Source organism: Nymphaea colorata, chromosome 5, assembly GCF_008831285.2.
Source record: "Nymphaea colorata isolate Beijing-Zhang1983 chromosome 5, ASM883128v2, whole genome shotgun sequence".
Lineage (NCBI taxonomy): Eukaryota > Viridiplantae > Streptophyta > Magnoliopsida > Nymphaeales > Nymphaeaceae > Nymphaea > Nymphaea colorata.
The window spans coordinates 12,522,858-12,667,036 of NC_045142.1; the positions used below are offsets into that span (position 1 = coordinate 12,522,858).

The window sequence follows — 144,179 nt, forward strand, 5'->3', positions numbered from 1 at the left end:
GCTGTCTCATTTCGGCCCGGCCCGGCCCGGCCCAACGCCCACCCGTCGACTGGGGCAAAAAGAAAAGAAAGGAAGTGGTACCGGTTTTCCAACGCCCATATCCTTGCTTAAAGATGAAATATTTGGCGTGCAGTGCCTCATAATGGTCCGTTTTCCTGCATCGGACGGGATTAAAATTTATAAAATTTTAATTTTATAGGCAGATTATTCTCAGTCAATATAGGCAGATTATATCTGCTGATTTTTGCAACAACATCAGGATCGCAGTTGTTTCTTACGGATTACATTCGCATGATCTCATAAAACCGACTCTAAAATATGCTGCGGTTTTAAGCCAAATCAGCAAACTGCAGCTAAAACTCAAAGATGAGCTTGACTCAGCTGAACCCGCTCAAGCCACATTCATGACTTTGTAGCAGCCGGTCGGTGGACTTTATAGCCTTTCAGTCGCTTTCTTTTTCCCCTTTTAAGAGCACCGAGACCTTAGTTGGTTTGTGAGTAGGCTCCCTCTCTCTCTCTATTTCTCTCCAGTATAAAGAAACCACAAAGCTGCAATTTAAGCATTTTCTGGATCTCCATTACTGGATCATTCCAAGATAGCTCCAGAAAAACAGAAAAATGGTATGAGATAAACGTCACTCAGAGATTACAACCAACATATACAGGAAAAAAAAAAATCCTCTCAATCACTTCTAGATTAGGTGTCACATGCTACGAAATAGCAAGGAAGAAAGATTAACGAAGATTTACCCAGCTCAGCTGATTGCTACCACGCCCAAGTGAAACTTAACTTTTGTTGAGTTGATAATTACTACAGTACCAAGTAACTTCTATCTTGACCCACGATCTTCTAAACGAAAACAATGTGCGAAGCCTTGAAAGAGCCAGAGACCAAAATGGCAGTTTTTTGGATGGACAACCAATAACATACAACGTTCATTCAAAGCAAGCCTCTTCGGCGCTTGTAATCACTAACAGTCAAAGTCAAGGTATGCCTTCTTCCATCGTTCTCTGGGATTTTGACACCAATTGTAGCCTCTAACCGCTGTTTCTTTGCCATGAATGCCAAAAATGCACCCTGGGGTCCATTGAATTTCTGCAACCCAGAAAGAGAGATTGGCAGGTCAAAGTCATGGAGCATATGTAACTCGGTCCCTGCATCCACAGGTGCATTTGTGTCGACAAGCTTTCCAGCACCCGCTGCTGCTTCAAGAGCAGCTGCAGTTGCTACCTCTCCAGCCTTGTCTCGGTCATGACCAGATACAGCAGTCGGTACTTTCAGATCATCTTCTTCTGCTGGTTTTGATACATAGTAGTTTCGTGATCGTGTCCACCTTCGAGAAAAGGGATCATACCCAGCCTCACCTGCTTTCAGGCTAGTATTCACTGGCTTGAGCTCAGATGCATTCTTGAAATTCTCCACCCTGTTCTTCCTGTTCATCTCTGCCAGCTTCATGGCCTTGGAGTCTTTATCCTTCACTTGCCTAGACATAGCCTCTAACTCCTGCAACCTCCCTCTGATTCTTTCCACTTCATCATGGTCACCCTTGCTCTGTGCTATATCCATCTCCTTCCTCAGCCTATCTTTCTCAGCTGCTATGTTCAATGGCCTGATAGAAGCAGATTTCTTTTCTTGCAACATCTGCTTGACTGTTGCAGCTGAATATACAAAGTTGCTGAGCTTCTGAATGGCTTCACGCTTCTCCAGCACATTAGTCTTGCTTGGCATATGCCCACCATGTCGCTCGATTTCTCGTAGCAACTCCGAGAACTCTTCGTCCAATGGGGGTGAGTCCGAGACCCGAGCCATCTGCCACCTTGCTGCTGCATTCTCATTGCCCCACACACAATTGAGGTACTTGTGTGTGGTCTTATTCTCAAACTTGTACTGCCTATCAGGATCTGAGGCGTCTACATTCCTGACCAGGCAAAGCCTATATATGCTGCGCCCAGTCTTGGACATTCCAATTCCAACCCGAACAAAGCATCCAACAATTGCATCCTCAAAAAAAGGCTCCATAAACCATTTTAGAAGCCGGGACCGGCGAACTGTTATGCCTTTGATATCCTCGAATGTTGCAGTCTCCTTGTCGGTGTGTCCATCATCATCGCTTTCAACCAAATTGTGGCCACCACTTGAGTCATCATCAGCACTTGCTTTCTCACTTTCATTACTGCTGCCTTCACTGTCGCTGGAGATGCTGCTGCCTCCTTTGCTCCTACCTCTGCCTGGAGGTGAATCACTGATAGGACTGGATGTCATAGCTTTTCTCTTTGGAGAATATCGGCTGCTTCCACTAGTGAAGTCCCTCTTTTTCCGCTGGTTGCTAGCATCCTGAGCCTTGCGCCTTGCTGCCAATTCAACCAAAGCATCTTTGTATTCACTTCTTCCAGGTTTTGCCGTTGATGCACGCCCACGGGATGGTGGTGGAGCAGCCTCCTTTGTAGGCCGATTTTTTTTGTCGCCCTGCCATGCTCCCGCTTTCTTTTTCTTCAAAATATCATCTCTTGACTCTGCCCTGTCCGCTAGAATCATCTCCCGCTCTAATTCTGTCATTTTTGACAATTTTTCCCTGTCATCATCATCTTTGTAAAGGTCACTACCCACAGAATCACTATCAGAGTCATGCCCACTGTCATCATCATCAATGTGATCCTCATCCCTGTTGCCCCTTTCGTCGTCCTTTTCAGCTGCGTCAAACCTCTTCTTAAGTGGAATTTGAGACCCAGAAGGCTTTCTGCTAGCAAAACCAGGATCATCTGAATCTTCATCCTCTGATGAGGACTTGGAATAACTAGGTTCGTCTGAATATGATCTCTTAGTCTGCATCCTTGACCTACTTCCAGATGCAGTTGTCCTTCCTGCTGCCTCCAGCAGCAAGTTCTCCAAGTCTGCCATGTTCTTGCGCCCTTGCAACCTCCTCTTATCAATTATCTGAAACAAATTGTGACAAGATAAAATCAATGTCCTTTTTTGATGAGCCAAAAGAAACCCCTTGTTTGCATTCTAACTGTGAACATCAGGAACTTGAAGAACAAAAGATAGTATGACAAGGCCTCGAGTTTATTCAAGAATACCTTAATTTTGTCTATTTTAGTAAAACTATCCAAGAATGGAAGTCAGAAATGAAGAAAAAGGAGTTATGGTCAGTCTTGGCATTATCTAACTACTATTGTGCCTTATCTAAGGATGCTCATGGATTTCTGCACCCTTAACAGGCTTGTTAAAGAAGAACAGACTAGCAATGAACTGAGATTTGCCAAGAGGCATTTGACTATAGAAGAAGACTAGCATTTTGGTTGTTGAAGCACTCAAAGCCATAGTGCTTCAAAGTGTGAACTAACATCTTGGACTATACTAACCGAAAGATACTTTCACGTGAAGGCTAGCTTGTTGCTTTTGAGATAACAAGTTAAATGAGGCAAAGCATTGATACATGTGCGTGAATGAGAAATGATGGCCATCATGCATTTTCTAAGGATATGGAGACACTATTTGTTAGGTAGCCAATTCATCATGAAAATAGACAGTGTTAACACAAGCTACTTCCAGATACAGAAGAAATTAATGCTAAGCAAGCTTGTTGATAGGTGTCATTACCCGACTTTGATTTCGCCTTCGAGTATAAGGTGGAGAATACTAATATTTTTATCAATGCCTTCAGCAAAAAGGTGAAACTGGATATATACATGCAAAACCTTTAGAGGCATAAACCTTAACACACTCTGAACATGGGTTGAGTGATATGTATGAATATGCCTCATTTGTCAACAAGAAAAGGAAACCAATCAGAAGACTACTGGTCACCTTGATCTGCTACCTATACAATGTCTATGAGAAAGTATCATGATAAATTTATTAGCTTGTCAAAAGCAAACAATTTTAGCTCAATCTTGGTAACAACAGATGACTTCTTGAAGTAGACAACTTTCATGTCAACTTCTAAAGAGTGCCTTGCAGAGAAGACAGCCAGGATATTTTCAAGCACATTATGGGGTAGTGAGGGTACCATAATTTTCAGCATGAAGTGTTTAGGCCACTACTCTTTCAACTATTCTTCTCAACAAGCTTCCATCTACAAATGAGTAGATAGACAAAGCACATCAATGAAATTTTGGACCAATATATTGGACACTAAGTAATTCAAATCTGAAAGATTGGATGAAGCAACTAGACAGCCTAAGGCTACAACATTAAGAACAGCAAGGCTTTTGACCAACATTTTGAAACCCAGAGACTTGGAACTTGACTCATGACTTGGTGGATTAACTTGGTGTCTAGAATTGGGTTCTGTTAAGTGTTAACCATTGTTTTGGAAAGAAAAATTAACATGTCATTTAGAGTTTTAAACACAAAATGATTGTAGAGTGACCTGATTACTTGTGTGATCAAGAAATATGTCAAAGTAACATCAAGTAAAGTTATAGATAAGTTACATTTACTTATATAATAAACAAAAAACAGACAATTCATTCATTCCATAGTTGCATACTTTAACATAACTGAGCATCAAATATCAATAAACACCTCAACAAAATGCAAGCATTAAAGTCAATATATTCAACATTTACAACTATTCAACAGTTAATAAATTCAACACGTATGTATAACTAGTTTAAAAGTCCAAAAGAAAAGAACCCAATGCTCCAAAAATTAAAATAAGTAGCCAACTAGACCTGAACTCAGGCCTAACCAACTATAACTTTTCATTCACAATATGCAAATTTAATAAAAAAACAATTCCGACGTTTTACATTCCAATATATTAAAAGATTCATCTAAAAAGTTAAGTAGTTAGTAACCAATCATCGCATTGCTTACACAGCAACGATCATCAAAGGAGTTAGAAAATGCAAAGTTTTCACCCCATGAATACAAAAAATCGAACTTTGAACAACCAATCTTGCAACATACATCTCAAAAATGAAATGGATGCTCAAGACTCAAGTCTGCAAACTTCGGTCCTAGTCACCAACTACTGCTATTAATCTTTATTTCTTGAGTTGCAAGTAGCGGTTGTTGGCTGAATTGGAGTGGAAGTAGTAGGTTTATTTGCTATTGCATTTATGTTTCCACGTCCATAACCCACTTCATAATTAACAACTTAGCTTCCTCAGGGTTTTTAGACTCCATGCCTAGTTCCATTTAAAAATCATTCATTTCAATAAAAATGGCATTCAATGAATAGCACTCCAAAGGCAAATAAGAGAGAAGTGGAAGGATAAGAGGGGCAAGCGAGTGGGAATGGAAAGAGAAACAAAAACCACAAAACCAGTGTCTTATCAACGCCAATTAATCATTCCTAGCGATACACAAAAACAAGCAAACAAACAAGCAAACAAATAAAAAAAACGCCCAGGTTCGATCTACGCCAAAACCAGTGTCTGATCGCAAAAACCCTACGGCAGAGAGAAAGAAAACGGCCGCCTGATCGCTTCCGAACTCCAAGCAGACCGAAATAGACTCCGTGCAACAACAGAGAGAGAAAAACAGAGAGCGCCAAAAAGAAAAAGAGTGGGGGGGGGGGCGGTGAAAACCTGGCAGTCGAATGCTGCGCTGAGAAAAAATTTTCTGAGAGGAGAATGGTGCGAGATGGCGCCACGGTGCTCCTCTTCTCCGCCGCTGCGTCGTCCTCTTCTGCGCTGCCGGCGAACGGAGACGCTGGACACCAGCGACCGATGCAAAGCCTCGAGGTTTTCCCCGGCTTTTAATCGAACCGTGGAAATCCGAGACTTGTTTGCTGCGTTTGCTCAAGTAAATTTATGAATAGCCCTTTCCGGTTGCACCTTTTACGAGCTTGCCATATTACAGTTCTCGCGTACGACTCTTCGAACCCACGGTGAACCGGTGAATCGGTCCGAGTCACCGGAGTTTCAACTGAAACTCGCCCGAGTTTTATTCAGGAAAGCGCGTTTGTTTTACTTTGAACTCGGCCGTATCAAACGAGTTTCAAGTGAGTCGTGCTAAAGTGAGTCGTGCTAAGACGTAACGATTCCTTTTTTTTCAGGCGAGTGTGGTGTTAAACACAGTCCAAGCTTTCATCCAACCCACAGAGATCTCACTTCCATAGGCACCGATTTGGGGGTTGAAGGAGACAACACCTTGCTAAGATTAGGCTTTGGTTCTTTGGGCTGTGAGTCCGTAGTTTTGGTGAGAAGGTAGTTTTGGTGAGAAGGAGAAGAGTTCTGCAGCAGCTCTAGGAGGACCAACTCCTAAGCATCATACCCAGAGTGCTTTTGGCAGCACAAAAAAAAAACATTAAAGTATCAACTATTTCAGTTTTGTAGCAGCTCATAGGAGCAGGAGCAGAGCCAAAATTTTTCATAAGAAGGTCCAAATTAAAGTTTCTAAATTTTAACATAAGCGAAATATCATTTTTCAAAATTTTTATATAAAACAAGTAAAATTTTCTAAAATTTACATGTAAATTTAAAAAAAAAATTGAGGTGGGGCAAAGGCCCATGTGGGCTCCCTTGACTCCACCCCCTACACAAGAGGACGAACTCACAAGCAGCATCGGAGAGAGCTCTAATGGGTGGAACAAAACAACGGACGTTAAAGTCACATTTAAATAGATGTGATCTCAAATGCTGGTATAATACTACTAGGTCTACCCAAAACTCGAGGGAGTTTTATTCTATGTTTGTTTGGGCATTGTCGTTTTTTATGGATGTGAAATTTAAATTCCACTGCTATCATGAAATACCAGCAATTCAAATGCCACCTAAGGACTCATGGAGCCATCATCTCTGTTAAGGTGAACTATGGTTTTCTTCTCAAGTTTTTCTTTATAGAGTGAAAAAATTTAAGTATAACAATCATGCTCTTGGAGCAACTTGCATTTTGATAATAGGCGATTGACTTCTTCAAAGAAGAAGAAGCCAATAGAGAACTTCCTTCAGTTTGGCCTCCTCACCCTTGGCCTATAGAGAAATCTTGTTGATGCTTTCCTCATGGTACCAACATTTCTTCTCTTTTTTATTATGTGAGCAGCCCCCTAGCATATGAGACCTTTAAAAGTGAACACAACACATTCGATAACATGAATATTGATCTCAAATGTTTGACAAACTTCTTTGACACAAGAATGGAAAAAATAACCCAAGGATATGAAAATATTAACAGCGGAGGATTGTCAATTGTCATATACCATTGACTTGCATACATCATCAGAGCTTAGTGATGAAATGTCCCTCAATTTTAATGAACAAAAAGCCAATGGTTAGGCAAATTAGAGATCGTTGATGATTCTGTAGTCTGGTTCAAAACTTTATATGACACCTCCTTTTGGAAATTATTGAACGAGAATCCTAAAGCCCCTTGATCATTCTCAAAGAATACACAGTCCTAGTTATTTTTGTATGTTTTCTTGCTAGTTTTTTATAAGACTTTAAAAAAAAATTGCTGAATTTTGCTCAAAATTTTCTGGAGATTTTCCAGTTTGCCAAAAGTACGCGAGAAAGACCTCACTGTTTAAAACACATTAGTGATATTTGTGACTATGAACTAGAGGAGAAATTTCTAATTAATCACAGAGGCCATCGACGTTTCCCGTTACGCCATCTTGTACTACTCACTAATGATGTCATGCTTGATGTTTCTGTCGTCTACAGCAGCAAGGTTTCTAGAGGTCGGTCCTCAAATGTTTCCTTGTAGTGTCAATGGGCTGGCTTGTTTTGGTGATCATAATGTACTGGTGATGTATCTTCGCCAATTTCTGGTTGGCTTTGCAATGTTGAATATATGCACCCTTCTCTCTCTCACACACACACACACTCTGGTTATGCTTACCCATCATTGTGCAGCTATCAAACAATCGAAGGGTCATCCATGGATTGACATGTTTTGGTACTAGTTGTCCTACTTGTGCCACCACTTTCTCCATGCACACACACATATACTCTCTCTCTCTCTCTCTCTCTCTCTCTCTCTCTCTCTCTCGTGTTGTGTGTCGTTTGACAATGGGCCCTCATTAAGAGGACATTTGGGGGCAGGAGAACTCAGTAAGTGTATTAAAGCAGATTTATGGCACACAAGAACAATTGTTATATTTGTTTCAATCTTTCAGTAAATCAGATTCATGAAACACTTACAAAACAATTTTGGTGCCAAATGACCCCTAGCGCTTTTCCCGGGTAGTTTTAGGTTTGTCAAGTATCGAGCCTTGTCTACTGGGTACAATCTAGTGTCTAGATTTTTGGGCCAAACTTGAGCCAAAGACCACTTATTCAGCACCCTATACAAGTCAAGGACCTCTTCGACACCTATGGAAAAGCTCATGTAAAACATAGGAAATATTTTTTTATTATTTTCTTCCGAAAGATGAAAGGATATATGCTATGAAGCTCATGTAAAACATAGGAGATATTTTTTTGTTATTTTCTTCCGAAAGATGAAAGGATATATGCTATGAAGCTCATGTAAACCATAGGAGATATTTTTTTGTTATTTTCTTCCGAAAGGTGAAAGGAGAAGGCAAGTCCAGAAAGTTGAAAACTAATGGGAGGCAGGAGCAGTGGGAAAACCTCACAGGTCCTCCCTAGTCCCAAGGGGTACATCCAGCAGCGTGCACAAGCAGAAACACCATGGGAATAACAACTGCCCACCTGACAGTCATGCCCCATTATACCAACCCCTTTGGGCCAGAGGATTCATAATTTCTATAGGTACTTAAAACTAAAACCATAACCAAACTGCCTATTGGAGCATACCTAGTTGGTTGCCTGGCTGATTGTTCCCCATTCGGTCGGACAATGGACTTGGTTTGCTTTTGTATTTTTTTGGGGTTACATCTGTCTTTGAATTCAAATGAAGATAGAATATTTCCTATTTGGCCAATGTTTTCAGGAATAAGGATCACCTGAAATGAATCTAACATGTTGAGAATTTATACCCAAAGTAATTCGCAGGACGACTGACTTTTGACTGGATTGGTTCATTCGCCACTTTTGCTCAAGTACCTAAGTTTCGTACCTCTCAACTGTTTGGGGTGCCAATTGCCAATCCAAACCTTGCAATGAAAAGAGTTGCATTTCCTACAGTATCGAATTGTTATAACCACCATGTCCATAGAGTTCATGATCAAGATGCAATTTTACTACTTGGGATAAATATATCCACAAAAGAAAAAGAAATTATTTGTCTGAAATAAGTCAATCAATCGCAAGATGTGACAGACAATGCTACCTGAAGATCATTAGATGTACCACAGACAAACATACGATGTGTTTCTATATCTGTTTCAGAGTCGTTAGGAAGAGTTGTTCCATAATGATTGCCGCTCATGCTTTTATGGACAGAAAATATGATCTCCCTTAATAGTGGCTCATGCCCATTTAATAGGTTTCCCATACTTAACACTTTCCTCCAAGATTGGTTGGCAGTTGGTGGCCTGAACAAGTCAGAAACTGTGTCTCTCTCATGCATTCTTACAGATTTCTTAACATGGAACTCCTGCAATGTAGTTAAATAATATCAATCCATGAGAGAGGAAATGTATTTGAAGAATCGAAGAGTGGATGCTTTTGTACCTCGTCGTTACTTATCTCCACTGAACTGGTTCCCATTCGCCGAGAATAAAATTTATAGTAGTCATCGAAGACTCCTTGGCAAAGACGAGGAGCATGAAGCAACTTACGATGGATGGAAGCCGCAAAAATAAGAAGCTGCTCCACCTGATGGAATGCATGGCAGAGGCGCACCAGGTCATTATTGATGAAATCGTCTCTATCATCCTCATGAAATGCTGCACAACGTATAAACTATTTGAGTACAAGGAATCTGAGAAATCAAAGAAAAAATAATGAAGAGAAATAAAAAATGACAGGAAAAAAAATAGGAAAAGCCATTGAAATATGAAAAATACTGGAATACAAAGAAGTGAAGGTACCTTTTAGGGACTTCAACATAGAGGCTATTGTACGATAAAGTTGTTCAATTTTTATTTTCATCTGATTCATCTGACCGAAAGAGGTTTGGTTCAGGATGTCAGCAGAGGCCCTAAACGCAGTACAAACCATTTGCTCCAGCAGCTGATGGGGTCGCAGTGTTTCCAGGTAGTGAAGAACCTGCAGCAGCAAGCTATTTTTACTAAGAATTGGAAACGTAGAGAGACCAAAAGTTGTCAGCCCAAAATGTACATAATATTCCTACTTAAGTGCATGCACATATGTCAAAGATATATCATAACAGACTTCTGAATAGAAAACCTGGAATTTGCAATGAAAAAAGCAGTCAACTACAGAAAGCAGAAGAGACCTATACACATTAGTAGTAAAACCAAAAAAAAAAAACCGTTACTGGTAGAGGGGAAATATTTCTTAATTTGGAAAACGATAACCCACAAAACTCTCTAGACAAGTTCACAAGAGTTACTGTTGACTCCAACTTATTTTGCTTTTTTTCCTAGTAGTTACTGCACTAATCTCCCTTACGTGTCATAAAACACGAACTCCCTAGTGATTATTTTTAGAGGCAGGTAAAGAAAAGTAGTTTGAATGAAAGCCTCTTTATAGCAATCATTTTCAGAATTTGATCAAGCCATTATTTTACCAAATGGGCCCATGAACTAGTGATGTTTGGGCTTGTGGTGCCACAACCTTAAACCATGTAGATCAAACATTGACACCCCATGTACCCATGGTCTCCCTTTAGTTCACAGGTAAGCAAACTAAATCCGGAAGAGTCCTAGAGAGAGATTAATTGAACATTAGACAAAATAAATCCTCCTCAAGTTAGGAACTGCTCCCAAGGTATGTATAAAATTTCAGTATATACCAAAAAAATTACATAACATTTATAACCTATGTGACCATCACTTTCTCAAAGGACCCAATAAGCACTCCACATTGTTAAGATAGACGTGTTTTGGATCTGACCCAGATCCAAAACACGTGCCCTTTTAACACAACTTATTCATGGCATATGTTGTAAGTTTCTCATGTTGTCGTTGTGTTTTTTAGTCATTAGTGTGCTATTTCTTTGTTCTTAATATAAGTTTAAGGGCAAGAGACGTGCCCTAAGTTCTGTTGACTCTCCTCTTCCTTTCTGTTTTTCTGCATAATCAGAACTGAGGTGAAAGAAACGTCAATTATGTCATGAATGCTAGACGTTCCAGAAGAGGGAGGGGTCCTATTTTTGAAAAGGGAGTTCCAGAATTTGAAAAAAGGTTCAACGTCAATTATGGAATATATAGGCCACATGAAAGGGATCACAGAATAGGGAGTGTCATTCCAGACAAAGATAAAGTGCAGCAACTACTCATCAATGGTTTAGGCCCTGAGTTTGATATGCTCACTACGGTGTTGCAATGTCTTTCTAAATTGCCCTCTTTTGAAGAACTGCAGGCAAAGCTTCTCCAACATGAAAACAATATAAAACAAACGGCAGAAGAGAATGACGTTGTCAAATTGTCCCTCAGGCTTTAGGTGAGGGAGTGGCAAATGGAGGCAGAGGCCGTGGTCACCAACGCCCAACATATTGGGAGCAGATAGTATGGGAAATCAGAAAAGGGTACCTACTTGCTTTCACTGCAACAAACGGGGACATGTTAAGGCTGATTGTTGGTTGAACCCTCAAAATAAGGCAAAAACAAATAAAACAGAAAACAAACCAGCCAGTCTTCAAGGTGTCAAAGGGTCGCCTGCAGAAGTATAACAAATTTTATTATCAGCTTTATCGAAAGTGCAAGAGCTCTTATTGTCAGCTTTATCGCAAATGACAACCAAACAAGGTGAACAGAAGGAATGGTATGTTGTCTCACTTACTTCCATATTCTGAAAGGGGTAGTATTGTTACAGGAGATGGAACCCACGACCGAATTACTCATGTTGGTCATGCCTACAATCCTATGTCAAAGTCTTCACTCTCTTTGTCCAATGTCCTTCTTGCTCAAAATATTAACAAGAATATTGTTTCTGTTGCTAAACTTGCTCATGGTATGCATTATGCTCTCAACTTCACTCACTCCTTTGTTTATGTTAAGGATCTTCAACCGAAGGAGACGTTCGTTGAGGGGGAGTGAAGAGGAAACATGTATGTCTTCAAGGAGACCTCATCAGTTTCTATTCTTCAGTTGGAGCCGTTTAAGCAGCCTTCTTCTGTGTCTTCATGTTCAGAACTTTTGCCCTGTAGCCCTCGTTTTTTGGCGTCTTCAGATTCATCTCATTGTAATAAGCCAAATGTTTGGCACAGTCGTTAGGTCATTTTAGTTGGGGATTCATTGAGAAACGTGTCACGTGGTCTTGTTCCAAAATGTTGTTTAAAATTTCTTTTTGAGAATAAGTGTTCGAGTTGGGACCTATGCAAAAGTCACATTCTTCCTTTCCATGTCATTAATAAAAGGGCTTCCAAGCCATTTGAAATTATATACTCTGATGTTTGGGTGTCTGCTCCTGCTTCTTCTTTATTTGGGAGTCTGTACTATGTTATTTTCATTAATTCTTATTTTTGGTACACTTGGATATATTTCACAAAGCATAAGCATGAGGTCTTCCAGAATTTTTTGAGCTTTCTACTATTGTGAAGACCAAATTTTTCAATAATATTGTGCATTTGCAATCTGATGGTGGCAGAGAGTTCTCATCGCATAACTTTATTTCCTTTATTCGGGATAATGGGGTCAAGAGACAAATTTCTTGTCTGTATACTCCACAACAAAATGGAGTTGCAAAGAGGAAGCATAGACATATTATAGAAAGCAGTATGAGCATGCTACATAATAGTCGTGTACCTTTGAATCTTTGGACAGAGGCTTTCCATACTTCAGTTCATGCTATAAATCGGTTGCCTATTTCAATTTTGGATCATAAAATCCCTCATTATGCTTTATTTGGACACCATCCATCTTACGACAAATTACATGTTTTTGGTTGTGCTTGTTATATGCATAATGGTTCGTAATTGAGGAACAAATTTCAAGATAAGGCTGTAAAATGCAAGTTTGTGGGATATGTTGATGAGTATAAAGTAGGCCTGGGCATCGGGCTGGGCCCGGCCCGACCCGATTGGGCCCGGGCCGGGCCCGATAATCCGGCCCAGCAGCAGTCCCAGGCTGGGCCCGGGCCCAATAGGGCGGCCCGGCGGTGACCCACCAGGCCCGACTCCCTCTCCCTCTCTGCTCTCTCTCTCCTCCCTCTCCCTCTGGTTCCCTCTCGAGTCTCTGCACCCTCTCCCCCTCTGGTTCCCTCTCCCTCTCTGCTCCCGCTCCCCCTCGTTCCCTCTCCCGTCTCCCCTCTGGTTCCCTCTCCCGTCTCCCCCTCTGGTTCCCTCTCCTGTCTCCCCTCTCCCGCTCCCCTCTAGTTCCCTCTCCCGTCTCCCGTCTTCTCCGCTCCCGTCTCCCGTCTTCTCCGCTCCTGTCCCCCTCTCCCGTCTCCCCTCTCCCCGCTCCCCCTCTCCCCCGCTCCCTCCCCCTTCCTTTCTCCCTCTCCCTCTCCCGTCTCCCTCTCTCCCCCGCTCCCTCCCCCTCTCCCGTCTCCCTCTCTCCCCCGCTCCCTCCCCCTTCTTTTCTCCCTCCCCCTCTCCCGTCTCCCCCTCTCCCCCGCTCCCTCCCCCTTCCTTTCTCCCTCTCCCTCTCCCTCTCCCGTCTCGCCCTCTCCCCCTCTCACCTGCTCCCTCCCCCTTCCTTTCTGCCTCTCCGTCTCCCCCTCTGGTTCCCTCTCCCGCTCCCCTCTAGCTCCGTCTCCCCCTCTCCCGTCTTCTCCCGCTCCCCTCTGGCTCCGTCTCCCCCTCTCCCGTCTCCCGTCCCCCTCTTCTCCGCTCCCCCTCTCCCCTCTTCCCGTCTCTCTCCCCCTTCTCGCAAGCCAGCCCGGCCCGCCAAACGGGCCGGGCTGGGCCTGACTTTTGGGGGTTAGGCCCGGTACCCGACCCGGCAATATTATTGGGCCGGGCCCGGGCTTAGGCCCGACGGGCCGATCCGGGCCGGGTTTTAGCAGGCCGGGGCGGCCCGGCCCGGCCCGATGCCCACCCCTAGTATAAAGAATATAGATGCTATGATCCAGTTAGCATCAACACTTGCAATTTTGAAATGAGTGCATCTGAGTAGTTGTCTTCTATCAAAACAGAATTGTATGACCTATGGATGAGTGTTGATCTTTTTGCTGGTATAGGAGATGAATGTCTGAAGGCTCGTGATGACTTCAATGATGACATGGATCAGGGCGACAACCAATCAAGTGCATCATCACACCAAATAGAACGTTTCTCTGGACAGGTATACATTAGAAGAGGCAGGATACAAGACAGGCAAACACAAAGACTACAACTAGTGATTCTACTCAGAGGTCAGTGCGGGTCAAACACCCTATAAAACGTTGGATGAGTTTGATACTTTTTCCTTTGATTTCAGCTATTCATGTCTCAACTCATAAAGTAGAATGAGCCTACTTGTTTTAATCAAACTGCTCAATCCTACTATTTGATTGAGGTTATGAATGATGAAATAGAAGCTCTTCATGAGTGTGACACTTGGGAAGTAGTCCCCTGCCCAAAAGGAAAGAATGTTGTTGGATCTAAATGGGTTTATAAAATAAAGTATAAACCTGATGGCACTATTGATAGATATAAGGCTCGTCTTTGGGCTCGTGGATCACACAATAGTAAGGTGAAGACTATGATGAAACCTTCAGCCCAATGATGAAGATGGCTACCATTCAAGTGAGCATAGCTTTGACAGTCGATCAGAGATGGAAACTTAGCCAAATGGATGTTAAAAATGCATTCTTACATGGATATTTAAAGAAGGAAGTCTATACGGAACACCCATAGGATATGCTGAAAATGATCTTAAAACCTGGGTATGCAAACTAAAAAAGTCTTTGTATGGATTAAAACAGGCATGCCGTTATTGGTTTGAAAGTTTTGCCTTACAAGTTCAGACATATGGTTTTAGAAGGTGCACTCTAGATCATTCCCTTTTCATTTATCAGGAGACAAATGCTATTACTATTCTTCTTATATATGTGGATGATGTAGTGATCACTGGGAGTTCTGATGACCATGTGCATAAAGTTAAACAATTCTTAATGAATATTTTCAAAATGAAGGATCTAGACTTCTTGAGGTATTTCCTTGGTGTGGAAGTTGACAGACAAGGAGATACATTGACTCTTATACAACAAAAATACACTCTAGACCTCCTAGAAAAAACAAGAATGTCAAATTATAAACCGGTTAGCACCCCGAGCATATTACATCAGAGGTTGAGTTCTGAAGATGGAGAGCTTTGTACGGATCCTACAAGATATCAAAGTATAGTAGGCTTGTTGTAGAGCCACTAGACCTGATATTGTTCATGCTGTCAATCAAGTCTCTCAGTTTATGCATGCTCCAATAGAGGGGCATATGGAGGCTGTGAAGCATATTTTGTGCTATTTAAAGGGAACCATAGGCGACGGATTGATACATCGGAAGAGTCAATGTTTAGATCAGGACCATGAACTCCTCACCTATATAGATGCGGATTGAGCTGGAGATCCAGATGAGAGACAATCTGTATCTGGGTATTGTATTTTTCATTGGAACAATTTGATCTCTTGGAGTAGTAGAAAGCAAAAGGCAATTGCACGGTCAAGCACAAAGGCATAGTATAGATCAATGGCAGCAGGGGCAGTAGAAGTAACATGGATTAGGCATCTATTGTGTGACTTAGGAGAAGCTATAGCACGGTCTATACTCCTATGTGACAGCCAAACTGCGATAAATGTTGCTTTTAATCCTATTCAACACAGAAGAACAAAATACATTGACATTGATCAGCATTTTGTTCGTCAAAAGGTTGAACTACAAGAGATAGAACTTCGCCATGTGAAGACGGAAGATCAAACAGCAGACTTGTTCACAAAAGGACCGACAGGGCAAGAATTCTGGTTATTGAAAGCAAATTGTACATGCTCAAAGACCATGTACAACTTGAGGGAGGGTGTAAAGTTAGACATGTTTTGGATCTGGGTTGTGCCCTTTTAACACAACTTATTAATGCATATGTTGTAATTTTCTCATTTTGTTATTGTGTTTTTTAGTCATTAGTGTGTTATTTCTTTGTTCTCAATGTAAGTTTAAGGGCAAAAGATGTGCCCTAACTTATGTTGCTCTTCTCTCGTGCACTCTCCTCTTCCTTTCTCTGTTTTTCTGCATAATCAGAACAGTGGTGAAAGAAACATCTAGCTCATACCAAGATTCTTACACACATAACTCTAACCCCATTATGAACCTATACTATTTGTTTAAGTTCATTTGAACTCATACAGAGACCTGAACAGGGTCTCTTAAAGTTTTGAATTATTTGTATCCTTGTTAGTCAAAAGTTATAGGAGAGCCTACATGGTGGCGATCCACAAAGGCCTAGTTGGTGCCTAGACGAGAAACCAGGCAGCATCTAGGAAGACCAAAAACAATATATGAAAGTGAAAAGATGAAAAGGAAGAAGAAGAAGAAGAACATCAACAACAACAATAACAAAAAAATAAAAAATAAAAAATAAAAGAAAAAATGAAAAAAATGTAAAAGTAGTAGAAGAAAAAACTGAAACATCTTATTTGACTTGGGTGCCTACAGCCGAGGAGCACATTGGAGTATTGAGATTTTTATCAAGGACATGGAATATCAATAAATTAGTTTCAAATTCTTTCTTATTTCTGCAACAAATTCAAGTCAGACTACCAGAAATGAATATAACATATGGTCATACGGTTGCAAATTAACTAGCTGCAAACACATTCCAAGAATGCATGAGATGACACTAGAAAGATAAAAAAGAGAAGCAATTGATAAAAAAAAAGCCTCACAATGACAATGGCAAGAACAGAAATTCAAATTCATGAAGGATAAAATTTGAGGAGACAATAATGCACAATATAATATTTGCATAATTTTGTACCTTTTCTCCCTCTCGGTTTGGATCTAAAATTGGCTTTTGTTCTAAGGCAGCCAAGGCATGTACCTCGTTCCACATTTGACGCCAGGAATTTCCATATTCAGACATTCGTTCTGAAAGTTTACCCTTTGGAGGCCATTCGGATCTTGGACTTCCATCAAATTTTTCAGAACCAGCAGCATCATTGATTTCACTTTCCCAATCACCTGGAGAATGCCATCTAATAAAATCTTCAAATACTGCATCTGGGTTTGCTGCTTTAAAGGCAGACATGTCTACCCAATATCAAATGGAGATATGTGTCAGCAAGGAATATATGCAGTATTTCATCGGAAAAGAGAGAAGAAATTGAAAAAAAAGCAAAAAAAAAAAAAGCCATTAATTTAAAATAGTGACTTGACTATGAAATAATGCAAAATGACGGGCTTACAATTCAAAGAGCAGAAAAATTTCATAAGGAAAAACTGAAGATATGACAATCATCGTAACAAGTTTGGTATTTAGATACAAGCTTTGTCACATGGGTACTGCTGTAAAGGCAGCGTACCTGTACCAGTCAGGTATGATACCAGTACTGGTACTGGTACTATCCCAGGTACTTCTTAGGTACTGGTCAAACAGTACCGGATACGGTCAACGTACCCAAGACCGTATCCATCCGATTTAGAACTCGGTCAAAGTTGTAACGCTTTTTGTTTTGGGGCAGGTCGATCTGGATCGGGTCTAGACACGAACCCGATCTCCACGCGCAAGAGGAAGCCCGACATTACCCCCCTTCTCCCTCGTTTCCCCTCTTCGTCTCCTCTTCTGCTACGACCGCATCTCAGGAGAAACGAGGAGGCTGGAGGCGTGGCAGCGGCGACATTTGGGCCAACGGAGAAAGGACGACGGCGGCGGTGGCACTGGTAAGCCCTCTTGACCTCTCGCTGCCTCGTCCTTCTTCCTCCTTCCTTCTTCCCCTTCTCCCTCTTTCTACCCGCACGTTCCCTCTCTCACCCTTGCTGTTTCCCCTTTTTCCGCCCCCTCTCTCTCTGCGGTCACTCTTACCCTCTCCGTCCGTCTCTCGCCCTCTCTGTCTGCCCCTCCCCTTTGTCTGAACCCTATCTGCCCACACTCTCTCTTCTCTCACTGCACTCCCTCTCTTTACCGCCAGCCTCCTCCCACTCACCTCTCTCGTGTTCTCCCTCTTGTTTTCAACCTCCCTCACAACCGACTGCCTTTTTCGAAGGACAGACCCCTCCCTTGAGGTCCCTTTTCGTCGATTTTGACTCTGTTGTGGCTATTTAGTCAATTTGCAGCTTGGGGACGCATCTTCCCCCTCATAACAGTGAAGTGAATGCATTGGTGGTGGCAACATTGAGGGATTTTAGCCGTTTGAGGACCTCTCGGACTCGTGAGGTGGCTGCCGGGAGGACTGCAACAGCTAAAACTTTGAAATTGGGGTGAGCAAGGCCCAATCGAGCCTAGATTGTTGTATATTTTCTGTTGGAGCACGTATAATTATTGTTTGAGCATGTTAGAATTAAGAATTGATGATTTAAAATGCATGCTAGAGTTGTTTGCTATTTTGGGGAAGTTTATGGCCATTTTGAGAAGGGCGAGTACCTACGTGTATAATGGTTCCTCTAACATGTTGGGTAAATTTTCGAAGCAATAGGGAAGCATGGTAGAAATTGTGTTGATGTGGAGAAGTTTTAGAACCGTGTTATAGAACTCGTGAAGTACGTTTTTGTTAAGGTGCACGCACGCTGTTGGTTGGGAAAGAGCATGTAAATTGGGTGTATTATTGGGAAGACGCTTCAACTGAAGAAAACAAATGGAAAATGTGTTAGTGATAGATTGATCGAAGCCTTGAGCTTAGATGTTTGGTGACAACCTCTAGGGTTGAGTAGAGGCCTATTGGAGGGCTTTGTGAGTCGACACTATCCGTCGACACCCTCTTGAGGCGATGACATGTACCTCAATGATTTTGTTTAATATTTGTTTGGATGGTGAAATTAAACTAGTAGAGAATTTACCATTTGTGCATGTATGCAGGTACACCGGGCACGTCCAGTAGACCTTGAGCAAACACTACCCGTCGACACCCTCTTGAAGCGATGACATGTACCTCAATGATTTTGTTTTATATTTGTTTGGATGGTGAAACTAAACTAGTAGAGAATTTATCACTTGTGCATGTTTGTAGGTACACCGGGCACGTCCAGTAGACCTTGAGCAACCAAACGTGAAGCTCGAGGCGTTTTGGAGTGTTTTGTGGACGCGCGACAGGTATGGCGACATTCCAGGCAAATCCCTGTTTGGGGCCAACTTGAGAATGTGTGTTCCTAGGATCCAATTGTGATGTGATTGAATGATTGTTTTGTGAGTGGATGTATGTATGCATGCGAATGATTTGATATATGATAAGCTTTGTTTTGAAAAGCTATTAGAAGCTTGTTTTGAAAACTGTTACGCTTTGCATGTGCATGCTAGAATTGATATCTGCTTAGGACAGATGAGGTGGGGTATCGAGTCGAGTGTCTCCTCGACCCCAATTGTGCATTAGAAAGCATCCTATAATGATAACTGCCTATGACAGCTACGAGCCAATCACAGATCGAGACTACTCTCCGGGATTTGGCTAAGTTTTGAAAGATGTGAATGATGTGTTTGATAAGATGTGAGTTTTTATGAATGTGAATGTTGTGATTTGTTGCATATGTATTGCTGTGGACAATGATGCAAATGAATGAATTGGAGGGCAGTTGTACCCGTACTGTATGACGACTAGCTAAGAATGTTAATGATATGTGTGGCCCTCGTGTGGAGGCAATTGGATGTGTGGGTGCATTCGTGAAGTTAACCAACCTCATAAGCTAGCCAGTCTTTTTGTTAATGTGCAATTATAATGATAATAATGAAAGAATAAGAGATGAGAGGCCAGTGGGATGTGATTATATGTTTGGGAGTTGTCCCGCCTTCGCCACTTGTCTCACATGTTCGGAGCGCAGGCGGTGCAAGGCCCCAGGGTACTCTTGTGTGATGTGCTTGGAGCATTGGACTCCCGCCTTCCCAACTTGGGTATCCTAGGGAAGGATGAATATCTCTTCTTGGAATTCACACACCTATGGATGGGTGCTTTACCGCTGCAGCGAGAATGGATCCATACTGTTATGGGCCACCACGAGGGTTGTCTCTCGCTGTAAGCCGCTCGCGGTGTGCACGTGTCTGTGTTTGCACCCACAGGAACTGTCAATTCACTGAAGCTAATGAAAATGAAAATATATGAATGAAATGTATGTGAATGAAATGAATGAGAATGATATGTCTATGCATGTCTTGCATGTGAATTGAAATTGTGTTATCGTGGCCATTGAGTGGCCTTTATATGTCGTGGTCTATGTGAGGTGCCTTTTTGGCAAATGATGTGACTATGCCCTGTCACAACATGATGATGATTTGCTTTTATTATTGTAATTATCTCATATTTGAGTCTTACCTAAGAAGGTTAGGGGTTTTCCTGGCTTGTTGACATACTGCGAAGGCGAAGCCTTCAGTTGTTTCCTTTTTCAAGTTTTGGTGGACCAGGGGCAGCAGGTTGATCAGATGACTTCACTCACATCCTACTGGGGAGGTTTTGGGTCCTTTGTAGTGCCGACGCGTTTTATTTTGATTTTATTGATGTCTTGTTTTTGTTAGACATCAATTATGTGGTTTGGAGCATTTTTGTCAAACACAGATGTGATTTTGTATGAATTGAAATTGTTATATAAATGAAAGTTGCCACATTGTTTCGAAGGACATAACTCCCTCCTTTTTGAATTGTTGTGTAGTCGCACCTCAATGCTTTATGTTTAGAAAAAAAAATTTGTTTGAGGGTCAAAAGGTTGGGGTGTGACAAAAGTTGACTGAGTCCTTTCCTATCCAAAATTTAGAAATTATTTACACTCAGGAAACACATACAAAACTGCGTTTTCATATTTTGTTCAATAGTTTCTTCTTTAGAAACTATAAATTTTGAATCATGACTGTGTTATTTTGTTTGAATTCTTATTTTATGTGTTATATATATATATATATATATATATATATATATATATAGATATATATAGAGTTGTACCCCCGTACCCAAAGTTTTTTTAAAATAGTTCGAACCAGTACCCATACCAGCACCCGTACCCGTACCTATACCTATGTGACATAGGATACAAGTCATATTGTTCCCATTAAGAATAGAAGATATAACTCTTATTTTCCCCTTAATAAGAGAAACACATAAAAGTACCAAAATAAGAATATCAAGTGGATCATCATGCATGTTAGCCTGATTCTTGCAATCGCTAATGCTGGATATGTCAATTCACAGGACTTAAAACAATACTCAAACAATGTGAAAGACTTTCACAGGGTGTGCATGCATGTACTAGGAGGCTATCTAAAGTTGGGAATAAACAACCTGGGACCTTCATATTGGCAGTTAGGAGGTTCAATGGTCAGCTACAGGTGCAACTTTTGGACATTTGGAATCAAAGGCAGAGCCTACACCCATGTATTAATGGATCTGATCTGTCTCTATCCCTATTCCCTGCTAGCATCATGGTTTTTCTCAGTGATGAGTTTCAAAGGAGAATATCAATGTCAAATATTATCCATGGAAAGCATCCGTGGATGTTTCCTTTCAGATGAATAACATTTATTTTGGTCATGATTATGAGATGACACTGACATGAGATTTGTTCAGCAACAGATTACAAAGCAGAAAATGGACAAGATAGACGGCACTAATGAGAAACCATTTGCATTTCCTCTCAAACATTGGACTAAACTTCAAAGCTCAAACTGATCATGCAATGGTAAAATGAAAATGATACCACTTTTTATGTAATATCAAGCATAGTAAAAAATATCTCCAATACTTAAGAAATACGCCAATATTATTACCATTTTGAAGCTTCCTTCTAACATCAACAAAATATCCTGACATTCAGTAAAATCAACAAAAACTAAAATTCCACAACATGATCCCAAGATATAACTGATGTATCTCCAAGACTACAAAACAGACCCCCTTTCATATTTTTAAGCTTGTTACGTCATTCTTTCTATTTATTTTATATTTCCAAAAGTTTCTTTATATGTCATGTCATATTGTTTGGAAAAAAAACTAAAAAACCAACTGTCTCCTAACTTCTTTTCATTCATATATTTTCAAGATGAAAAATGAAAATGTAGATTTTCATGGCATTTTATTGAGAAAATTAAAATCTCCCTTCCCACCCCCCTCCTGCCACCCCTCAAAAAGTAAATGTCAAAGGACTATCTCAAATGGGTCGATGTCTGGGTTTGAAAAAATTTGTGTGCAGGGATGACTATATATATATACATATATATATATATAGCAACATATTCATGAACCATGTGAATGTTCAAAGGAAAAGATGACCAAAACTAGGCTGCTTAAATGGAGGGTTGCATTAATGAATGCAGAATCAAAGAAAAGAAACACAAAAAGGGAAAGCAGATTTTACCAGATGATAGTGTATCTTTCTCTAATTGGGCTGAAAAACTTTTCAACTGCATTAGACAAGGTAGATATGGTTAAAAAATCTACTCTAATGTTTATAAAGAGGAGTGATTGTGTATGGTAAAATCACAAAATACCGTAATCACATCACAAACTAACAAAGCTGTTAATATATATATATATGTATGTATGCATGCATATATTCTTTGATGTACCTTTCCTATATTTCTTTTGCTTTTCACTGTTCTTTGTATCTTACTGTAGCCATTCTGCTAGAGTTCTAGCATTTGTAAGCTGTCCAGCAGTTAGAGAGGTAGCTCACTTTCTGTTTTCTCAGGACTATTTTGTCCCTTTTCATGATTCAAGCTTCTGTGAAGCATATTTCCACTTAAATGAGACTTATCCTTTCAAGTTTCTAGCTTTGTTTAGTGCACAGTGAGCATAAGAGACTGACCTATGAGCTCTAAAGGCTCTTCAGATGATTACTTTGGAGAGAAAACAGGAACCTTTCTGACATAGATTTACATCTACATCACCTACTGACATGGTATCAAAGCTCAAGGCTGTTCTTCTTGATAAGTTCCAAGGTGAATATGAAGATGAAGTGCTTTTGCGGCTTGTGGGACTTCGGAGTACCAAATCATGGAAGCCAGTATTATTATTTCTTCAAGCCCTTAACTGGTGTGTATCTTCTTCTTCTATTGTTTCTTATCTTCCAAAGTGGACAAAAACCTTTATCTCTTCTAGTCGTTGAAGTGGACTCCCACCATGTGACATGGGCCTCACAATGAAGCATCACATAGGAGGAAACGATCTATGGGGATTTGTTGCTCAGAAAAAGTGCAACAATTAATTCTTAGACAGATGGTGGAAGGTAAATCTCAGGAATTGGAAGGATATAAGGATAGGTATATCAAACTATGGAAACAAGCGAAAATAATGAAATGGTGAAAGTTAAAGGTCAATTCAAAAGAAATGAGGAAAATAAAGCTATATTGGCCTATGGAAAGATGTACAAAAAGAGAAAGACCATACATGTAAATATGTACAAGATCATCTCATGTCTGCCAAATACTGTAAATATGCCAACTGGTGCTCAATTGGCAAAAAATAAATGGGCAAATTACGCATGGAAATGCCTCAAGGATATGAATAAAATGAAGCCTATAGCCCACAAATGCAACATCCAAATGAAGTTCTTGTGTGCAATATGGAGGCAAAATAATATGTGAATACTTAGTACAGATCAATCAATGGATGAATTCACCATTTCTCTTGAACTCCCAACCAAAAGATCCTCATGATGTTATTAAAGATAATAACAAAATCCAAACAGAAAAGATTTACAAATTTATGCAAGGCTTTTATGTTTTCTATGTTGTCAAGGCAACCAGGCTACCGCTGCCTGACAAGCCTAGACCAGCCTAGGCAAAAAGGCCGACCAATTTTTATTGGAAGAAAGTGGCTTGCACAAGGAATTGGAAGAACCCCACCACATATGGATCCAAAATTATCAAAAAACAGATTGGCATGTCTTAATAGGATTTTTATTTATCTACATCAAAATCGCCAAGCTCACGGTGAGTTTGCAAAGTTTTCTACAGGGATTGGAGATCTATGTGCAACTGTAGATAAAGATGATTATCCACCCATATCTTGGTGGATTAAACATGGGCATGCTTATCATACGTTTCAATACATTGCTTTCAAATTGCTAGTCCAACCTGCTACATCTTCATGCTATGAGAGAAATTGGAGTACATAGTCACAAATCCACAATATAAAACGAAATAATCTCACAAGCAAACGTGCAGATGATCTGGTTTACGTGCATTCTAACCTTCGGCTTCTTTCATGAAACAAAGAAGAATATATGTAAATATGTATATGATTTATTGGTTTAGATGTTTCTCTTCTTATTCGATATTAATTACAATTTTTTTTGTCTTGTAGGGAAGGAGAAACTAAAAATTGGGACGTGAATGTTGAGAACTTTAGCTTAGAAGAAGACAATGAACTTGAAGCTGTTAATTCAAGATTTGAAGAACCTTCTATTCCATCAACATCTTCTAATCTGCAAGAAGAGGAGGACGAGTTTGACATTGACTAGAATGATGATAATAATAGTGTTCTTATGATAAACATTTGGCGTACTCACAATTTTCAAAATTGCCATGTCCAAACCCATACCACCGTACCCACACCCATGTGCCATAGTAAATGGATTATTCACCCTAATGTTATTTTGATTTGTATAGCTCCACTTTGATCATTGTGTCGTCACACCTCGAAGTGTTATGACGAAAGACAAAAGGTTTTGGGGTAAAAAAGTCAGGGTGTGACAGACTAACATAGAGATAATCTATTTCCATTGCCAAAAACCAAGGCATATAAAACCAAAATTCCCTAAATTGAAGAAAGTTGACAAGAAAGTAGCCATTGCCAGAGGCTATCCAAAAAAAAAAAATAAAATAAAGCTCTACTGGAGGTATGTCACTAGCTTAACTTTCTCTTCAACCTTTCCTCTCCTTCATGCCAAATGAATCATGTTGTTTCACAATTAAGAACAAATAATACCTAATTTTTTTTTATAAACCCCACGGAACTTCTTCGAAAAGTTTCCAGTTAAGAAATACTAGCTGCAAATACAAATAAAATGTTCACCTATTTTTGCACCTGAAGTTGCACATAGTGGCTGCCAAATAGTTTTATCACCTGAAGAAGAAGATGGAGAAAGATATAGAAAAGGCAACCTATTTATATGGATTTTTAGACTTGTCAAGACCTTTCTATATTGCTGCTAATAGAGAAGATATCTCTTTTTGACATCAAAACTAGGTCACACTAGCTTAGGTGACACTTGTAGCGCTCTTTAATGAAATTTTGTAATGGAATTTTTAACTACAATGAATGTATTGTGGGAAAATTGAAGCCCTTACCTTTTGGAAATAGAACTTATGCAAGCAAATCTCTTTTTGAAGTGATTCATTTGAATGCATGGGAAACAACTCTGATTATGTCTAAGCCTACTTTTATTATGTTATATTTGTTGATGATTTTACTATATAATTTTGGATTTATTTCTTGAAAACATAAATCTGTAGTATTCTCATATTTCAAAAAACATCAATCAATTAATTAGAAACCAATTTGAAAAAAAATATATTAAAATTTAGAACTAATTCAGGAGGAGAAAATCTTTCAAATGTATCCAAAAGTTATTTGGAAAATAATGAATTTTACATCAGAAGCCATGTCCAAAAGCTCCTCAAAAAAGGAAATAATGAAAGAAACTCTGTCATATCATTGAAACCAGTACTAATGCTTTGAAGATATGTTCCTGAAAAATTTAGGCTGAAGCAGTTCCCACATCTGTTTACAGAATCAGTAGAATGCCTTCAAAAACAGTAGATAATACACATCCGTTTCAAAAACTACATAATCAAACTTTCTTTTTTATGGTTTGAAGAGGTCTGACTGCAACACGTGGTGTAAGTGTAACATATTGGGAGGACTAAAATATTGGGGGCCTGCCTATTGCAAGACAGGGCCAATCACGAAAATAGAAACAGGCAAAACATCTTCGTATTTCCAGCCTCTATAAATGTAATGGCAGCCTTTACAATAAAACTGATTTTTCAGCAGACAAGGTTTACTTCCAGAAGACAAGACAAATTAAAATGACGCCTGTTCAAGTTACTTCATTTTATTGAATAAGGAAAACTTACTGTTGGTGTGCTAAATGCTTCAATTGCTTGTAGCCTTTCTTCATGCATATCTTCAGTCATTAAAGGTGGATCCTAATCCCAAACATTCAATCTTTTCAGAACATTAAGAAAATGTCAAAAACCAAATACTTGTGAGACAAGCCATGTACCAAAGCAAGCCCATTATCATACCTGAGTAATAGGAGCATGCATCAACTGGTGTGATTTTAAAAGCATCATATCCTTTATTACGCCAGCAGATCCCCTTCTTGATGAACAAGCTGACTGATGTATTCCATCGACTCCACTACTAGACTCAATAGGTTTCCTGGATACAAGCTATTATTCAATCTCAAAGGTTTCTTATTTTGCAGATATAGAGAACAAGGACCAAGACAAATAAACTATGGGTTGGTTAACATTTAATATAAACTATGAACTATGAAGTGATATCCTTAACTCTATTCAAAATGCGCAGATCAATGATAATCCAGTTCCATTGATTAACAATATGAAGAATAGCATTCACTACAATGTACATGACTAGACAAGAAAAAACTGGCAGATAAAATGTAATGTTTGGCAGATGACAGATTTATGCTCAAGAGAGAGAAAATTCTTAATACTGTTAGCAATCAGTGAATTGGGACACAAGCTGCTCTTTCTAGATTTCAGCAGAATTAGAAGACAATGCATCAGAATAGAAGAAGATGAAACACCTGATGGCAGTTAATTCTGCAACACAGAAGTAAAAGTGATTAAAGAATTTCAGAGACTACAGCCTCGGTCAGGGTGTTCTAGGCTTCAAGCAGCAATTCAACGGCTCAAATCCCAGAACAATTGGACATGGAATCTATTTCATGTTCTTAAATGAATATTATAATAAATAGGGTACAGAAATACCTTCTACGATAAAAGAATTACAATGCTACCATTAATGAAGCACTACCTGAGATAATGCATTGGGTTGGACCCAAATTGATCCAACTTGGCCCCAAATATCACAATGTCTTCTTTTCACCTTTCCTCAAGTTGTACATGGTACTAAACCATGAATAACTTGCCTTATTGCATCTAAGACTTGTTTTTAACTTTTTATCAATCCTGTTGTCAATTTATTAGCAATTTGATCTACAACCCTCACAAATTCAAGTTCAATCTCATTCTCTTCAACCTTTTGCCCCACAAAATGTGAGTCTATCTCAATACGTTGACTCAGGTATGATGAATATTGAATAGGATGAAACAAATACGGATCACACTTTCATTATCATGTAATAAAAGAGATTACTCAGCTATGATGAATAGGTCTTCAAGACATATCAATGGCGCCGTATGAATTATATGTCTATAGTAATGCAGACTGAAAATAGGATCCTGATGCACCACAGTTCATTTTTAGATATTGTATTTTCCTTGGAATAAATTTGGCATCTTGGAGCACTAGAAAACAAAAGGCTATTGCCAGATCGAGATCTGAAGCAGAATATACATTCATTGGAAGCTACCATTGTGGAGGTTACAGGGGTCTGACATCTGTTAACAGAAACGAGGGACTTTGTCCCTCAATCTCTTTTATTATATGATAATTGTGCATCTTGCCTGAACTTTTTCATTTATGCAAAAAGTCATCCCCCACTGTACCTTTCAAATATATAAGAATCCCCTTAATGGCCTCCATACAAAAGCTACAAAACTTGATTGGCTTAATGCTTAATAGACATTGTTCCAAGTGAAAGTGGGGTCTTGCAGCATTTAAACCAAGAAAAAGATTTGAGTTCTCAAATGTTTACAGTGTGTCATACTTGCTACAATGAGAATTTCAAGAGTGTATTTATAATTGTGTGAGGGTCAGCCATCTATTTTCTGTGAACTACAACTCCAAGAAAATAACGCAAGCTTTTGAAATATTTAATTTTGAATTTCCAGATCAAAAGTCATTTGACCTTTTAAAAGTGATCCATGGAAGTCCCTATGGCTATAAGAATAATATTGTTTACATATATCAGTGACAAGGTGATAGTGTCTTGCCTTCTGAACATAAACAACTAAAAGGGACTAACAAAAGCCACACTTTTGTATCTCAAGGGAGAAACTATTAAACCAGGTGTGAGATGCCTGTTTTGCCCATAGACTGATTCTTCTATGTTTACACATATATTTCTTGAAATTTCCTTTTGCATACGTGTTGATAGCTCCATCTAAACTTCCTCCTATGAATCCTCATGTAAGAAAGCATTCTTGACATGGATTCCAACATCCACCTATGCTCAACAGCTCACAAAAGGATGATTCAAATCATTCCCATCCATACAACCAGGCAGAACACTTTATTGTAGCTTCCGATTAAGTAAATCCTTTGGCGAGGAAATCTTCCCTTAAACCATTCAATATTTCTATCTGGTTTGTAACTTTTCTTCATATACCAATTTGGGTCCAACAACATTCATGTTCGATGTTGGGAACAATCTCCCAAGTTTCACATTTATCAAGGCCTCCATCTCATTTTCATGGTTTCAACCCATCATCTCAAAATTTGCTGCGTGATGAAAAGTTATAGCCTCATTTTCCTAAACTAAGCTGCTAAAAACAATTGGAAATCCATTGAGAAACTATCATCGCTGACCACTTGTCAACCAGATGTCAAGTTTCACCTATATCTCCTAACATTGAGTGTTTATGTGAAGGTGGAGGATGATCCATTTTGTCATTCAAGGTTGAGGAGTTCTCCTTCTCTCACTGGCTATAAGCATTGCCTTCTATGTCACATGAGTACAGAATTGGTGCAAGTAGGAATGTGGGTGCAGACACGAGTACGGAGCAATTTTTGGGCAGAGTCCAACCTTAGAAGTGGGAACGAGAAGCACTTCTATAAGTGGAAGTGAAAATTTCCCATAAGAATTGGGAAACAAACTAGGAAACAGACAAGCAGATGATCACAAAATGAACCGAAAGTGAAGAAGAAGTGAACAGAAAAAAGAGGAATTCAATCATTAAGCATTTATGAAGCAAATAGGAAGTGAAAAATATGACCTAACAAAGATCAAACACACAAGTTTCAAGCTCAAATTTTTGTAAAATAACGTTCCTACTTTGGTAATGATGAAATTAAAAAAATTATAAAACAGGTTTCTTCCACCAGAAATCGTGACAGGAATTCTAGTTCCCATTTAATGGAAGTGTGTTCTGCTTAGAAAGGAAGCATCCTTAACCTAGAAAATGAAGCTCAATTCCCTTCAAAGGAAGCACTTTTTAAGATAGCACTTCCCATGACATTTCAGAAGCACCTCACTTTTTTCTTCTCAAGAATGCTTCCCAATCCCCATGGATACTTCTGCAAGCCCCATGGATACTTCCCTCACATTGTCGCACTACTTCACATGATCCTTGCAGAACCCATCTGCCATTGCAACCAAATCCTTTGTGTTGGGTTAACAAGAGAGGGGATTCTCGATTCAACTACACCATCAACACTCAATGCCTCAAGACACAAAAAGTAGAGTTAAAATAGAAAAAATAAACATTATTTATCAGTTAAAGCCATAATATCATGATCTACAAGTTATATAGAAGAAAAATAAGGTTATATATTGATCTGCATATCCATGAGAAAGAGCAGGATAATAAGTAAATTAAAATTGTACATGACAAAGCAACAAGATCTTTGTTCAAATTAGAGATAGAGCCCTCACTTTCCTGTATCACCTATGATATCATAGTCAGTTCCTTCCACATTTGACTTTTCCTCTGTGTTCTCCTACATTTGAAGGTAATAACATAAGTTTGGAGACAGATTGGATCATAAACTGCTATACCAGAATAAACAAGTAGTAGCAATTAACAAAAAGAGCAAACTTCAAACGCTGAAATCAAAGAGCAGGAAGAGATAAGTGCAGTACCAGGCTATAGACTTCAACATATTTGTCATTTCCAACACAACTAGATGCTCTTTCATGCATGGACTGCTTCTTCTCAGTGCAAAATGCCAGCTGAATAAAAATAATGAAGGCAGAGCATCTCAACAAATGCTATTTCCGGATGAAAGATAGATAAATTAACAAATAGTCAAAAGAATAACATATACAGGCCTGAAAAGGAATCACCTTCTTATTTTGTATGGACAAAGAAAACAGTTGCAAGAATTGCTAACGAAAGAAGGAAATATTGAATCCTGTGAAATATTACAATGACCATTACGGTAGTCATGAAGACACATGACAGTAGATTGGGGTTAAAAGATCCTAAAAAAAATATCGTTAGTAAGAATTGCCCGAACAAACTGGAAGATGAAGGCTAGCTTCTTTTAAAGCTATGACACTGTCCATATACACAAAGGTGTACAACAACCTTGTTGCTTGTAAAAATCTATGTAAAATAATGTCTATGCTTCTATAATAGTTATATACATATATATACCAAGTATGTGTACATTATAATGTATAATATTTGGTACATATGTACATAGGATAAATTATATTGGTGTTTCTTTTTCAGTTTTTTGGTATATTATTGATTTTTTTTGTTTCTGGACAATCATAAACAGTAACTGACTTCGTTGGGCTGGCCTGTCAACCAGTCCCAACTGCTAGATTTCTTCTAGTTCAGCCCTTCCTTTGTGTACAAAAAGGAGGACAACTCCGTCTTGAAGTTCTGCTTTCGCAAGGATATTGGAATGGCCTTTTAGGTGTATTTAAGGTTATAATATTGTTTTGTGAGTGTATTTGATCTTCGTTTACAGTGTTGATTTTGGTCTCAAAATGAGTGCAACTTTGAAGATTTGCAGCAGTTGAAGGCCGATTCTCCAGAAGAATTTTTTAACCAATTTTCTTATCTTTCAAGAGTACAAATCTATCCACATGGCTGATTCATCTCAAAACAACTCCAACCACTTCAACTTCACTCACGTCTTTGACCTTACTGAAAGCAATTGTCACATGAGCAAGATATTTGGAGACTTATATCAAAGGCCAAGGCTTGTGAGGATACATAAGAAGTACTATTCTCCAAACCAACTCCTAATGGAGTAGAAAATGCACTTGATGGAGATGAGAGGTTAAACACCATGAAGGATTATTATAAGAAGTTACATGAATGAGATAAGCAAAATGTTAAAATCTTGGGTTGGATGCTTAGTAGCAGAGAACCAAAAACTGCCTCTGACCTTCTTTACTATAAAAAGATTTGTGAGTTTTGGAAACTAAGTAAGACAGGTAAATTGGCCGCCCTTGCATGGTTGTGCTGGTATGATTGTCTATTGACATGGGTACACCAAGGCAACTGTGTATGTTTGAATCAAGTCTGTGTTAGACACAATCCAGGACATTAAAGTCTAAAAGTTTATGTGGATAGGCTTCGATGACTTCATCTATCGATGCCATCAGTAGAGTGATTTCCCAAAAGTTTGTCTCTCCCTCATTCCTTATGTAAATCAATGTGATGATCATGAGCAGCAGTGAAGGTGAGGGTGGACAGCCGGCAACAACCAGGGATGGGTGGCATAGAAGCTGCGGGAGAGGTAAGTCATAGTTTTTCTGGGTTTTGCTATGCAAAACAATTTTTTCCAAACTTACCATGGAAAAACCTTTTATTTAAGGGAAGAATAGCCTACTAACATCTTTGCTTCTAGGGTGTGTGATAATTTCTCGATTTTTATTTGTTTTCCTCAACTGTTTCTTCGGCTTCATTTGTTAAAGCAACATGACTTGACCAACGGATTCTGTAAAATAATACTTCTGTTAGAGTGTTCCTATTCACTTGTATATATATATTTTTTTTACTGTTGAAGTTTCCTATTCTGCTGATTAAACTGAGTGTTCTTGTTAATTAACATTACAGTCATTACCTGGTTCAGTGGCTTCAGATATTCATGTATCCCGTATTCTATGCCTGTGCCTATGCCTATTTGACCAGTGCAGATGTTGCACATATGACTAAAAAACTGACTTTTTTACATTGTATTGCATACTACATTATGTCACACTGTGATTGTTATCTATACCTGCACTTTCTGGTCCTTATGACACTGTTAAAAATATGCCATTTATGTCATTTTGTTCCAATAACAGGGAAAGCTGCTGAAATTTATAAATATATTGGTATGCAATCCAATGCCACTTAGGAGGATATTTGAAAGAAACTACAATCTACTACAAGTAAATTTCAATGTCTATCGTGCAAAAGCTAGCTTGGTCTGTAGGATGCTACTTGTTAGCAAATGGGATACATCAAATTCTTGTTTAGAGAGATACATTCTTGTATAGATTGTTAAGATGTGTTTATATTCAGTTTTAGGTTTAAGAGGGTACTTCTGTAATAACTTTTCCTTTAGATGTTTCTCTTGTAACTTCTCTCTCTCCTCTAGTCTATATAAAGAGGAGTTAGGGCAGATTTCGAGGTTAATCAAAGATTATTCTTTCTAATCTTATCATGGTATCAGAGCAGCAGCCGTCTCCTCCTCCTTGGCGCGCCGATTGAGCGGCGCCGCCCGCCGCCTCACCGCGCCCATCGCTGCGCTTCCTCCACCCGCTCGTGTCCACCCATCTCCGCCCGTCGCTGACCTCTCCACCCGACGCCTCCGCCCGTTGCTGTCTTCTCCGCCCGACGCCTCCGTCAGCTGTTGCAGTCATCTTCGCCGCTGCCCGCCGTGGCTGTCACCTCCGCCCGCCGCCGCCGTCCGTCGCTGTTGCTTCTCCGCTGCCGCTGCATCGCCTCTGCTGTCTCCACCACTCTCCTCTGCTCCGCCGCTGCTCTGCACGCTGATTTTCCTCTCAGCGTCTTCGCTGTCGCCTCTGGTACTCTGTTTTCGTTCAGTTCTGTTGTTGCCTCTTCCAGCCGATCAGACTTATGGATTGCTGCCTGTGTTAACTGCTTCATGATCAGCATGTTGTCTTTCGATATGTGATTGTCTTCTTTTTGCCTGCACTTCCTATTCCGTGGCTCGTTTTCCTCCATTGTGTTGAGCGATGTCTGAAATTAGCAGCGGCGCTAATACCTCTTCCTTTGTGTCGTCGGGAGAGATGAAGAGTTCCCCATTTTCCAGCTTTATCACCAAAATGGATGGGGGTAATTACGAGATGTGGGCCATGCAAGTAAAAAGAACCTTGATCGCTCATGAGAAGGAACATCTTATATTGGAGCCCGAGCCCGTACAGAAGGTAGGAAAATATACTACTTGGTTTAAAGATAATTCGTTGGTTATGGTATGGATTGTTGGTACTCTTACTCGAGACATTGCCAATGAAGTCCTGCATAAGGAAAGTGCAAAGGATATGTGGGATTCCCTTGCAGCCACCTATTCACAAGCAAGGAATGAAACAAGAATTATGCAGCTTCATCATGATATTCATCAGATGCGCCAAGATGGTCGCCCTCTACATACTTATTATTCTAGTCTCAAGTCCATGTTTGAGAGACTAAACAGCTACTTTCCTGCATGTAAGTGTGAACAACAGAAGGCATACAGAGATATGCTTATGGTCGGAGTATTTCTGTCTGGATTAGACTCTGTTTATGAATCAGCAAAGAATCAGATGCTCACTAGTCCCTCGATTCCTCCTATTGATGAAGCTTATAGTAGGCTAAGCAGAATTCCAATCCCTTCATCGACTGTTCTTGATACCACTTCTGCTATGCTTGCTACTCGTGGCAGAGGTGGGTCCCTCTTTGCCAGAGGACGAGGATACCGTGGCCGTGGCAATACCCCTTCGCGCCCAGTATGTCAGTTTTGTCATCGCATTGGTCACACTGTGGATAAGTGTTGGCAGAAACATGGTCGTCCAGCTGTTGCCAATCAGACTGTTTTTACTGATTCTCCAGAGCAGCCTAAGACTCAGCATCCTGTTTCCTCCAGTGAGTTACGTGCAGATGATATTATCTCTCAGTTGAGACACTTGATTGGAGATAGACCTCAACAAGCTCCTGATCCGACCACCTCTACTATCACTACTGCTGCCAGTGCATCTTCATCTGGTATGTATTCTGACACTACAGATTGGCTCATTGATTCGGGTGCATCGACACATCTCTGTGGAGACAAGGCACAGTTTACTTCTTATGTCCCTACTCCACCTGGTCGCTCGGTTATTCTAGCAGATGGCAAATATTCTCCCGTTGTTGGACTTGGAGAGGTCCAACTTACTTCATCATTACCATTGCAACATGTTCTTCATGCACCAGAATTCCCACATAGCCTACTATCTATCAGTCAGATTACCAGAGATTTAAACTGTCGTGCGATATTTGACTCCTCTTCTCTTGTGTTTCAGGATATACTGACGGGCAGGGTGATTGGCAGTGGCCGTGAACAGGGAGGTCTTTACAGGCTAGTGCATCCCTTTCCCTTTGCTGGGTCTACCTCTGCAGGGTCGTCCTCATCCTCGGCTTATACTTGGCATTTACGTTTTGGACATCTACCGTTTCAGAAACTGCTGCATGTTCTTCCTCAGCTGTCTCCTAAGTCTTCCTTTCAATGCGAGTCTTGTCAGTTGGGCAAACACCATCGGTCATCCTTTCCTCCGCGGCCCAGTCGAAGTAGCCATTATGTGTTTGAGTTACTTCATTTTGATGTTTGGGGTCCGAGTCGTACACCTGCTCTTCAAGGTCATCGATATTATCTTGTTGCTGTCGATGACTATAGTCGTGTTAGTTGGGTTTTTCTTATGAAGCATAAATCTGAAGTGGGTCATGTAATCAAAAATTTTATCAATGAAATTCTGACTCAGTTTGATACTTGTGTCAAAATTGTGCGCTCTGACAATGCTCTTGAGTTCTGTGCTTCCTCTTTGGAACAATTTTTCAGGGATAAGGGTATCATCCACCAAACTTCTTGTGCCTATACCTCCCAACAAAATGGGGTTGCTGAACGGAAACACCGTCATATTCTTGATGTTGCCAGAACCATTATCATACATAGCCATGTTCCCCATTCTTACTGGGGCGATGCTGTTCTCACAGCCTGCTATCTTATTAATCGTATGTCGTCATCTGTGTTGGGAGACCTTATTCCTATCTCTGTACTCTTTCCTGACAGAGACTTGTTTTCTGTTCCACCTCGTGTTTTTGGATGTGTTGCCTTTGTTCAGTTGCTTGGTCCTGGGCGAGATAAGTTGTCTCCTCGGGCCATCAAAACGATCTTTGTTGGTTATTCCCGCACTCAAAAGGGATATCGATGTTATGATCCTTCTACTCGTCGGTATTATGTGAGTGCTGATGTTACATTTTTTGAATCAACCTCTTTCTTCTCCCCAAATGGAACTCAATTAAGGGCGCCTGAATTAAATGATGAAGTCCAATTTCCTCTACCTCTCATGAGTTGTCCAAACCCAGTTGATCCACGTTTTGGGGCTGTCTACCAACGTCGTACTAAGCCTGCTGCGCCTGTTCAATGTGCACCTGTGCCTTCACCCAGCACGCCCAAGGTAATTCCTGACACAAACTCAACTGACAATGTTTTATGTAATGATGACATAGGAGTATGTCACGAGCATGTTCCTGCTCCTAATGAACTTGATATGCCCATTGCTCAAAGGAAAGGCAAACGCAGTTGCACTTTGCATCCTATCTCTGGTCATTTATCCATGGATAGACTCACCCCTATGTACCGACAGTTTGTCAAGGGGCTGTCGGCTATTGCTCTTCCACAGAATCCCATGGATGCTCTCTCTGATCCCAAATGGGCAGCAGCTATGCAAGAAGAGATGGATGCTCTTCAGTCTAGAGGCACCTGGACACTTGTTACTCCTTCAGCTGATGCAGCCATTGTTGGTTGCAGATGGGTCTTTACTATCAAATACAGAGCAGATGGCAGTATTGACAGATATAAGGCTCGTCTGGTTACAAAAGGCTATACCCAAACTTATGGGGTTGATTATTATGATACCTTCTCTCCTGTGGCACGACATGCTTCTTTACGGATTCTCCTTGCTGTGGCTGTCAGCAAGAATTGGTCCCTCTCACAGCTTGATGTCAAAAATGCCTTTCTCTATGGTGACTTACATGAAGAAGTGTATATGCAGCAACCACCAGGGTTTGTTGCTGAGGGGGAGTGTCAGAAAGTGTGCAGATTGAGAAAGGCGATTTATGGTCTGAAACAGAGTCCTCGAGCTTGGTTTCAGAAATTGTCAGAGAATATTGAGAATGAGGGCTTCAGACGTTCTTCGGCTGACCATTCCCTCTTTGTCAAGAAGACTTCTACAGGTACGGTGATAGTTCTTGTCTATGTTGATGATATCATTGTTACAGGGGATGATGATCAGGGGATTTCCAACATCAAGGATGTCCTTGGACAACACTTTGTCACCAAGGACCTTGGTGAACTACGTTATTTCCTTGGTATTGAGTTTGCCAGAAATCAAAAGGGCCTTATCATGTGCCAGAGGAAATACGTTACTGATGTTTTGCAAGAGACAGGGATGCTGGGGTGTCGGCCTGCATCCACGCCTATGGATATCAATACCCGCTTGTATGATGATGATACTGAAGATGTTGATGCGAGACAGTATAGAGGGATTGTTGGGAAGCTCCTATACATCACTGTTACTCGACCTGACATTGCCTATGCTGTTAGCAGAGTGAGTCAATTTATGGATAAGCCCAAGAAAGTTCATTGGGATGCTGCTATGATGATTCTTAGGTATCTAAAGAATTCACCAGGAACGGGACTCTTCTTTCAGAATGGTACCTCACTCACTATATCTGTGTATGTTGATGCCGACTATGCAGGATGCCCCTCGGACAGAAAATCCACTACTGGATTTTGTGTGTTTATTGGATCCAACTTGGTTACATGGAAGAGTAAGAAGCAAACTATGGTTGCCAGATCCAGTGCAGAATCTGAGTATAGAGCTATGGCTCAGGGTACTGCTGAAGTTATGTGGGTTAGATCCCTGATGTTGGATCTTATTGTCGAAGTGCCTCTTCCTATGCAACTGTTATGTGATAACAAAGCTGCACTGTTTATTGCTAATAATCCGGCTTTTCATGAAAGAACCAAGCATGTTGAAGTAGATTGTCACTATACTAGAGACATGATTCAAAAGGGGTTTGTAAGTACCTCACACATTTCAACTACAGGGCAAACGGCTGATATCTTTACTAAGGCTCTTGCAAGGGGACCATTCCAAAGCTGCTGTTCCAAGTTGAGCCTATTTGACATATACGCTCCAACTTGAGGGGGAGTGTTAAGATGTGTTTATATTCAGTTTTAGGTTTAAGAGGGTACTTCTGTAATAACTTTTCCTTTAGATGTTTCTCTTGTAACTTCTCTCTCTCCTCTAGTCTATATAAAGAGGAGTTAGGGGAGATTTCGAGGTTAATCAAAGATTATTCTTTCTAATCTTATCATAGATCAAAAGGAAGTTGCAGCCTTGAGAAAGATATCCATGCCTTACTGAATTTTATCTTCATCTTGTTATCAATAGAAGAAATATAATTCCAACAAGTTTAGCATTTTGTACATCACTTGTGCATATAGCTATCAAGTGTTAACATTAGTAAGTTGTATGCTTCTATCCAAATGTCGCATTCTTGTTTTTTTTTTCAGGATTCCTGTTGAAGTTGTAGTTAAGTAAATTCAACTTCTGTTTAAGTTGTGCACATCCATGTTCCTCTTTTATTGAATTTTCCTATTTATTATATTTTCTTGTTTTCATTACTTTTATTGTAGTATGGCAAGTAAAAGAAAGAAAATCTCTAAGACTACTACAAGTTCAAGTTGATATAACCACACAAGACCTAAGAGAAGCTATGGGTCTTGAACACAGAGCTGATAGAACCTGTTCTATTCTAATATGTAAGGTTTGTTGCATATTCTTGTAACTTCTGTTTTATATTGGAAGGTATTGCTGTCCTGTGTTTTGTACCAAAGGTTTTAATATGAAGTGAATGAAATTAAGGCATATCCCACATTGCCAATTGTGATCTTCCAGCACCTCTTTCTTATGCTATCTCATTCTGTTCTTGCAGTTAGAAGATTTAAGTGAATATCTCCTTCATATAGTACATAGTGAATGCAATCAGAAGCAAGTTTCTATTTAAGCTTGAAACACATTTATTGTTTAATGAGTGTCCCTTGAGGAGTAAGAACCTACATTTCTGAGTGTTGTTTTTATGCTCAATTTTCCCCATTGATGACTATCATTTCACTGAGCAAATCCTGCTAAAAGCATTCACGCGACTACAGAACATTTAGTGAAACCTACTGCCTTTTACCATAAACACAGGCAATAATTAAACGGGTACATATGAAACAGACATGAAGTTTCAGCTTATGCATGTAAGGTAGAAATTAGTATTGGCAATTCCTTCAAATGTTTACAGCTGTGAGCAAGGAAAGCATTTCTTGCGCACAGGGTCATATACTAAAAACAAGATCGCCTAGTAGAATTAACTAAGAGAAATGACATGGCAAAGAAAGATCTACTTCTACCACATACCCTCCACTGAAAATTAAGACATAGGGTGAATATTATTGTCACCCAAGTTCACAAATGGATTCTAATTGCAAGCAACCAGTATATAGTATATGATAATACCAATTTGTTGATAAGAAACTCTGATAACAAGAGACATGGGCAGTAAATACCATCTGCAACTTTTGATGTATTAGGCATGAAGAAAGATCAATGACACCATTATTAACCATTCTTGGTAATGGTTGTGATTCTTCCCAGCACCAACGCACTTCTCGAACAAATTCTATCCAGAGAACAGATATTGCTGTTGATGCAACAAAAAAACAAAAAGCTGCTTTAGAAAATTAGGCACATAGCATGAGATTGAACTCCTATTCAAGTAAATGAACAGCAGAAAACTTTTCCGCAGGATGTGTTGAAAGTTCTACTCAAAAATAGGAACGCTGCTGTTCTAAAAATATATTATTTCAAAAGAGAGGGGAGGAAAGAAATCATATAGCATATAACCGCACCATTGACACATACCTCGAATATTGCACATTCCAAACCAGAGGGAATGCAAGCAAAATTGTGCAAACAGTGATTCAAGTGGAGCACCTTTTATAGCTTTAGACAACTTATGTTCACTATCTCCAGCAGAAGGCACTGACGACCCTGCCACCGGATGAAGCAACAAGTGAGCTAGCATATTAACTGGTTTGTCAAGTCTGCCACTTTTTTTTATTATAGTAAAAGAAAAATGGATCATATATCTACCAAAATCCTGATACGATGAAACAGAAGCACCAGTGCAGACAGCTTTAAGCATGACACAATAGAACAAAGTGGAACAATAGGGCAAGGTAGAGACAGTTCACATTATGCCGATAAAACAAAAAAAGAATATAAGCTAGAACTGAATTCCATGTTGTAGAAACACGAGCACAGAGAAAGAGAATACGAGAAACACGATGTAACGTGGAAAAACCCTCAACAAGAGGAAAAAAAACCACGGATGAGGAGGAGCTGGTTGCCCACTAGCCACCAGACTCTCTCTCTTAAGATTCCATTACACATAAGGATTAGGGTTACACGACTTAAGTAATGCCCAACAAGGGCTACAAGATGGATCGGGTATGGATCCGGACCCGGTCCCGAGACCCGTCTAACATACTTCAACACTCCCTCTCAAGTTGGGCATACATATCAAACATGCCCAACTTGGATACATTTCTCTCGAACGAAGTAGAGGATAGAGCCTTCGTCAGAACATCGGCGGTTTGGTCTTCACACTTCATGTAAGGTAGGATTAATTCCTTAGCATCAATCCTTTCACGAATGAAGTGACGGTCAATCTCAACATGCTTTGTTCTGTCGTGTAGAACAGGGTTGTTGGCTAAATTGATTGCAGACTTGTTATCACAGTACATCTTCATAGGTCCTTCAATCTTTATTCCAATATCAGTCAGCAATATTTTCAACCATAGTAACTCTGACACTCCCATAGCAGCGGCTCTATATTCTGCCTCTACACTAGATCGAGAACATACATCCTGTCTCTTGCTCCTCCATACGACAAGGTTTCCTCCCAAGTAGATACAATACCCTGTAGTAGACCGTCTGGTATCAGCACAACCTGCCCAGTCTGCATCTGAATACCCCTCGATCTCTACAGTCTCTTGTTTCACATACAAGAGTCCCTTGCCAGGATTTCTCTTCAAGTACCATAATACTCTATCCACAACCTTCATATGTGCATCAGTAGGAGCATGCATGAATTGACTCAATACATTCACCGCAAAAGTGATATCTGGTCTCGTGAGGGTAAGATAAATCAACTTCCCAACCAGACGTTGATATCTTCCCTTAGCTTCTTCACATAGCAGCTCTCCATCTCTAAGGCTCAACTTGTGTCCAGTGTCAAGTGGGGTAGAAGCAGGTCTACACCCCAATTTGCCAGTCTCTTCCAACAGATCTAATGTGTATTTCCTTTGGTTTAACACAAGGCCGGTACTAGATCTAGCAATCTCAATACCAAGAAAATACTTCAGCTTGCCAAGATCCTTGAGATCAAATTTCATAGCCAGTAACCCTTTCAACTTGATGATCTCCTCCTCATCATTACCTGTGACAATCATGTCATCCACATAGACAAGTAAAAGAGTGACCCTGGCCCTCCTTTTTCTTCACAAATAGAGTGTGGTCTCCATTCCCTTGATTGTACCCATGATGTTGCATCACTCGTCTCAGTCGTTTGAACCATGCTCTGGGCGATTGCTTGAGACCATATAAGGCCTTTTTCAGCTTACAACATTTCTCTGGTTCTTCATATCCTGGAGGCATGCACATATGCACTTCTTCTTCGAGATCACCATTGAGGAATGCATTCTTAACGTCAAGTTAGTACATCTTCCACTCCATCACAGCTAAGGACATAACAACTTTAACTGTCTTCATTTTTACAACGGGAGCAAAGGTCTCCAAGTAATCAATCCCATATTTTTGGCTAAACCCCTTGGCCACAAGACGAGCTTTGTATCTTTCAACACTTCCATCTGGTTTGTACTTGATAGTATACACCCACTTGGATCCAACCAAGTGAGCCGCCTCAGGAATCTTCACAACTTCCCATGTCATGTTTCTTCTCAAGGCTTCCATTTCTTCTTTCATAGCATCAGCCCACTTGGAATCACTTTGAGCATCAGCAACAGACCTGGGAATCACAGCCAAAGAAAGAGAAGATACAAAACACTTGTAATCCTTGCTAAGTCTGGAATAAGATACAAAATTACTAATCGGGTGTTGAGTACATGACCTGACACCCTTTCTCAGGGCAATGGGAAGATCTTCATTTTTCTTTTCAATCTCATCTTGAGTCTTCGAGGTAGGACTTGGTTCATCCAGAGAAGGAATGGCATTGGGATTGGAAGTAGATCTCGCACCACAAGTCACCTCCTCTATCCGAGCACCTCGTCTGGAGTAGACCTGTCCAAACAACCGCTGGCCTTCCTTCTCAGTTCTAGGGTCACACCTGTTAGAATACAATGTTATAGGGAACCGGGTCCGGATATGGACCCGGTACCCATGGGCGCGGGAACCGAGGATGGGCTCGGTTCCCTAGGCGGACCTCTCTTCCTCCCTCTTTTAATTCTAGTCACTTATTGTAATCGTTGATTAAGTGAATGAAGTTTTCTCTCTCCTAGGGTTGCGGTTTTGCCCCTAGGTTAGAGCTTCCCTGTGGTTTTTCACCTCTTTCTGAGGTTTTCCACGTAAATCCTGTGTGGCTTTTCTTTCTCTTCTTTCGATGCGTGTTTCTACATGGTATCAGAGCCAAAATCGTGTTGTTTGGCTTCTTTGTTCGTTTGTGATTTAGGGTTTTCTTGGAACCCTAAGTCTGAACCCTAAATCCTCGCAGACGCAGCCCGCTGTCGCCTGCCCACCGTCGCAGCCCGACGTCGCCTGGCGTGCGCCCCCGTCGTCGCCAGGACCGCCGACGCAGCTCTCTGTTCTGCCGCTGCCCATCCTCGTCCTGTGCTTTTCTGGTATTCTCTGATTGTTGGATTTCTTTTGTAGACGTTATGGCTGAAGAGATGACCTCCAAGTCCGATGTTACCTTTGACACGGGCAGCAATACCAAGAGCGAAAATGTGCCTGTTCAAGTCACCTCTATTCGGCTGAACAAAGACAATTATCTCTCTTGGTCTGCTGCGCTTGAAATTGGGATCATTAGTCACGGTCGTCTGCCCTATATCACTGGGGAGAAACCTGCGCCTAGTAAAACTGATCCTGGATAGGCGACTTGGGCGTTGGAAGATAGTCAAGTTAAGGTTTGGATTATTAGTTCTGTTTCTGCTGATATTCAGCCCCTTATTTTGCGAAAGTTGACCTCATATGACATGTGGACTGTGCTTGCGAGGATGTATGGCCGTAAAAAGAGAGTCCTGTGTACATACCAGATTAAACGCAACATCTATTCTCTTAAACAGGGTGACTTGTCTGTGGCATCTTTCTATGCAGCCCTGAAGACTAAATGGAAGGAACTGGATTATCATGTGAATGATGACTGGAATCGTGGTTCTGATCATGAACTGTACTGGCAGAAAGAATGGATGGACCACACTTTTATCTTTCTGGGAGGTCTGCGTGATGAGTTTGAATCCATTAGGAGTCAAATTCTTAATTGTGATGAGACCCCTGGAATTGAGGAGGTGTATACCCGGGTGGAATCTGAGGAACAACGTCGTCAAGTGATGCATATTGACTCTAATCATGGTAGTTCACCCTCTGCTTTTGTTAGCCGTGCTCCAGGGACTGGGCAGCGTACTATTCAGCGATGCAGTCATTGTAACAAGTTGGGACACTCTGTTGATTTTTGTTGGGATCTTCATCTTGAGAAGAGGCTCACCCGTGGTCGTCCTCCCTCTGGTAGGCGGGGTCCTCCTGTGCCTGATACTAGCTCTCCCGGTGTTGAAAAACTGAAGCTTTCCTTGACCAAATCAAGGAATTACAAGCTTACATCAGCCGATTATCTACTACTAAGGAGGAAGCCTCCACGTATGAGGGAGCTCAGTTAGCCCAAGCTCTTGTTGCCACAAGTGATCAAGGTAATTCCTTACTTGGTGATTGGGTAGTGGACAGTGGAGCTACTCATCATATGACAGGGAACCCTAAGATGTTTCAAGAGTACAAATTGTCTTCAGGGCAGCAACGAGTATCTATGGCTGATGGGTCCTCGATCTCTGTGGCTGGAAAAGGGAGTTTGTCCTTATTAAATAAATATCTTCTGCATAATGCTCTTCATGTTCCCAATATTCCTGTGAATTTGTTATCTGTCAGTAGTATCACCAAAGAGCTCAATTGTAATCTAATTTTCTCTGCTGATCATTGTACCCTGCAGGACTTGGTGACGGGAAAGAAGATTGGGATTGGTTCGGTTATTGATGGCCTCTACAGACTGCCCGTACAGGTTGCCTCTGCTCTCATTTCAGCCACTAGCAGACAGTTGACGGGCGTGGAGGACAGGTCTAGCATTATGAGATGGCACGAGCGCCTTGGACATCTCCCATTCCAGTTGATTAAGAAGTTGTTTCCTAGGTTGTTTACTTCTGTTTCCATGGACTCCTTCACATGTGAAGTGTGTCAGCTTGCTAAGCATGTTAGGGCTTTGTACCCTATTTCTATCAATAAAACCACTCGTCCTTTTGCCTTGGTTCACTCTGATGTTTGGGGTCCTTCGGAAGTACCCACTTGTCATGGTTTCCATTACTTTATGACTCTGATTGATGACTACTCCCGTTGTACGTTCGTGTACTTGTTGAAAGAACGCAGTGAGGTTCCTGTCGTTGTCAAAAATTTTGTTGTCTTTGCCGAGAATCAATTTCAGACCTCTGTTCAGACTTCCGTACTGATAATGCCAGGGAGTATGTCTCACAATCCCTTGATGACTTCCTGCGGGGCAAGGGTATTGTTCATGAGACGTCCTGTAGTTATACTTCTCCTCAAAATGGTGTGGCGGAACGTAAAAATCGCCATTTATTAGATGTCACCCGAGCTATTATGTTCCACAGGCACATTCCTAAGCGCTATTGGGGCGATGCTCTCCTCACTAGTGCCCACCTCATCAACCGTATGCCGACTCGTGTGTTGAATGGCCGTACTTCTTACTCTGTGCTCAGTCCCACTCATAACCCCTGGCCTCTTACTCCTCGGGTGTTCGGGTGTGTTTGCTTTGTTCATAACCATAGTCCCACCATCAAGAAACTTGACCCTCGGTCTGTCAAAGCTGTCTTCTTGGGGTATTCTTCCACTAAAAAGGGATATAAACGTATTGACCCTACTACCTCCAAAATCTATGTCTCTCGGGATGTTACCTTTCATGAACATGAGGCGTATTTTCCTGTGAATCCTCTTCAGGGGGAGTGTATAGGGGACAGTGTGGAAGAGTATTCTCCAAATCAGCTTATTTAGTTTACGGACTTCTTGGACTACGACCTTAGTCACAGTGTGGAAGATACAGTCAGAGATAATAAAGAGTCATGTGGAAGGGGGCCCTGTGGTTGATCAGCCCACATCCCGTGATCATTTGTTTGGGCAGGTTTACACTAGAAAGGAGAAAGATGTGGTTGAGACTGTTGATGTAACCAATCTCAATCCTGTGAGTTCCCCGAATGAACCAAGTCCAATGAATGAAGAGCTTTCCATAGCCCTGCGCAAGGGGACCAGGTCATGTACTTCTCACCCTATTCAGAGATTTGACTCATATTCAAAACTCAGTAAAGTCTACAAATGCTTTATTACCACTCTGTCTATGTCTGTGATTCCCAGGTGTGTGGAAGGTGCTAGAGAGGATCCTAAATGGCTACAGGCTATGACAGAGGAGATGGATGCCTTGACAAAGAATAACACGTGGGAAGTGGTCGATATTCCCAAGGGGACTCACTTAGTTGGTTCCAAGTGGGTGTTCAGTGTGAAGTATAAACCTGATGGCACTGTGGAACGATATAAAGCTCGCCTAGTTGCAAAGGGGTTCAGCCAAAAATACGAAATTGACTATCTTGAAACCATTGCTCCTGTTGCAAAACTGAAGACTGTGAGGGTCATTTTGGCACTTGCAGTGCAAAAGAAGTGGGGCATGGACCAGCTTGATGTCAAGAATGCCTTCTTGAACGGCCATCTAGAGGAGGAGGTCTATATGAGCATGCCTCCTGGATATGCTCAAAGTGGAAAATGTTGTCATCTCAAGAAGGCCCTGTACGACCTGAAGCAATCCCCCAGAGCATGGTTTGAAAGACTGAGGGTGGTAATGAAGACAAATGGGTACAAACAAGGAAATGGTGATCATACCCTGTTCATTAAGCAGAGAAGTGGCCTAGTGAGCATTCTTCTTGTGTATGTTGATGATATGATTGTCACAGGTGATGATAAAGAAGAGAAAAGGAAGATGAAGGAGAGGTTAGCTGCTGAATTTGACCTTAAAGATCTGGGAAAATTAAGGTACTTTCTGGGAATAGAAATTGCACGATCAGAGACAGGGCTTGTTATGAGCCAAAGGAAGTACACTCTAGACCTCCTGAAAGAGACAGGTAAACTGGGATGCAGGCCCTTTCTAACTCCAATGGAGTCAGGTACAAAGATAAGTATCAAAACTGGTAACATCCTGGATGAGGAAGGAAAAGGACGGTATCAGAGGCTTGTTGGTAAGCTTATTTATCTGACTCTTACTCACCCTGATATTACTTATGTTGTAAATGTGTTGAGTCAGTTTATGCATGCTCCTATTGATTGCCACTGGAAGAGTGCAGAAAGAGTGTTGGGGTACCTGAAGAATAACCCAGGTAAAGGGTTACTGTATACTCGGCAAGACAAACTTGATATTGAAGGATACTCTGATGCCGATTGGGCTGGTTTCACGGATACCAGAAGGCCTACCACAGGGTACTGCATCTTTCTAGGGGAAAACCTGGTGGTATGGAGGAGTAAAAGGCAAGAGGTTTGTTCTAGATCCAGTGCTGAGGCTGAATACAGGGCTGTTGCTATGAGGGTTACAGAGATGTTATGGCTAAAGATTCTTCTAGCAGATATTGGAATTGAAATTGAAGAGAAGATGAAAATGTATTGTGACAATAAGTCTGCTATTAACCTGGCAAATAATCCCGTCCTGCATGACAAAACCAAACATGTGGACATAGATCGCCACTTCATACGGGAGCGCATAGATTCAAAGGAGTTGATCCTTCCTTATAAAGATCAAATTGCAGATGTTCTAACTAAGGCCTTATGTACATCTCAATTTGAAACGAATGTTAGCAAGCTTGGCATGTTTGACATGTATGCCAAGCTTGAGGGGGAGTGTTAGAATACAGTGTTATGGAGACCCGGTACCCATGGGCGCGGGAACCGTGGATGGGCTCAGTTCCCTAGGCGGACCTCTCTTCCTCCCTCTTTTAATTCTAGTCACTTATTGTAATTGTTGATTAAGTGAATAAAGTTTTCTCTCTCCTAGGGTTGCGGTTTTGCCCCTAGGTTAGAGCTTCCCTGTGGTTTTTCACCTCTTTCTGAGGTTTTCCACGTAAATCCTGTGACTTTTCTTTCTCTTCTTTCGATGCGTGTTTCTACAACACCCTTTCTCCCTCTCATGCTCATAATAAACTGTAAGAGGTTCAGCTTTTCTGTAGTCCAAAAAATCTGTAAATTGAATCTCCTGACCCTGAGAATACTCTTCCCTAACCACAGACTTCTCCCCCAGAAGAGGATTCTCACCAAAGTAAGAGGCATGTTCCAAGATGGTAACATTCCGTGTAACATAAACTCGACCAGTGGTGGGATCAAAACATCTGTATCCTTTATGAGTAGGGGAATACCCAACAAACACACCTTTGATAGACCGAAAATCAAGTTTCTTAACATTGGGACTGTGATTATGAATAAAACACACACAACCAAAAACACGAGGAGGTAGAAGAAACAGTTGACGACTTCCAGGCAGTAACGAATGGGGAGTCCGACCATTCAGCACACGACTGGGCATGTGGTTGATGAGATACGCACTAGTAAGAACTGCATCACCCCAATAGTGTTTGGGAAGATTTCTCTAAAACAGAAGGGCCCTGGTGACATTAAGGAGTTGGCGATTTTTCCTTTCAGCCACACCATTTTGTGGGGGAGTATAACTACAGGACGTTTCATGTACAATCCCCCTTTTTCGAAGAAAATCCTCAACAGGCTGACACATATACTCACGGGCATTATCGGACCGGAAGGTTTTAATAGTTCCACCATATTGAGTATGCACAAGGAGAATGAAGGTTTCTATGACATGAGGAACCTCACTGCGATCTTTTAACAAGTACACAAAGGTGATCCGAGAGAAATCATCAATAAAGGTTATAAAATATTGAAAACCTTGACGGGTAGGAATTCCCGAAGGCCCCCACACATCCGAGTGAACCAAAGAAAAAGCTTCATTAACACAACTAGTTGAAATGGGGTACGAAGCCCTCACATGTTTGGCAAACTGACAAACATCACAGGAAATCAAAGACAAATTCAGAGAGGAACACAAATCTGGAAACAACTGTTTCAAAATCCCAAAAGGTAAATGCCCAAGGCGTTCATGCCAGTACAAGAAGGACTGAAGACAATCTTCTCTTCGCTTTTCTGTCTTGCTGATCGCTGTCATCAGAGCCGTGGCCACGCGTATGGGAAGATGATATAGGCCATCAGACGCCAAACCAATCCCAATCCTCTTCCATGTCACCAAATCCTGCAAAACACAACGATTGGCAGAAAAAATGAGTTCACAATTCAGCTCTTTAGTAAGTTTACTAACTGACAAAAGCTTTAAGAGAAACTGGGGCACATGTAATGCTCCCCGCACATGAAATTTGTCCAACAAGGACAGAGTCCCTTCGCCTGCCACAGAGGTAGAGGAACCATCTGCGAGAGATACTCGTTCCCTTCCTGAAGATAACTTATACTCATGCAACAACTTAGGGTTACCTGTCATGTGGTGAGTAGCACCACTATCCACAATCCATTTCCCCACAGAAGAGTTACCTGTATCACCAACAACTACAACTGCAAGTGCATGGTTAGCCTTTGTCTCATCAGATGTCTCGACCTGGTTGACATCGATCCGGCCCAAGTAAGCCCTCAGTTCACGAAGCTGGTCAGCAGAAATGGAGACCTTTTCTCCACTAGATTTAGGCACCTCAGACACAAGCGTCTTCCCAATAGAAGACCTCCCTTTGTTCCCCTTCTTTTCTGGATGAAGATCCCAACAATAATCCACGGTATGACCAGTCTTCTTGCAGTGAGTGCATCTGCGAAGAGATCTAATATTGCCTCCAGGACCACGACTCACAAGAGCGGATCTCTCAGGACAGGGCATGAGATCCCTCTTGCCCTCAGTAGTAACTAGCCTCCTCTGTTCTTCAGCTTCAATACAGGAGTACACATCTTCCATACTGGGACACCTCTCCAGAATTCAGAATCTGGCTTCTAACACCTTCAAACTCATCATTCAAACCAGCCAAAAAAGAAACACCCTGTTTTCCCATTCCTTAGCAACATAAAGTGCCTGATCCTGGGGACAATGCCAAGGAATATCAGAATGATAGTCAAGCTCGTCCCACTTGGCTTTCAAAGCTCCATAGTAATCTGCGACAGAAGAGTTCCCTTGTCGAAGTTCATAGACAGTCTTCATTACGTGGTAAGTTCGAATAGCAGTTTTCTTCTGGCCATACATTTGCTCTAAAATCACCCACATGTCTCTTGCAGTCTTCTTCCGAAGAATAAGGGGTTGAAGATCAGCGGAAACAGAGTTGACAATCCAAGTTTTCACTTGATTATCCTCAAGAAACCAAGTGTCCCACACACCACTTGTCCTTGCCGGTTCAGGGTTCCTTCCATCGATATAGGCAATCCGACCACGGCCAGCAATCCCCATAGTCATAGCGGCCGACCACGTGAAATAGTTCTCCTTTGTGAGACGAAGAGTAATGACCTGAACAGGAACATTCTCAGATCTATAAGCCCCGATTTCAGTTTGATTGGTGTTGACGGTCGACGAGGAAGAAGCTGCCATAATCTCAGACCAGGCCGACAAAGGGCACGAGCGACGGTAAAACAAGAGAAGTACCAACGACAACGAAGGGATGGGAGCAGCGTAGACCCAGAGGGCGATGGTGCAGAGGACGACGGCGCGGCAGCAAGGGCGGGGACGCCGGTGGCGGAGCCGGCGGCGGTGACAGCAGCGTCGTCGGATGACGCAGCAGAAAGGTAACGGCGTCGGAGACAGCGGTGGCGGTGGCGGCAGCGGCGGAAACGACGACGGTGACAGCATCAGCGGCGGGTGAAGAAAACTCCACGATCACCAAAAAAGTCTCAATCTCGTGGGCTCTGATACCATGTAGAAACACGAGCACAGAGAGAGAATACGAGGAACACGATGTAACGTGGAAAAACCCTCAACAAGAGGGAAAAAAACCACGGATGAGGAGGAGCTGGTTGCCCACTAGCCGCCAGACTCTCTCTCTCTTAAGATTTCATTACACGTAAGGATTAGGGTTACACGACTTAAGTAATGCCCAACAAGGGCAACAAGATGGATCGGGTATGGATCCGGACCCGGTCCCGAGACCCGTCTAACATACTTCAACACATGTATTTTGCATGAAACAGAATGATGCAATGCATGGATACTGAAATATATACCCACCATAAGACAAAATTAAATAATGCAGGATTTGACATGGCAATCGCAAAAAAGGAAAAGAAAGAAAATTGAAGTTGGAGAACTTTATCGTGGACACACACCATGGAAGACCATGGAAGAAAATAATCTCAGTTGAGTAATGATTCACATTTATCTTATCTAGCACTTACCAGAAAAGGTTCAGTTTCAACAAAGCAGATTTTCCATCAGTTAATGTTCTGATCTTTGTTTTCTCATTTTTCATGAAAATAGATAAAACAAAGTAAGAAGAAAACAAACCAAAAGAAAGTTGTCCAACAAAAAGGGGTAGAAAATTGAAAGAACGTGCAGACTTAAGAAAGGTAAATTCCTATCAAGAAAAAAAAACAAGAGAAGCAGATACTTTTAAACAGGTCAAATTCAGGTCAAGTCTAGGTTCTACAAGAGCATGCTCAGTTGTGAATAGTGTGATAAATTGAAAATTTTAAGAAAATTTAAAAATTCAGACTAACAATAACAAAGAAATGAAGTCACTAGGATGATTATCAGGACTTGTCTCATAAAGACTTGCACACATAGAAGGACAGAGATTTGTAAGAACAAAACCTGCTTGATAAGTAGGCACGCATACGAAAAAATATTATCAACATCAGCAGCGGTTCTAATTAGTGCTGTTGGAGCTCAGCCGGCTGGATTCTCAGCCCCTGTTAACTATATATAAAGGCATAAGTCCCCCTTTATGATGCATGCCTTTCGAAGCATTCAGTGTTCAATATGTTCTATTTTTTTATCTAGCATTGTGCCTTACTGCAATTGAGTTTGATATTGCAATTGGCCTTAAGTTCACTTTTTCTTTTCCTTCTGGCTGTTCTGATGCCTATGTTGTGAGGATATTTATAGAGCATTCATGTTTGTCAATGACCCAGCATTGACAAGCCATTTCTTTGGATTTCCATTTCCTTTAGTAACAGCAAATTGGGGAAATTAAGTATTTCAAAATTGGAAAAGAAGCATTTGCACAGCACTATCTCAGAGACAGAGACTAAAAAAATGAACTGGCCAAAGAAAAAATCAGTACAAAACAAGAATGCAGTAATAAAAATAAACCTCAACAAAAAAGATGATTACTTCATCAAACTATAACCCCACCTGCATGAAAGAGATCTTTAAGAACTCTATCAAGAACCGTTGGTGGAGGTACCAGGGTGGAAGACTTTCCGTTATCAGAGGTTTGGTTATCAGCTGCACATATCGAGCAGTATGAGTGCCATCAGAAGAAAATAAATTTGAAGAGCAATCTATGCAAGCACACACGTTTGATGGGGATGAAGCAGAAGAAAATGTTGAAAAATGGATGGAATTCATGTCATATGTAGTCAAGGTGCACCTGGGCATCCTAGGCATGCCAAGCATTAAAGTTACCTAGGCTAACTAGTCCTAGGTGACATGAAACATGGTCATACATAGACCCTCTTCTAGATTTACTAACCAGAGTACATACTTATTGCTGTCACTGTATCTGTCATAAAATGTGCATTCCATTTCTAAAAGCATGGCCAAACAACTATTTGGCCAATGCTAAGTCACCTGGATGCTGCAATTTGACTGCCGCACCTGTGTCGACAAGACTCGGGTGCGGGTGCGGCTCGGATTCGCACCCGACTTGGGTCAACAAGAGTCGGGTACGGCTGACCGCACCTGATCATTTTTGTCCATTTTGGACATGCACCCGATTCCCATTTGACTGGAGTCGGGTGCAGTCAAACCTCGTCAAGCCTATTTTTGTCCTTTTTTGATATTTTTTTATTTTAAAAATTTTTAACGTTAAAAGGTTTTAACATTTTATTTTCATTTCAGTGTTTTGTCATGGTTTTATTATTTTTTGTTTACTTGTTTAATGTTTATACTTTGTAAGCATGTTAATGCTTAATATGTTACATTCATATACACAATACAATACATTATAACTTATAAGTACCTAATATATAATATTCATATATAATTTATCCATAGTGTGTAGTGTACAGTGTATAAACTATAGTGTATACTCTAAATTTCTTAATTCTTATATGTGTGTGTGTGTCTATATATATATATATATATATATATAGATATTATAATAAATTAATAATAACAAATAAATATTCTCGGCACTGCCGCACCTAAATTTTTGGGGATGTGCCGCACCGGCACCGGCACCGGCACCCACACCCTGCACCTAGGTGAGATAGGGCCAATGCACCTTTTGTGACGGTTTTTAAAGACAATTTTTTTTTTTTTAAAGACTAATCAAGTGCATCTAGTCTACCACAAGTTTCGGGATCCTACACTTTATGACACCCTCTACCACCTCATGTGCATTACCATTTTAGAAAACAATTGTTATCACCACTACTGCTGCACAATCACGAAGAAGGACCTCATGAAGTTGGAATGAAGATGTTGAGGAACAATTTTCCTGCTTTTCTATTGAGAAATTTTAAGGTTTAAGTTTAAACATTTGCTTTGTAATGGTAGAGGTCTAGTAGCTGGTTCAGGAAATTAGTATAGTCATGCTTTATTAACTAAGATATTTTAAGGAGTACAAGATGTGAACTTTTCTGTATTGTATAGCCTTTAAATTTAAATTGTCTTAACTTCATTACACTTTATGCCTTATGCCTTAATTACAGTGATTACCATGTTATGACATTTTTAATGCATTACAGTGTGCTTTACTTGTTCCATTGATACAGATAGTTAGTTAGATGTTCTTTGTTACAAAGATGTCTAAATGTATGTTAAGATTTAACCATGAACCTTATTGCTTTTCTATTTTCTTGGGACTACCTATGCTCTAGACACAATCGCTACGTAGGCACTGCCTAGTGTCTTTGCCTACGTAATTCCCACCAGTTTCAATAAGATGCCAATGGACTCATGAATATCATGTGCTAGCAAAGATAAAGGATTCAAACCTGATGCCAGATCTTCAATGAACTTTGCCTCGAAAGAAGTGTTTAATGCATTGACCAGTAGCTGCAACTGGGATGCGAAGCCAACCACATCAATATTTGGACCAATGATCCTGGTAAAAATCTATTGATCGTCATCAGAATCAGCGGAACTCACTCACCATTATGAGCAGTAACACGTAGAAGGAAACTATCACAACAAACAAAGAAATGGAAGTTGTGAATGGATTATACACCAATTAAATATGGATGCTCTTAGTTGGAAGAGTGTCTAAGTTATCCTGGGACATTAGTAGGCTAAATCCTGAGGATTGTAAAAAACTAAAATCCTACTTATTAAAATCTGGACTAGTCAGTCAACTACTCCAACTAGTAGATTGAGTCGATTATCAACCGTCCTGTGTTTCAAACCAGTTGGTCAGACTAGTGAACTAGTCAGCTTAGTTGTTGGCTAGACAACTAGTCCCTGACTTATAAATATATGTGTGCATTCTCTCTGTGTGAAGTCTCTGTGGGTATTGTTTTTGTGCGTTTATTTCCATATGAATACATGTACTTATTTATTTATAGTCAATCGACTCAGACCAAGTCAGACTATGGTCGTTCCAATCTTGACAACTTATAGGATGAAGCACAGAAATTACTCCAACCACTATCTTTCCAGCTGTAGGTCTTTCCTTTGACCTTGCTTTCAGCCATTGACTATTCACTTACTTAAGAGGTCTATGGAGGATCACTACGTTGTGGTATTTCTTTTCTTTTCTTTTTTTATTTGATAGAGCAGGTGACCTAATTGAAAAGGTGGGTAACTGGGCGAGCCTTTGCCTGCTAAGCTTAGACAACTACTACAGCAGCATGATTTATTAGGCGAATTTTGTCTACTTTTTAGCTCACAGACAAGCAATATTACATAAGAGACAAATGACATCATAAGGTTGCACGAAATTTTCTATCCTAACATAAGAAAAGAAAACTAAATAAGGGATGACAAGTAGATGGATAGAAGAACAAAAAAATAGAAAAACTAGAAAGGAACATGGTAAAGCCTTACATGTGCGTTGGTACTATAGGCACAAGATACCAATGGTCAGCTTCATTTGTCGAAGCATTCTCAAATTCAGCCATTTCTGTGGAACTCCCAATGGCCCTTTTTGACCATGTAGCAATCAACTCAAAACCTGAACGAACTTATGGGCTGTAAAATGTGTATATACATATGCTTAAATACATATCTGTGTCCCTGTGGTGTAAATACACAATAGGTATGAACAAAGCTAGCAGATATGCAAAAGGAATCAGACTACATTCTCAGGGGTCTCGACAGACGATTTTGGCCAATCAGTTGAAGATGATCTTGAGGATGCTATGTACCTTTTATTGGATCTTCAGCAGAATACCATTCAGCCCAAGGACAGTCATCATCCCATAGTGTTTTGACACAGACAGCTTCGGAATTACCATTAGATTCAGAATTCTCCGCAACCACATAGATACCTTCATTATCATCATCATATGGGGGTGTCCTATAAGTCAATCTCATTGTGAAATGAACCCCAGCTGGATGTATTGCATAGTCCATCCGGGCAAAGGCCTGGCACATTATACAGAGCAATTTCCACATTCACTTCTCAAGAACTTGAGCAGAAGACAACACAGAAACATTTCACAAGTTACAAAAAAGTTAGAGAACAACCCTCTCAGCACACAATATAAAATTTAATAGATGGACAGAACCTCAGAAAAAAAAAGAATTTGTCATATGACCCCTTCAAATAGAAGCATTACAGGATAAGACGATGACAAAAAAGTATGTCTGTACATTTACAGATCATACCCAGAGATCTTCATTTATGGTCCCAAGAAGCTTTTAGAATGTATCTTCAAGTAGTTGTGCCAATAAGCTTGCCAATGGACCAAAAGCACAAGTATGCCTGAGGCCAAGGGAGAGCAAGGGCGGAGAAAAAAGGTCAGTTGAGGTTGCACATGCCCACGTCTGAGTTTGCTAAAGAGTAAAAAGTAGACTACTGAATCACATGGATTCACACTCTTTTCTTAAGAATGATTAAAACTTTTGTCATGAAAAATACAGGTAATATTCAATCTTATGAAATTCAACCTTATGAAATTCAACCTTATTTTAAGTCTTCAAAAAACTTTTTCTACAGTTTTTTATGTTATAATGTATGTTCAACCCCAAATATTACAATAACATATGAGAGAAAGGGTGTATCATTAATAATGCCTAAGACAGGGTGCATCATACCATTCTGCTTCATAGTTACATTAGGTAAACTAATGTATCAGAAGATACACAATGTTATGTACAGCACTTAGTAGGATACGAGCCAAACCAATGTTACAGTCTGTATACAGCACACTAAGAATGAAAAGGTCCAATCCTAGTGATACCAGGCAAAAGGGATGCTGATGTCAGGTTCAGCCTGTCTTTTAATTAGCCCAAGGCTGAAGGTCACAATTGCACTTGCAATTAGGTTCGGAAATAAGGAATCCAATGTTCCAGCCAGTTCATGACAACTTGATCTTGTAGAGGTCCAATCCTAGTGATGACAAACCAAACATAGCAGAGGACCAAGTTTGACAGCATGAAAACAACTGTCTGCTTCATGATTAGACACAGACCATGCACATAAAAATTTTGATAGCTACAAATATCACAGTATTTTTGAAAAAACAAAACAAACCAGCGAAAAACAAGCAAAATGAACAAAGGAAAACATCTCAACTGTTTATCCTTTTTAAAGTTTTCTGGGAATGTTTTAACACTTTAACCTTTTTTAATAACTATTTTGAATTTATATCAATTTCTTGCATGAAAATTTGTAGAATAATCATAACTTCATTATCTTCTCTATGATCTTTTAGATATTTTTTATTTTTTAGCAGCTTTGCCTCAAAAAATTGATATTTCCTATTAATAGCCAAGAAAAACATCACCATTAAAAGACCAAAAAAGATATTTGTGGCTATGCAACTAACTGAAGCCGCACAACACAAAAAGAAAGATCTCTAGTCAAAGTATGGACCTGTTGTTAACAGTACAAGGTGTTCCTTGGTGCAAATAGGTTACTACCAAGCTCAGCCCCTAGATAAAAAACAGGAAGCCCAACAACTGACTGGTATAAATTTCGTTACATAAGTAGCCAATGGTGGGTTATTTGTTAATCAGAAGGAAAGCTCTACCAAATCTAATGAAGTGTTAAAAAATGAAAAATAAGGCACAATTGCTCTTAAAAGAACTTAAAAAGGATATAATAAGGCTCAAGTAGCCAAACACAAAAATGCTCAAAAAGTAGAAGTCAAAAGGCCCGAAAAAAGCATGTAACAGACCTCACAAAAAGTATGCTTAAGGAAGACACATCCTCAAAGCATATTTCTTGCTGATGAGAGATTTTCAATGAAAACAAACATAAAGTGGGGCTTTAACTCCTTAAGTACACAATGGCATAATCGCCAACTTAACTGATAATTATTGTGTATGCCTTAACAGTTGAGGTAGCAAAATGCTAGCTACACTTTAAAAAAGAAAAAAAGAAAAAGCACAAGAAGGGACAAAAGAGTACAATAAAAGAGGAAAAAAAAACCGAAATATCTTAAAGAATATAAAAGAACAAAGACAAAAACTACTGACCCCAACAAAAAAGGATACATACAAAACAAAAAAGAAAATAAAATATGTCGAAGGATACGTTGATTGATGGCAACAGTTACCATTAGGCAAAATTTGCCTATGCAAACTTTTGAAAGAAAAGTTTAGGCAAAACATTTTTCTTCTTTTATAGGGAAAAACTTTTGCACCATTTTAAGGTGAAAAAACAAGTACTTGGCAAGATCTTAGGTAATGTAAGCAAGACAAGTGGGCCCGACAATTTTTTCGTAAAAGCTTTGCAGAAAGGTAAGTCCCTTTGCCTGCAACCGAACAGCCCCTAAGTGAAACAAAAAAAGAAAAGCAAAGGGCAAAATAAATCCAGTCACACACTAAAATTATACTTATAACACACACACACATATATACAAGTAAAAAACCAACCAAACATATGATTGTTGGGAAACTGTCTGGAATTCAGAAAAATAAAAAATATATACAGAATAATAACATAATTACAAATTATGACTTTCCCTCACTTTTCCTACCAATGAAACCATTTGTTTAGTTTTTTATAATAAAATTTAATATTTTCAAAATATCACCAATATTTGTGAGTATGGTATATGAACATTTACATCAGGAATCAGAAGATAAATTCCTATAATTCTGCATGAACAAATTTCTTCTTCCTAAAGACCAAGTGAAACATTATATCTGGATGAACCAATATATAGACAACGACAATCTTGAACACCTACAAATTTTGACAGGAATAACTCATAGATTCCCTCCAAATGCATAAACTTGATGGGGACTTGACTTCCAATACGATCTGCTTCATATCTCCTCGTAAAGATCATTCCCATATTTTGAATGCCAATATGTGCTTTTCTTGTAGGGTCATGAACTGGAACAAATGCTGGCCAGTTGCTGAAAAGGGATAAGAACAAGAATCACCACAATTTCGTGAATTTTCTTAAAGCAAATAAGATTAGAAAAGAAAGATTGCTATCATTTATATCATCAACTAAATGTCATAAGATAGACACAGACCCAGAAAATAAGCACTACTAGAAAGTTACCAAGATTTGGGTTGCTGTGAAAATAAGGGCCTCAAGACTATGAATTGATAAGCAGACAAGAAACAGTTACAACCATGGGACTTATATCGGCAACCATCAACTAGTCGGTCTGACTAGTCAACTAAATCGACAGAAAACCAAATAGTCCCTAGCCATAAAGGCTGTAATGCCAGGTTTTTGCAGCTAGTTGATTGACCATGTCAACTAGGAAAAGACTATTCAATTAGTGAAAACAAGAAGAAGAAGAAGAAGAAGAAGAAGAAGAAGAAGAAGAAGAAGAAAGAGAGAGAGAAAGAGAGAGAGAGGAAGGGAGTGACCCCCCTGAGAAGAGGGAGAGAGAAGGGAGCAGATTGCTGAAGGGGATGAGCACCTCCATCCCACCCGTTGAGAATGATGCAGGACAATTTTTCCTTTTCTTTTTTACCTTTATGTAATTTTTCATTTTCACATTTTTGTCTTAAATTTATATTATTTTTTCTTCCAGCTACTCTTTTTTTTCTTTATTGGGTGTTCATTGTGGAGACTTTCTCAGGTACCAATTAGAAACATGTTTTTGTCAACAAAATTCAGAACTAATAATAATATATAATATCATTCTCTTGCTCAATGAGTCATATTAGTACTTTTTGCTACATGAGAGCAATTCCCAACCTTTCCAGAATAATAATATTTATAAAAATTAATCACTAAAATTTCTGGAATCAAGATCAGTAGAGTTTATTAGTTAAAAGTTAAAACCAATTCCTTTGGGATAATTTTGGATCTAAATGGCATAGACATTGATTGGAACTCTTCCCTCAGTTTGTAATTTTAACACTTCCTATCAACATTTCAGAAGCTAGCCCTAAGGAGCTGGTGCAGCGTGTGAATCTTTATTGGTCAGGACAGGAGTTAAAGTTCAAATCACATGAGTACCTCTCTGTGCAAGCCCAAGCCGGTACAAGCCGTGGGGGTGAGCATTACTAGCTTTGACATTTATAGTTTATACTTTTGAAAGTGTGCCTAAATCTTATGTTCTAGATGTCGTTTCCTCACAATGGAAATCGAAAATATTTTGGAAGCCATAAAAAACCCAAACTTTTAACACCATAAACGTCATACTTCCTCCATGCAACATCTCCTAAAGACGCTCATTAGGTGCTTCTTTCACAATTCTTTTGTCTGACATTTGTGAGTCTCCTGATTCAGTCGTGAATTAGATCTCACTCAGATTCCAGATATGTATATTAACCGTATTAGAAAGTGGATCAAATCGTTTCAACTCTAGCTAGCAACTTCCAGCATTTGCCGTGTGACCAACAGCATCGCCTCATGTCATGCTACCAGTTTCAGAGTACTGGCCTATGATTGAAAATTCTCTGACATATCATTAAACAAATGCCAAGTTGTATCAGCCTATATCAGATTAATACAAAATATTTACTATACCACATCACACAATACCCTAGTATATTAGTTTTAATAGTCAAAATCCTGACCACTAGGCTACTAATTTGACTAGTCAGTTGAGTTGGCTGTCAACTGATCAGTGTTATCAAATCAGTAACTAATTGGTCAAATAGTCAACTAGTTACACTCGTCATGGCCAGCCTACTAATAATTGACTATGAATTTACATATGCATGATTTGTATGGATATACCTGCTTCTGTATACATTTTGTGTGTGTGTGTGTGTGTGTGTGTGTGTGTGTGTGTGTGTGTGTGTGTATATATATATATATATATATATATAACACCTAAGTAGTCTTTTTGAGGGCTTGAACGACCTGTATCACATTTTCAATTTTGACAGCTTTAGAAGTTCATTAGAATATTCTTGAACCTTGCAACAACTTGACTTTTTCTTTTCTTTGTTATGTTGGGGAAGAGTAGTGTGGGTGGTCAAAGGAAATAGGTTCTTTATAATATCATCAAATGTTTATTTATGTGAGTGCTTGACATAAAACAGCCATATGGTTGAAGGATTCAACAAAAAGGGAATAACTCAAAATCATGTGTGTTCCGAAATACGCACCAGCCACAATTTGACAAAGCAATTGCAACAGAACTGAGAAGTTTTGTGGCCTCTGGTTCATCTAGAATGACACCACTTGCACTGAGTGGAGAGATAACCTGGTAAGGTACATGCATGAAGAACAAAAAGATTGTAAGACTCATACTCAATGTTGCCAAAAGATGCATCATGAAAGTATTAACAACAATCAAGTCTCAAGCTTACACTATAATAGAAATCCAATTTGCACTAACTGGAGGTATAAGGAAGGCATACCATGATCTGGTTGATATATCAAAAATATTAAAGTAGACTAAGCCAAAAAAGGCTCTAGTACATTCTGACTCCTGAATATGACTACCTTCAGGGGCAGAATAGTAAAGCAGAACCCTCCAACTTGAATTTCATGTCATAGGGATGCTGCTTCACCCACGTCAACACGACTCAGGTGCTGGTGCTGGTACAGCTCCAGCACGAAATTTCACTGAGGTCAGCCGAACCATGCCAAAACTTGCCATTTTAGATGCACAGCTGATTAAACTAGCCTTAGTACAAAGATAAAGAAGACTATATATATATATATATATATATATATATATATATATATATATATATATATATATATATATATATATATATATGATCATCATCATATATTGGAGGCCCTATCTACCCAAACAATTGGCTTCATACTTGGCTATGTATACACCAAAACATTGCCAACTTTGGTTTAACCTTCAAAGAAGCATAGCACAAGAGGAAAAAGCAAGACCAAGAATAAGAAGGGAAAAGAGGAGAGAGAATAGAAAGGGCAGGAGAAAGATAAAGAGAAATGAGGAGGAAGAAGAAGAGAGAGAAATAATAAAAGGACCAAGATCCTCCTTCCATTGTTCAACCAAAACTTGTTTAGTTGACTTCAAGTTCTGCTTTGACCATGTCTCACTTTTGAATCAATAAAGGCAGGCCAAGACACTGCATCTGCCAGGTACTAAAGCTCCACCATGCCAAAACACAACAAAAAAGCAAAATGTCTTATTTTAAGTAACGTTGTCAGATTTTGGCCACATGAATTTTCACAGTATGATTATATGGTTAGTAAACAAAGACCCAATTGACAATAAAGATAATAGGCTTTTGAATGATTTTGATATGCAAGGCATTCAAAAAATTATTTTTGAACCTTTGCCAGACAAAATCATATGGATCTGGTGATGGTTTGTCGACTTCTCAGCCAGTAAATCTGACATTATGAGAATTATCTAAAGACATATGATCTACAGTGATAGCTTTACGGTTCATCTCATACTAAAGCAGTATGGGCCTGAGTTCCTTGAAGGAAGGAAGAATGGGGAAACATCATAATCTTGTGGAGAGGACATTGTACTCTGGCCCCAAACAGGCCATGTTTTTTTGCACCTTCTCACGAACTGGAAACTGTCTCTCCATGATCAGCAACACCCTTCAATTTATAAGACATTGCACTATAATAAAAGATCCCTTTTTAAGGCTCTGAAATTCTTTCTTGAGAAACATAACTCTGAATTGAGAAATTCAAGAACATGTGCTTGTTAAATTGGCCCGTAACTCTTTAGTTGTACAATGTACACTCATCTGGAACACTCACAAGGACTTCCTGAGACAAAGTTGATGTGAGATAGGCAAAGACAGCTCGGTCCTTCTTCATCGAAGAAAACTGTTCAAGGTTTACCATTGAAGAAAATCATAATTTTGTCTATTCACTCTATATTTCCTAATCTTGTTAAGCCTCAATATTTTATAGAGAAAGCAAATTTTCCAGTTAATAGCTGAGGAAAATCTCAGTGATAAAAATCCAAGAATGATATTTGTGATAACGGTCTCCACAAATGCTAGCTTTCATGAAAATGAAAATTTTATGATAGTGTGCCTAAGGAAGACAATGAATAATCTTTTGTCTATAAAGGAGATGACCTAACTAAACATGACGATGATGATAATTTTATAGATGATATGGATACTGCTCATTAAATGTATGAACTATTGAACTTATAAAATATGTTGTTTGATGTCTTATTAACTTATGAACTTATAAAAATGTATGGCACACTCCAGTACCTGCATTGTCTAAAACTCTCCATGTCCAAATGAGTCTCCCTATACCCGCACATGTAACCACATCCATAGTGTATGTGATTCAGATATGTGTATATATATATATATATATATATAGAGAGAGAGAGAGAGAGAGAATAGATAGATAGATAGATAGAGAGGGACATTTTCATACTATTGAATATTGACACATATGCACGGATGTATGATACTTTTCTTTTTATTTCTTGTTGCAAGTTTGTCTGTTTCCCTTCCCTTTTTCTGTTTCAATAAAGTTAATGCACAAAGGGCATTACAAAACTGTTGTCCTAGTTGTTGGGACTTGAGAGTGTCCACTAGCTGTTGGGCACTCTCAATGGCTAGATCTGTCAATCGATCTAAGAGAGACCTTTCCTTTTGTATTGGCAATTCTTTGTATGCATTTCAGGGACCTACTAAAGCTCTTTATTATTACTTTGTATGTATGCCTCCCTTTATTATTACTTTGTATGTATGCCTACATCTCCTGTTTTTTATGTTACATATTAAGTGAGAAATTACCTTGTGGAAAAGTGCCATGAAAACTTTCCATTTGTATTAAGTAAGAGAAGCTTCAATTCCTACAAATTAAGATAAACCAGCCATGCAGAAAATATGTGGTATTTACCAAAAATTCTTTTACTCCAAACTGTAGTTGTAGACTGTGTAACTCATCCTTCCACTCAGCATTGTGAGCTGCATGGGAAAGTTCATGAATTGTACATAAGATGCCCAATAAATGCTTAGCAAAAATTGAACAATAGTAAATCCCTTTCATTAAAGCCAAAACTAAAGTAATTGTAAGTGAAAACCTATAAATAAGTACCAGTAGTGTGCAGCTCAAAATAATACTCCAAACAGTAGGACTTCATGCCATACTTGGAATCAAACTTCACCTTGTAAAGGTTCTTCAAAGAGCCAACTTGAAGAGCATTCTTACGCTGCAAGGAATGAGCAACAGTGGATATCTATAACCAACCTAGAACTGTCAATAACATTATACTCATATTCACAATGAAGCCAAAGTTTGATACCTATTTGTTTTTCTGAACAAGGCTTCTGATGTGGAAAGCCTCATCAGAAAAACAGAGCACTTGTGGTTCTCAGCAATACAACAATGTCCCAAGCCCAAGAGTTTAGCCTAAGAGCTAAAATTACATGTGTTTCCCCATTGTTCCTAAACAAAGAAGCTCACCAAATCCTATCATACCTGAACCGTTAACATACTGAAATCTACTTTATGTTTCCACCTTGGGTTGTTCAACAACTGAGTAACCAATTAGTTGGCCTAGTCAGTGGTCTGCGGACTAGACCGTGGCCTGAAAGTTGCTAGGGCCTAGTTGGGCAACTAGTCCATCCTCATTGTCCAAACTAGTTAGCGGTTTGGAGCCACACGGTTTACATTTGGTTAGTTTTCTTGCTTTGTTTTAGCTTTTTGAAGTAAGAAAATTTTTTAAAAGCTAAAAAACTTTTATAAAAGTCCAACGTGCCATAGTTTCTGCACTTTTGGATTTGTACTCTCTCCCTTCCTTTCTCTCTCTCTCTATATATATGCATTGTTATGTGGAATGGATGTACTATGTGGTTTACATGACTCAGAATGATGTTTTATGTTTTTACCACTTTTACGACTTTAAGTATTTTGTTGCTAAATCGCCTTATTGCTTTTAGTTTAGTCACAAACTTGGACAAACTAGTCCCAATAGTCTTTTTAGGGATTTGACTGACCTATATCCAGCTTCCGATTTCGGCAACTTAGGGTCTCACCAAGAATTATTGCCAGACATACCCAAACCAAAAAAGAATGTGCCCATGTGGCTGAAATGATATTATATGCCATCGAAGTAAAAAATAAAGAGCTATCAGTCCTTCCTGTATGGTGAAGAGGAATCTCAAGCCAATTATACCTCATTCTAACTTTGCTCTACATCTCCTTACATACAAGTCAGGCATGATACTATGTCACATGAATTCGGGGTGCTGGTGCCGGTGCTGGTGCAAAGTGGGTGCTAGTACGACACATCTCAAAAAATTTGGGTGTAAGGGCATAGTTAGAGAGCGTGTGCGCATGTGTGTGCGTGTATTATGCTTTTTTTTCTAAAAAACAAATTTTATTTAAAGATAATTTTAGTTTATTTTTAAAATTTTACAATTAATAAATAAAGTTTTATTAAATATTGGCAATCTTGTCATCCTTTTTAAAGGACGATAGACTGGTCGTCCTTTCAAAAGGAGAACCAAGTGTTGTCGATAGGCTTGCCGTCTTTTGAAAAGGACAATCAAGTGTTGCCATCCTTTTTAAAGGATAAGGGGGAGGGGGGAGAGAGAGAGAGAGAGAGAGAGAGCAGGAGGGATAAATGTGCGTGACTGAAAAAAACTGAAAGGAAAGAGAGAGAGAGTAGGGGAAAATAGGAGGAAAGCAAACGAGAGAGAAAACAAAAAAGGAAAAAGTAAAAGAGAGAAAGAGGAGAAAAAAAGAAAGGGAAAGAAAAAATAAGAGAAGAAGGAGGCAGGTGCAGTCAGCAGCATGTGATGTGTGTTAACTGCACATGATGCGCGTCAGAGCCGCACCTGCAATTGCGTCAGGTCGAGGTAGGTGCAGAACCCTAAATAAAGAGTCCATTTGACTTAGGATATGTCAAAGAAATATTGCAGCCATATCTATCTAATAGAGAAAGAACCAACAAGCTATGGAAGAGTTTGAAAATAAAAGTGGATGATGACCGCTGATTGCTTTGCCATGACCATTAAGTATATTACACTCGGTGCATGTTTAAAATAAAAGAGCACCCTTAATAAATTCACAAGGTATGGTGAATTTTAGTCGATTATTCTCCATGTTTTTTGGCTAGCTTTTACAAAATTTATTGGTTTTCAGCATATAATTTAAAATGTAACTTCCAGTTAGTTTAAGATTTAAGAAGTAAAATGATATGAAGCCAGGAAAGAAGTCAAGGTCAATAAAGGACAGGTTTACCTAAAGATGAGAAACCAAAAAGGTATGTCTCATCAAAATTTCAAAATCACGTATTACAGTTATGCATGTTCCCTGACAAACTGTAGCATCAAACATGCTCATAATCATGTAAGTGTGAAAAATATAAAAAAGCCTTATTATTGTGCCAACATAACTCCTTGTTCTTCTTAAGTTGCAAGAGTATGATGAATGTAAAACAGATATAATGACCATTGAAATACTAATGCACTTAAAACCTGACAAAAATTAAGAGTAAGCAACTTACCACCAAGTTGTTTGGACCATCAGCTAGCCATAATCGACACGTAGCCTCTATCTCTGATATGAATCTGAAGACAAAATCCGTAAAAACCATAGATCAGAATGATGTCCTTGTTTCTGAAATTTAACAATTTGGTGGAGATTTTTCAGAAAAAATATGCATTTAAAATCAAGCAACCATCAGACAAATGAAGTGCAGTACCTCTCCCATGAAGATGCAAGTGTAAAATCATCAAATCCTTCTGGCTGCAAGCAACACAGTATACATCGTGTCATAAACTAAACACCATAAACCAAAGACTATTGAACATAGAACTGCTACAGCTAATAAGATTGATGATACTAAAGACTTTTTTCGTAAAGGTTGACCAATATCATAGTGGTAGAAGTTGCATGGGGTGTACTTCAATATCAACAGTTACTCTTTTCTTTTTAGACAGTGACATTTCCATGTCTGGACAAGAAAACCGCGGAAAACCAATATTTTCCTTCAATTAATAACTAAAACAATTTTTAGAAAAGAAAAAAACTAAAGCGACGATGTTCCTTCCATGAGCCTCGTTCTGTTTCAGGACAATATGTATGCTTCAGCATATTCTTTGGTGGTTTAACTTTTGAACACGTCAAACCCTCAAGAGTCATAATAAATTTTAGGCTCTCCCGTTCATAAAAGAAAGACATTCAGCCTCTGTATATGAACAACATCCATTTCTTCATTCTCTATGCATTATTAATAAAATCCTCCTCTTTAGCGATCATGAACATAGAAAAAGTACACATTCAACTTGTTGACTTGGTGAATGGCTGGCACCAAATGTCTCATTCCTATTTGGATGATATATGCTTGGAACACAGGTGTCAGGCAGTGCAATGGTTCAATTAGCCGGAGTGGCAGTCACAGGCTCATCATGTGGTGCAAGAACACCAGGAGGGCCAACTGCAATGAAGCGTTCCCCATGCATATGAAAGCTTCTGCTAAGAGGAGGCATGGATCTCATATATGGAGTAGAAGCCCAATACCACAACAAGAACAAACTGCTCCCTTGCATCCCCCTTCAGTTTTACACTATCATCCATGACCCAATAGGAACGACGTCTGCAAACATTACCATAAGGTGCAATCCCTAAGCCGAAGAATGCAAGACTAAGAACTTTACAAAATCGCGTTTGCCTCATATAAAATTCATACTAACAGATGGCTACCAACTTCATCAGATCTCGGGATTAAGCCCATGGAGGATAAAAAATCCGGACAAATTAACAACAACCAGGGATCAGGATAAACTCTTCATGACGTGTCAATGCGTCCAAAGCGAATCCGGAACAATAGAAACTAAATGATCTTATATTGCACACAAGAATGAAAAATTAGTACACTTCCGAAACCATGATCATCCAAAACAAAATTCATTCTGGCCCACGCTTAAGGATGAACTTGATCAAAAGAACAGCTGATTTCAGGTTACCTCGTAAGATGAAAGTGGCTCTCTCTCTGCGTGGACCCTGCTGGACGATGCCATGGACGGAGAACTATCGACGCATTTCGCCGAGGACGCACATAGAACGACGGATGCTCGTTAAGTTCCGCAGGGCTAACGAAGGCATTTGTGGGGCCCACGAAGTATCTATTCGTCTTACCGTTTCCCGTGTGTTCGCTTAAAAGTGTCCGTTTGTGTATTTCTTGTTTGCACTCTACAGTCTCCTACCGGTTTTTACCATGTTTTAGCTTTTCATTTCATTGGGTGTTCGGCATAGCTTAGCTGGTGGGTGAACTTAAAAAGATTTGGAATCTGGTTGGGTACTTGACGGGTAACTTGAGTCTAAACTTCAGCTTCAAAATTAGGCACCTGGTCAGCCTAATAAGTTGTGGGCTCTAGTTGGCCTCATAAGTTGTGGGCTCTAGTTGGCCTCATAAGTTGTGGGCTCGAGTTGGCTCAAATCGGTTCGATACAACTTGATAATTTATTTTTAATATTATTTTTATTGATTTATATATATATAATTATATATATATATATATATTATGATTAATTATATTTATACATTATTTTATATTGAAAATATATTTTTTAAAATTTAATACTGTCGAGTTTGGGTAGTGGGTCGAGATCGGGCTGAAGTCACGCCATAGTTGGCAAAGTCACCAAGTTGGCTCTGGAATCGCTTGAGTCAACTCAGAAAACCTAGCTACAAGTCAAGCTTCACCCGACTCGCCTCTATCTTTGCTTGACTTGGGCCAACTTGGCCTTACTCACCCCTGGCTCGGCCTGATTTGTCTTGACTCACCCGATTCAGGTTATTTTAAAACTCGACTGAGTCGACAAGTCAATGACCTAGTGCCCGGTCATCAGCCAATTCGAATCTGATCACGAGTTTGCCAACTACGAGTCATGCATGGTGGAAAATCATAACTTTGCTTCGATTTTCATAGGTGCTTCGATTCTCACAAGTGTTATCTTCATGAGTCACATGGGTTGGGGCACAACATGATGTTAATGGTGCATCATTCGAGGCCGAAGCCCCAATGTAAGCCAAGCTTTGAAGGCAAAGAAACAGCCTTGGGGCTTTATGCCTTTGGTGGTTTCTCCAGGTGTAGCTTGGGGGTTTTGTAAGTAAGCTTGAGTTTATGTCTCTTTGTTTACCTCGTTCATAATATATTATGTTATCTGTCACAATGGGTAACGGTACGGGTACGATACGGGTACGGCAGGGTACTGCGTTGACTGTACTGGGTATGGTCAACGCACCCAAGGTCATTTTTGACATTTTTCAGATTCGATCAATATTGACTGAGTCCAAATTTGTCCAATTTTAATGTTAACGATTTTTACATTTTAACTTCTTAAACCATTTTAACGTTAAAATTTTTGAAACCCTCATTTTAATGTCCCACTTCCCTCTTTTTTCTTCATTTTAACTTCTATATATATATATATATATATATATGCATGTGTATGTACGGCCGTACTCCCGCACCCAAGTTTTTTAAAAATGGTCTGTATCTGTATCTGTACTCGCACCGACACCCGTACCCGTACCTATGTAACATAGATTATGTTATTAAGTTAACTGTTATGCAATCTGTGTTCTTCAAGTCATTCGCGCACACTTGTGCTCTAAACCTAGTGAAAAGACATAGGACCATCACGCCTCACATATTAAAGGACGTATTGTGATGCTGACATGATCCATGCTTTATAGAGACTTAGGGAAGAATTCATGCAAAAAGTTGTGAGAATACTTCCTACCAAATAATGTCGGATATGTGACTAAACGACGGCAATTGGAACTCATCAATTGGATGGGTTCAATCCACGAGTATGTGAAAGCATTTACAAGTAATCACTCGAAATTTTTAGGCATTTTTGAGGTGGATCAGCTATTGCACTTCATAGTTGGGCTGCAATCAGGCATAGAACAATAAATCCAGTGTCATGACCACAAGAGCTAGTTTGATGTATTGTTCTAGCACATACAATAGACACACTCATTCCAAAAACACTAAACCAATGCAAATGTCAGGCGTAGAACAAGGAGAACACAATGGCAGGGCAGACCATGCAAATATATGCACTATGTATTTTGTGTTATTTCATAGTTTATCAGGGAACAGCCCTCACAAAGGACAACATTGAGACACACTGTAACATTCAACTTCTTGGCATCAGACATAGTTTATGAGTTACAGTTTTAGTCATAGAAGTTCTTAAACCCTAATGTGTTTATGTGTGAGCAGTGCTAAGACGTTACATAGAATTTTAAACTAATAATACATATAAAAAGTATGCAGCCTACCCTTGCTTATGTTTCAAACCAAACAGAAATTTGATGACCGATGGTTAAGAAATTCGCTGTGGAGGCTAAAATAGTTCAAAACCCAGTAAGACCGAGGTATTATGGTCTTTGGTCAGTGGCAAACTTGTAAATTTCAGCTATGACTAGGGGATTTAGTAATTAACTAATTGAGATTAAATTATGCTAATCATGATTAAGATCTTAGTCACCCAATGAAGGATGAATTAGAACTATAGGATTATACAGAAAGCTAAACCGGAACTAAAACTAATCATTTAAATATAATTAATTGAACAAACTTCTTCAAAATATATTATTTTATTATAAATCTCATCAAGATAGAATAATATATAATATAATATAATAAGTGATAAAGAATTAATAACTTTTGGGTACAAATAGGGACTGCCGCCCTCCTTTGAAGAAACGTGAGGGAGAAGAGGGAGAGAGAGAGAAGAGGGAGAAGAGGACAGAAGGGTAGAGAGAAAAAAATGACGGGAGAGCAAATGTGTGGTCGATGAAACTTTACCAAATCCTTCATCTCACGTATGAATCACCTAGAGCAAAGACTACTAAAATATCAGGTACAATGAAAATTATTGAAGTTTTTCTAATTACATGTACAATTTTAGAGTTTTAACCTGTTTGCATCCCCGAAAATATTTTGGTCTTTGTAATGCTCCAAAAAAATGAGGTTTTATTTTAGAATGAGAGAGAAAGGGACTCGCCCGTGGTATGAGGATTGACCGTTCTTGGCGCTTTTACTGGGAGAAAAAAACCAAAGAGCTATATTTATTATTAATGCATTTCTTTTTGGCTTAAATATCTTTTTCATTCTAAATATTGTATAATATTTGAGAAAATGTTGAAAATTTGATATTTCAAATTTTTAAGAAAGTTTTTGAAGAGTCACTTGAGAGTATGAACCATTTTGATTTGAGAAATCTTGAATTCGGAAATCTTTACAAATATTGTTTGGAAACATTTGAAGATCGTCTTTTGAAGTCAATTTGGTGTTCTCTTAAAAAATTAAAATTAAATAGGTTTGAGATTTTGCTTTAATTCGATTACTACTTAAGTACAACTCCATCTCATCTTGCAAATTCTTTTAGAGATGTGCTTGTGATTATTTGTGATGTTACGTAAATGTAGATGTATGAATGCATTGACCCTACATGATTAGAAGGGAATCGTTTATTCCTACCATAACATTCATCTAAGTTTCCATTTTCTAATTGTCATAAATATTTTTTGTTTAAAAAAAATTGAAAATGAAAAGGGGTTGTAGACCATCAAGCATGACTTCAATATGGGGTCATCACTTCATTTTTTGTCTTGGTGAAGTCGGCAAATGAAAAGTTAAAATCTTTCGGCAAATGAAAAGTTAAAATCTTAAATTTTAGGAGAAAAATATTCAAAAGAATGGAAAAGAGAAAATACTTTAATTCGAGAAAAAGAGAGAGAAAAAGATTTTGAAAATCACAAAAGTAAAGGTAGATTTTAGGGAAAATGAGATTTTTAGAGAAAATGAGGCTCTAGAAAGAAAGATACACGTATACGTATTAATATGTTCTTGCATGAGAATTTGTAAAAGAATATGTTAAATAATAATGCGAGAAAGACAAAGATAGATAGTCATGTGCACATATACATATATAATATGTATGTACGCATATGCTTTCATGAGAGTAAGGAAAAGAGAGATAATCAAGAAGGGAGAAAGTAAGGAAAAGATATGGATTGGGGTATTCATTTCATACCTCTAATAAAAATGATTTTTAGAAAATGAAACTCTCACTTTGAATGATCCCAAAGCTTCCTCAAATGGGGCTTGCTCCCTTAATGAGTTGGAACTTAGAGAAGAAGAAAAAGAAAAAGAACAGAAAAAGAGAAAAATGAAGAAAGAGAGCTAAGGAAAAAATTCTAAGTCTTCAAATGATAAAGCACTAGAGGTTCCCTAAGGATTAGCTCATGCTCAAGAGAGAAGATTGTGAGGGTATTTATAGGGAGTTTTGGAGCCAAAACTCAAAATTTGAATTTTTTTGAATTTAATAAGATTTTCATGCGAATTTTAAGTATTTTTGAATAATTTTTATTTTTTAAAATAGGTTTTGACTAAGTGTGATTGACCATTAACCCTACAAATACCCCTTTGGGGTGTTGGCAGGGCTAATGCCCACCTAATAGACCCAAAACAGCCCCCCAATGGGCGGATTAAACTGAAAATGGGGCCTGCATAGCGCGATGCGCCTGGTGCAGCATGCAGTCAAAGCATGTCGCACGAGCACGCGACGTCGTCGTGTGATGTCGCACGCGTGGTGTGACTTGCACCAGCACCCGACCTCGCACGTGCTGCACTACTTGCATGAGCACACGTCTCACACCAGCACGTGTGCGATGTGCTAAATGAAAAAAAATAATAAAAAGGGGGCGAAATGCCCCCTTATTGGATGGTTTTGCCTCAGTGGCCTATTAGGAGTCTGATAATGATTAAAAAAAAACATAAAATCATGTTTCTAAATGTGTATTAAGAAGGGGTAAAAATGATTTTTGTTACAAACGGGGCCCGACTCTATCTTGAATGATTTCGGGCTCGTTTTACACCCAAATTGGGTTCGATTGGTTGCCGACGCATTCTATGAGTGTTTTCAGCTCAAAACACATTTTTCGCGCGAGGACGAAACATAAAACGAAAGGAAGGTTTGTGTGTGCACGTGTGACATTCAGTATCATCAAATTTTGTTGTTTTAATCTTAGCTTTGAATTTTGAGTTTGAAATGCTCAATTTGGATCTAGACTTGGGTTTTGGATCTAATTTGGATCCCGAAGATGAATTTTGGATTTGAATCTCACGCCTAAAGTTGGGTTTTGAATTTGAATTTTATGTTTGAGTTCGGATATGGGTTTAGAGATTCATTTTGAATCGAATGGTCACAAATTTGTTTTGGGTCCAAGATTGGGCTTAGGGTCTAAAATTTAAATTCAAATAACTGAAAATTTCATTTGGATAAAAATAAAATACGGTATTTCTGAAAAAATTTAGGGTGATAACATTACCATAGAAATGTTAATTTCTTCTCCTAGGCTACGGTATGCAGTTATTCTCTATGATCTTGATGGATCATAATCGAGAAAATCAAATCAATAGACGAGATGTTGCCGAATTTTTGTTAGAAACCTTGAACTTCTTATTTCGTGCGTAGCACTTACCAGCAAAAAACAAATTGTGCTAATATCATTAGTGTGGCTTAATAGTCTAAGCTGCATCAAAATTTGTGTCAAACCATGCACCATATTGCTGTATCATGAAACTTAACAGTGGTATAGGCTAGGCTAAGTTAGGGGACCCAACTAACCTTAATCGGTCATGCTTACTAGTAAATCTTAGTATGCTAAGATCTAGCTTCAATTAGATAGCTTCAATTAGATTACCTTGGTTGTACTGAGGATCGAGATCAAGTTGGGTGGCTGTTTGACCACATGGATTTTTGTTCAAGATTCATTGATCATAATACATAATTAAATTAATCACATGGTTTAGGAATTGCTTAGAATAGCAAAGTTGAGATTTAACGGCTTGAACTAAGTCACAAGTTTGAGCAAATCACTTAAGTTAAGTTCAATTTGATTTTTGAAAGTACATGCCACACTCAAATAGAAAATTTGAGTTGTGTTGATGATACAAGCTCGATATTAAGTTCCAAGAGTAGGTTATTTAATGATAAACTTGTGTCTAAACTCTGAGATGAGCATCATTGATAATGTAAGCCAGGTAGTAATGATTGATGTGAAAGCATGCTCATGCAATGTAGCAAGTGACATGAAGGCTGTTCATTTATTTTACACAATGTTTGCTCATGACATGAGTTATCATTATGGTATGGGCAACTGCCTAGGGCCGGTTTTATACTTCCAAGTTGATGGTATAAGGGAAAGTCAGAGAGCACCTAGTGTACGAGAAATGAAAAGTTCGAGAAGTTTTTGAGTACATGATATAAGAGAAAGTCCGAGCCCAGTATACTGGAAATAAAAAGTTTGAGATCGGTACATGATGCAACCATAAAAAGTCGAACCCAACCGTAAAACATAAACGGGGCTAGGTTGCCTGGAGCAGGGGTCCAGGAACCCATGAGTGGAGCCATCCCTGAATGCAAGGATTAATAAACTGCTCCTACTCCAGGCTACTTAGAGAAGGTCACCCTCGTCGTAATGCAGTGAGAGTGGGATACGGTTACTGTAGTGACACAATTGAACTCAACGAAATATGAGTCACAACGGTGGTTACTTCAAATATGCCAATATTTTCAGTGACTCCGTGTTTGGGACCATAAGCTGTTGTTATCACCTCAATTTTTTTAAAAAGGCTATTATTTTATTATTTAGATTTAAATTTTAGACCCAAAACAAATTTGCGACTATTCGATCCAAAATGAATTTCTAAACCGTTGTCCAAGCCCAAATACAAAATTCAAATTCAAAACCCAACCGCAGATGCAAGATTCAAATCCAAAATCCAATTATAAGATCCGAATTAGATCTAAAATCCAAGTTTGGATCCAAATTGAGAATTTTAAACTCAAATTCCAAAGCCCAAATCAAAACAACAAAATTTGAATTTATGAGCGCCGCACACACATGCACGGGCATTCCCTTTGCTTCATGTTTTGTTATTGCGCCAAGATGCATTTTTGAGCCTAAATCACTCGCTAGAACGGGTTGACGACCAATTGAACCCAATCCGGATTTAAAACAAACCTAGAGTCACTCAAAAATAGAGTCAGCCCACCCATTTGTGACAACAAGCATTTTTTTTTATATGTACACTTTAAATAAAAAATAGTTTTATACTAAACAGCCCTTTTTATTTTCAAATTTTGAATTTTGGCTCTAAAACTCTTCCCTCTTGAATTCAAATTTTGAATTTCAAATTTTAAATTTTGCTCTAAAACTCTCTATAAATACCCTCACAATCTTTCCTCTTGAGCATGAGCCAACCATGGAGGAACTTCTCATGTTTCCTCACTTGAAATTTTTTATTTTCCCTTAGCTATCTCTTTCTATTTTTTTCTTCTTCTCCAACTTTGGGACCAACCTTTACTAATCCCAAACTCTTCAAGAGAGCGCAATGGGATCTCTTGGAGGGACATTTTCATCATCTTTAAGCTTCATCCGAGGTGATCTTAAGATCATTCAAAGGAAGAGACTTATCTATAATAAAGTTATGTAATCCATCATTTTTATTCTCAGTTCTTCTTGCCACCTCCCCATGATCGTGTAAGAAAGCTCAAATGATTTCTTATCCAGAATCGAGAGCTATGTCTTGAGTGCATCGGGAGTATGAGCAAATTGAAATAAATTTCATTTCTTTATTTATTCCCAAAAATATGCTTGTTATATTGTTTTACTTATCAACTTATGCATGATGTATTCATTTTCTTCAATTAATATGCAAATGCACGGCAATAATGAGTGTGGGTTGAGATTTCTTCATCTTATATTGATTTTTAAGGTTGGAACTTGTCCAACCCGAGAAAGCCCTTTACGAATTTATATATGTTAAAATGCATTTTCATGTCATTCTTATGTTTATTTTATTTTTTAATCACTTGATTAGGAACCCCAACGAGTACTTCGTCATTCTCTATTTCATGAGTATTCGATTTTCTTTCATACCGAAGTGGAAGAAATATATTTTCTTGAACCAAACAATATGATTTCATGTTCATATTGGGAAGCATATTTTTCAAAAGATTTTCAATGCAAATACCCTCTCTAATGCAAGCATGGAGGCTTAGCTTAGGCTCTTGCATGAGTCCAAGTTTCTCTCCAGCTTAGATAAAAATTAAAGTTGGATATTTTTCAGTCATTTTTTTATTTTAATTCTCTTGAAAACATATACATATATAAATGTCATATGCTCATACATGCACATGACTATCTCTCTTTATCTTTATCTCTTTATGATTTAACATATGCTTTTACAAACTCTCGTATACGTATATATAAATATATATGTATTCCATTCTAAAATCTCTCTCTCTTTTTAAAATCTTCTTCTCCCTTTCTATTTGATATAAACTTTCTTATGTATCAATACGTGTGTGTATGTGTTTGTGTATATATATATATCCCTTTTAAATCATTTGTTTTGTGATTTTCAAAATATCTTTTTCTCTCTTTTTCTCTATATTTCTCTTGTGGTCAAGTCTTCCATCTTTTCAATTGTTTTGAACATTTTTTTCCAAGATCTTTTTACTTACCGACTTTTATCAAGACCAAAACTCAAGCAAAGACCCAATATTGGAATCATGCTTGATAGTCTACAACTTCATTCCATTTTCAAAACTTTTTCTCTTTTCATCAAAAATATTTGTGTCAACCTTATAAATAAAAATGAGAAATTTAGATGTACGTTGTGGTAAGAATAGTCTTAGATAGATGTTATGATTGAAATGAATTATTTTCTTCTAATAATGTAAGATCAATGTATCCATACATTCACATTCGCTAAACATCACTTATGATCACAAGTACCCCTTCAAAAAAACTTAAGCAAGATAAGATTGAGCTCTAATTAGGTAGTAACCAAGTTAAAGTAAAACCTCAAATCTACTTAAGGTCTTAAGAAAACACTAAATCCACTTCAAAAATGATTTCTCAAGCTTTTCAAATGGTATTTGTAAAGATTTCTCAATTCAAGATTTTCTTAAATTAAAATGTTTAATATTCTCAAGTGATTCTTCAAGAACTTTTTCAAAAGTTTGAAACATCAAATTTTCAACATGTTCTCAAACACAACAGCACATTTAGAATGAAAAAGGTGTTTAAGTCAGAACGAAATGCATGAAGGGCAAGTATAACCCTTGGATTGATTACCTCTGGTAAAGGCACCAGAAACGATCGATCCTCGTACCGACGGACGAGTTCCTTTCTCTCTCATTTTCAAAATAAAATCTCATTTTTTTGGAGCACTCCAAAAACCAAATAATTTTTTTGTGGATGCAAACAGTTGTGCATCGGTCCCCTCTAAATACATCGACGAACTAGATAGCATCATATGATATTACTCAGGCAGGTATGTGTGTATCCATCATTGAAATCCATGCTATTATGAATTGCTTATCTATTTATTTGTTTGTTTAATTCCTTTTATTGCTATTACTGATGTGATCAGTTAACTATATAATTCAGATTAAGTCTACTTCACTGGAATGCCGAAGAAATCGGCAGATCAAACTTGGTGAACCTTTTGAATTATGATTCAAGCATTATCACCAGTGCTAGAGTGAGCTCTTGTAGTGATGATACTTAATATTATTTTAATAATCAATACAGTACATAAACTCTATACTCAAAAGGATATATCAGAGATCTTGTTATGATTTTCATTTTACTCAGCGACTGTGCTGATGCTATGACTATCTGTCTTCATTAGGTTCTCACTATGTAATGAATGATGCTCATTGATTGGGTGGCTGAAAGGATGAGGGATTAGTGGGAAAAAAATGCAACAATGTCATATACATTTTCACTATAAACTTTTGTTTGTACATACTTGTACTACTTTTTAGTTGTTTGAGACTAAGACTTGAGAGCCGTGGCTCTTCGACATATGTATAAAGTTAATATTTTTATTAATATGTGTTTTTCATTAACTGATAGGATATATCATGTCGTGTGCTAACTACGTAGGCAAGTTATTTGTATGCAAAAGAGAGATCAGGCCTACCCCAACTATATAGTGAGTGATTATTTCGCTTCCGTTGAGTCATAGTGACCCTACAAAAAAGAAAAAGTCTGTCATTATTTCCTTTTTGAGTTTAGTTGTGTATGACATTGGAGCATACACATGCTCTTTTTCTTCTCCATCAGTCAAGGCCTCATCTTTTTCACCATCAAAATAGAATGGCCTCTGGTACATTGAGATTTGATGCCTTTCCCTCTCCCCCTCTCCCTCTCACCATCCATCTTTTGAAAAGGGCCCCTGTTGTCTCCTCTTCTCTCTATTTCAAGGTCGTTATTGACATATCCTTGTTATGATATTTAAGGAGCTGATTGCCTTGCCTTTCTTGAAAATCATAAGTTTTGTTTTTGCAAGTTCTCGATCAATTGGTAATTTGTCTTGTTGCCTTGGTAGGTATAATAGATGCATTTGTATGCTCAACAGTTGCTTGTAAGAAACTATCGATCATCTCAAGTTTTATAATTCAATGGTTTTGGTTGTTTTGCTTGTAAGATTGGATTATGATTTTCAACATGCTTATTAGCTTTTGAAATTAGGTTTGGACTAGTATAAGTAATATTTCTCAGCAAACGAGTGCACATATTGCACACTGCAGCCAAGATATTAGTAGTGATTCCCCTTTTGAAGTTGATTGTCTCTTGGTCTTGGAATCATATATAAGAAATGAATCCTTGAGCATCTTTTAGTTTTAATTTGTCGCTGTTGTTGGTTTAATGAACTTTGGACAATTGGATTGCTCTTTGAAGTTTTTGATTGTTTGGAATTGTATGAAATTGCTTTGAAATGTGAGCTTTTTCTTATTCAGAATGTGGTGTTTTGCTTTCATTTGCTTTGTACCGTAGATAACATGGTTGCTTTTGTTTGTGCAAAATGAAGAGACTAATAAAGCACTTACCAGTCTCTAGTCTTGATGGAGTTTAGGCGCTTAACTGCAACAAGGCATGTCTGGCTTTCCTTGTTCTGCTAATCACACGCATTTTCTTTTTAACAAGCTTTCCTTTCGTCTCCTCCAAAATTTCTCCGCTCCCCAATTTGCCTACTAGCATCACGAAAGATCACATGTCTCTTCCATGTTGAGTCGTTGACTGATGAAGACGACTGAATGCCATATTGCAGCTATAACTGCTGCATGTAGAGCTGGGCATGGGGCGTGCCGGAATGGACCAGCTTGATTTACATAAAAAAAATATTTTTTCATATGATTTAATATACAATATAATTAATTACAATAAAACGCATATAATTATATATAAAAATAAAATAATATTTAAAAAATAAGTTACTGGGTCTGCTCGACCTAGCCTAATAATTTATTGGGCACATTGGCAACCAATTTTAGGGTCCGAGCCCAAGTTGGACTGGGCATCAGGTACCATTATGTACGAGGACTGAGTCATGCTAGGTATTGAGTACCCATCAGGTACCCAGCCAGACGTTCACCTCTAGCTATCCACCAATTTGTTTTAATGTCAAATATAAGGGTATTGAAGAACTAGAGGGAAGGACGTGAGGGCTTTTTTTATTCAAATTTGAATTCAAATGAGCAAAAAGTCATGGCTTGATTGTTACAACTGCAAGCAAATCCGGTGTGGAATCCAAATCGCATTGGAATTTTTGATATATCTAAATTCACATTCCAGTCCCGAACTCCCAAAGCAACTATTGTTAATATTGAAAGCCAGACTTAGAATACACGCACAGATCCCTTTGTTGTTTTGCATTATAGTATAAGATATTATATAATTGGTTATTCAACAGAATCCGAATGGATTTTATTTTCCAAAACTGAATCTTACGTGAATTTTTATTCATGTTTCAGTTCCTGCGGTCTAGTCAATATTTTATATAAAATCCATTGACATTCTTATGAAGCAAGAGCTCCAACTCATTCGTTGTCCCTTTTATCAGAAGGCTGAGCTTCAACCCCAAGACTTGCAAGGGGAACAGTACACCATTAGAAGACAATAAATGGTAGAGAAGTGAGACGTCTTTTAGGTGGCTTTTGATGCAGTGGAAATATACTGTTCAACTAGAAAAAAAAATCAAATTTTTAAAAAAATTTCCTTTCCATCAAACGAGGAAAGGAAAAAGTAACCGTTGAACCCATTCCCGAAAATATCTTTCCGGAAATTTTTTTCCGCCTGAGAGCTGGAAAAAATTTGCAGAAATATTTTTTTGGCCATTGGCGCTTCTCCTCGCGCCCAGCCTCTCTTCTTGTCTTGCTCTTCTCATCTTCATCCTCGGCAGTGCTTCACCCTGCTGCTTGCTCAACCCCCACCGCAGCCTCAACACCACTGCCCGTTACTCCTCCTTGCATCTTTCTCATTCTGCTGAAACGAGTCTCGCTCAAAACCCTCTCACTCTCTCACTCGAAACCCTCGCTCCAAGCCCTCGTGTTTTTCTTTTTCACCCAACCTGCCTTTGTCACGCCTTTACCCTTCGTCACTCCTTTACCCTTCTCTTGCACATCAGCATGTTAAATTGTTTACAACCATAATGCTATTGATGAAATCTACGTTGATCTTGCTTTTGCTTTGTTAAGGTGAGAGCTTTTAAACTAAGATAATCAATTTTAGGTTGAATTCCCTTCTGTTAAAATGAGTCCTTTGTGAGCCTTCTAATCTCTTCCTTCATTTTTATAGCCATCTGCCTGCAATCTTGTACAACATAGAAGCTGCCAGTGCTTCTGCATATGCATCTGTTCCTGTATCTGTATTCACAAACCTTTTATCTTTGATGACATTCTTCAGGTGCTGTTTGATGGTTTAGCCTCGATGGTTCTTTCATGAGGTCCAGCATGAACTTGCTTATGGAGAACATAGATAGTTTAAAAGCTCCCCACCTTAACAAAGCATAATCTTAAGTATTTCTAGCAGGTTAAGTAGTTGATGTTGCCTCGCTGAAACTTGCTACTATCGTCTTTGATTTTCAACTCATGTGATTAGAACTTTAGAAATGTTAATGGACTTATTTATGAACTTGTTGGCTAATGTAGCTTTGAAATTTCATAGATGCGGATGCTTGCAAAAGATCGAGAGAAGCCACCCGATGGATTCATGTGCCCAGGTGGCTGGAAGGTTCTAGTTGAGTACCATGAAAGTTTTGCTCCTGCAGGTAGCAGCAGCAAAACTCGTGAACCTGTCCCTGTTTAATATCAAGTTTGCTGTTGAGAAAACATATCTGTGGAACTTCTTTATATAATGTCAATTCAAAACTATGCATTTTCATAACAGGCTCAACCTAGCACCTTGGGCAACACTTGGCAGACCGGCATTGTGATGCTTGTGTTTGTAAAATAGTTTGCTGCCATTGAACCTTAATGGGCAATAGCATTTAGAACTAAAGCAGCAACTGAACAGTATGATGTTTCTTGTTCTCAATGGTTGTTTGTCGTTACAATTCCCTGCTTCCTGAAGGGATAAGACTGGGCATTGTTGGTTATTTATTTATTTGATGTGGTTATAATTCATTTTGTTGTCTCTTTCATTTTCTTCTTCTTTTCTCCGCCCCATGCCAAAATTCTGTTAAGGCCTAGTTAAAATTTCTCCGAGTTAAAAATTTTTGAGTTTTTTTGGGGATGAAGTTTGATAGATGGTTTATTATTTATCCGTGTGTTTAAGAAACTATATCAAAGTAAATCTGAAAATATATTTCCTTATTATCAAACTAAGAAATAATTTTCTGAAAATCTGAAAATATATATTTTTTTCATCAAACTAAAAAATATATTTCTGAAATTATATTTCTCAATCATCACACACACATCAAAATGGGAATCGAAAAGATTTTTCCCATTCATTTTTTCAAAGAAATATATTTCAAAAATATATTTCCAATTCGAGACCATCAAACGCCACCTTAATGTCTTAAACTTTGATGGCAGTCTTCATATTCCCCTCTTTGTTGCTTATCAAGTTTGATTGTGAAACAGAGTGAGAAGAACTGAATCGGAAAGTATGACTCCACTCCAATTTTTTTCATTTTCCCCTAAAATCAAACGATTGGACGTGTTCGAAAGAAGAGACAAAATGTCTGACAAAGACAAAAATTGTTGGGGAAAGGAATTTTCAACATGTTTTGGTGCAGGTGTCACGATAAGCAAATCTGAATGAGGGGTATAACACCGTCAAGACAGAGCGTCTCTCACTTGGAAATGGACCGCCTTAGCGGCACTTCAGGGACCCCAGACTTGGGCATTCTTTGTGGGTGTTCCGTTTTAAATTTGGTGGCCGAATTTCTAAGTGTTGTTGAAAGTATCTTTTTAAAAGCTTTGACTGCCAAAGGAACACCACTGAGACCTGGGAAACTTGTGAAAGACCCTTTCACAATTGTTGAAATGCAACAAGCAGTATATCTTTATAATTCTACTTGAGGGTATGAGTCAAGAAGGATCTAAGTAGTTGAAGTAAAGCCTAGACAAGCAAAAGAAACAGAATGGAAATGTACCAAGTGAACAAATACACGAGAAACAAAATAACATTGGTCTCATCCTCATGATCAAATATGTAAATGAAGCTTTTCCCCATAAAGAGAGATGATTACATGAAGAATTCCGCATGAAGAATTCCGGTGCACCAACATTACAAGAAATTACTTGGTGAAAAGAATAATTTACTTCCCTTGGTCAAAATCAGGAGTAAGAAGATGACAAATCATGTGCTGTACAAGTAACAATATCCTGCCCTCTGGGAACAAACTTTGTTTGGAAGCTTATGCTTCAGGTTCACGTTCTTCTAATGGAGCTGCAACCATAGGTAATGAACTTTGTGACGCTGCACTGGTTGACGGAGCCGGAGACTTTTCCATAATACCTCTGACATTGTATTTCTCAAACACTCTCCTGTGGTTCTCCGCCCACCAGACTTCAGCTTGTCGTTCAACATTTTTTTCTGCTGGTGAAAGAATAAATGTTAATTGACAATGAAGGTTTTCAAAATCACTGTGCTGCGTATGGATGAGATGTGGATTATTAGACGGGTTGGCTTAACCAGAAAATTTTTCTCTTACACCATGTCACGATTACCTTGACCCATCTGAACAACACCAGAACAGAGAAAGTGATGTAACTCTAAAAATGCCTGACGAGTCAGTCAATATCTAAGGTGTACATTTACACAGAGGAATCACATCTCGTAAGTGAGATTTAGTTGACAACATAAAACCCTGACACTAGTTTATCCTCCTCCCTAGGGCCTATGCATGCTTTGGTTTATGCAGGAAGTAGCTCCCATGGGTTTTGAAATCTGACTACCTTATTGACAGTTGAAGCCTCGCCTGCTACACCAAACACTCTTGGTATTTATACTTAATAAGTATTTGTATGTAAATAAATGTAAACATGGATAGAGAAACATATAAACTTACATAATCAGCAGGGGAAGAGAGGAAGTGGGATCTGGTGGGGTGTGGGGGAGAGAGAGCAAGAGTGGAGGGGATGGTGTGTGGAGGAGGAGGTGGTTATGCAGTGCTTGCTCATAAGCCAGTTAAAAACTTATTTCCACACAAGCAGCTAACAAGATAAATACAAATCAAGCAAAAGCATAAGAATGGAATAGATGACAACACATTTGAGGTTTGGCCTAATGCTTCACACGTACTTTCTAATAAGCCAAGCAAGAGACTGTATAAACTTAAAAAGTAAAGGTAATAATACAAATGACAATACAAAAAAAACATAACTAAATAGATAAGAATGCTCATGCAAGTGCATATGGAACAAAAAGCACACATAAATTTCAAAAAATGGCATTTGTATAGACTTAAATCTCATTTTCTTACAGAGAGAAAAAGAAAGAGAGAGAGAGAGAGAGAGAGAGAGACCTGAATCTCACTTTTTTGAGAACTCTGGTTCCATCACGAAGGCGTGAAAGTGTAACATAAACACCAGACTCAAATTGCTTGATCCACTGTGCTTCTACTTCATCTTTTTCCTTCGTGTAGAGGTTACAGCTGATAAACCACTCTCAAAGTTTTGATTAGACTTTGCTTCCGAACCACCACCGTAAACCAGTTTATTGGTCTGTACTCTTTCACCATCACTATCATGTGAGACCATATCAGTTTCTGTCATGTGTATCAGCCATATCACAGATCAGTGATGGATTATCAAATGAGGTTCGTTGAGGATCAGAAGAGTCATGTGCTACGGAATAAGTGGAAACTTGTCCCTCATTTCTCTCCATGTCTTCAACTTGCAGAAAAGTAAGAGATGATGACTGACAGATGTCACTTGGGCAATGGCATAAAGATGATGTATCAAATTTTGAGTTGAACAATAGAGGAAGGAAATGGTGGTGGTGGTGGGGGGGGGGAGAGAGAGAGAGAGAGAGAGAAGAGAGAGAAACGAACAAGCTGTCTTCATTATCTTACCCTAATCTCTACTTAAAGAGAGATTAGGGTTCGGCTGAATACCTTACACATAAGAGACACATAAAAATGTAAAATGACATAAGAAGACTCTAACTTCTAAATAATTAGAAAACTACCAAACTTAAATATAAACTTTCTAATTTCAACACTCTCCCTCAAGCTGGAGCATATATATCAACCATGTTTAGCTTGTCATAACATCTAGAAAAATCACCAATAGGAAGAACCTTAGTAAACATATCTGCTACCTGATCTTCAGAAGATACATGAATCGTAGACACAACATCTCCTTGTATAAGGCCTCGAACGTAATGACAATCCACCTCTATGTCTTTTGTTCTCTTATGAAATACTGGATTATTTGCAATATAAGTAGCATCCTTGTTATCACAGTACATTTTCATAAGAAGAGGAACATGAATATTCATATTTGTTAGCATAAATTTAACCCATGTCATCTCAGCAGCCGTTTGAGCCATTGCCCTATATTCAGATTCTGCACTTGATCTACAAAGTACAAACTACATTTTGTTTATTGCTTTTCAATGGTGGATTTTCTGTCATCAAGAGAATATTGCATAGTCAACATCACTGTAAGCAACAATTTCTAAAAATTCGCCTTTCTTAAAAAAAAGACCTCTGTCCAGGGATGACTAGATATTTCAAAACCATCAATGTAGCACCCAATGGACTTTTCTAGGCTTTTCCATAAACCGACTTAGTTTCCCAACAATAAAACTAATGTCTGCCCTTGTCACAATGACATAAAAAAAATTGCCAATGAAAGACCTGTAAGATCATAAATCTACTAGCTCAGATTGATTGCCATGCAGATGAAGACGTGAATTCATAGGAAGATTAGCCGGCTTGGTTCCTAGCATCCCTGTTTTCTGCAGTAGTATATAACATTCTCTGAGATAACACTGCACCTTCTTTGTTATGCACAACCTCAATCCCAAGAAAATATCGCAAGTGACCAAGAACTTTCGTGACAAAGTGCTTCTGAAGGAAAGTCTTTGTAGCCGAGATTTCTTGATCACAATCACCTATTAAAACAATGTCATCAACGTATACTACCATAACAACTATACATTTGGAGGTCTTCTTGATGAATAGAGAATGATCCAAAGGAGATCTTTCAAATCCACACTGTGAAACCCCCTTAGATAATTTGTGGAACCACGCCCTGGGACTTTTTTTGAGTCCATAAATTGCCTTCTTCAGACGACACACTTTAGTACACTCCCCCTGACGCTCGAATCCTACGGGTTGCTGCACATATATAGTCTCCTCAAGATCACCATAAAGGAAGACATTCTTCACATCAAGCTGATACATAAACCAATCGGAGTGTACCGCAATAGAAATAATGAGCCGAATAGTACTCAACCTAGCAAAAGAAAGAACGTCTCAAAGAAGTCAACTCCATATGTCTGAGTGTAACCCTTAGCCACTAATCGAGCCTTATATCTCTCTACAGACCCATCTGAATGGTACTTGACTATAAATATCTATTTGGAGCCAACAATATTACAATTTTCATGTGGATCAACCAATTCCCAAGTACCATGCTGTAAAAGAGTATCCATCTCATCTTGCATAGCTTTCCACCATTTACAATCTAGTAGTGCCTGTTGATGACTAGTTGGTACAGTATGGAATGACATACCCTTAAAGAAACTGCTATAAGTTGTCATCAAGATGGTCAGTGGAAACACATTGTGAGATAGGATGCATGGTACATTGTCTTTTGCCTTTGTGTAGGGCTATAGGCAAGTCTTGAGAAAGATCAATGTCAGGTATACTTACTTCAATGGAGCTGACATCTTGAGAATATTTTGATGGTCGACCATGAGAAGGATCCAGTCGAAGAGTGTAGACCAATGGAGGGTCCTGGAACCTATTCATAGTCGGAGTAGGAGAGGAAAAAGATTGCAACGGGATTGGAGGAATAGGTAGAGGAATAGGACACAACACCTCAAGGGACACAAAAGTAGGACTAAAGTATGACTGACACTCGAAGAAAATGACATGCACACTGATATACTCCTTGTGAGTTACCGGATCAAAGCATTTGTAACTTTTTTTGTTTCGAGGATAGCCAATGAATACACACTTAATGGCTTGAGCAGCAAGTTTATCATGTTTAGGCCCAAGGATGTGAACAAAACAGATGCAACCAAATACTTTTGGCGCAACAAGAAATAAGCTTCGATTGGGATAAACAAGTTTAATCGGTACTTTGTTGTCAATGGAGGATGACCGTAAACAATTTGTCAAGTAACAAGCCATGAGTATGGCATCGCCCCATAAGTACGCAGGTACATGATTATGAAGCATTAGGGTACGAGCAACAATTAGAAGTGGCCTATGTTTTCTTTTGGCAACTACATTCTGTTCTGAAGTATGAGGGCATGTAAATTGGGAAGATATACCATTTTCAGCATAAAAGGTCATTAAGATAGATGATTTGAACTCAATAGCATTATCAGTGGGAATACACTTAACCATATAACCAAACCGAGTTTTTAATTCAATCATCAATTTTTTTAGAATACAAACTACTTTAGACCTTTCTTTCAAAAGAAATACCCAACTAACTCGAGAATATTCATCAACAATGACCAAAAAATACCTAAACTTAGACCGGCTAGCAACCTTACTAGGACGCCACACATCAAAATGAAGAAGATCAAACAACCCTTGACTCGATGGACTGAGACACGAAGGAAAACTACAACAAGTATGCTTCCCAAGTTGACAAGCCTCACATTGAAATGACTCTGGGATTGAAAGATGAAATAGGATGGAATGGAGCTTCGACTCTAAAGGATGACCTAGCCTGAGATGCCACTGAAATGATGTAGACTTTGATATAGAAGAGGTAGCAACAAGACCCATAGGAGCCGACAGGATGTAGACACCCCCTTTTCAATATCTGCCACCAATCGTCTCCCCAGTTTGTAAGTCCTGAAATGAGCATGAACCAAGGTAAAAAATAATGCGACAGTATAAATCAGTAGTCAACTGTTTAACGGGAGGCAAATGGGATGAAAAATCAAAAGCGTATAAGACATGTGGAAGGATCATGGACTGAGAAAGTTTCACATCTCCATAACCCAATATAGGAGACATTCTACCATCTGTAATTTTGACATGACATGGCTAAGAGAATCTATGCAAAGTGGTGAAAGAACCAGGTCTACTGCAGACATGTCTCGATGCACCTGAGTCAATAATCCAAGAGATACCTGAATCAGTCATGGATGTACCCATAGAGTGGACTCTATCAGTCAAACCTGTGGATGAAGCCTGTGAGGCTTTCTATGTCATACTCAGATTTGTCAATGCTAACTATAATTGTCTCTAGTACTGAACTAGAAGAGTTGTCTTCTGTAGGAGAGGCTACATATGCAGAGCCCATAGGAGGATGAGCAACACTCTTGCCCTGATTGGTCACGATACCCCTGCCCAGTGATATAGTGGGTGGATGACCATTGTTAGAATACAATGTATAGGGAACCGGATCCGGATATGGACCCGGTACCCATGGGCATGGGAACCGAGGACGTGCTCGGTTCCCTAAGCGGGTCTCTCTTCCTCCCTCGTTTTATTCTATCATTTATTGTAATTGTTGATTAAGTGAATAGAGTTTTCTCCCTCCTAGGGTTGCGGTTTTGCCCCTAGGTTAGAGCTTCCTCGTGGTTTTTCACCTCGTTCCGAGGTTTTCTACGTATATCCTGTGATGGCTTTTCTTCTCCCCTTTTTACTGCGTGTTTCTACATGGTATGAGAGCCAAAATCCTGCTGTTTGGCTTCTTTGTTCGTATGTGATTTAGGGTTTTTCTTGGAACCCTAAGTCTGAACCCTTGTTCCGCCACCGACGCAACCGCCGCGACGCAGCCCGCCGACGCATTCCCGCCCGCCGTCGCCTGGTGTGCCGCCGCCTGGCCCCTTTTTTCCCGCCGTCGCCTGGTTTTCTCCCACCGCCGGCACCTGGTTTTTTCCCGCTGCCGTCGCTTGGTTTTTCCCGCCGCCGCCGCCTGGTCTTTTCCCGCCGTCGCCTGGCCTTTCTTCCGTCGTCGCCTGGACTGCCATCGCAGCTTGCTATTCTGCCGCTGCTCGTCCTCGCCCTGTGCTTTTTTTGGTATACTTTGACTGTTGGATTTCTGTTGTGGTTGTTATGGCTGAAGAGATGCCCTCCAAGACCGATGTTACCTTTGACACGGGCAGCAATACCAAGAGCAAAAACTTGCCTGTTCAAGTCACCTCTATTCGGCTGAACAAAGGCAATTATCTCTCTTGGTCTGCTGCGCTTAAAATTGGGATCACTAGTCGCGGTCGTCTGCCCTATATCACTGGGGAGAAACCTGCGCCTAGTAAAACTGATCCTGGATGGGCGACTTGGGCGTTGGAAGATAGTCAAGTTAAGGTTTGGATTATTAGTCCTGTTTCTGTTGATATTCAGCCCCTTATTTTGCATAAGTTGACCTCATATGACATGTGGACTGTGCTTGCGAGGATGTATGGCCGTAAAAAGAGAGTCCTGCGTACTTACCAGATTAAACGCAACATCTATTCTCTTAAACAGGGTGACTTGTCTATGGCATCTTTCTATGCAGCCCTGAAGACTAAATGGGAGGAACTGGATTATCATGTGAATGATGACTGGAATTGTGGTTCTGATCATGAACTGTACTGGCAGAAAGAATGGATGGACCGCACTTTTATTTTTCTAGGAGGTCTGCGTGATGAGTTTGAATCCATTAAGAGTCAAATTCTCAATTGTGATGAGACCCCTGGGATTGAGGAGGTGTATGCCCGGGTGGAATCTGAGGAACAACGCCGTCAAGTGATGCATATTGACTCTAGTCATGGTAGTTCACCCTCTGCTTTTGTTAGCCGTGCTCCAGGGACTGGGCAGCGTACTATCTGGCGGTGCAGTCATTGTAACAAGTTGGAGCACTCTGTTGATTTTTGTTGGGATCTTCATCCTGAAAAGAGGCTCACCCGTGGTCGCCCTTCCTCTGGTAGGCGGGGTCCTCCTGTGCCCGATACTAGCTCTCTCAGTGTTGACAAACCGAAGTTTTCTTCTGATCAACTAAAGGAATTACAAGCTTACATTAGCCGATTATCTACTACTAAGGAGGAAGCCTCCACGTTTGAGGGAGCTCAGTTAGCCCAAGCTCTCGTTGCCACAAGTGATCAAGGTAATTCCTTACTTGGTGATTGGGTTGTGGACAGTGAGCTACTCATCATATGACAGGGAACCCTAAGATGTTTCAAGAGTACAAATTGTCTTCAGGGCAGCAACGAGTCTCCATGGCTGATGGGTCCTCGATCTCTGTGGCTGGAAAAGAGAGTTTGTCCTTATTAAATAAATATATTCTGCATAATGCTCTTCATGTTCTCAACATTCATGTGAATTTGTTATCTGTCAGTAGTATCACCAAAGAACTCAATTGTAATCTAATTTTCTCTGCTGATCATTGTACCCTGCAGGACTTGGTGACGGGGAAGAAGATTGGGATTGGTTCGGTTATTGATGGCCTCTACAGACTGCCCGTTCAGGTTGCTTCTACTCTCATCTCAGCCACTAGCAGACAGTTGACGGGCGTGGAGGACAGGTCTAGCATTATGACATGGCGCGAGCGCCTTGGACATCTCCCATTCCGGTTGATTAAGAAGTTGTTTCCTAGGTTGTCTACTTCTGTTTCCATGAACTCCTTCACATGTGAAGTGTGTCAGCTTGCTAAGCATGTTAGGGCTTCGTACCCTATTTCTATCAATAAAACCACTCGTCCTTCTGCCTTGGTTCACTCTAATGTTTGGGGTCCTTCGGAAGTACCCACTTGTCGTGGTTTCCATTACTTTATGACTCTGATTGATGACTACTCCCGTTGTACGTTCGTGTACTTGTTGAAAGAACGCAGTGACGTTCCTGTCGTTGTCAAAAACTTTGTTGCCTCTGTCGAAAATCAATTTCAGACCTCTGTTCAGACGTTCAGACTTTACGTACTGATAATGCCAGGGAGTATGTCTCTCAATCCCTAGATGACTTCCTACGGGGCAAGGGTATTGTCCATGAGACGTCCTGCAGTTATACTCCTCCTCAAAATGGCGTGGCAGAACGTAAAAAATCGCCATTTATTAGATGTCACTCGAGCTATTATGTTCCTAAGCGCTACTGGGGCGATGCTCTCCTCACTAGTGCCCACCTCATCAACCGTATGCCTACTCGTGTGTTGAATGGCCGTACTCCTTACTCTGTGCTCAGTCCCACTCATAACCCCTGGCCTCTTACTCCTCGGGTGTTCGGGTGTGTTTGCTTTGTTCATAACCATAGTCCCACCATCAAGAAACTTGACCCTCGGTCTGTCAAAGCTGTCTTCTTGGGGTATTCCTCCACTCAGAAGGGATATAAATGTATTGACCCTACTACCTCCAAAATCTATGTCTCTCGGGATGTTACCTTTCATGAACATGCAGCGTATTTTCCTACGAATCCTCTTCAGGGGGAGTGTATAGGGGACAGTGTGGAAGAGTATTCTCCAAATCAGCTTATTCAGTTTACGGACTTCTTGGACTGCAGACCAATGTTGTACGTATCGTACGATACGACCCCGTATCGTACGATACGTATCGTCTCGTTTGAAAAAAACGGTACGATACACCCCCCGTATCGTAAAAAGGGGGTGTATCGGCCCTGTATCGCATGTATCGTACGATACAGGGCCTGTATCGTACGATACGGCCTAAAATTGCAAAAGGGGGCCCGAGACCTACTTATTCGGCTTCTTTTTCAAATTTTTCTTCCGTTCTTCATTTCTAACGCTTGGATAGTGCCGTGAGGGAGGGTGATCGTTCATTTTCACCGTGAAAAACTTGATTTTCATCGTCAAATCGAAGATTAAGTGGTCGATTTGTGCGTGGGTGCTTGATTTTCGTGGGAAGGAAAGGGGTTTTCTTCATTTCAGACATTTCTTCTTCGTAAGGTATGAAATCTCATGTTCTTACCATGTATTCTTAATTTTTTACCGTATAATCGTAGATTGGAAGACTTTGAGTGTTTTTCATTAAGTTTACCATAGGATTTCGTTTTTTTTTTTTTTGAAGATATGGATCCTACATGGCAATGGTGCGAAAGGGTGAAGGAGAATAACCGTTTGAAACTCAAATGTGGCTTCTGTGGGAATACACTTTCAGGAGGGATTATTAGAATGAAACACCATTTGGCAGGGACCTCCAAAGATGCGTCTCCTTGTGTTGGAGGACCAAACAAACTTTTGCCTCCATTTGTGCGTCAACAATGTTTAGATATGTTTCATGCTTTACGTCAAAAGAGAATACAAAAAGAAATTAAAGATGCAGATGTAGGCTATAATGTGCCTTTGGAAGATGAAGAAGAAGAGGAAGAAGCTTATGAATGTGATGATGAGGACGATAGTAGTCTAAGAACAAATTTGGAGACCTCAAGAGGTAGAGATCGTAGAGGAAAAGGGATTATGTATGAAGGAGGTCGATCTGGCATAACGGGAAGGAAGAGGAGAGGCACAACAGATGTTAGGGCCAGGCGTGGTATGCAACCACCTAGTGGTAGAGTTCCTACTGGTAGGTCTAGTGTTGGCTCTATTAAGAGTTTTTTCCCTTCATATACCAGCCCAGGTGGTCAGCCGCAGATTCGTGCTACTATGACATCTAAAGATATGCTATATCATGCACAAAAGCAGGTAGGGAAATGGTTTTATGATGCATGTATTCCATTTAATGCAGCTAATTCTTTTCAATTCCAAGCCATGGCAGATGCAATTGCTTCTATAGGCCCCGGATTCAAAATGCCATCAGATCATCAGTTGAGGGGCAAAATTCTTCAGGACACAGTCAAAGAAGTGTCTGAGCATTGCGATGAGTTGAAATTATGTTGGAAGGAAACAGGTTGCTCCATTATGTCAGATGATTGGACTGATACAAGGTCAAGAACACTTGTAAATTTTCTTGTTTATTGCCCTAAAGGTACAATGTTCTTGAAATCTCTTGACTTGTCTGATGTTCCTAAGACTGCTGAGATTTTATTCAATGTTTTTTATAATGTCGTACAAGAAGTTGGACCTGCAAACATTGTACAGTTTATTACAGATAATGCTGCAAATTATAGAGTTGCAGGAGATTTGTCGTACAAGAAGTTGGATCTTGTCTAATGCTTCAAGATCTTAATGAGATGCATGATATGAAATCAGCCATTGACCAATGTCAAGAGGTAACAAAATTTATCTATAATCATGCATATGTATTGAGTTTGATGAGAAAATTTACAAAAAGAGTTGAATTAATACGACCTGCACAAACTAGATTTGCCACAAATGTATTGACTGTGCAGAGTGTGGTGAAACAAAGAACTCCTTTGAGACAGATGTTTGCTAATGAAGAATGGGCTGCATATCCACATGCTCATAAAAGAAATGTTTCTTTAGTTGTGGATATTATATTCAATAACGTATTTTGAGAATCATGTGTGAAGCTATTGAAGGTTTGTGTTCCATTAGTTAAGGTTCTCAGGTTGGCTGACAGCGAGGACAGACCTTCCATAGGGTACTTATATGAGGCTATGGACAAAGCAAAAGAGGCAATTCGAGACAACTTAAAGGAAAAGAAAAAGTTATATATGCCCATATGGAAGATTATAGATAAAAGGTGAACTGGACAACTTCATCAACCTCTTCATGCAGCAGCTTATTATCTAAATCCTGCAATTAGATTTTCTCCTACATTTAATAAGAAGGTCAGAGAAGTCATGCATGGTTTGTTAGATTGTATTAATGTGTTAGTGGAAGATTATACAAAACAAGATGTTGTGCACAATGAGTTGGATCTATATGATAGTTGTTTTCAGAACATGGGACTACCTGCCACCGTTCGAGCCAGGACAACGATGCGTCCAGGTAAATACATAGAAATTTTTAATTTACTTTGCATTTGTTACATTTGATTCTTTCAAAACTTTCACATTGATTTGTTATATTTTTGTTTAGATTTGTGGTGGAATAGGTATGGGTTTGATTGTCCAAACCTAGCACGTTTTGCAGTCAAAGTCCTCAGCCAGACATGCAGTGCTAGTGGATGCGAAAGGAACTGGAGTGTGTTCCAACATATCCATAGCAAAAAAAGGAATAGGCTCGAACATAAAAGGTTGAATGACCTTGTCTTTGTTCGATATAATATGAGGTTGAAACAAAGGTAATATAGGCATATAGCTTAATTAATGTTTACATTTTTTGTACAATATATTTATATGAAAATTTGAAATTATACTAACAAATTTTCTCTTATTTAGTGTAGAGAATTAGAAAAATCATTAGCAAGGAAGCACACATCTCAGTTCGATCCTATCAGCTTGGAAAATTTTGATGATCTAGAGCCATGGATTGAAGAAGAACTAGCTACAATATTTGATGATGAAGATCTTGAATGCTTCAACCTTGAAGCTGAAGCAACAGAAGGCTTTGTTGATGAAAGAGAGTCTGCTACTGCTGGTGCTGGTGCTGAATATGTTGGTGAAGATCTTCCAATTCTTGACGATGAAGAAGAAGAAGAAGATGAAGATGAAGATGATGAAGATTATGAATGATGAATCATGAATGAGAGTCAAGTCAAGAGTGCTTTCATTTTATATGTATCAAAAACTTAAGAGTTATGAATCTATGGTTGTTGAACACTTGATTGAATGTTTTATGACTTTATCACTTTATGGCTTATGGCCTTATGCTTTGTTGAATGATATTGTATTATTGTTATGAATTTTGATGTTTATGAATGATGAACGTGTAAGTTTATAGCAATAATAAGTCTATCATTATCTCAAACACGTTTTCTATGAACAATTTATTATTTTTAATTTTTTCTGATTTTTTATGAATTTTCCGAATTTTTTTAAATTTTTTCTGATTTATTAATAATTTTTTTAAAAAAATTACGATACGGTTACGATACGGCGTATCTTAAAGCCCGACCGATACGGCTTACGATACGCGTTTTACAACATTGCTACAGACTTAGTCACAGTGTGGAAGATATAGTCAGAGATCATAAAGACAGTCATGTGGAAGAAGATACAGTCAGAGATGATAAAGACAGTCATGTGGAAGGGGGCCCTGTGGTTGATCAGCCCACATCCCGTGATCAGCCCACACAGCCACCTCCCACAGGCCTCTCATCTCTTATCCTTTCGTTTTCTTTTTTATCATTATCATTACTCATTCACAAGATGACTGGCTAGCACATGAGGTTAATACACCCTACGAGTGCACTTACACCTCCCAATGCCTCCACACGAGGTCTATACATACAGTAACAGTCATTGCTAGCCGTCATACAGTACGGGTACAACTACCCTCTATTTCATCCATTTGCATCGTTGCCCATGGCAATGCATATGCAACAACGTACACATTCATATCAATCATCACATCAATCCTCACATCAATCACGTCAATCACCTCTTTGAAAAACTTGGCCAATCCACAGAGAGTAGTCTCGATTTGCGGTTGGCTCGTAGCTGTCCTATGCAGTTATCATTCTATGATGCTTTCTAATGCACAATTGGGGTCGAGAGACACTCGACTCGATACCCCGCCTCATCTGTTCTAAACAGATATCAATTCTAGCATGCACATGCCAATGCGTAACATTTTTAAAACAAATGACCAATAATCTTTCTAACCCATTCATATCATATAAGCAACATACTTATACTCATTCACAAAGCAGCCAATCAATTAACATCACAATCCTAGGATCCTAGGAGCACACAATCACACATTTGCCCCAGGCAGGGATTTGCCTGGAATGTCGCCATACCTGTGGCGCGCTCACAAAACTCTTCAAAACTCCTCGAGCTTCGAACTCAAGGTCGACAGGACGTGCCCGGGGTACCTGCAAACATAAACAAATGATAAGATTCCTACTAGATACCTAAACAATTCAAACAAATACAAAACAAAATCCTTGAGGCACGTGTCATCGCCTCAAGAGGGTGTCGACGGGTAGTGTCGACCTACAAGCCCTCTAATAGGCCACTTCCCAACTTCTAGCCATGCCAACAAAAGTCAAAACTCAAAGCCATCAATCCATCTATCACAAACGCCTTTCTCCAAACTTTCTTTTTCTTAATCAAGGCGTCAACCCCAAAGGCACAACCAACTTACGTACGCTTTCCCTGTTTAACTCCAAAACGCACCCGTTCACCAGAACGTGTGCTACACGCTCACCAAAACCGTCCTAAATCTTCCCCACAGCCATACAAACGCTACCATGCTTCCCTATTACTTCGAAAATCAACTCATCATGCTTAAAAGATCAACAAACACATGAATCATCGCTTCTCCATCATAACCCCACATTTTCCCCAAAAGCAAAATCGCTTGCATGCTTCCCTAACTATCAATTCTACCTTCTAGCATGCTCAAACAATAATTATACGCGTTCCAAAGAAAAATATATCATAAAATATGTTCAATTTCGCCTTGCTCACCCCAATTTGAAAGTCTAAACTGTTGTAATCCTCCCGGCAGCCACCTCACGAGTCTAAGTGGTCCCCAAACAGCTAAAATCTTTCAATGCCGCCACCACCAAGGCCTTCTCTAAACACTGTTACGAGGGGGAGGACAAATCCCCAAGCTGAAATCGGATCAAACAGTGATAGAATAGTGAAAATCAGTGAGAGAGAGTGCTCGATTGGAGAAAATAGAAAAACAAGCAGAAAATGGGGAGAGAGCGTGAAGCGTGGACAGAGAGGGAGGTCGAGTAGAGGGAGAGAGAGAAAAAAACAGAGGGGGACTGATAGGGGAGAGGGTTCGGTCAAAGGGGAAAAAGGCCAGCAGTGAGGTGAGCGTGAATGAGACGAGAGAAAGAGTGAGCGTGGGCAGAGAGAGATGCGAGGGAGAGCAGACAAAAGGGGAAAAAGAGGAAACGGGAAAGGCAGCAAAAATAACGAGAGAGGGAGAAGATAGGGCAGCAGAGGAGAGCTTACCCACGCTGCCGCCGTCGCCACCTCCGCCGCTGTCGGTCGAGCCACCGCCTGCACCACCTCCGTCTTCTTCTTCTCTGCACTGGCCGTGAGTACCCAGGAGATAGACGAGAGAAAAGAGGGAAAGGCGAGGGAGAAGAGCCCTCGAGTCGGGCTCTTTCACGCCAAGGGTTCGGGTCCGGGTCTGGGTTCCGATCCGACCCGACCTGCCCAAAAACAACGAGCGTTACAAATACCATCTGCAACTTTTGATGTATGAGGCATGAAGAAAGATCAATGACACCATTATAACATTATTCATTCTTGGTAATGGTTGTGATTCTTCCCAGCACGAACGCACTTCTCGAACAAATTATATCCAGAGAATGATACAACAAGAAAACAAAGAGCTGGTTTAGAAAATTAGGCACATAGCATGAGATTGAACTCCTATTCAAGTAAATGAACAGCAGAAAACTTTTCCGCAGCATGTGTTGAAAGTTCTACTCAAAAATAGTAATGCTGCTGTTCTAAAAGTATATTATTTCAGAAGAGAGGGGAGGAAACAAATCATATAGCATATAAAACGCACTGTTGACACATACCTCGAATATTGCACATTCCAAACCAGAGCGAATGCAAGCAAAATTGTGCAAACAATGATTCAAGTGGAGCACCTTTTATAGCTTTAGACAACTTATGCTCACTATTTCCAGCAGAAGGCATCCTGCCACAGGATGAAGCAACAAGGAAGCTAGCATATTAACTGGTTTGTCAAGTCTGCCATTTTTTTTTATAGTAAAAGGAAAATGGATCAAATATCTACCAAAATCCTGATACGATGAAATAGAAGTCACCAGTGCAGACAGCTTTAAGCACGACACAATAGAACAAAGTAGAACAATAGGGCAAGCTAGAGACAGTTCACATTAAAACAAAAAAGGACTATAAGCTAGAACTGAATTCCATGAATTTTGCATGAAACAGAATGATGCAATGCATGGATACTGAAATATATATCCACCATAAGACAAAATTAAACAATGCAGGATTTGACATGGCAATTGCAAAAATGGAAAAGAAAGAAAATTAAAGCTGGAGAACTTTATGACGGACACACACCATGGAAGAAGATAATCTCAGTTGAGTATGATTCACATTTATCTTATCTAGCTCTTACCAGAAAAGGGTCGGTTTCAACTAAGCAGAATTTCCATCAGTTCATGTTCTGATTTTTGTTTTCTCATTTTTCATGAAAATAGAGAAAATAAAGTAATGAGAAGACAAGCCAAAAGAAAGTTGTCCAACAAAAAGGGCAAGAAATTGAAAGAAGGTGTAGACTTAACAAAGGTAAAATTCCTATCAAGAAAAAGCCAAGAGAAGTATAGATAGTTTTAAACAGGTCAAGTCTAGGCTTTACAAGAGCAGACTCAGTTGTGAATAGTGTGATAAATTGAAAATTTTAAGAAAATTTAAAAATTCAAACTAACAATAACAAAGAGAAGAATCCACTAGGATGATTATCAGGACTTGTCTCATAAAGACTTGCACACAGAAAATAGTTATCAACTTATCATTCTCTGAAGAAATGGATCTTCATTCTTAGACTACATTTTCTTTTCTTTTCGGCATTCTGAGGCATTGTTTTGTTCCACTAGGAACCTTCATAAAGAGTATAAAAAGAAGGCTGCTGGTCATTGTATTCATTTGAAAAGCAATTTGTTTACCAGAAATCTGCTGAGAATTGACATGCATTTGCTTGTTTTGTGTTGGTGCCATGTTGTTGATTAATGTCTTAGTTCCCGCAGTGTGTCAATTGCTCTTCATTGTATGACTACATAATGCAGGTACGTCTAGAAGGACCTGTACGTCCACATGAATGCCAACATGATTTGCAACTCATCCCAAAATGACACTTGCACATGCTGGTGCATAAATGGTATGCATCTGAATGATCAGGTTGGACCTGGCTTGCAAAAGCTGACAATAATTGTTTTCTTATAAATTCATAGTGTGGCCAATGAGGCAGGAATTGCAGAAGATCACCAAGTGTGTTGCACAAGATCTGATCTGTTGAAGTTTATCTTGATGCAACTAGACTATATCTGGATATTGTGAAATCAATTTTCTGCCAGTGAAGAAGACAGGTAGTTCAACAATCTTATGGATCTAAGGCCTTACGTACATTTTGAGGATGCAGATTAGATGCAGTTTAAAGTGTAACCATGATATACTTCGAGCTCTTCCAAAGGGTTTCCCTTTTTCCTTGAAAAATGAGTTTCTATTACTTTCAGAGAGTTGTCAGAATTTGGCAGTTATACATTTATGCATGACATAAGTTTTTAGTACACTTCGCAAACAGGTAGATCAATCAAATAACATTCACAACTACATAACATGTGATTTGTTTTCTCTCATATATTAATTTCATTTAGTAAGGACAATTCTTTTACACCTTATGCCATAACAATACCAAGCTCTTTTTAACTAGTCCGATTCTCTAAACAGAGGTTTGCATATGTTATGAACAACTCACGAACATTAGCATTGTTCTTACATATCTTAGATGCAAGTTCATGAACTTCAGCTACCCTTCTATTACTGCTACTGTTGAACTCAGCTTTGTTGTCATAGACAGACCAACCAATGACAACCCTGGAAGTTATGAAACTTGGTCAATATTGGTTTGTTGAAAATCTAAACTTCCACCTCTTTAATTGCAGCAGGTATTTCAGGTAGGTATAGAAAAGGCTGCAGCCAGTTAATGGGTTCTTATTTTATGCCTTTAACAGGTCGACATCATTCATGCATCCCATAATAAATCAGTCTATTTGCAATTTTGTATCAAACTTTTATGTTTAAACCCAATTTTAGTTTTTCACTTCTAATTTTATCTGACCCATATAGGAGTGCTTGATGAACCAAGGCCTTGTCTCTGAGACTGACACATCATTGTTTCTTTTGTGAACATGGTGCAAAACATCAAAGCTCTCAAGTCTCAACTACATGACAATCTTAGAAACAAATAAGTGCAATAGCTTTATAGACAAAAAGTCCTTTATCATAGTTTCCTTTGGGAAGACTAGCTAATTTTGAACATAAAACTTGCTTTGTCATCTACGTGGCATGGCTTCAAATGTATATATGAATTTTCTCAATCAATGATTACCAAATTTCGTGGCTTGCTTTTTCTTGAATCCATTTGGGCTCTTGCCAAGGTTTGTGTGCTCATCAACAAATAGAAATGAAAAGTTCACTTGGCTGAAGCACATATACTACTTGTATAGTCACCTATGAAAGTAACATAATCTGCATAGTCACAAATAACGTCTTGGAGTTTTAAACGGTGAGGTTTTTCTCGAGTATAATACGGCGGGCTTGAAAGTATAGGAAAAAATGGTATTTTTTTAAAAAAATAAAAAAACAAAAATTGGAGAAAATTAAAATAAGTGAAAAAATAATAACACAAACATCAAAAGATAAGTAGATTTACAACAAATAAAAAATAGATAATAGAAAAAAAAATGTTTGGCATCAAAAGATAAGTATAATTTGTATTTAATTACGCGTTTTTTAAAGTTTAAAACGGCATTTCATTTTCTTGCGTTTTTTTTTTCTTTTTTTTTTAAAATTCTCTACATAATCATCACAGGGAAGTAACATAATATGATACAACCCCTTCAGTTATTGTGAAGGTGGGACCCTAGAACATCTGAACGAACTAATTCAAATGCTTTTCCTGTTACATAATTTCTGTTTCATGAGGAAAAGAAAGCAATTTCACAAGAACGCATTTTTTACATGAAATTTGTCCAATTGTGGAAATTTTTGAAAAGATGTACAAGTAAAATCCTTTTTCACTAGGATGCCAATTTTTGGTGCCAAATTTTAACATCCTTGTTGCAGACAAGGTTGCAAGAATAATTCTGTACAACATGAAAAAAAAAATCTATGGAAATTCATTTACTATGCATTGCCTAATTAAATTCCCAACGTGATGATCCTGCACCAGACAATCATTTGACGAGACAGCCCAGTTCAATTTCCCAAAAATCAATTTCTTTTTCCAGAAAAAATGGCAGCTATTACAATCCTACCTTGAAATCTTAATTCTTTACAGCTCAATCTTAGGATTCGTGAGGCATTTATACATATTCCATATTTATGGAAATGTTGTAAAAAGTATATCGTAAGCCGCATCGGTCTGGCTTTAAGATACACTGTATCGTAAATTATAGTAACGTATAGTGATGTATCATATTTTTTTTAAAAATAATCAGAAAAAATTCTGAAAAAATCATAAAAAATCAACGTATTGTAATGTATTGTAATTGTATCGTAACTGCATCGTACAAGACAATGCATGTAATTGTACAATACGTGCAATACAGGCACGATACACCACCTGTTTACGATGCAGGTGGTGTATTGTATCGCATTTTTGAAATGCGATGATACGTATCGTACGATACGGCTCCGTATTGTACGATATGTACAACACTGTATTTACCCCTTTTGGCTTCAAAATTTTCCATTTCTACTCCTACGTGGTCATATTTACTATTATGTATTTGTATACCATAGTAAAAAAAACTCATTTTTTTCGAAAAGGCTCCATGAAAACGTTGAATACAATGAGAACGAAAAAACCCATCTTTTTCCCATTTTTTTAAAACAACTCCAACATAAATTTTTCACACTTTTATTGCCCTTTTTCTCATTATTTTTACGTTATTTTTGGTTTAAAGTTTAAAACTTAAGTCAAATTATGTATCTTCATTTCTATCATTACTAAAACATCACTTCTATCATTTTTTATCAAATTATTTCTTATATTTTTTTAGTTTTTCATTTATTTTATTGTTTCCTAATTTTTAAGATTTATTTTTTTCTAAAAAAATTGCAAAATTTTCCCCAAGATTTACAGCTTTGTCGGAAAATACCCGAGAAAAACCTTGCCGTTTAAGACCCAGTGACTATGTCATATACATTTTATGCACATAAATACTTATTTCAGGCTCATCGGATGCACATTTATTCCAAAGCACCACTATAGCCATTTGAAAGAAAACTTTCCCCCTTGTGGGCAAGTGAAATCCTGATTTTGCCCTTATGTTATAATGTTTTCTCTCTTGCATTTATATGCATAATTACATACTCTTAAGGCTCCATAGGCATAAATCCATTGACAATTGCCCTTATAGAAATGTGGAATATCAATTTCACCCTTGATACAAATAATAACAGAAATATCAAATTTTTGGCTTGGAAAATTGCCAGATATTACAAATACCCTCTTATTTTAAAAATTCCTCCTCATATCATAATATTCACTGTTAGGTGTTTATATGCATTTTATAAACATAACTATTTATAGTAGAGCTCATCAGACAATTTTCTCCAATTACACCTGCAGCTATGCGAAATTACATGTTTACACTTGTTTTACAAATAATAGCAGAAAAATGAAGTTTTCATTTGGAAAAAATCACTGGATATTACACATATTCTAAAAGCATTCACCTCAGACATTATAATTAGATCAGCTATATAGGATTAGTGATGACAATGTAATAGAAACTCCGACCAACATGAAAGCTGACAGCAGAGTTCCTGTGGAAAACCGCACCCCTATAGGCAACTTGTTGGATCACTTACTTATATATCTCAATATTACTGGGTCTGATATATCTCAAGTTACTCATGTTACTAGTCAATGTCGGCATGCCCCTACATATGCTCAGACGACGCAATCCTTTAGATTGTCAGATATATTAAAAGAAAATGAGGGAGTATTTCTATCTACTACTTCCCCATTAGATGTATATGCTTATACTAATGCTAATAGGGTGTGATCCAAATAATAGAAACTCAATCACTTTTTTTGTTTGTTTTAACAGTCGTTGATATCTAGAAGTGCAAGAAGAGAAGATGTCCTTGTCATCCATGGAAGCAAAATATCAGATAAAGCCATAGACAACTGATAAAGGATAGGATATGGGGATTTTATTACACAAACCTACAGAAATGTGTCATGATAATCAGAGTGCTTTTTACATAACATAAAATCATATTCTCCATGAACATACCCAGCATATTGAGATTTGTTGTCGGTTTGTTCAAGAAGATACTTGAACAATATCACTATGATATATCTAAATATCAGCTCACAGATCTTTGCACCCAAGCGTCGAGCTATAACAGTTCAACTTTTCAGCAAACTTTCAGTTGTATATCATAAGTTTGAGAGAGGGTGCTAGCGTTTATGTAAAAATACAAATCATTGTAATAGAAAACGTATTTTATTAAAATAAAAAAATGCAAAAAGAATTATAGGAAAAAGGATCTTCAACATGTTTTGGTGCAGGTATAACAAAAAGCAAATCTAAACGAGGGGCATACTACTGACAAGACAGAGCGTCTCTTACATGGAAATGGACAGTCTTAGCGGCAGTTCAGGGGTTTTATCCTGCATTGAACAAAACCCTGACACCACAGACATAGGGATTCTTTGTGGGAGTTATGTTTTAAATTTGGTGGCCGAATTTTTAAGTGTTGTTGAAAGTATCTTTTTAAAAGCTTTGACTGCCAAAGGAACATCACTGAGACCCTGGAAAACGTGTGAAAGACCCTTTCACAGTCGTTGAAATGTAACAAGCAGCATATCTTTATAACTCTACTTCAGGATACGAGTCAAGACAGATATAAGTAGTTGAAGTAAAGCACAGACAAGCGAAAGAAACAGAATGGAAATGTCCCAAGTGAACAAATACACAAGAAACAAAATAACATTGATCTCATCCTCATGATCAAATATGTAAATGAAACTTTTCCCCATAGAGAGAGATGATTACATGAAGAATTCCGGTGCACCAACATTACAAGAAATTACTTGGTGAAAAGAATAATTTACTCCTTTGGTCAAAATCAGGAGTAAGAAGATGACAAATCATGTGCTGTACAACAAGAAGAACAATATCCTGCTCTCTGAGAACTAACTTTGTTTGGAAGCTTATGGTTCAGGTTCACGTTCTTCTAAAGGAGCTGCAGCCATAGGTAATGAACTTTGAGACGCTGCACTGGTTGACGGAGCCGGAGGCTTTTCCATAATACCTCTGACATTGTATTTCTCAAACACTCTCCCATGGTTCTCCGCCCACCAGACTTCAGCTTGTCTTTCAACAAATTTTTTTCGGCTGGTGAAAGAATAAATGTTAATTGACAAAGAAAGTTTTCAAAATCACTGTGCTGCATATGGATGAGATATGTGTTATTAGACAGGGGTTGGCTTAACCAGAAAAAGTATTTCTCTTACACCATGTCCCGATTAACTTGACCGAGCTGAACTACACCAGAACAGAGAGTGATGCAACCCTATAAACGCCTGATGAGTCAGTCAATATCTAAGGTGTACATTTACACAGAGGAATCACATCTCGTCAGTTAGATTTAGTTGAAAACAAAAAAACCTAACACTAGTTTATCCTCTTCCCTAGTGCCTATGCATGCTTTGGCTTATGCAGGAAGTAGCTCCCATGGGTTTTGAACTATGACTGTTTTATTGACAGACGAAGCCTCGCCTGCTACACCAAACACTCTTGGTATATATACTTAAGAAGTATTTGTATGTAAATAAATGCAAACATGGATAGAGAAACATATACACTTACATAATCAGCAGGGGAAGAGAGGAAGTGGGGTCTGGAGGAGGGCGAGAGAGAGAGAGAGAGAGAAAAAGAGTGTGTGTGGAGGGGATGGGGTGTGGAGGAGGAGGTGGTTATGCAGTGCTTTCTTATAAGCCAGTTAAAAACTTATTTCAACACAAGCAGCTAACAAGATACATACAAATCAAGCAAAAGCATAAAAATGGAAAAGATGACAACACATTTGTGGTTCGCCCTAATGCTTCACACGTACTTTCTCATAAGCCAAGCAAGACACTGAAACAACTCAAAATGTAAAGGTAATAACAAGCATGACAAAAAAATAATAATAATAATTAAATAGATAAGAATGCTCATGCAAGTGCATATGGAACAAAAGCACACATAAATTTCAAAAAATGGCATTTGTATAGACTTAAATTTCTCTTGTTTTTAGAGAGAGAGAGAGACCTGAATTTCACTTTTTTGAGAACTTTGGTTCCATCACGAAGGCGTAAAAGTGTAACATAAACACCAGACTCAAATTGCTCGATCCACTGTGCTTCTACTTCATCGTTTTTCCTTGGTGTAGAGGTTACAGCTGACAAACCGTTCTCAAAGTTTTGATTAGACTTTGCTTCCAAACCACCACCGTAAACCAGTCTATTGGTCTGTACTCTTTCATCATCACTATCATGTGAGACCATATCAGTTAATCGAGTACCCTCAGTTGAATCAATAGATCTTCTGTCATGAGTATCAGCCATATCACGGATCAGTGATGGATTATCAAATGAGGTTCGTTCAGGATCAGAAGAGTCATGTGCTACGGAAAAAGTGGAAACTTGTCCCTCATTTCTCTGCATGTCTTCAACTTGCAGAACAGTAAGAGATGAAGACTGACAGATGTCACTTGGACTATTGGCAATGGCAGAAAGATGATGTATCAAATTTTGCATGTCATCAACAGAGAATTCAGGTGGTAGTTTCTGTACAACCTCGTTAAGCTGAGCATTTAATTGAATAATAAAGTGGTTAGTTTGAAAATCTAACAAAGACAAGCACATGCTATATGTGTGTGTGTGTGTGACTCTGTGTGTGTGTGTGTGTGAGAGGGAGAGAGAAAGAGAGACGAGGTTTAGATAATGACGTGCCTAAGACATAATACAACGCACACACACACACACACAGATGAGGCTATGTTGTCATGTTAAGAGATAATGCGTAAGCAGTGGATGAGTAACTTGTGATGCTTAGTGGGAACACCAGAGAGAAAAAGAGAAGGAGAGAGAGAGAGATGAGGCCCAGATGGTGTCATGTTTAGGAAACAATGCGATATGGTATTACTATTATCTATCACAAGCATAGGCAGTGCATGAGTAACTTGTGATGCTTAGTGGGATACCTGTGTGGTAAGAGACTTGATAACATCCCTTGCAACATTAAGTTTGGCAAATTCTTCTTCTGCCTTTGACTCTGCATCTTGAGCTTTCTTCTCAGATTTCTGAAGCTCCATCTCTTGAGCTTCACATCGTCGTTTAAGACTTTTAACCTAAACCAGATGAATACGAGTTAAGGAAACTCAAAACTAAGACAACCTAGATAGTTGAAGAATGCAGAAAGAAAGATTAATCAATTTGGAGAGGCACTGTCAGATACCTGAGCTTGTAACTTCTGGACTTCTTGGTTTAAAAGCTCATTTGTCTTCTTCATGGTGTCAACCATGTTCTTGGAAAAGGCAAGGCCACCCATTGTTGGAGCTGGAGATGTAGAACGTGGAGGGCTTGGTCTCCTTGAAAATGGTGACACAGGCCTCGAGTTACTACTTGGCTGTGATACAGAAATAACACCAAGTAAGTAGATGAAATTTGTTCACGATTGATAGTTCATGTCTAGCAAAAATAACAATAATAATGGAAAAATATTCATTTTCACCTCAAATTGTTTGACTTGTGACACAATGAGAGGTTGTAGAATCCTTGATGATTTCATTTCATTTCTGTCCATCTTATTTGGCTCACCCATGCGCCTAGGTGCCAGATTTCTCTTAGAAGTAATTGAAGATTCACTGTTCTCAGCTGCTTTAAGTTTTGCAAAGCACAGATCACAAACACGATGAGGCTTTCCTGGAGTTGGGGCTAATGCAGCTTTTAGTGCTTTCTTGGAACTGCAAGCGTGGCAGTGGACCAGACCACAGTTATAGCAGTTGTGCCTTTTCCGTGTAAATCCAAATGCTTGTCGACAACCAGAGCAAACGGACTGGTCTGCACCTGAAACCCACTTATGAAGGCATACAACTGCGGTGAAATTTGAACCACATGATATATTTCTGACATGCCTATCTTTCAAAGCTTCAACGAGGCATGGTGTTTTTCGATCTTCAACATCACCATGCCCTAGTCTTCCATTGGCACCTTTCCCCCATGTATATACTTCACTTCTTGAAGTCAAAACAACAACATGGTAGGATCCACAGGCAATCTCCTCAATATATTCTCCAACTAACCTATCTTGAACTAAGCAAGGAACTTTCCCATCAGATTGTGGATTTCCTAGTTGTCCATGGGCAACACAGCCCATGGTAAAAATATGCCCTGATGTTGTTAGGCCAACTGTAATGCTATGTCCACAAGCTAAGCTATGGAAATTATAGTCGATAAGTGATGAGACACATGTGGGTACTAGACGTGCTTCCTTGTCTCCATGACCAAGTCGATATTTGTCACCATCTCCCCAGGTGAACAGCTTCCGGGATGAAACATGTGCACCATGCTGTGTCACAATAACCTCTACAATTGCTGCTGTATGCCACACGCCACATGCAACTTTGATCGTCTTCAGTCCTCTCAAGGATTCAACCTCCTTGGGGTATGCCGTGCTTTCTCGAGTACCATGACCCAAGACCCCGAAAGTTCCATCACCGAATGTAAACAACTGACCATTTGAAGTTGCCACTGCTGAATGCCATGTGCCACAGGCAACAGATGACACTTGAAGCCCTTCTAGAGGACCTGAGACTCTCTTGGGAATCCAATGGCTAACATCAGTGCCATGACCAAGTAGTCCAGCATTGTGAGTACCATCACCCCATGTATAAAGATCACCAGCTACAGTTACTGCACAAGTGTGATGCTCTCCACAAGCAATATGTTCAGCATTGCTAACTGCCAAAGATTCAACTAGTTGGGGTCGACAGACATCAGCATCAACTCCATGGCCAAGCCTCCCGCCAGATTCTTCTCCCCAGGTAAAAACCTCTCCTTGCTTTGTAATTAGTGCAGCATGTCTTACACCACATGAAATTTGGTGAACATCTAAAACTACATTGGACTCCAGGGGCTTTGGGAGCAAGACATCGGTTCTTGTAACTAAAGAATTCAAAGTGCCTTCACCGGCTGTTCCATCAAACCATACCTCTCCCCATACATAAACATCTCCTAAAGATTCACAATCATCAGGTCCGGAACTTTGACTTGAAGTACTAGGGAGACTTGATATGCTGAGTCGGAAACCATCCCCAGTGCCTCTTAGTTGCATATTTGCATAGTCTGACCCCACATCTGATCTTACCAAACTCAAAGAAGGCTCACGAAGGGCAAAGTTTGCTAATGCCTTTGCGTTAGTGTTGGATGTATTCAAAGAATTAATTTCTAGTGCTGCAGCAAGGGGACTATGGATTAAAGGAGGAGTGCCAGGAATGAATTCACCATTCTGCACAAAAAAGAAAAAACAGAAAAGGTAATATGACACCTCTAAAATGTTCTCAACCCATGTATTAGACAATATGAGGAATTTCCAACATTGAAAATGAAAGAGAAGAAAATAAAAGAAAATGAACCTGCACCACACTTTCACAGACAAGAGAAGAACTTTGAATAACAATATAGATAGTTCACATATTGAAGAGAACACAACCATGTAATAATCTGTCTAATTAAGCTAACTGATAAAAAAAAGTGTAAATAAAAGAGAGAAGTTCAAAAAAAGCTCCTTAAAATGAACTGATCTACCATGTAATGAAAAGGCTTCGATCACTATCCAAATTCCAAAGCATGGCAATCGATATTTCACTTTCACGATCAAAGGTGATGATAACATTCAATTAAATATCAAAGTATCTAACAATATTACCCACTTGATTTTGTCAAGATAGAGGTGAAAAGTAGAAGTTATTCCTGCCTATAGCAGCACATGCAAAACTAAAATCATGTCCATCAACAAAGAAAAGGCTTGTCAATGGATTCCAACCCTCATATCTTCTTCATGCAGCAAATGAAGGACATCCCAGAGGGTTGACATTGAGCATCTAAGACATGCATAACAAAGCAAAGTAATTGAGTACATGGACAATGAACCAGCTAGTATATAAAAACAAGCATAGGTTCAGAGGATTCAAGTACGCTAATTGCTGCTACAATTATCTTTGCAAAATAATACTAGAGCTATTATAGGTTATATTAGTAGTTTAGTACATTCAGAGGCTGAACTTGCATTTCAGTGAACGATGAAAATCTCCATCGACCTTAAATAAAGGCACATTAGAAAGAAAAACTATACATGATAACGGACAAGAAAGCAGATTGTGCAAGGGTGTAATGATAGTTGTGAGGAAAGATGCTCACATAGGAACTGGATCTTTCACTGGATTCTTCAAACTTGGAACGTTTTCGCTGCCCAGTTGAGATTAATGCCTTAAGGCCTGCAAACCACACTTCTGACTCAACTTTGTCTTTGCAAATCTATGTAATAGCATATGAGAAGATTAGGGATCAGAACCAAACCAGTAATAAAAATGCTTAGAAAATAATAATGTGCAAACAGCAACAACCAGCTATAAAAATAGTGTACTCAAAGATCCTTTGAAGTAGCAAAGTGCTAAAAGTAACGTACTCAAACGTCCACTAACCAGATCCAGTGATCGTTCACCATTATTATATATCAAGGAGAAAGAAAGATAGTCTTTTTCTGGACGTAGATATCTTCTAAAAACGGCCTGAAGGAAATAAGGAATTAAAGTAAATCAAAATAGCTTCCACATGAAAAGCATTGAAAACAGTATGGGAACGAAGAACAAGTAATAGAAACCAATTCCATAATGGCAAGTAAACTTACAGTTCTCTGTCCGGGGATAATCTTAGAGACAGATGATAGCTTCAAATTCCTCTCTTCTCCACGTGAATACCAAATCAGTGTTGCCTCATCCTGGTTGAAAGGAAAGTTAAGCTTTTATTCAGGATTCCCTGATCCTGTTGTCTGAAAACATGCAGCATGCAAACAAGGAGATCTGGCTGCTTATAATCCTTTAAAACCTGAACTGCTTCAATGGTTACAAAATTACTCAACATGACCACTCTCATTACTCACATGCCCATGAAGTGTAGAAATTGAAGTAAAAAGAAAAGACACATAAAAATCAGTATATCATATGATCAAAAATATAATACTGGATCTCACCATATTTGTCTTAGCAAAATGGCAGAAATTATGTTAACTTACAGTCGAAAGTCTAAACGGGCAAACTTTGGGCTTCCCTTTCCGACTGTATTTGACTAACTGTGTACCTTTTTTCAAAGCAATAAGTGCCTGAAAGGACACAAACTCAAGGATTACACCATTATCCACAATATTCAATTCAAAGGGCAAATAGACAAATAAATAAAGCATCACCAGCCAGACTTGTAGCTAGAAATCCAACAACTGCTGATAACCACAGTTTAGTGCAGCGAGGTACAACATAGTAAGAAACTTGTACAGCATTTTTCATGATAAAGTATCCCTAAACTGTCACACTCCTCTATCTTTTCAATGGTCTTCTACACTAAAATGTTAAAGTAACCCCACATAGAGCAAATCATACATACTAGTTGTTTAATTGCTGAAGTGAACTTTCTTCATAGACCAAAAATTTCATCGGGAAATGGAATTATGCTGCATTCATTAATCACATTAAGTTTTCATCATGCTGATTTTTTACTTAATATTGAGGAAGATCGAAAAAAATGACAACATGAATAAAGGAGGAATTAACTGGGTCTCATCAAAATTGCTGTTCAAAAGAGTGAAATTAGCATAGATTCAGGTTGCATTCAAAGTGACTGCAGAAAACATACAACAACCCGTCCCTTAATCAAAATAACACTTTCTGTCAACATTCTCTTGACATTTGACTTTCCCTTTTGTTACACATCCAATCATATTTTCTTTCCACCAACTGCAGCAAGTTGAGGAAAATAAAGAATGTGCACCTTCAACACAAAAAGATTAAATTATTATTGTTCACATGTATGTAAAATGATGATCTAAAATTCAGCTATTATGTTCTTTATTTATCCTGTAAAAAGTATGTGATGGAAGGGTAGTGATGAATACCAGCTCTTTGTGGTGTCGTTTATGGACCCAGATAGGATAAATCAGTTATTATGTGCACCATTCAATATCCAACACATTTTCTCACACATTAATGACCGAGATCCATATGTTAAGTCATACGCAAATGATGATGATAAATTAGAAAGATACCGTATCAATTCCCTGTTTTGTTAGAGCATTGCCTACCAAGAATAAGTAGGAAGAAACAAGAGATATTTGTGAGGTCAAATATTGTGTTGCAGGCATCAATCAAGAATATTTTGCATTGTCATGTTTCAGGTGACATAGGATTCGCACAAGTAACTACCCACCACTATGACATAGTTAAGATAAGATGGAATTACTGAAGCATTATATGGAAGTCAGATTTCAAATGTTTGATTATGACTATAGCTTTCCAATTTTATATTACATCCATAGATTCCCTCACATTTTTTTTTCTCCTCAGCAAAGTCTTAGGATTGGAAATGGGAAAATGATAGGAAAATATTAAGTTGAAAAAAGAAGGTGAAAGTTAAGAAAAATTGGTGCTGTCATAAAAAAGTCTCAGTTTTCATCATGGCTGAAAATGAGAATAATATGAAAATTTCATCTACGGAGATGAAGTAGTTTTTCCATACAAGCTGCTCTGTCTCTGCCTCTTTCTCTCTCATTTTTACATGCATAAAACAAAAAAAGATAACTTGATGTGAAAATTTTCAACCAATAACTAAAAAAGTTTACATGGACCAGACAGTCAGTACCCAACCCAAATATTTTTTTTTTCTACGCTTGTGTAATGAAGACTCCCAGATCTTAGTTGAGTCAAACATAGATATGGGATCCATATTTCATCATAAATTCACTAATCCTATCCATCCTTCTGAAGTCCAAACCGAAAATTAGTTGGACCACCTTCCTCGAGTCACTACTAACCTGGATCATAGTCATACTAGTAGAGGTCATTTCCATGCCAAATCAGATCCATCCAAGACCCTATTTGGGCACCCAGTTTACCTTTTCGCCTTAAACAAAATAATTGGACTTGCCTGGCCAAATCAAATTTTCGTAGGCAGCATTCCTCCTCTTTCCATCATGTTCCTGCCAGTTCTTTTGGACACATCGGCAGGAATAAATGAAGAAGCAAACAATAATGGAATCCTATTGATTTTTCTTGATAGGGTGCACACACAGAAAGAGTGAAAAACGAGTGAAATTACTTATAAGAATAACACAAAATGATTCACAGCTTTATAGAAACTCATCTTCATCTCCATACAAAGGGAAATCGAAATGAGAGGATACCATTTGTATGAGGTTGTTGGGTCCAGGATCCCCCTTTCTAGTTTGAGCTAAATATTTTTTGTGCCAATCTTATTATTTTTCCTCTGTTGATCATTCACACTAATGATGGTATCATGATAATGGTTTGACTTTTCCTAAAAAAAAGGTCGTACTTCCAAGAGAAGGAACAAAAAATAAAACGCAAAAGCTACAAAATTCTATTTGGTTCCTTATGTCAACATGAAGCCAAGCCATTGGCTCTGCACTTTTTGTGAAAACAAAGATGACTTAATGCTGGATGGTTGGAACCTGGAAGCCTTTGCCACATCTGACTAGGACTCTAGGATTTAACAATCTATGTCTGTAGGACCATGCTTGAAAGAGACCATAGATATCGTCATCCATCTAATTTGATTCAAATTCCGATCCTCACATCAATTGCAGCCAAAGCTTAGATTAGGGATTATGAGACAATAGACGAGATGATCATGTTGCTCCATGCAATGTATGTTGCTCCATGCAATGTTGTAAAGGGCATATCGTAACGTCCCGTAAACGTAGCATAACGTATCGTAAATTAATTTTTTAATTCATAAAATTTTTTTTAAATTAAAAAAAATAGAGAAAAAATCGTTAATATCAGGAAAAACATAAAAGAAATTGAAAATAATGTGCTTATATATATAATAAACTCATCACATCATTTATAAGCCATAATATACTAACAACACATTTATGACAAATAACAAATTCATAATAACATAATAAACATCTATCACAACTTTAAAGTTTAAACTTTAAAGCAATGTTATCCGTATCATATAGGTTTTGTGTTCGAAACACGATACGCGTGCGTATCGCACCCGTATCGCACATATCATGCGATACGAGGGACATATCGTACGATACATGCGATACACCCCCGTATCGTACGATACGGGGGTAAAATGAAAAAGGGGCCCGACGGCCCTTTTTTTGCGTCTTATTTTGAAACATACGCTCCTCTCTCTCTCTTTTCTTGTTTCTTATTTTGCAAGAGACGTGGGAGGGCGAGATTTTCTCCATTTGCATCAAGATTTGCCGGTGAAGAAGCTTTATTTCTCGTTGTGGGGAGTCTCGGGACAGTAGGAAGCTTGGAGAAAGAGGGTTTTTTGGTTTCTAACACCAAGAAGGTAAGAAATAACTCATTTTTGCTGTTGAATCGTTCATTTCTCTTATTTTCTACATTTATTTGTATGTTTTTACTTGTTTTGTGAAGATATAATGTCGGATCCTGCATGGCAGTGGTGTACAAGGGTGAATCCCAAAGATAGGTTAAGAGTTAAGTGCAATTATTGTAAGCAAATCATATCAGGAGAGAGTTTTGCTTGTTCTTTCGGATTTTTTTAGAATTTTTCTGATTTTTTTCTATTTTTTATAATTTTTTAATATTTTTTACAAATTAAAAAATTAATTTTACGGTACGTTACGATAAATTTACGATACGTTACGATACGGCATATAGGTCGGCCCGACCGATACGCGATACGATACGACAATGATAACATTGCTTTAAAGTGTTTTAGGTTACATTACAAGTTTACAACAAATAATATATTATGATTATCATCAATCAAGGTCCCATCATCCCCACGGGCCATGAGTAAACCTTCTTATTGACAAGCGAGTTCTCCTCTAAATCGATGACTTATCACATAAAGGGCAATTTTTGTAGAAAAACTAGTAAAACTTCCCCTCTCACAACTTTTAGACATGTTTAGAAAGAGGGAGAGAGAGGTTCTTTTGTAAAAAAACCACAAAAAATAATTTTATCCTTGTATCATATGATACGGGGGTTTATCGGACGTATTGTATGATACGGTCGCGTACTGCATGATACAGCCGATATGCCTACGATACACAAATGTATCTAGGCATACCGTATAAGTTTTCCAAACCTATACGATATGTATTGCACAATACGGATAACACTGGCTCCATGTTTATTGTTCACCAGTAGCAAAACCAATCAGCCCCATAGTTCATCCTGTCTCTATTTCTCTCTCCCCCTCTCTAAAAACTCTTCTTCTTCTCTTACCTTATGGTAAATTGAAAGCTAAGTGACTAAAGCTCCTTATTCATATTTTCATAAATAAACCTTTCAAGTTTCCTTGGCCCACCGAACTTATTTGTAACTTTCCCAACCGTCCTAAGGCCTCTTAGAAACTGTTAAGACTTCATAAAATGGCAAAGTTTCCCTTGCCTGGTGCGTAATCAGAAAAGCTAAATTTAAAACAGAAAACAGCAATTTTTAGAATCTGCATATAAATATAGTCCCATAACCTTGCACTAATGCAAAAATAATTAAATTTTTTGTTCTATGCAGGTATGCACTAGAAAGATAACAATAAATTGCATGTGTGTGCTGAGTGCACACATATGCAGTTATGCACACATATGCATGAGAGAGAGAGAGAGAGTTTTATCATTTTAATCTGATTTTAAGTATAGTTATATTTAAGTTGGTAAATAAACTAGTAGAGAAGTAACACATCTTCACTGTGAAAATGCAAGTGTGGCTTTTGCAACACTATTCAGTCAGGAGGACATTTGACTAGGAAGGGCTGCATTTTGAAAAAACACAAGACTGGATTTAACAATATAGCTCATAAAAACACTACTTAAGAATGAAGTTACTACGTAAGTCACTAAGAATTCCCATCTTATATACATGAACACTGATGGGGAAAAATTGATACAAGATAAGCCACACATTTTAATGAAATATATATCATTTATCAAGAGATGCCGGTGGAGATTGTGATATTGAACAAGAGACAACACGTTGCACAAGCTCATCTACTATTGCCAAGAAAAAAAAAGGCCCCATAAAATTTTACCATGATTCCTTTTACAGACCAAAAGCAACAATTACTAGCATTAACACATGTCCAACTGTGACCATTGTAACACTTACTACCAAGTAAAGCAAAATGCAATCTAACGCATGGGAGAAGGCAAAAGACTGACTTGTTCGATATCTCGCTCAGCACTTCCATAGCCAGCAAGATCTGCCATTCCATGAGAAACAATTGTGAGGAAGCCGCGAAGGAAGCCAGCGCAGCGGCATCAGGTTGAGCCACTATTCCCCTCCTGAAAGCCACATTTTCCCATTATTCAAGAGTTTACTGCTCACCAATTACCAAAATCCATCAAAGATTTTAACCAGCCATAGTACTCACGTAAAAAGCACAACATGCACCAAAAAGTCTGCATCTTTCAAAGAATAAATAGTTACTAAGGCCCCTCAAATGTTTTTCAACCATTACATTCCAATGGAAGATTAAAAAATTATTAGCTTGTAAACAATTTTGAACGTATAGCAGTATAAGACCAACATCTAAAGGAACTCAAATTGTGAATCTTAATTTCAAAAAATTGAAAAAGGTATTTCCTGATTCATAATTCTTCAGCTAGATCAATTCCTCAAAATGCAGGCAACAAAAAGAAGGTGAAACCTATGTCACATGGGTGCGGGTACGATACGGGTACGGGGATACGGATGCGGACATGGCAATTTCCAAAATTTTTGGATATGTGGATATGGCTAATTTTATATGGTGACAAAATGAAAATTCAAAACAAAAAATATGGAGACAAGGCAATTGACAATATCATCTATGGCTTAGCAGTTAACTGCAAGCTCTTCCTTGCCTTCTCTTTCAAATCTCTAAAAATTAGTCAATTTATTGGTCAAAAAATTTGATTTTCTTTCAAAGATAAATATGAAAGAGGTGGTGCTCGGGAAAGAAAGGGAATGAACCAGGGAATCGACATAAAATCAAAATCTATGAAACACGTAATAATAATGATGGATGTCAGACCTCAATAATTCCGTAGGGCCTGTTTGCCGTGAAACTTTAACTCAAATTTCATAAAAAAAGAATAAACAACAAACAAACGTAAAACATTTATTTCAGGAGTGTTTAGGCCGTTCTGGAGGTTTGATACACCTGTTTAGGGTGAAACTTTAATGCCGCTTAAAAGAGCACACTTTCTCCCCTTCTCGTTTTGCTCTGCTCTCAACCACAGCAGTTTACCTAGCTTTTCTCTCAACTGCGACACCTCTTTCCTTCTTCGTCATCTTTTCCCTTCGCTCATCCTTATCGGCAGCCTACAGCATTCCTCCTCCCATTACATCTTTCCGGCAGGAAATAGGGACTGAGATGCCGTGGAAGCCTACGCACTAGCTGCCGAAGTACTCTTTTGGGTAATCGTCGCCAGTGAAGTGGAAGAGGCTGAGTGCATGTCGGTGAAGTGGGGAGAGGTCGACATAAAATCGGGTGTTTGTTTGGGTTCGGATCGGGTCTGATCCAGACCCAATCCAAAACGTATCCACCACGTATCTATATATGAATTCCCGTATCGAAGTATAGACACGGGTACGTGGGCTAAATCCACGTATCCGTGTGTCGTAGGGTGAAACACAAAGTCCTGAAGAGCCAAGATGAGCAAGCAAAGAGGAACAAACAATTGGCAGGGAGAAAAAGGAGTAAAATTTTTCTGTTGGAATTCATGATTCCTTGAGTTCTGATGTTAAACATGATTCCTGTAACAGATCTGTGAGAGTCATGATCCCTTAGGAACAGCCCAAGAAAAGAAAGAAAAAGAAATGCCACCCATAAGATGGAAATGGGCGAAGCATCGACATCAGTAATGAACAGACGAGCTTCAGTCTTATTGTTGGAGGAATTAAAGTTCTACCAGATTTTCTGAAATAACTGAAACTTCCTTCCCTTTCTCTGTTGCCACTTTTTTCCATGTTTGACTTACCCCTAATTTTCAAGAGCTTCTGATGTCGACAACTTAAGGTCTCACCAATAATTATTGCCAGACATACCCAAACCAAAAAAGAATGGGCCCATGTGGCTGACATGCTATTGTATGCCATTGGAGTCAAAAATAAAGAGCTCTTAGTTCTTCCTGCATGGTGAAAAGGAATCTCAAGCCACATGGATACCTCATTCTAACCATTGTCACCGAAAACATGTTTTCTTTTGAAAAAAATGTGTATAATCTATGTCACATAGGTGTAAGGTGCGGGATGCAGGTGCGGGTGCCAAAGCGGCACATCTCAAAAACATTAAGTGTGGCGGTGCGACGATGGTATTTATTATTATTATAAATAATTTATTATTATAATATACATATATCATATATATGACAAAAAATTGTCTATAAACCACAAAATTATCAAATAACCAAATCAAAATTGCAATTTGCAAATCATGATATCATTATCAATCATCAATTCAACAAGAAATATTTTATTAATCATGACTCTCTCAATCTTCATCTATTGTTTCTCTAGTTCTTATTGCTGACTATCACCCCCCATCTCTCGTTTTCTCATTGCGGGCCACCTGCAGCCCGAAAGTCCCAGAGGCCACCCGCATCTCTCACCGCTTGAAAGCCCTGTGCATATCTGAGGTTACTCTCTCTTTCTATGTTTCGTACTCTATCGATGTGTCTCAGAGGAACAATCAAGTGTAAAACGGAGGCAGGTGAAAAGACACATCGATAGAGTAGGGGAAAATAGGAGGGAAAGCAAGCAAGGGAAAGAAAAGCAAAAAGGAAAAAAAGAGGGAGAAAGAGGAGAAAAAAAGAAAGAGAAAGAAAAAAAAGAAGAAGAAGAGGCAGGTGCAGTCAGCAGCATTTGATGTGTGTTGACTACACATGATGCGCGTCGGAGCCACACCAGCATTTGTGTCATGTCGATGCAGGTGCAGCACCCTAAATGAAGAGTCCATGCGACTTAGGATATGACAAAGAAATATTGCAGCCATATGCATCTAATAGAGAAAGAACCCACAAGCTATGGAAGAGGTTAAAAATAGAAGTGGATGATGGCCGCTGATTGCTCTGCCATGACCATGAAGCATATTACACTCGGTGCATGTTTAAGATAAAAGGGCATCCTTAACAAATTCACAATGCATGGTGAATTTTAGTCAATTATTCTCCTTTTTTGCCTCACTTTTACAAAATTTATTCGTTTTCAGCATATAATTTAAAATGTAACTTCCAGTTAATTTAAGATTTAAGAAGTAAAATGATACAAAGCCAGGAAAGAAGTCAAGGTCAATAAAGGACAGGTTTACCTAAAGATGAGAAACCTAAAAAGTATGTCTCATCAAATAAATTTCAAAATCATGTATTACAGTTATGCATGTTCCCTGACAAACTTTAGCATCAAACATGCTCAGAATCATGTAAGTGCAAAAAATATAAAAAAGCCTTATTATTGTGCCAACATAACTCCTTGTTCCTCTTAAGTTGCAAGAGTGTGATGAATGTAAAACAGATATAGTGACCATTGAAATACTAATGCACTTAAAACCTGACAAAAATTAAGAGTAAGCAACTTACCACCAAGTTGTTTGGACCATCAGCTAGCCATAATCGACCCGTAGCCTCTATCTCTGACATGAATCTGAGGACAAAATCCATAAAAACCATAGATGAGAATGATGTCGTTGCTTCTGAAATTTAACAATTTGGTGGAGTATTTTTCACAGAAAATATGCATTTAAAATCAAGCAACCATCAGACAAATGAAGTGCAGTACCTCTCCCATGAAGATGCAAGTGTAAAATCATCAAATCCTTCTGGCTGCAAGCAACATAGTATACGTAGTGTCATAAACTAAACACTATAAATCAGAGACTATTGAACATAGAAATACTACAGCTAATAAGACTGATGATGCTAACGGCTGTTTTCGTAAAGGTTGATCATAGTGACAGAAGTTGCATGGGGTGTACTTCAATATCACCAGTTAATCTTTTCTTTTTAGGCAGTGACATTTGCATGTCTGGACAAGAAAACCGACGAAACCGTGGAAACCCAATATTTTCCTTCAAATAACACACTAAAAGAATTTTTAGAAAAACGAAAAAAACTAAAGCAACGCTATTCCGTTCATGAGCCTCGTTCTGTTTCAGGAGAATATGTGTGCTTCAGCATATTCTTTGGTGGTTTAACTTTTTAACATGTCGAAGCATGTCAAGAGTCATAATAAGTTTTAGCCTCTCGCGCTCATAAAAGAAAAACATTCAGTCTCTGTAATCTGTATATGAACAACATCCGTTTCTTCATTCCCTATGTATTAATAAAATCCTCCTCTTTAGCGATCATGAACATAGAAAAAGTACACATTCAACTTCTTGACTTGGTGAATGACTGGCACCAAATGACCCATTCCTATTTGGATGATATGGATGATGCTTGGAAGACAGGTGTCAGGCAGTGCAATTGTTCAATTAGCCTGAGTGGCAGTCACAGGCTCATCAACCTGAGAATTAGCATAGGCTTCTAGAAATGTGGTGCAAGAACACCACGAGGGCCAACTGCAATGAAACGTTCCAAAAGCATATAAAAGCTTCTGCTAAGAGAAGGCATGGATCTCATATATGGAGTAGAAGCCCCAATACCACGACAAGAACAAACTGCTCCCTTACATCCCCCTTCAGTTTTACACTATCATCCATAACCCATTAGGAACCACGTTTGCAAAAATTACCATAAGATGCAATCCCTAAGCCTAAGAATTCAATACTAGGAAATTTACAAAATCGTGTTTGCCTTATATAAAATTCATACTAACAGATGAATACCAACTGCATCAGATCTCAGGATTAAGGCTACAGAGGATCGGTTATAGAAACAAAAAACCAGATAAATTAACAACAACCAGGGGTCAGGATAAACTCTTCATGACGTGTCAATGCCTCCAAAGCGAATCCAGAACAATAGAAACTAAATTATCTTATATTGCACACAAGAATGAAAAATTAGCACACTTTCGAAGCCATGATCAAACCAAAAGAAAATTCATGCTGGCCCATGCTTAAGGATGAACTTGATCAAAAGAACGGCTGATTTCAGGTTACCCCGTAAGACGAAAAAGGCTCTCTCTCTCTATGTAGACCCTGGTGGACGATGCCATGGATGGAGAACTATAGATGCATTTTGCCGAGGACGCACATAGAACAACGGATGCTCGTTAAATTCAGCAGGGCTAACATGATGAAATGGTACGGACAATACCAGACTCAAGGGTTTTCATTGCAAGTTTGAGAGCTAGAAAGGAGGATGACACAAATTACCGTCTTCGTACTTAATTGGGGATCTTCATCACAGCATGTTTACGAATCATAACCAAAAAACAAGAAAGAAGGATCAGTTCATAGTAATAGTCACAAATAACGTCTCGGAGTTTTAAATGGCGAGTTTTTTCTCGGGTATAATACGGTTAGCTTGAAAAAAACGAAAAAAAAAAGCTGAAAAAATACAGTAAATTTTTAAAAATTTTAAAAAACTAAAAATGAGGAGACAATAAAATAAGTGAGAAACTAATAACACAAAGTCACAAACATCAAAAGATAATAGATTTGCAACAAATAAAAAATAGAAAATGAAAGAAAACTGTTTGGCATTAAAAAAACAAAAAAAATGAAAAATGTGAAAAAAAATGAAAAAACGAAAAAAAACGCATTAAAAACGGGTTAAAACCGTGTTTTTTTCCTTTTTAACGTTTTTTTCCAAAAAAAAAACTCATTTTTTTAGTTTTAAACGGCCATTTAATTTATCACGTTTTTTTCATAGTTTTTTTTTTCCAAAAAAACTCGTTTTTCTGTGAAAATTTCATACTATAGTATAGCAACCATAACAAATTGCTTATAATATAGCAATCACGGTTAAGCAACTCTGTTGGTCTAAGCATGCAACTCATAAATGGTCTAAGCATCAGTTTTCTAGATTCTTGATATATAATAGACAATGTGATCTACAACATTGGTTCGTAGGCACGAAGCAACAGTACAGGCATTTAATAGTACGAAATCAAAGAGCCGGAGGTCTCTGCAATGTATTTACCTACGTCATCGACAAGTGATTCGATGGTGGGCGACGATTCCTCAGGCACAAACAACTTTTAGACGTCGAGAAGCGAGCGAAGAGGAGGCCGGACTGCGCCTCGTTTTTCAGGTCCACAACCAAAATAAGATCAATCTCTGCACTGTACAAGGAAAAAATGCAAAACCCAAACTCTTCAATGTAGTTACCTGTGCCTATTCCTCAGGCAGAGCAGAGGAGGGGCGGCGACGATTCCTCTGGTGGAGCAGAGGAGTCTGCGACGTCTGTAGAGGAGGACGATTGCTAAGGCGGAGCAGATGAGTCTGCGACGTTGAGAAGAGGATGCGCGACGACGATGCTCAGGGGCCGCTGCGAATGCTCTCCTCTTTCTGAAGAGAAGGTCGAAACTTCGTCTGATTAGGGCACCCAAATCCGTCGGAAAAAGGGGAAGGGCGATGGGTAGGGAAGGGAAGCGAGGATTAACAAAAACAAAAAAGAGGGAAACGCTCACCTATTTCTGTTCGACGTCGTAGATCTTCGTCTGGGTTTTCAGGCGGTGGGTGGCATTGCAGCTCTCTTCCCTGCAGCACAGAACTTCACTCATCGTCTGCTTAGGACACCCAAATCCGTCGGAGAGGGGAAAGGCGATGGGCAGGGAGGAAAAGCGAGGATTAACAAAAAAAAAAAACGAAGCTCTCTTCCCTGCTGCCTGGAAGTTCCACATTCGTCGGGGAGAGGAAGGATGATGGGCAGGGATGAGAAGCGATGATGATAGTTTTTCAGCCTGGAATTGATCCGAGGGAGGTAGGGCGAGGAGGAGAGAAGGGGAACCGCGGGAGAGACGGGACAAGGGTGCGATCGACCCCCTTTTTTCGCTCAACTTGTGCTATTTCCTGAGCCGTCGGATCGCCCTCATCCAACCGATGCTGTGACAATTATTGTTTAGAGTCATTTTCTCTATGTAAATACATATATACATATATATATATATATGAGCGCCTCATAAACATTTGTTCACTCACATAGTTTTTATCAGATATAATTGAAAAGGCTAGTGCCCTTTTTGCTCAACCACCAGATGAACCTAGCCCTTTTCTTTCATGTTGAGTCGTTGACTGATGAAGACGACTGATTGTCATATTGCAGCTATAACTGCTGCATGTGCCTGCCAGCATGGATCAATAAAAAAATATTTTTTTGATATGATTTAATATATAATATAATTAATTATAATAAAATACATATAATTATATACATAATAATATTAAAAATAAGTGATTGGGTCTACTCGACCTAACCTAATAATTCATTGGGCACTTTGGCACCCAATTTCAGGGTCCGAGCCCAAGTTAGAGTGGGCATCAGGGTACCTTAGTATAAGATTGAGTCCGGCTAGGTATCTAGTACTCGTTAGGTATTCTACCTAATGTTCACCTATAACTATATGCCAAATTTGTTTTAATGTCTAATATAAGGGTTTTGAAGAAGTAGGGACAAAGATGTGAGGCTTTTTTTTTTTTATTATTCAAAATCACATATTCAAATTTGAATTCAAACGAGCAAAAAGCCATGGCATACCTAAATTTGATTGTTACAACTGCAAGCAAATCCGGTGTTGAATCCAAATCGCAGTGGAAATTTTGATACATCTAAATCCACATTCCAGTCCCAGACTCCCAAATCAACTATTGTTAATATTGAAAGCCACACCTAGAATACATGCACAGATAGATCCCTTTATCGTTTTGCATTATAGTATAAAATATTATTTAAGTGGATATTCCACAGAATCCGAATGGATTTTATTTTCCAATACTGAACCTTATGTTAATTTTTATTCATGTTTCAGTTCCTGCGGTCTAGTTAATTTCTTATATAAGATCCATTGACATTCTTATGAAGAACAAGGTTCAACTCATTCGTTGTCCCTTTGATCACAAAGGTGAACTTCAACCACAAGACTTACACCATGAGAAGACAATAAAGTGGTAGAGAAGTGAGACTTCTTTTGATGTCTTAAACTTTGATGGCAGCCTTCATATTCCCCTTTTGTTGCTTATCAAGTTTGATTGTGAAACAGAGTGGGAAAAAGCCGGACCGGAAGGTATGACTGGGCTCCTTTTTTTTTTTTCATTTTCTCCAACAATCTATCAAACGGTTGAACGTGTTTGAAAGAAGAGACAAAATATCTGACGAAGACAAAAATTATTGGGAAAAGGAATTTTCAACATGTTTTGGTGCAGGTGTCACGATAAGCAAATATGAACGAGGGAAATAATACTGTCAAGACAGAGCGTTTCTTACATGGAAATGGACAGTCTTAGCGGCACTATAGGGGTTTTATCCTAGATTGAGCAAAACCCTGATATCAGGGTTGGAGCCAAGGGAGAGGGGCCGCATGGGTCTTCTTGGGCTCACCTCAAATTTTTTTTTAAAAAAAGAAAAAATTTACTTATTTTATAAAAAAGATTCAAAAATGATATTTCGGTTTATTTAGAAACTTTAATTAGACCCTCTTCATAAAAAATTTCTGGTTCCTCTCCTGCATGACACCATAGACTTTGGGCATTCTTTGTGTGAGTTTTGTTTTAAATTTGGTGACTGAATTTCTAAGTATTTTGAAAGCATGTTTTTAAAAGCTGTGACTGCCAAAAGGAACACCAATGAGACCTGGGATCATAGCTGTTGAAATGTAACAAGCAGTATATCTTTATAATTCTATTTCAGGGTAAAACAGAATGGAAATGTACAAAGTGAACAAATACAAGAGAACTCATCCTCATGATCAAAAGCACCAGGCCTGCTGGATAAGTTATCGGGCCGGCTTGGGTGGGCCCGATTAAGCCTAGTTCAGTTTGATAAGATTTTTTTAATCTATATTTTATTGATTTTTATATATAATTATAATATTTTATTATGATTAATTATATATATTATTTTATTTTAAAAAATATATATATTTTAATTTAATTGGGCAGGCCTCAAGATCAAACTTAGGTTTTAAGTGTCGGCTGGACTCAAGACTGGATTTCAGGTGTCAGGCAGGCTCTGGACTCAAGACTGGGTTTCAGGTGTCAGGCAGGCCTGAGCCTGTCTCCTTGTCCGGTCGGGTCAGGCCGGGCTGGCCCGATGCAGGCTTAGGCTTACCCATAAAAGATGATAAAATGAAGAATTCCGGTGCACCAACATTACAAGAAATTACTTGGTGAAAAGAACAATTTACTCGCTTGGTCAAAATGAGGAGTAAGAAGACGACAAATCATGTGCTGTACAACAAGTAGAACAATATCCTTCTCTCTGGGAACAAACTTTGTTGGAAGCTTATGCTTCAGGTTCAGGTTCTTCTAAGGGAGCTGCAGCCATAAGTAATGAACTTTGAGACGCTGCACTGGTTGACGGAGCCGGAGGCTTTTCCATACATTGTATTGCTCAAACACTGTCCCGTGGTTCTCCGCCCACCAAACTTCAGCTTCCCGTTCAACAAATTCTTTTCGGCTGGTGAAAGAATAAATGTCAATTGACAAAGAAGGTTTTCAAAATCACTGTGCTGCATATGGATGAGATGTGGATTATTAGACAGCGGTTGGCTTAACCAGAAAAAGTTTTTTCTCTTACACCATGTCCCGATTAAGCTGAGGAACACTAGAACAGAGAAAGTGATGTAACTCTAAAATGCCGGACGAGTCAGTCAATATCTAAGGTGTACATTTACAAAGAGGAATCGCATCTCGTAAGTGAGATTTAGTTAACATAAAACCCTGACGCTAGCATATCCTCCTCCCTAGGGCCTATGCATGCTGTGGCTTATGCAGGAAGTAGCTCCCATGGGTTTTGAACTCTGACTGCTTTATTGACAGCTGAAGCCTCGCCTGCTACTCCAAACACTTTTGGTATTTATACTTAAAGGAGTATTTGTAGGTGAAGAAATGCAAACATGGATAGAGAAACACATAAACTTACATAATCAGCAGGGGAAGAGAGGAAGTGGGGTCTGGAGGGGGAAGAAAGAGAGAGACGGAGAGACCTGAATTTCACTTTTTTGAGAACTTTGGTTCCATCACGAAGGCGTAAAAGTGTAACATAAACACCAGACTCAAATTGCTCGATCCACTGTGCTTCTACTTCATCGTTTTTCCTTGGTGTAGACTGTAGAGGTTACAGCTGACAAACCGTTCTCAAAGTTTTGATTAGACTTTGCTTCCAAACCACCACCGTAAACCAGTCTATTGGTCTGTACTCTTTCATCATCACTATCATGTGAGACCATATAAGTTAATCGAGTACCCTCAGTTGAATCAATAGATCTTCTGTCATGAGTATCAGCCATATCACGGATCAGTGATGGATTATCAAATGAGGTTCGTTCAGGATCAGAAGAGTCATGTGCTACGGAAAAAGTGGAAACTTGTCCCTCATTTCTCTGCATGTCTTCAACTTGCAGAACAGTAAGAGATGAAGACTGACAGATGTCACTTGGACTATTGGCAATGGCAGAAAGATGATGTATCAAATTTTGCATGTCATCAACAGAGAATTCAGGTGGTAGTTTCTGTACAACCTCGTTAAGCTGAGCATTTAAACGAATAATGCTTAGCAAACAATGCGATATGGCATTATCTATCCCAAGCATAGGCAGTGCATGATTAACTTGTGATGCTTAGTGGGAACACCTGTGTGGCAAGAGACTTGATAACGTCCCTTGCAGCATTATGTTTGGCGAATTCTTCTTGTGCATTTGACTGCATCTTGAGCTTTCTTCTCAAATTTCTGAAGCTCCTTCTCTTGAGCTTCACATTGCCGTTTAAGTCTTTTAACCTAAACCAGATGATTACGAGTTAAGGAAAGTCAAACTAAGACAACCTAGATAGTTGAAGAATGCAGAAAGAAAGACTAATCAATTTGGAGAGGCACTGTCAGATACCTGAGCTTGTAACTTTTGGACTTCTTGATGTAAAACGTGGAGGGCTTGGTCTCCTTGAAAATGGTGATACAGGCCTCGAGTTACTTCTTGGCTGAGATACAAAAGTAACACCAACTAAGAAAATAGATCAAATTTGTTCACGAGTGGATCTCTTCAGTGGCATCTCTACTTGATTTTCTTGAGGTTGTTGAGTTTGTTCTCTAGTAGGGAGATCGACATCATTGCCTTCTTTCGAATAGAGTGGACTCAGGTCCCTCTTCCAAGGCAATGTTTCTAACCTGATCACCTCCCCCAAACTCAATATCCTTAAAGAAATGGGCATTTTCCTTTTCAAAGAAAGACTTACTAAATGGATTATAAAACTTATAACCCCTTAATGTTTGTTCATTTTTCCCTTTATACAATCAGTGCAAACATTAAAGTTTGCAAAATCAAGGGACTCAAGAATTCCTTTCGACATAAGCCTTTATATTCTCTTTTCAGAGATATGTCCTAAGCACCAATGCCATAACATAGCTGAATTCTCTTTGGCTAATTTCTTCTAGTACCACTAAACGTAACATGCAAGGTTTCATTATATGAAGCAACCGTATCAAGCAAATAAAAGTTATCGATACTAGACAAAGAACCAGTGACAATCAAATTTGAGTACAGAAACAACTTAAGTTTACTTCCTCCAAATGAACAATAATAACCGAATTTGTCCAATAAGAAAATAAGAAACCAAATTCCGTCTAAGAGACGGTACCACATAAGTTTCTGTCAAATTCAAATAGCAACCAGTCTTTAACAATAACCGAAAATCTGCTATGGCTTCAACCTTCGCCTTCTTGCCATCGTCCACATAGATGAATCTTTCAGCATCAATTGGTGTTCGACAATTTAGGCAGTCTTGCATAAACACTATGTGAGTAGTAATACCGAATCTACCCATGAAGTGTTTCTGGGTACTGAAGTTAAATTAACCTCAGAACAAACCAAAGTGAAAAGTGTACTCTTCATTTCACGCTATGCATGATACTCAGTACAATCCCCCTTCATATGACCTTCACTTTGCAAAAGAAGCAGCCTGATAGACATTCCTTATGCTTCTTTTGTTTCTTAACGGATGATTGGTCAACTGCAACTTCCTTACCAGTCTTTCTTTTCTTACTTATAAAAATCGAATCATTTAACTCAGGAATAGTACTCAAAATTTGCAAATATCATATAAGCAGAACTCACTATACAAAGAACAAACCAAAAATAACAAACATGCTCACAATCAATACATGTACAAAGATGAAATAACAAATATAAATGAATTTAAATACAATGGCCTAAATCCCATCACAAGGTACCGGTGCAACATTAATATCCAATCTTTGGATTGAAATACTAACTGCAAGTGGTATTCTTGGTCAACAATGAATATAGATAATTAACCCTGTCAAACAACAAGCCTATCTTTGGATTGACCCGCTATTCACATGGAAACCTGAAAAATTATCACATATTCATTGCCCTGTATACTTAAACCTCACCAAACAACAATCCTCCTTTGGGTTGATCATTGCCCGCATGGATCAAGTATACTATCATCCAATGTTCAAAACAGGCAAATTCATACAACAGCACTTTGGCGACATAAAGTACAAACTTACTCATTTCAAACAACAAACATGGCCAAAGTTCAAATTCACATTCCAAACATTCATCTAAAGTACACACACAAATTAACAACATGCAAAACATAATGCATAAACCAAATTCTCATACACGTATGCCCTACATTAAATCCAAAACCAAAATGATTCAATGAAATGGGCCCAAAAGAGTCCAAGATTTATAAACTGGTATCATAATTGTGCTTAAGAGGGTCAAGAACTACTGAATCGGCCTTAAAATGGCCCGTATCGTTCTTAAACCACAATTAGAACACCCACATGCCCCTACATAGGGCTTAACCAGTCTAAAAATTAGACGTATCGGTCAAAAATAGACCGTATCGGTTCTAAAACCCACTGAACTGGTTAAAATTGGCTAAAACCGGTTCCAGAACTCAATGAACCGGTCTGAAAAGCCCTGAATCGGTCTAAATATCAAGTGAACCGGTCTGAAAATGCCCAAATCGGTTCAAAAATCAACTTAATCAGTTCTGAAATGCTAGAATCGGTTCCAAAACTGAATGAACCGGTTCTGAAAAGCCCTGCATCGGTCTGAAAATGGTTCGAATCGGTTCTGAAATGAATGAACCGGTCCCAAAATGGTCCGAATCGGATTTGAAAGGTCCGAACCGGTCTGAATCGGACCGAATCGGTTCTGAATCGTATTGAACCGGTCTGAAACCGAATGAACCGGTTCGAGTCTTTTCCAAAAACGGTTTAAAAAATGAACCGATTTACATAACTTAAACCAAATGGATACGGGTCGGGTTCGACGAGACCCGACCCGGTCCGAAAAATTAACACAAACGCGCGGGGGCAAGCAGCGGCAAAAGGATTTTTTTTTTTTTTTTAAATCACGATGGATCCGGATCGGGTCTGTCAAGACCCGACCCGGTCCGACCCGCCCGCTCGACCGCGCGAGCAGTCGCGGGCGTCGTCTCCACCGCTCGCCTGCCGAACGGCAGGCGTGTGGTGGTGATCCTCCAGCAGGCCACCCAACTGCGTGGGTGGCCGCCGGTGGGTGCCGCCTCGACGGCCGGCCATCGTTCGCCCAAAACCGGCCGGAATCGGCCGGTTTTCTACCTTATGCACATCTGCCCCTTTTCTGAAGTGTGAGGTTGAAAACAACAACGACGACAGCAGGAAAACCACCGGCGGGCGTCCTGAGACGTTGGGTTGGCGCCGGCGGGTCGCATGAGCCCGTTCGGCGACATCGAGGTCACCGGTGGCAGCCCTTCGACGGCCGTCGCACCTTCCTTTCGTCGCCCGCCCCTGCTGCTCCTGTTCCTTTCCCTTCATGGCTGCGACGGAAGCAAGGGAGCCACTGGCGGGCCGCCGGCGGGTCGCGCCAGGACGAATGGCAGCCAGCCATCGCCTTCCGGCGACGATTGCCTGCCGAAAAACCGGCCGTCCATAACCTCCCTGTGCCTCAGGTCACTGCAGCGGAAGCCCGACGGCTTCCGTTGCTCTCACACGCAAAGTTTTTTTTTTTTTTTTAAACTCGCAGCCAAGAACAAGAACAAAGAAGAACCGAACGAGAAACACACAAAAAATCATCCAAAAGATCAACGATTCAACAATGAGTATTGGCTCTGATACCAAATGTTGGGATTTCTCCCCTCATGCATACACAAAACCAAACATATATACCCTAAACAGAATCATGCTCATGCTAAATCATTGAAATAAACGAAACCTTAAACTGAAGCGGAAGCGTACCTGAATCCATCTGATCTGGTGCACGGGAAGATCGCAGCAGGGTCTTCCAGGGTATGTGCGGTGCGCTTGAGGTCTCTCTCAGATGGGGAAGAGGAAAACCCTAGTAACCAATGTTTAAGGCAACCCTTGCACGACCCCAGGGACCACTACCATTTTATAATAAGGACAATTACGGATTCCACCCATCAAAGAGTCCGTAATTCTGTACCGGTATCTATACATTTCAAAATTACCCCATACCATCTAAAATGACGTAATATCCCGAAATGCAATCACTTAAGCGGATATTTACATTAAGACAGTCATAATGTCTGAAATTCCTCATAGACATATGCCGGCCCACCAAATGATCTTACAGTTTCGATCCACCAACCGGCGATCTCTCCTTGACATGTTGAGCATATTCAACCACCCGGCGACATCTCCTTGACATGTGGAGAATCTTTCATATGCTCCATCAAGCTGAGCATGGTAGGAACAATTCAACTTGTTTCTGAATTATTTGAACTTAATGGATCCAAGAGGTTTTGTCAGCCCATTTGCTATTTGCTCCGATGATCTAATAAATTTAATTGAAATATTTCTTTTTGACACATAGTCTCATACAAAGTGAAAATCAAATTCGATGTGCTTTGTGGGAGCATGAAAGACCGGATTCGCTTCTAAGTATAATGCCCCTATATTGTCACACCACAAAATTGAGGTTCAAATGCATGAGGCTCCCAATTCTATCAATAAAGATTTTAGCAACAAAAGTTCAACAGTGGCACATGCAAGAGATTTATATTCAGCTTTTGTACTCGACGAGCCACAGTTCATTGCTTTTTAGACGCCCAAGATATAATATTATCACCCAAGAATGTCACACATCCACCTATTGATTTTTTATCTTCGATACTTCCAGCCCAATCCGCGTCGGCAAACGTGCTCAAATCAAGATGATCTGGTCTTCAAATACACAAGCAAACTGACTTGTGCGCTTTAAATCTCTGAGAATTTGCTTTATAAGACTCCAATGGCAGTCCAATGGTTGATGCATGTATTGACATGCTTAATTTACTGCAAACGCTACATCCAGATGTGTGAGAATGATATATTGTAATGCTCCCACCGTGCTCCGATAGATGGTAGGGTTCGAGAATGGAACAGTAGATCCTGAAGCATGTCCACAAGACATTGGATTTGGCATTGGTCATTTTAGCTTTTTGTAAAATGTTTTGGAGATATGATTGTTACCGAAGGACCAAAGAGTTATGTTGCCAGAGTCACCTCTATGCCAAGAAAGTAAGATAAATCTCCCAAGTCTTTGCCTGAAAAGGATGCTCGAAGTTTGACAAGAGTTTGATTTATGAGCACAATGGATGATCCAGTGACAATAACATCATCAACATAAACTAAGATGTATATCTTTTTACATCCTTTGCTAAAAATAAAAAGAGATGCATCCGATTGAGATACCTGAAATCCAATGGTGCTGAGAAAGGTGCTAAGATAGAGATACCATGCGTGAGGGGCCTGCTTTAGCCCATTAAGTGCCTTATTAATTTGCATAATGAGATGAAAACTTTGGATCCTCAAACCCCTCTGGTTGAGCGATATAAACATCTTCATTGAGAAAGTCGTTTAGAAATGCACTATCAAAATCGAGTTGGCGAAGTGTCCATGCATGTTGTACAACAATGGTGAGAATGACTTGGATGGTAGTGGGCTTAATTAGACCTGGACATCGGGCCAGCCTGGCCCGGCCCAATAAGAACCGGGTTCACGCCTGCCCGATGTTCAAAATCTGAGCTCAGGCCCGATGCCTGAAACCCGAGCTCGGACCCGGCTTAGTTACAATAAAAAAATATTTTTAAAAAATATAAACTAAAATTTTGAATATAAATATATATATAATAATAAATATATATTATTAATAAAGTAAAATTAATATTTAAAAGTTATCAGGCTGGATCGGGTCCCCATCGGGCTGACCTGGGCCCAGACCCAATCGGGCCGGGTACCCATTCGGTACCAACCTCGATCCTCAGGTCCATGCTTAATAGTGGGATTGAAAGTCTCCAAATAATCCACTCCGACTTCTTTTAAAAATCCTCGAGCAACCAAACATGCCTTGTACCTAGAAATGGAACCATTAGCATTTTGTTTAATTTTGTATATCCATTTAGTATCAATGAATAATATTATCTGTTCATCATGGCACTAGAATCCAAGTTTGATGCTTATGCAGCACATGTATTTCTTGTTGCATAGCATTAATCTAATCAGTGGCAGTGCCGACCTCCTTGAATGTGACTGGTTCATGTTCTGAATCTATCTTTATTTGAACAAAAAATGTCCTGGGTTTGAGAGAACCTGTCATAAAGTAGGTGATCATTTGATGCCAGTGAGTTGATTTCCGACTAGTAGCTGCGGTGATGCCTTGACTTTGTAGTTCACTTGTGGTGGACACTTGCAAATCTGGATCAAAAGTATTATGTGGCTCGAATGGCGGAAGTTGTGACATTGGATCATTTTCTGACTAAGTCTGCATGGCCTCAGGCTGAACAAGACTTGATGAAGCTTGCCACTCTATATTATTGAGTGGTCTACTAATGATGGTTCCTAGATTTGAGCCTTTGATTGCATATGGTCATGCAATAGATTTGTTGAATCACATGCATTAATAGTAGAAAAATGAAATTGATGTACCCATTGTTGTAAGTCAGCTTCTTGGAAGGAGACATCATGAGAGTTGCTGGAACCTCTACAATGCTTATTAAAAATGACATGAAGAGAAATTATCAATTGCCTTGATTTGAGATCTGGACACATATATCCCTTGTGTCGACTCCCATGTCCAATAAAAATACAAGAAGTGGTCTTTGGTTCAAACTTGGTGTCATTGCTCAACGTCAATAATGGATAGCACTTCAAGCGAAAAACTCGAAGAAATCCATAGTCGGAAACTTATTTGAACATCATTTGAAAAGGTGATGTCTTCATATAGTTTGATAGTGGGCAGCCGGTTAATTATATAGACAATCATTCAAAATGCCTCAACCCAATATCAATGATAAAGTTGAGTATCATGAAGTATATTTAACCCGGTTTCTATGACATGTCGATTCTTTTTTTTTTTTGTTTTTACAACATTTTGTTCAGGTGTATATGGGCATGAAAAACAATGCACAATTCCTTGACTTTTCAATTCATTCTCAAAACTTTTATTCCAAAAATCCCCTCCATTGTCCAATTGAACAGATTTAATGGTGGTTACCAACTGTTTTTCCATAATAAGTTTGAAATTGACAAAGCACTGGTATACTCCTATTTTATTTTCAATGGATATAGCCAAGTAAAGTGGGAATAATTGTCAACAATTAATAAAAAAAATACTTAAAATCATCTTTTGACTGCATAGGAGCTGGTCCAAACATTCATGTGAAGAAGATCTAGACTTCTAGCAGCATGAAAAGAAGACAAAGGAAAAGGCAATTTATGTGCCTTTTCAATTAGATAGTGTTCACACACCTTTTTTTGGAATAGGCTATTTATTGAAATATGATTAAGAGAATTAAGCAAAGGCAATATGTTCTTATTACCATGCTCGAGTCACCGATGCCATTCCTCATACGACCCTCAAACTTTCTTTATTTGTCAAGCCACACACACCTTCTTGATGTAAACTAGTCCTTACTTGAACTAGGTACAGGTCATCACTAGTTTTTGGTCCTCAAAAAAACATTGAGCCTGTCTTGTGGTCCTTAATAACAAATTCAGATGAAGTAAATTAAAAAAAGCAATTATTGTTAGATGTAAACTAGCCCATAGAAATCAAATTATGTGAAATCTTAGGGATATATGAGCTATTTTTCAAAATAAAAGGAGTCCCTTGAATAGTAACTGGTAAGTCCCCTAAGTAAGAAATAGGTAACAATATACCATTTCCAACCATTACAGATTTTGAGCCCGAGTAAGTTGCTTGTTTTCCAAATGTTCATCTCTAGCGACATATTATTGGTTGCCCCTGTTTCTCGGTACCAATATTTGTCACCAGATTCTTGCAATGTCATGACTGAAAAAGGATGGGGATTAATATCCCAACATATCTTGGTGGTGTGGCCCTTACGACCACAATATTGACACTCAATAAATTTCTTATATGGTTGATTTCCAGACGTTCGTTGATGGTTATTGGATTGATGCTGATTTCTACCATGACCACCTCTTCCTTGATAAAATTCTCGACTGCGTCTGCGTCCACGACCTCATATGGTATTGAAGGCTGTTATAGCGACTTGTTTCTTCATAGGAAATTCAGCAACATCATGTTTCATAATTTGGAGGTGTGTTTTTTGGCTTAAAGTACCGTGAGGGAAAGGTGAAAATAACCCTATGATGGGAGTGCAATAGAAAACCTAAGATTCGATGCGAACAATCAGTTGAAGGAGCAGAGCTTAGTGCTAGCAGGTGCACTCACTTTAACAGTGTACCATTTGCATGATGGGACAACAAGGAAATGGGAACAATGGCTTAAGCCATTAGGTGTAGGCGTTTACCAGAGGTTCTAGATGATAGTTGTTCCTATTTGACCCAAAACTGAGGAGATCGTAGAGCTCGACAAAGGTTGACGTCTTTGCTGCTAACGTGACTAGAGAGGTGACCAGACTCCCAGAATTCGATGGAAGTCCATTGGGCACAATTTGAACTAAATCTTCATTGGGCATATGATGGCCAACCACATCAAGAGAGTCAACTAAAAAATTAATTTTTTACAAGAAACCATATCTGAGTTACCTTTCATAATGAACATCAAAACTTTTTTCAATAACATGACTCATAGTGGGGGTTAAGACCCATAGGATTTTTCCAATGCAGACCAAGCTTCCCATGCTGAGCGAGTCCTGATTATTTGACCAAGACCAGCTTCAGAGACAGTGGCTTTAATCCAACTTAAAACCAATTGATCCAATTTTTTCCATAAAGCCAACTCAGGATTGGGTACATCTTTGCCATCTCTTAAATTGGTTTTTGTTGGAGCTTCAACTGATCCATCGACAGGTCTTGCTAGACCATAACGGATTCAAGTTGACTCCTCCACAACAAATAATTGTCTCTATTTAACTTCATAGAAATGAGAGTTACATTTGCCTTCCATTGCGTTGATGATGCCAATGCCATATGCTTGATAGCCAAAAGGTCTCATACCGTGAAACAATGAAGGTTGAGGAAATGAGAAAATGTCTTGCATGACTACAAGCAAGGGTAATCCTTAAACATATATAATATGGTTTACAATATCAGATGTTGTAACAACGACTGGAGATAATTACAAAATATGGTAACAAGATAATGGAGGCAGTATACAAGGGATTACAACAAAATTTTAAAAATTTAAAATTCCTTTCCTTAGTTGTGCTGATCCACCACCCGACTATCTCTCCTTGACATGTTGAGATGATTCAACTACACCGCGATACATATGGAGAATCTTTCAGAGTATGTCATGCTTTCTCGAGTAACATGACCCAATACTCTGAAAGTTCCATCACCGAATGTAAACGACTGACCATTTGAAGTTGCCACCGGTAAATGCCATGTGTCGCAGGCAACAGATGACACTTGAAGCCCTTCTAGAGTACCTGAGGCTCTCTTGGGAATCCAATGGCTGCATTAGTGCCATGACCAAGTTTGTAAACAAATTTTCAACCATTACATTACATTCTAATGGAAGATTAAAAAATTATTAGCTTGTAAACAATTTTGAAAGTATAGCAATATAGGATCAACATCTAAAGGAACTCAACTTATGAATCTTAATTTCAAAAAAAGTGAATTGGCATTTCCTAATTCATAATTCTTCAGCTAGATCAATTCCTCAAAATGCAGGCAAGAAAACAAAAAAAAGTGAAACGCAAAGTCTTGAAGAGCCAAGATGAGCAAGCGAAGGGAAAGAAACAATTGGTAGGGAGAAAAGGAGTTTGGAGAGAGAGAGAAAAAATATTTCTATAGGAATTTGCGATTCGTTAAGTGTGTACTAATGTTAAACATGATTCTTGTAACAGATCTGCGAGAGTCATGATCCCTTATGAATAGCCCAAAAAAAGAAAGAAAAAGAAATGCGGCCCATAAGATGGAAACGGGTGAAGCATCGACATCAGTAGTGAAAACACGAGCTTTTGTCTTGTTGTTGAAGAAATTAAAGTTCTACCAGATCTTCTGAAATAACTGAAACATCATTCTCTTTCTTTGTTGCACACTTTTTTCCACGTTCCACTTACCCCTAATTCCTCCACTGATTGTTGCTCTCAATATCTTTCTCTCTCCCCCACTCTTCTTTAATCCACGAATTTGATTAGATCTTGACATTGCATGTGAAACACTCATTCATTTTCCTAGTCAGGGATAATTTGGCATTTTCAACAACGTGTCGTAAATGCTAAGGTGGTGCATTTAATTTTAATGTAGGGATTTTTAAATACCAAGTGTTTGACATGTGGTAGTGAAGTTTCGTCTTCCATAAACTAGTCTTGTTTGAATACCTGGTATAATTGTTTTAGGTACTAAAATACCATGTTTGATGCAGATGGCACTTAAAATACCATCTCTACTATGTAAAGGCAATGTAAAAATGCAACATATATAATATGATTTATTACACAACTAAAGAATTAGTATATGTGGATACTAATGTAGATCGGATACATGCCTTTTAACGTTTAATTAAATTAGTAAGATGGAGTGAATAGGTAACATGGGGTCGGCGATGGAAAAAGTTGCAGCACGAAAAAGAAAAAATAAAGAAAAATGAAAGAAAGGCAATGATTAGATAGCTCCAAAGCTAAGACCGACTTTAAAACATATGCTTAAAACAAGCTATGTGCAACAATCTCTCGAACATGAGAGAAATTGGAAGTCAATTTTGGTGATTTTTTGTTCAAAGTATAGAAAAGTTTGTAAGGATCATTTGGTCGGCCGACATATGTCAATGAGAAATTTCAGACATTATGACTATCTTAATGTAAATATCTGATTAAGTGATTGTGTTTTGGGATATCACGTCATTTAATATGGTATGAGGTATTTTATAATGTATATATACGTGTACGCAATTATGGATTCTTTGATGGGTTGAATGCGTAATTACTCATAATATAAAAGGGTAGTGGTCCCTGGGGTCGTGCACCGTTGCTTGAAACATTGCTTTTTAGGGTTGTCTCTTCCTCATCTAAGAGACTACACATGCTCCGCACAGACCCTGAAAGATCCTACTGCGAGCTCACCATCCGGTTGTTCAGATGGATTCAAGTACACTTTCGCTACAGCTAAAGTTTTGATTCAATGATTTAGCATGAACATGATCCTGTTTAGGGCATATTTGTTTTTGTGTATGCATGAGGAAATTCCCCTTCAATTGGTTTCAGAGCCTGTGTTCATTGTTGAATCGTTGAATTTTGTGTGTTTGCCCTAGGGTCGGGTCATGCGGTGGCTCCCGTTGGGTAGAGGAAAGGGACGAGAAGAGGGGTTTCATCTGCTCACTGCTCGTCGGAAATCGGGGGCATGGGTGATGGGAGCCATCGGGCTTCTGTTGCAGCCGTGAGAAAGAGGCACGATGGAAGCCGTCAGGCATCTGTGCGATGGACCTCTCACCACTAGGATGGAAGCCATCGGGCTTCCGTGCGATGGAAGGCGATGAAAGCCGTTGGGTTTCCATTGCACCTGTCGAACGGTGGAACCTCTGCTGGAAAGCGGTCGAAGCCACCATCGGCAAGACTGTGAGACATGGAGAAAGTTTTTTGGGCGTCAGACGACTTTCACTGCTTTGGCGGGCGACAGCCGACCGTTGTGGCGTGACCCGCCGGCAGTCACCCACGTTGTTGGCCGGTGGAGTTCCACCGTTCGCCTGCCGTTCAGCAGGCGAGTGGTGGAGCAGCTGCCTGAAACCCTCACGCAGTAGGCGGGTGGACCCGGGTCGGGTCATGTTAGATCCGACCCGGATCCATAAGTAGAATTAAAAAAAAAAATCATTTTGCCGCCCGCCTGACCTCTTGAGGTAAGGACTTCGGATTCGGGTCAGCTCCTGTCGGACCAGACCCATATCCTTCCGGTTTGAATTCTTGCGGTAAGAATTTCGGATCCGGGTCAGGTCATGTCGGACCCGACCCGTATCCATACGGTTTAAAATTTGAAAATGCGGTTCTTTCAGATCCGGATTGGGTCATGTAGGACCCGACCCGTATCCATACAGTATAAACTTTGTAAAACGGTTCTTTTTTTAAACCGATTCTAAAGAGAATCGAATCTGTTCATTCGGTTTAAGATCGATTCGACTCGATTCAAAACTGGTTCGTACTTTTTTGAGCTGATTCAGTTCAATTTTAGAACGGTTCTTACCGATTCAGACCATTTTCAGATCGGTTCAGTTGATTTTCAGACTGATTTAGGGCTTTTCAGACCGGTTCATTCAGTTTTGCAAATGATTTTTGCCATTTTCCAACCGGTTCAGTGAGTTTCAAAACTTATTCGGTCTATTTTTGATCGGTTTATCCAAATTTTAAACCGGTTCAGCCATATTTAGGGCCATGTGGGTGTTTTTAGTTGCGGTTTAAGAAAGATACGGGCCATTTTCAGGCCAATTCAGAAGCTCTTGACCCACTTAAGCATAATTTTGGTACTGGTTTATTAAGTTTTGGACTCTTTTGTGCCTATTTCATTGAATCATTTGGTTTTGGATTCAATGTAGGGCAAACTTGTATGTAAATTTTAATTATGTATCATGTTTTGCATATTATTAAAATTGTGGGTGTACCTTAGATGAATATTTGGACTATGAATTTAATCTTTGGTCATGTCTATTGTTCAAAATGAATAGATTTATACTTTATGTCGCCAAAGTGACCTTTGTTGTACGAATTTGACTGTTTCGAACATTAAATGATAGTATACTTAATCCATGCGGGTAATGATCAACCCAAAGGAGGATTGTTGCTTGGTCAGGTTTAAATATATAGAGCAATGAATATGTGATATTTTCAAGTTTCCATATGAATAGTGAGTCAATCCAAAGATGGGCTCGTTATTTGACAGATGTAATTATCTATATTCATTGTTGACCAAAAATACCACTTGCAGTTAATATTTCAATCCAAAGATTGTATATTAATGTTAATGTTTGCATTGAATGTATAAAGGGAAAACGAATAAACATTAAGAAAACAGGTGCAAGTAGAGCTTCAAACGTCTTAGAACTGATTCATACAAATGTTTATGGTCCATTCACTACCGCTTGTTGGAATGTACAACAATATTTTATCACGTTCATAGAAGATTATTCTCGTTATGGTTATTTGTATTTGATTCATGAGAAGTCTCAATCCTTGTGAATACTATGACAGATTTGATGGATCAGGTGAACAACGTCCAAGCCCTTTCACTAAGTACCTAGAGGAATGCAGTATAGTCCCTCAATACACTATGCTGGGTTCTCCCAGAATGAATGGTGTAGTTGAGAGACGAAACCAGACTTATAGATATGTAAGGAGTATGATTAATTATTCTACCTTACCAGAGTTCCTCTGAGGAGAGACATTAAAAACTGCAACTTATATTATAAAGAGAGTGTCATCAAAAGCAGTACTGAAAACCTCATATGAATTATGGACAAGCAAAACACCTAGTATGAGACATTTTCATGTTTGGGGATGTCCAGCTGAAGTGAGACCATATAGGCCAAACGAAAAGAAACTGAACTCTAAGACGGTTAGCTATTATTTTGTTAGATATTCTGAAAGGTCAAGGGATTATAAGTTTTATAATCCAACCAGTAAGTCTTTTTTTGAAACGAAAAATGCCTATTTTTTTGAGGATATTGAGTTTGGGGGAGGTGATAAGGTTAGAAGCATTGCCTTTGAAGAGGTACCTGAGTCAACTCATACAGATATTGTAAGCAATAGTCAGGTCTTTATTCCTGTCATTGTTCCATCAACATATTCAGAAGAAGGCAATGATGTCGGTCTCCCTACTGAAGAACAAACTCAACAACCTCAAAAAAATCAAGTAGAGGTGCCAGTGAGGAGATCCACTAGAGAGAGGAGAAGTACAATTTCAAATGATTTTGTCTATCTCCAAGGACATGATGTTGATATGAGCTTCATGGAGGATGATCTTATTAACCTCCAACAAGCGATAAAAAGTTCAAAATCTCATAAGTGGATAGATGCCATGAATGAGGAAATAAAGTACATGATGGATAATGACGTGTGGGACATTGTTCCATTGCCTGTAGGTGCGAAACTCATTGGTTGTAAATGGATATTTAAAACCAAGAGAGATTCATTAGGTAACATCGAAAAATATAAGGCACGTTTTGTCGTAAAGGGCTTTACTCAAAAGGAACACATTGATTATACAAAGACTTTCTCTCCAGTTTCATCGACGGCACTTATGGCTCATTTTGACTTAGAGCTGCATCAGATAGATGTAAAGACAGTGTTTCTAAATGAAGACATTGATAAAACAAAATATATGGTGCAACCAGAAAACTTTGTTTCAGGGGATGCAAAGAAAATGGTCCTCAAACTCAAGAAATACATCTATGGGCTAAAGCAAGCTTCCCGTCAATAATATTATAAATTTCATCAAGTTATAGTTTAATTTGGTTTCGAGACTAATATGGTTGATGAATGTGTATACCAAAAGTTCAGTGGAGGTAAATTTATCTTTCGGGTTTTATGTGTTGATGATATATTGCTGGTAAGTAATGATGTGAGTATATTGCATGAAACTAAGAATTTTTTGTCAATATAGTTTGACATGAAGAATCTTGGTGATGCATCTTTTGTTGGGGATCCAGATATTTCGAGATCATTCTCAAAATATTCTTGTATTATCACAAAAGACCTACATTGATAAGGTGCTTCAGCGATATGACATGAAAGATTGTAAACCAGGAGATACTCCAATTGTTAGAGGAGACAAGTTTAGTCTCAAACAGTGCCCTAAAAGTGAAATCGAATCTAAAGAAATGGAAATGATTCCCTATTCAACTGTTGTGGGAAGCGTTATGTATGCTCAAGTTTGTACTCGTCCGGATATTGCATTTATTATTGGAATGTTAAGCAGATACTTAAGTAATCCTAATATGGATCATTGAAAAGCAGCCAAAAGAGTATTGAGATACTTACAAAGAACAAAAGATTTTATGCTCACATACAAGAAGTCAGATTAGTTGGAGATAATTAGGTATTCAGATTCTGACTTTGCTGGGTGCCAAGACAGTATAAAGTCTACTTCAGGCTATGTATTTCTATTGGCTGAAGGAGCTATCTCATCAAAAAGTGTCAAACAAACACTAGTAGCTACTTCAACCATGGCAACAGAATTCATAGCATGTTACAAGGCATCCAATCATGCTTTGTGATTACAAAATTTTGTCATGGGGATGCGCATTTTGAATGGTGTAGAAAGACTAGACACTAGTAGCTACTTCAACCATGACAACAGAATTCATAGCATGTTACAAGACATCCAATCATGCTTTGTGGTTGCAAAATTTTGTCATGGGGATATGCATTGTGAATGGTGTAGAAAGACTACTAAGGTTATTGTGTGACAATAATTCAATAGTCATGTACTCTAATAACAGCCGCAGTTTGTCAAAGTCGGAGCACATCGACATTAAGTTTTTGGCTATTAAAGAAAGGATATAGAATGGTCAGGTGTCTTTAGAGCATATTGGGATAAACTCTATAATTGCAGATCCACTTACTAAAGGTTCAACTCCTAAGGTCTTTCACGAACATGTTGTTTGTATGTGAGTTTTACCTTTGGATGATGTGTTGGTTTAGTGGGAGTTTGTATTTTGTTAGCTCTTATATATATACACATATTCAGTTTTCTGCAGAATGTAGTTTAAAGTTCTTTGGTTCCATTCTGTGTTGTGTTCTTGATCTCCATAAGGTTTTTAAAGTAGGACCGGTTGACAATAGACATGTTGTAATCACATTACATGTGATTCTCATGCTATACATCCATATCATATCTATGTCATTGATTATGTTAACATTTGTGATCATTGAATGTTTTAACTAATTTTAATATAGAGAAAGCCGCTTTGGTTCTCTGTTGATATGATCATGGACAAGATTGCCTACTCAAACCAAGGAAAAATGAGCTCCTAATGTTTTATGTAATATTTGAATGTATAAAGACATATTTGACCCAAGTGGGAGATTGTAATGATCATTTGGTGGGCCGACATATGTCAATAAGGAATCTCAGACATTATGACTATCTTAATGATTCAGTGATTTAGCATGAACATGATCCTGTTTAGGGCATATTCGTTTTTGTGTATACATGAGGAAATTCCCCTTCCAAGCTGGCATATAGATTGGTAGCTGACAATGTTGATTCCGCTACAAACACCTTTCTAGTTAGGCCAAGCAGTGGACCCAACAAATCAATGATAGATTCTTCTCATCTTTAAGATGTGCTGCTGTTGTTGAAGCTTTCACTTGGTTTCCAATAGCTAGCTTTGCCCAAAACTATTATAAAAATTAATTTGGCTGTTTGTAAGCCTGGCATAAGGCCCTTCTGCCTGGGAGAGAGTTGGACGAAAGGCGAACTTTTGCCTGGGAGAGAGTTAGACAAAGGGTGAACAAAAGGTTGATTTCGAGAAATGAGCAAACAATTTTGGCAGGCACAATCTTGCAGGAAGAGGATCAGAAGGACGATTGAGATAAATATTGAAGGAGATAAAATGGAATGAAAAATAGACAAAAGAAAAGAGAAGAAAAAAATTAAAAAATTTCATTAAAAAACAAACAAGGACAATGATCACTTGTTTACTTGAGGAGAAGAAAAATGAATTAACTCTATGATTCTCTTGTAGATGTACTCCACCAAATTCCCTTTACCAGCAGGAATATCATTCTCCTTATTGTTTAACAACATTCTTGCTACAGGTTTCACATTTGAACCTAAATTTGACATATAAAAATCATATCATCTCCCAACAAAAACTTTCGGATTCACCAAATCTGGACTGAATGCAAGAGTCCCATCACCATATTCATGAATCCTAACACATTATCGTCACAAACACCGAGCAAGAATCCCGGAAATTCAAGAACTTATGTGATGTTTAGAAGAGTTGTAGGTCTGTCATCTTCAGACACATCACCAATCCACGTCAAGCGGCATCAACGTGCTAGACCTGACTAGAAAGCAAGAATTTTATTGGCAGACATAGTGAATCAAAATTTTTTGATTCTCTCTCTCTCTCTCTCTTTTTCTCTCTCTCTCCCGTTCGTTCTCAGAGAAGGCGAAGAAGGAACCAATGAACTGTCCGACAAGGAAGGCAGTTAACGGTAACAATGGAAAAATATGTGGGAAAATTTCATTGAGGAGGCAATAGTTAGTGCGTAAGTCCTATTAGGAACCTCACTTTCCTTTATATCAAAATCTATGACTTCGGCTCAAAGTCTCAGTATGAAATTCAAGTATTATGTTGTAAATCAAAATTTTCAACTTTATCATTTTGCTTTTCAAACTTTACTTGGTAATGTCCCCGTATTATTTGGTAGGTGATGCTCATACTCAATTAAAATTTACTAACTTGCTTTGTGACATTTCATATGTATGTAATTAAACATGAAACAAAAATGTTTATATATATATTTGCATTCCTTAACATGTAATGAGTCTTAATAAGCCAACTCTTGTTTGTTTGTTGGTAGGTAGGTAGCTTTGTTCATGTCCAGGACAGACGATCCAAAGTAAATGACAAGATGGTAAGGATAGAAACATAAGAAGTGTTTGTTAAACATGATTGTTTAGAAAACATTCTCAAGTAATTGCTAAAAGAAAATCATATTATTTACATTTAGCTCCATACCTCCAGTTGATGTAAATTCAATTACAACGTTCATATTGAAAACCTACATTGATGCTTAAAGTAATTTAAAATGTCATCAAAACAAAGTTCATGGAGGCATTACATTATACAACTGATCCACTTACATGAAAATCCTTGATTCACACGATTTGAATGTTTGGAATCAACTTCAAACATGTGATATGTCTTGTAATAGCATTAGACATCTCAGTCCCTCCATGAACTTTGACCGTGACATTCATATCAGTTTGGTAGCTAGCTGTTGGTTCAAGTTCGTAGGTGCCAAACTTTTGCTATTGCTGATGCATGTTATGACCCTGAGACAAGGGAGTAGCCTTAGTTGGCTGTTTGGCAATGGGAACTGTAATAAACTGTTCTATGAATCTACCCTAAAGATTGGTAAGATTCATACACAACATTGTAACATAATGTTTTATGAATCAACTTTAACCTTTGGACATATTTATGGAACATTTGAATCTGCTTTGATCTTTTGGGTAGATTTGTGAAACAGTTTGTTGCTATTCCCACTGCCAAATAGCCCTTTGGGTTTCATACCACATACGAGCAAGTAACTCTCCTAGATTGGGAGTGGTTTCCACAAGTACAACTAAAAAAAAAAACATTAGACAAATGTGTCAAAAATCAACACAACAATTCAAACCACTTGCTATATCATAAGTAGTTTAAGAATGGTAAAAGTATCAATATGATGTCTTAAATGGCATGCAATTTCTATATGGTTGGATCTACTTCATGAAAATAATTACAACAATCTACTTCAAGCGTGCAGCTAGTGAGAAAAGAAGGTATTGCAAAACATGTCAAGTTGAAGACCTTAGATTGAGTCCCAATTTTTAGTTGTAAAGCTTAGGGTCTTCAGGGGGACATTATTTTTATATGACTTTAATTAAGGGGTGTTTGATGGTTTGAAATTTTGATTCAAGGACAAAAATTCCAGAATCATAATTCATCCTCAAACTGAAATGGAATCAACATTCCAGGTTTTAATTTCCTAATTAAGGAACAAAATATCTCGTTTGTTTAAAAATTCAAATTTCTTAAAAAATGAGCATTTTGATTCTAAAATTTCATGATTCTAGGTATAAATAAACGCCCCTAATGTAATGAACATCATTTCAATAATCCACATGATGATTGTGGTCAGCGAGAATGTAACGTGAAACTTGTCAACTTGATGGCCTTGGATAAAGTATCAATTTCATCATTCGCAGGACTTGTGAGGCAGCGTTTTGATCACACTTCAAAACGGCATTTTGAGGCAGAACGTTGTCTTGCTTCCAAAGCAGTGTTTATAGATTGTTTGGCTAACATGAAAACCAGGTTTTCTCAAAAATGAGTTTTTTAAAAACTTGGTTTTCAAAAGGGATTGAATAATCTAATCTCCCTCAGATTATTAATAAAAAATGTGTTCTAGGTGCGCCATCCAAACATACATACCAATTTTCAAAAACAATTACAAAACTACTTTGTCACACAACTGAAATTTTCAATCAGTTTTTTTGGTGTCATCGCAAGAAGCACCATTTTTTTTTCTCTTTCAATTATCCTTGTACTCGAGAAAATTCCGCACAAATTGCCAAATAATATGCTAGAAGACGATTAGAACTTATAAAACACAAACCCTCTAAAATTCAATCAGCTTTTTTAAATGTAGCTGAGGCGATGTTTGGAAGCTTGCGTTCAAGTGAAGATAGAGCTTTGAGGCCTTAGTAAAACATGCGCTTGAAGTTCACGAAATTGCCAAATGCTGGAAAGATAAAAGCGTTGCTTCCAAGTAATGCCCAAAAGAGCTGCATAATAAACCAGAAGGCATTTTGTAAACATTTTACACTATTTGTCATTCCAAAAGTTTTAGTGTTTTTTCTTCTTGATTGACCAGATATTGTCTATTTATGTATATAATAATCAATGTTGTAATTTCACACTCAGATACTCAGATACTGGTTCGAGTGGCATGCAGCGTAAGCTCCAACCTAAGCTCTGGCGCTGCACTGAACCTAGACAACTATGGTAATAATGCCTGAAAAACAATAATTCTAAAGGCTTAAATAGAAAAATGTAATAGGCAAGCAGTCACACTTCAATAGCTCATCTTCTATCTGACGATGGCTGAGAAACACACACCAATAGCTCATCTTCTATCTCACTCAAATTTGTTGGCATTATTGAGTGTGATTGAAATAGATGTTTATATATTTATCGGCCCCTTAGCGATATAATACAGTTGTATATTGTAGTTATCTTTTAAAATCAATCTAAATGTTTAAATTATTTTTTAAATTAAAAACAAGAAAATAAGTCGGTATAGGCTGATGTGTATTGACCGATAATTCATACCGGTGACCAAACAGATATGATATTGATACCGACACGACAAAAATCAAGATTGGCTTCATCCGTAACTTATTCATTTCATACATAATTTTTGTATATATTTGGTACTTGTCTGAATCACATGTATAATTCATAATCCCACTATATAGCTTGATATTACATTCTGATGAGAGCCATTTTGGTTATCACGATTTACTTAATAAAAGTTCAAGTCCCAACTGGAATTTCGGATCTGAAGGGCAGTTTGTTTTGGTTCTTATCGATCCACATGAACAGCATGTCTGTCCCATCTCTCTCTCTCTCTCTCTCTCTCTCTATATATATATATATATATATATATATATATATATATATATATATATATATATATATATATATATATATATGAATGTTGTTCCTGTCAGTGTGACCAACACCTTGCCTGTGATTTATGATCGTGGACTAATGGGGGTTATCCATGATTGGTATATATATATATATATATATATATCTTTGTCTCTCACACTCAGACATGCATGAACACATGCACATATACACACATATATAACACAATCACATACATATTTAAATGCAGACATACACACTAGTACAAATATTAAATGATCACATATTATCAAAACTTACCGGTGTAGGGATATGAATGTATCCGATTTGGATCAGATATCTTACCAAAGTGATCTGAAAAAATCAGTCATAAAAAAATTTGATATACAATAAAGAAATCAGATCAGATTCAGATTTAGTTTCAAATAAATATCCTATATCCAATGCTCTTACTTTTTAAAAATCAGTCAAATTCAGATATGAATGTAAATATCAAATTGGGATCAAATTCCAACTGTAAAATTGGGTTTTAGATTTGGCTTTAAAACTTTTCTTTGTTTTTATTCAATCCGAATATGTAAATATCCGAAAAAATGGTTATGA

General features: G+C 38.7%; 3 protein-coding genes, 1 long non-coding RNA gene and 1 pseudogene across 7 annotated transcripts; 2 read left to right on the top strand and 3 right to left on the bottom strand.

Annotated features, from left to right (window-relative positions):
* Window positions 1–605: 605 nt before the first annotated feature.
* LOC116254965 (protein RTF1 homolog) lies at window positions 606–5,726 on the bottom strand. The gene is made up of 2 exons (XM_031630644.2): window positions 5,539–5,726; window positions 606–2,935 (listed from the first exon to the last, which is right to left on the bottom strand). Exon 2 carries the CDS (start codon window positions 2,897–2,899, stop codon window positions 941–943), a length of 1,959 nt encoding a protein of 652 aa, XP_031486504.1. The 5' UTR covers window positions 2,900–2,935; window positions 5,539–5,726; the 3' UTR covers window positions 606–940.
* A 3,344-nt stretch (window positions 5,727–9,070) lies between these two features.
* On the bottom strand, window positions 9,071–66,277 carry LOC116254766 (uncharacterized). The gene is made up of 22 exons (XM_031630334.2): window positions 66,118–66,277; window positions 64,854–64,897; window positions 64,656–64,719; window positions 62,240–62,354; window positions 62,042–62,109; window positions 59,326–59,423; window positions 56,987–57,158; window positions 53,993–54,212; window positions 53,673–53,799; window positions 52,625–52,734; window positions 50,817–50,909; window positions 39,020–39,148; window positions 38,665–38,798; window positions 29,984–30,073; window positions 29,777–29,841; window positions 26,277–26,412; window positions 26,106–26,177; window positions 22,382–22,427; window positions 16,875–17,146; window positions 9,891–10,068; window positions 9,532–9,746; window positions 9,071–9,454 (listed from the first exon to the last, which is right to left on the bottom strand). Exons 1-22 carry the CDS (start codon window positions 66,169–66,171, stop codon window positions 9,158–9,160), a joined length of 2,799 nt encoding a protein of 932 aa, XP_031486194.1. The 5' UTR covers window positions 66,172–66,277; the 3' UTR covers window positions 9,071–9,157.
* Window positions 66,278–78,287: 12,010 nt separating this feature from the next.
* Window positions 78,288–79,674, top strand: LOC116254914 (uncharacterized). The gene is made up of 3 exons (XR_004172784.2): window positions 78,288–78,732; window positions 78,941–79,066; window positions 79,202–79,674. It is a non-coding gene; the product is annotated as an uncharacterized LOC116254914 (long non-coding RNA).
* A 974-nt stretch (window positions 79,675–80,648) lies between these two features.
* LOC116254259 (PH, RCC1 and FYVE domains-containing protein 1-like) lies at window positions 80,649–119,626 on the bottom strand (annotated as a pseudogene).
* Window positions 85,536–93,405, top strand: LOC126410059 (uncharacterized). Of its 4 annotated transcripts, none has more exons than XM_050077769.1 (3): window positions 85,536–91,497; window positions 91,588–91,792; window positions 91,895–93,405. In XM_050077769.1, the coding sequence occupies exons 1-3, from the start codon at window positions 91,350–91,352 to the stop codon at window positions 92,181–92,183; spliced, it is 642 nt and encodes a 213-aa protein (XP_049933726.1). In that variant the 5' UTR covers window positions 85,536–91,349; the 3' UTR covers window positions 92,184–93,405. The 4 variants fall into 3 exon arrangements, 1 of the variants encoding a protein (XP_049933726.1); XR_007573361.1 differs by having other exon boundaries at window positions 85,536–89,553; window positions 89,675–91,792; XR_007573362.1 differs by having other exon boundaries at window positions 85,536–91,792.
* Window positions 119,627–144,179: the final 24,553 nt, after the last annotated feature.

What these genes read in the sequence shown, in the direction of transcription:
- LOC116254965 (XM_031630644.2), bottom strand. Translation starts at nt 2,899, where the DNA reads ATGGCAGACTTGGAGAACTTGCTGCTGGAGGCAGCAGGAAGGACAACT.
- LOC126410059 (XM_050077769.1), top strand. Translation starts at nt 91,350, where the DNA reads ATGCATGGTTTGTTAGATTGTATTAATGTGTTAGTGGAAGATTATACA. An exon ending in CAGGACAACGATGCGTCCAG is followed by an intron (nt 91,498 to 91,587) that starts GTAAATACATAG and finishes ATTTTTGTTTAG; the next exon opens with ATTTGTGGTGGAATAGGTAT. An exon ending in AATATGAGGTTGAAACAAAG is followed by an intron (nt 91,793 to 91,894) that starts GTAATATAGGCA and finishes TATTTAGTGTAG; the next exon opens with AGAATTAGAAAAATCATTAG.
- LOC116254766 (XM_031630334.2), bottom strand. Translation starts at nt 66,171, where the DNA reads ATGGCATCGTCCAGCAGGGTCCACGCAGAGAGAGAGCCACTTTCATCT. An exon ending in TACATCAAAAGTTGCAGATG is followed by an intron (nt 30,074 to 38,664) that starts GTATTTACTGCC and finishes ATTTTTATTCAG; the next exon opens with CTGGCATTTTGCACTGAGAA. An exon ending in TGGAGATAAGTAACGACGAG is followed by an intron (nt 9,455 to 9,531) that starts GTACAAAAGCAT and finishes ACTACATTGCAG; the next exon opens with GAGTTCCATGTTAAGAAATC.